This window comes from Festucalex cinctus, chromosome 1 (assembly GCF_051991245.1).
Source record: "Festucalex cinctus isolate MCC-2025b chromosome 1, RoL_Fcin_1.0, whole genome shotgun sequence".
Taxonomy (NCBI): Eukaryota; Metazoa; Chordata; class Actinopteri; order Syngnathiformes; family Syngnathidae; genus Festucalex; species Festucalex cinctus.
The window spans coordinates 28,826,666-28,970,844 of NC_135411.1; the positions used below are offsets into that span (position 1 = coordinate 28,826,666).

General features: G+C 40.8%; 7 protein-coding genes and 2 long non-coding RNA genes across 14 annotated transcripts in view; 5 read left to right on the forward strand and 4 right to left on the reverse strand.

Moving 5' to 3' along the window:
* The first annotated feature begins 1,076 nt into the window (after positions 1-1,076).
* On the forward strand, positions 1,077-47,393 carry LOC144022845 (uncharacterized). The gene is made up of 5 exons (XR_013284417.1): positions 1,077-1,216; positions 3,436-3,570; positions 21,321-21,443; positions 23,498-23,715; positions 47,239-47,393. It is a non-coding gene; the product is annotated as an uncharacterized LOC144022845 (long non-coding RNA).
* An 81-nt stretch (positions 47,394-47,474) lies between these two features.
* On the forward strand, positions 47,475-49,306 carry LOC144022829 (metalloproteinase inhibitor 2-like). Its single transcript, XM_077527972.1, has 5 exons — positions 47,475-47,663; positions 48,157-48,245; positions 48,319-48,421; positions 48,693-48,814; positions 49,096-49,306. Exons 1-5 carry the CDS (start codon positions 47,510-47,512, stop codon positions 49,279-49,281), a joined length of 654 nt encoding a protein of 217 aa, XP_077384098.1. The 5' UTR covers positions 47,475-47,509; the 3' UTR covers positions 49,282-49,306.
* A 1,436-nt stretch (positions 49,307-50,742) lies between these two features.
* LOC144022837 (metalloproteinase inhibitor 2-like) lies at positions 50,743-52,950 on the forward strand. Its single transcript, XM_077527985.1, has 5 exons — positions 50,743-51,021; positions 51,693-51,766; positions 51,821-51,923; positions 52,374-52,498; positions 52,771-52,950. Exons 1-5 carry the CDS (start codon positions 50,892-50,894, stop codon positions 52,912-52,914), a joined length of 576 nt encoding a protein of 191 aa, XP_077384111.1. The 5' UTR covers positions 50,743-50,891; the 3' UTR covers positions 52,915-52,950.
* Positions 52,951-53,990: 1,040 nt separating this feature from the next.
* Positions 53,991-70,252, reverse strand: LOC144022774 (galectin-3-binding protein A-like). 5 transcript variants are annotated; one of them, XM_077527888.1, is made up of 7 exons: positions 70,138-70,252; positions 68,033-68,139; positions 65,929-66,132; positions 65,395-65,529; positions 65,167-65,295; positions 63,155-63,342; positions 61,272-62,564 (listed from the first exon to the last, which is right to left on the reverse strand). In XM_077527888.1, the coding sequence occupies exons 2-7, from the start codon at positions 68,115-68,117 to the stop codon at positions 61,476-61,478; spliced, it is 1,830 nt and encodes a 609-aa protein (XP_077384014.1). In that variant the 5' UTR covers positions 68,118-68,139; positions 70,138-70,252; the 3' UTR covers positions 61,272-61,475. The 5 variants fall into 5 exon arrangements, with proteins under 5 accessions (XP_077384029.1, XP_077384022.1, XP_077384014.1 ...); XM_077527880.1 differs by having other exon boundaries at positions 61,274-62,564; positions 65,395-65,532; positions 69,322-70,214; XM_077527869.1 differs by having other exon boundaries at positions 61,275-62,564; positions 65,395-65,532.
* LOC144006040 (uncharacterized) lies at positions 59,096-61,341 on the forward strand. Its single transcript, XM_077504670.1, has 4 exons — positions 59,096-59,319; positions 60,116-60,193; positions 60,273-60,353; positions 61,073-61,341. The coding sequence occupies exons 1-4, from the start codon at positions 59,157-59,159 to the stop codon at positions 61,339-61,341; spliced, it is 591 nt and encodes a 196-aa protein (XP_077360796.1). The 5' UTR covers positions 59,096-59,156.
* A 1,001-nt stretch (positions 70,253-71,253) lies between the features above and the next one.
* On the reverse strand, positions 71,254-83,717 carry cant1a (calcium activated nucleotidase 1a). The gene is made up of 4 exons (XM_077527924.1): positions 83,587-83,717; positions 73,673-74,341; positions 72,140-72,343; positions 71,254-72,037 (listed from the first exon to the last, which is right to left on the reverse strand). The coding sequence occupies exons 2-4, from the start codon at positions 74,316-74,318 to the stop codon at positions 71,667-71,669; spliced, it is 1,221 nt and encodes a 406-aa protein (XP_077384050.1). The 5' UTR covers positions 74,319-74,341; positions 83,587-83,717; the 3' UTR covers positions 71,254-71,666.
* A 526-nt stretch (positions 83,718-84,243) lies between these two features.
* On the reverse strand, positions 84,244-91,907 carry syngr2a (synaptogyrin 2a). Its single transcript, XM_077527855.1, has 4 exons — positions 91,676-91,907; positions 89,265-89,502; positions 86,522-86,655; positions 84,244-86,272 (listed from the first exon to the last, which is right to left on the reverse strand). Exons 1-4 carry the CDS (start codon positions 91,772-91,774, stop codon positions 86,072-86,074), a joined length of 672 nt encoding a protein of 223 aa, XP_077383981.1. The 5' UTR covers positions 91,775-91,907; the 3' UTR covers positions 84,244-86,071.
* A 1,211-nt stretch (positions 91,908-93,118) lies between these two features.
* On the forward strand, positions 93,119-97,829 carry cenpx (centromere protein X). Its single transcript, XM_077525649.1, has 5 exons — positions 93,119-93,236; positions 93,803-93,854; positions 94,583-94,636; positions 94,725-94,813; positions 97,716-97,829. The coding sequence occupies exons 1-5, from the start codon at positions 93,138-93,140 to the stop codon at positions 97,728-97,730; spliced, it is 309 nt and encodes a 102-aa protein (XP_077381775.1). The 5' UTR covers positions 93,119-93,137; the 3' UTR covers positions 97,731-97,829.
* A 34,288-nt stretch (positions 97,830-132,117) lies between these two features.
* The window catches only part of LOC144022852 (uncharacterized), a 183,496-nt gene continuing 171,434 nt past the window's right edge, over positions 132,118-144,179 (reverse strand). The window contains exons 4-5 of one of the 2 annotated variants that reach the window (XR_013284419.1): positions 132,403-132,515; positions 132,118-132,281 (exon numbers count right to left, since the gene is read on the reverse strand). This is a non-coding gene — a long non-coding RNA (uncharacterized LOC144022852). Of the gene's footprint in view, positions 132,516-144,179 lie in introns of both variants that reach the window. The other variant, XR_013284418.1, reaches the window with a different exon arrangement.

A 144,179-nucleotide genomic window follows, 5' to 3' on the forward strand; every position in this document is an offset into this window, starting at 1 on the left:
CACTGCACACTCTCATCCTCTTCTTTCTCTCATCAATTAATTACTTGCATAATTTCAAATAAAATCAAATCATCCCAATAGTTTGACATGAACAAATATTCAGAATGTCATACTCAAACATTTACCAAATACTTGGTGATTTCCTTTTCCAACAATACCGGTTTTGTGGTGATTGACCAAGTAGTCCCTGAGATATGGGGGGTTTAAAAAAAAAAAAGTCCACCACGACACTTTTTTGCTACAAATGTCCACAATCAGCAGGCCATAGCTCCCAAAACCTCTCCTATGTGATGGCCTGGGCCGCATGCGCCAGAGTTCATGACCAGTTCATGAAACCTGTTATGTGCCTGTTATGCGTCTGTTTAGGTACTGATGGAACTAGTGTCTGTTTACAAGACGTGATGTTCGTGATGTCAACCTTTAATCCTTTAGGTGATGTCGGGGACCTATGTGAGGTCGTTCTTTGGTCCTTTCCAATTCACTGTCTGTGGGTGGAGTCTGAGCATTGTGTGTGGTTTGCCGGATTATTGTCCAACTGTCCTGTGTGCTGCCATCTTCATGAATAAATATAGAAAATCGTATTTTTGTCTGCATTTGGGATCCAAACCTTTCAGTATACAACATCCTTCAATTTACCTGAAATTTGAGATTTCGTATTGTGCACTATCACTATCAACAAACAAGTAAGCCAAGTTTCATCCATCCATCCATCCATTTTCTTGACCGCTTATTCCTCACAAGGGTCGCAGGGGGTGCTGGCTCCTATCTCAGCTGGCTCTGGGCAGTAGGCGGGGACACCCTGGACTGGTTGCCAGCCAATCGCAGGGCACACAGAGACGAACAACCACCCACACTCACAAGCACACCTAGGGACAATTCGGAGCGCCCAATTAACCTGCCATGCATGTCTTTGGAATGTGGGAGGAGACCGGAGTACCCGGAGAAGACCCGGAGAAGACCCATGCAGGCACGGGCAGATCATGCAAACTCCACCCAGGAAGGTCCGAGCCTGGACTCGAACCGGAGACCTCAGAACTGGGAAGCGGACGTGCTAACCACTTGCCTACCGTGCCGCCCCAAGTTTCATTAAAACCAAAATATACTTGATTAAAATTTTCAGATTTTTTTTTGGTGGGTGATTTGGTATTGAATGACCCCAATATCGCACACCACCCCTAACAGGCCCCACCTCTTGAAGGCACATCCCTCTACACAGGTACAGTATTAAGATTTTCTATACTTTTTTTTTTTTTGCTTCCGATTTGTGTGCGGTGGTTCAAAAACATTGTCAATGGGTTTAAAAATTATGTTCGAGAACGGAAAGTTGTGCAAAAAGGTCTGAAACACTAAACAGATGCAGGTGAATTTGTCAGGTTAAAGGTCAAATTAAGTTCACTTGTTAAATGATAGTGAATTTTAACTTCACCTTAAAATGTCCACCCTGAAGTCGAATATAAGTGCTAACATGAAAGATTTGTCATTTACGCAGCGTCATTTTTGAACAGGTAATACTGCTGATAAATAGTGCAGCTTATCCACACACAATTGCTTTGATTGTTCACAAAATCATGCAAGTCAGAAACCTCGAAGCGGCATTATTGCGTCTGTCTTGCCTAATATTCGTCACCCTGCGTTTTACTGCATGACGCCCATGTTGTTTTCTTTCACCTGTATTAATATCATAGCCTTGGAGAAAAAGTATCCGGTCATAGTAGGGCCAGTGTGCGCTTATGATGATAAAAGCTTGTGCCACATTGCGGCATGATGTAAAGTCGTTGCAATCAGATTTGGCCGACAGCATCGCGACAATTACGAGCCGCCGTCCGTTTGCTGATGAAGACATACGTCGCCGTGGCGAGCGGTCAGCGTTGTTTATGAGCGGTGTCATCACGCCTGACAGCCTTCTCCATGTATGATTTACACACTTGAGAGCTGGACGGAGGAGTACTTGGACTGTTCGGCGCCGCCGCGGACGTCCTTGATGCACAACGCTGGGCGAACATCTGCACGGGACGTGCTCCAGACACGTCCATCACGCGCTCAAATCGGCGCGTTAATGCGGCGCGTCCAGATGGCCGACGGTCTCCGGTCGGTCACATTTTATTGCGGCCGTAAATTTAATCAGAAAACACACTGCAGCCTTTTTATATGATGGCATTGGACAAGCTGGATGACATGGAAGTATTAGAGAAGTGTAAATTGACATCAAGTTACCATGTGTAATTACATCAGTTAGGCCATTGGACCTGGGCGATGATTAAAAATATGTTTGAAATTGTTGTAAGGCCAAAACTAAGATGAGAGCGATCTAAAAGAGTTGAGATTACCACCTAAAACTAAACGTTCGAAATGACGAGAGCGCACTCTGGCTCCAAAATTTCCTTTCAGTTTTTTGTCTGAAACTGTGAACATCGTTTGGTGTAAACTAGAGCTATCAGATAAATTTTTTTAATCACATTATTCACATCTTAGAATTTTGATTAATCATGATTAATCACTGATTTAAAAAGGCTTTTTTCCCCAACATATTTTGTCCGCTAAATTTGAAGCGCACCTGTGATGTGTTAATTTTTTCGACATTTAATGTTATGAGGACGTATTCAAAAATTCATATCCACTGCACACGCTCATCCTGCTTTTTCTAATCAATTATTTGCATAACTTAAAATGGGAAAAAATGACCTATGGCATATGTAAACATTTATTAAATGCTTTACTTTAATACATGTAGTTATGTTTATTGCTCAAACTCGAACAGCGACCTTTAACATAACCATCCGCTGTTGGCTAAAAAGGATCATCTGCGGTCAAAATTAATAGTGTGATTAATCTGTGGTAATACAATGATTAATGCGATATTTTTTTGTGATTAATTAATTAGTTAAAGCTTTAACTTTGACAGCACTAGTGTAAACCTACCATAAAGCAGTGGTTGTCAAACTTTAACACCGATACCACCTCAAAAAACACAGTACTTGTTCATAGTACCACCATGAAGACATATTTCAAAACAAACTGTTCTTGAGGATAAATGCAAATGTGTTGAAAATACAACTCAACTGTAAAATAACTGCACTGTACTACAAACACAGTTAAGAGAATCTCGGCCACGGCATGTGCAGCAAATGCTGAACCGTGACAGGCAGTCTGAATATGAGCCCACAAAAACTCCCCCACTCAGTAGGTCCTCCTGGACAGTTGGAAAGCACCAATTTCACTGAAGGACATGAAACCCAATGCCCCAAATTGAACAGCAAGTCAGTGGGGTGTGCATCTCGCCACAAAAGACGTTTTTTTATACGTGGGCTGCAAAACGATTCAAGGATGATTCGGTTTGAAAGTGGAACAATTCGATTTGGTTCGACTCAAATCATTATGGTTATGGCTCAGTTCGAGAGGGTATGATGCAATGACTTTTTTTGTTTTCATTTTCAGAGCTGGGCACTTTCATTAGTCTGCAATTTCGTCTTTGACGATGCCCACCTTGCGGCAAGCGCAGACTGACACGAAGCCTCGGATAAATACACAGACTGAACACCGACTGAAGCACGTTTACGTCTGTCGTTCAGGGTGAGTACATACGGTCCCTCTCATTCCATGTATTTTTGCGAGCCTTCGCGTCATAAAGCAGTTGCCAAATATGTGGAAAGGTGGGCGTCGTCATCGACGGGAATTCACGATTAATGGCCCAGCTCTGGTCATTTCTCATACACTTGAATGAATTTGTCAGTATCGTAAATGTTCCATCTTCTTCTAAGATATCTCGCTATGTGTCCTAAGACAAACAGAAAAATTTCCCCCTCTCTCTCTCTCTCTCTCTCGTTCGCTTGAAAAAAAATTACGCTCTCAATATTTTTCGAAATGGAACAATCCAATTTGATAAACTCACAGTTTTTAAATCAAAGTACGATTTTTCCAGCTAAAAGCAATTTTTGTTACACACCTAGATGTCAGCCATTTTGTTTTGAAGCAGCCATTTTGTGGGCAATTTCCAAATGGGCCCAAATTGCATCCAGCTATTGAAAGAGACAAAAGTTCAATGATCATTTTGAGGATTCAACACGAAAAGGTTGCATGCAGCTGGCTTTGATTTCATTTCATTCTGACACCAGTAGTTCCGAACCACTTTTGAAAGGTGATGTAACACAGCGCCGATGTGATGGAACACATCAAACTCAAAGATTGCTGCCAACATCAAATATCTCCTCTCCCGCCGTGATAAATGGAGGAGTTGAAACGATTGTCTTGTTTTTTTTTTTTTGTTAAAAATAAAACTGATAATGCTTGTTAATTATTGCGTCCCATTAGGGGGTTGATTCTGCTCCCAAATGCACACCTGCTGCCACACAAGACAAAGCTCCTAGCAGCTGAAATGCCATCTTTAATCAAAATCTTTGGTTTTACCTTTTTTGCTGGCAACAATCAGGCATAAAACTGGACTTGACATAAGCAGAGCGCTGGAATTATTACGCAATTAGCTCTTAAATAGATGATATATTCCACTGTGGGTTCTTAGGACGACTACATTCAGACGCTTTCATCCCATTTTTCTGTCAAATGACACATTTTCTGTGCTCTTGCGGCGGCAAGATAAGGCCAAGCAGGATGGCTGAGTGTCTTGTGAATTGATGGAGCGGGGGCTCGGGTCGCTTTTCATTCAAAACGTGGCAGGAATTGATAAAAATAAAAATAAAAAGTCTGCTGGTGACCTTCAGGCGCCTGCAGAATAGCGTTCTTCTTTTGCTCGTTCTCATTTGGGGCTCACCTCATTTAAATAGATGTACGTATTAGTGTTAGAAGTTAGCTGGGGGTAGATGTTTTCTTTCATTTATGCAAAACACTCAAAAATTACATTTGTTTCCAATATTGTTTATTTAATAGTGCAATAGCATTTCTGCAAAGAACGACTAACCCTGCCGTACTGAGATATGGGAGGAGCCGAGGCTCCAGTACAGTAGCTAGCTACTTCGCGGTTAACGGATTCACTATATCGCGGATTTGTATATGGGTCCAAAATTCTTATATTATGGGGTTCATCTTGCGTTGTACCTCGCTATATCACAGATTTTTCAGAGATTACCCGCATTGCTCCCCAGCCCTCCCGGAGTGACTGTATTCTTTATTTATGCTGCTATTTTTCTTAATATATTTACAAAGTTAACAAGTGTTTATAAGGGTGGGTACTATGAGGTGGCTTCATTGTGGCTTAGAACATTTATTTTATTTTTTATTTTTTTAACGTGGAACGTAACACCTATGAAAACTGTTTATTAATATGTAGAGATAGACCGATAAGGTTTTTTCGGGCCCGATACAGATACCAATTATTAGTAGTGAAGGATGCCGATAACCGATATTTGGAGCCGATATTCATTTTCACTAAAAAGGGACATCAAAATTTTGAAAAAATACAAACGCCAGCTCTTATCTTTTTTTTTTTTTTTTTTTTTTTTTTTTTTTAAAGCATATGTTTATTGAGCAACTTTTAGGGTTAGTAAAATATTTTTACGGGTTTTTTTTTTCTACACGAAATAAAAGTCTTCCAAAATTTAAAAAGATCCAAATTATTAAATTTTTACTTATCTCAGTTTTAATTTCAACCAAAAACAGAAGGTGCAGAGAGTTCCCAGGGTCGACAAAAATGAAAATAAAAACTTTTTTAAAACATTTACATTTAAATTAGTTTCCTGAAGTTAACACTTAAAAAAAAAAAAATGGATCTATTATCGGCCATATGATTCGTCAAAATGGCCGATGCCGATATTTCTCAAAATGCTAAATATCGGCGCCGATAATCGGCCCAGCCGATAATCGGTCTATCCCTATTAATATGTCTCTCTACACTGCACCCAGGTGGCTAACGCCCAATTCACACTGACTGCGGAACGGACGCAGTGCGTTTTCCGTACGGACGCCACAAGAATAGAACACATTCAAGTCTACGTGTCAATTCGCACCAGCTGCGGTGGGGTGCGTCTGCGGAATGGATGCCATGACTCTCATTCCGTGAATTGATGACTGACAGAATTTGCCACCTTATAAAACTTATTACCTCTGAAAACACCTCTGAAAACATAGTTAATTGGATAGTAATTAGGTCGTGCACGCACGAGTGGGCGCAGCGTGTACGAGCGTGCAATTTGTTTTCGGCCACAGGTGGCAGTCACAATTTCAAATTTTAAATCTTCCATATAGCTGCTTTAAGTATGTCATAAAAAAAAAAAAAAAAAAGTCCACTTGCCGTTATGCAAAACTTCAGCCACAGCTCAGTTCAGCGAGCTTCAAAGGATTTTTATTTATTTATTTATTTTCCTTTCTTGTTTACTGCAAATTAAGGAACTTCACCAAGTACTGTAGTAGTACAACACAAAAAATTAAATGAGTCTCAAATCTCTCACTCATCAAGTAACACTTTGTCACCTGTCAATGTTAAGGTAGTGTTTTTGTTTTCCCTACTTTATGACAGTTGGAACGTTACCAAACAGACTGCCTGTATAGCCTGATATTTCTTTGGCATTATTTCTGATGGCAAAAGAAAGTTTCCAGTGATAAAATGGACTCCAGCATAGCGACTCATCATTAAGACATATACAGTATACACTATGACAAAGCTGCAAGAAGAGTTGTAATCCCAACTCCATTCTGCACACACACTGTGTCACACCGCAGAGATAAGAACATAATATAGAAAAACCAGCAGCAGAATCTTTATCTGTAGACAGAATGGATAAACTTGACTTGCATTGGGCGCTTATCATACTGTAGCAACCGCGAACATATTTATTGTCCATGTGGACATGTAGCTTCTTTTCTCTTGTCCGGACGAATGTTTTCATGTGCTGCCTACCACACATTTGGAAAACCACCAACAATGTCATCGTTCTCATTGGCTTGTCAGGTAAGTTGAACACCTCTTTAACATTTTTATTTGATTGGATACTCCAAAAAATAGTCACATTTAATCCATAATGAACAAATCAGGCTAACAATGTAACGACAGTACACCTGCGTTAGTGAGCTGGGGGTATTTTTTGGGCAGAGACGCAAGAGGGTGGAGGCAGGGATTGAACTGAGGCAACGTTGCATTTTTCTTTTTTCTTTTTTTATATTTTTTTTGGAGTGGGACTTCTAAGCAGGGCCACAATATGATTGGCTGCTCCACGATGTCATGACTCAAGTCATGCAGGCGGTATGTTTGGGTTTTGTCTCTTTTCTGGGGTCACGCCTGGGTTAGATTTGAGTTCATGACCGAGGTCAAGTGTCTATTTTGTACTGATGTAACCATCATCTAGTTTCAACTAGTTTAGGACTATATGATGCCAAGGTTCTTTAATGATATGTAATGTTTGGTGATGTCAGGAAATATCTGTAATGACTGGGTTAACAGCCAATCAGATAATGCCATGTCGGTACTGGTACTCACATATCTAGTCACAACCAATGGGATCGATTTGCTGTCTATTTAAGCTGTCTGCGAAATGTGTGTGTTCGCCGGATTATTACTCACTGTTCTCTGTGCATCTCCGCAGCCCAAGGGGGCTTGGCGTATTGTGATTCTCGATGCATTCTCGTTGTTTTTCGTTTAGTCACGTTATGTGAATAAATAGTTAAAACCTTATTTGTGTCTGCGCTTTGGGATCCAAACCTCTCAGCACATAACACACGAGCCGCATCTTTGAAGTTATGACAGGAGTTTTTTCCACTCCTTCTTGGTGAGCAGAGAGGGGAGAGGTGAGCAGTTACAAACAGAAGGAAGGCAAAAGGCACAGTGCAAAATAACACGGATGCCTTTTGATATCTTCATCAATGTGCATTTCCCGACAAAAAGAATATACATAGCCCATGGGTATGTTCTAAATATATTGTACCAAGGATGGGACACTGGGATTTACTAAGAAGAATTAAAAGAGAAGAAGAATGTCAACATTTATTTATTTAAACTTAACACGGCGCACATGGGGGGAAAATGCAGTTTTTATTTGCTAAATATTAAAAAAAAAAAAAAAAAAAAAAAGGGGACATCTTAGAGCTGTACTTTTAATACGTTATTTTTTTGCTCACGGTTATCATATGTCTACTATCTTTCAGCTGGTTTGGCAATAGACGTCACAGATGAAGAACAATGAAGGACGATGCATAAAGTATATACAGTCAGGTTTTGTGCTCACATTTTCTGTTTGCAGGTTATACGAACAGCAAATATTATTGTGTGTAAAATGTTTTTTTTCTGTTTTTTCAAACTTATTTGGGATGTTTTTTGTAGGGTGGGTTGTCACAGATTAATTCCTTTTCCATTTACCATTTGAATGTTATAAGTTGATTTGATTTGAGATTTGAGCATGATCACGGGACAAACTTAAATGAAAAAACTTGTATCTTGAGGCACCACTGTGTTTGTAATTTATGACAATTTTCAGACAAATGACGTGCAATTGGATAATTTGTCGTGGCACTAATAATCTCCCACGGCACACCTGCTTTGGGAATGCCACACGCTGTGGTCCCTCAATGCAAGCGAACTGCAATGACAAGAAAATTGGCACTAAAATTGAATTGGTTTGTCTTTTGGCCAGTACAGCTCTCTTTCCCTCACAGTTTGTCACTCAACAGTCAGCATTATTTTCTTTTTAAAGGCGCTTGTCTTGAATCCCATTGCATTGTGCAGTTGTATTTGTGGTGTGTTTCCATAGGAACAAGGTGTAAGATTGCATTCTAAATGGAAAGCAATCCTTGTTTGTTGCCGCGCTGTTGCTTGATATCACCGACAAGACAAATCTGAATAAACCAATGTGTTCAAAAATGGGGGGGGGGGGGGGCACCCACTTGTGTAAGGAATTGTGCGTGTTCACACTGAGCGGCGAGTGGGTTGGAGGAGGTGGGGAGATGGTGGTGGGTGGGTGGGGGGGGGGGGGGGTCTCAGCGTGGCTTTTCCGCCTGTGAGCCTCCCTGTATATGAGGCTTGTTTTTCATCGACTGTGTCAGGAATCAAGAGGGCTAATCCCTCAGAGACTTCAGATGAAAGTTTCAAAAGAAATAATGAAAGGCACGCTCGCCCGAGGCTGCATATCTGGGTGAACGTTGCGGCGGGAGGGAGGGAGGGAGAGCGAGCGAGAAGAAGAGCAGGAACACAACGGCCTCCTCTGCTTCCGCCCCCACCAGACCGACGATAAATCACACACACGCCGTCTGCGAGACATAAACAAATTGGCGGCTGAGCACATCAGACGCTTGGCGCAGCGTGAGCGACTATAAAATGTAACATTTCTGCAGCTTTTACCAACCAAAAGACCACGAATGGGCCATAAAAGTGACTCGAGAATCTGAATGGCTTTGACTCTAAATGTTAGAATAATACAGGTTTTGAAATGGCTCCATTATGAAGCTTTTTTTTCTTCTTCTTTTTTTTAAAGGAGCATTTTTCACCCTTTCCGATCAAACTCAACAAAGACCCAATTATCTGACGTCTCCCATTCTATCAAAGCTGTCAAGCAGCCGATTGTCGGACGCCTCTAAAAGGTTATCCTGAGTGATTATCGTGTGGTGGAGGGTGTGTTGAGCCATTATTAAGTTGAGTCCAATAATGGTGAATTAGTTTCTTCCTTTTCTGAATGTGTACAGTGCCTATTCATACTAAGGACAAAAGCCTGTTCATGCTATCAATGTAACAGGGTCCCATTTTTCAACTACATAGTCCACTACATAAACATCTCCTTCTCAATTATTTTCTGTCATCCCCCCTAGGAAGAAGAAAACATCTCACGCCCCCCCCATACGCTTCATCATATTTCCTCGTCTTAGCTTACGGGTGACTTTTGTTTGTCTCTTTATCTCCGTCTCTCTCCGCCTGTCTTCTCATCTCTGTTAAATATTTTTTCATGGCGTCACTTGAGGGACTGCTACACTTTGTGCCGACACTTCATACTCATACTCTGTGCCGTGTGCAAAGCGCACATGCTCAGTGCAAACAAAACCCCAACACCACCAACCGAACGCTCCCTGCGCACATTCTACCAATGAGAGCGCCACTGCCCCCTAAGGTAGTGGAGGTGCAATTGCACTTTATTCTAAGACAGTAAAAAATACAAAATAAATAAAAATAAAAAAGCATGTTCCCCGAGGTCAAACGCGCCCCCCTTGAGGAAGCCTCAAGGCCCCAGGGCGCGCCCCACTATTTGAGAAGCACTGGATTAAGGAGTAGGGAATGAGACAGTGATTCCCAACACAAGCTCATTTACGTTTATTTTGCAACCCTTATCAACATTTACAAATGCTTTGCTGAGAATGGAATATTGAGGGTGTTTTCCCCCAACATCTCTTGTGTGATCAACAGAGTCCATTTCTGCATGGTATATTATTAATAGCTGTCATTTTGGATTCCAAAAGAATGTCATTCATGGTTGGGGTGTGCCTCCATGTTGGACCATAAAGAGTTGAATTTTCCACACCTTGCTAACCAAGACTTGTTGCACGAACTGATGCAACCCGCTGAGGGCCAAGAGAGGTTTCCAAGCTGGATTTTCATACTTTTCTACATGCAGATGATCCCATCATTACGCATACAACAGACAGAAAGAGCCAGGCGGTCAAAGAGAGAAAGAAAAAGGTCTCAAAGAGCACAGAGTTGCCTCCTCTTGTGGGAATGCGGACAGCTGACACACCTGTTGCCAATGGTCAAATCATCGGTCATGCAATTAAGCGCTATTATTTTCATTTCATTTTCATTTCAATCATTTATTTCATTCTTTTGCAAAAGAAAAATAAAGCAACATTCCTCATTGTTGAATGAAAAGGAGCAGAAAGAAGACAAGTCTTAATGTATCTGCCCCCTCTCTGCCCAGGGTTCATTTACAATGTAAAAACAACATAAACATCCATCCATCCATCCATTTTCTTGACCGCTTATTCCTCACAAGGGTTGCGGGGGCTGCTGGCGCCTATCTCAGCTGGCTCTGGGCAGTAGGCGGGGGACACCCTGGACTGGTTGCCAACCAATTGCAGGGCACACAGAGACGAACAACCATCCACACTCACACGCACACCTAGGGACAATTCGGAGCGCCCAATTAACCTGCCATGCATGTCTTTGGAATGTGGGAGGAGACCGGAGTACCCGGAGAAGACCCACGCAGGCACGGGGAGAACATGCAAACTCCACCCAGGAAGGTCCGAGCCTGAACTCGAACCGGAGACCTCAGAACTGGGAAGCGGACGTGCTAACCACTTGACTACCGTGCCGCCCAACATAAACAACAACAGCAAATAAATAAATAAATAAATAAATAAATACAATTGTGACAGCTAGTCTTAGAGTCACATCTGTACTCGGTTTACACTCTGATTTCCGACATAACAACAAAAATGACAATGGGATAGATAATGTTCAAACTTAATCCCGTTCATATTTCTTTAATAAGATTGATTTAGTCAATTTTTAAATGTAATTTTTGATTTGGATTCTTTGACTACTTTATTAAGATTGTTCCATAAACTGATTCCTTTTTACTGAAATACAACGCTCCATCAGTATTGCCCTAAATCTTATTTTTTGTTTTGTTTTTTTAAATATCTACATTCATTTCAACTTTCGCTTTTTCAAACCTCTTTTGAATATTAAATGGCAACATGTCATGTGCCTTTAACATAATTTTCAGCATGCTGTAATCTACCAATTCACAAGATTTAAATTTAATTTATTTAAATTTAATTTATTAACATTTCTTAAATGAAGAAATAATGGATTTGTTGGATCGGTAAATGGTTTTCTAGTGATTATTCTTATGGCTTTTTTGCAGTATAAATGCTAAGTATATGTTATAGGCGTTTCCCCAAATCTCAGGTCAGATATGAAACAATCATGGTGTTGTATAAAATGAACAGTGCTTTATTATCCAGTGAATCCTTTACTTTGTGTAACAGAGCTATTGTTTTTGCTGGTTTTATCTTGATGTACTGTATATGTGAATTTCAACTCAAATTTTCATCCAAAATAACACCCAAAAATGTGGTTTCTCTTACTCTATTTATTTCAATACCATCTATATTGATTGAAGCGTCAGTGTCTTTCCAGCTGAATAACATAAAGTTTGGATTTTTTTTTCCAGATTTAAAGATAATTTACTTATATCAAACCGCATTCAACACTTGTGTTATATCTTTTCCACAATAATATAAAGTCGTATCATCCATGACAAATCGAATATATTTGAGCATTTGGGATACATCCAATAAATCATTAATATAAAAAATAAACAATTTTGGCCCTAGAATAGATCCTTGAGGTACTCCACCACATATATCATTTGATTCCGATTTTACATTTTCATTTTGTATTTGCATAAATTGCTTCCTATTTTTCTAAGTAACTTCCAACCCATGCAAGTGCTTTTTTTTTGTTTCGTTTTATTTTAAATTATGGTATGATCGATGGTATCAAAAGCCTTTTTGAGATCTGCAAAAATACTTAGAATTTTTTGTTATTATCTATTGCTGTAGAAATTTCTTCAGTTAATTCCATAAGTGCCATTGATGTAGAATGATTTATGTTTTAAAACCATACTGGCTAGTGGCTATTGCTTAAGATATTGTGTTTGTTAATAAATTTGTGTAGTCTGGCTATAAACAATTCTCAAGATCGAGTCCAGGCTTCGACCTTACTGGGTGGAGTTTGCATGTTCTCCCCGTGCCTGCGTGGGTCTTCTCCGGGTACTCCAGTCTCCTCCCACATTCCAAAGACAAGCATGGCAGGTTAATTGGGTGCTCCAAATTGTCCCTAGGCAGTGTTGCCGGTAACGCGTTACTTAAAAAAATTGCTTTCTAAAGTAACTAGTAGTCTAACGCGTTACTTTATTCTACAAAGTAGTCTGATTAAAGTTACTGTCCAGAGAATCAATGCGTTACTCCACATTGTCATCAAGAAGGCAAACTATCTCACTGTTGTAACAGTCACAAACAACTACTGCTAACTACGAAGATGAGGCAGAAGTCATTGATCACCACACTGAATTCAGCCATGGTCTGGTCATGAATGGTTTGCACATTCAAAACAAAAGTGATGATACTTTTACTACTAGTTTTATTAACCAACAGGCACACAACACAACAAAAAAAGTGTGCATTATGGACCATAAAAGTGGTAAAAAAAATAATTTATTTCCATCCTCAACTGGTCCGTGAAGCATTATGGGATGAGGTCGTCTCCGCCCTCTCGCCAGGGGGAGTGACGTCAGACAAGTTACGTTTTCAGTAGGGGTGGAACAAAAAAAACGATTCGACCGAACCATCGTTCGTCAAGGGGAGCTAAACGACCGTATCGGTTGCGAGTGAGGCTTTATGGTTTTCATAACAATAGCAAGAGTTCTGCGCCGTGCTCTACTTGTTTTGTTTACATTTCAGTAGCATCACCATTCAAGCTACTTCCGTGTTTCCGTGCTCGCGACACGGCGCGCGCACGCGCGCGCGCAACGAGTGACAACATACAAATGGAGACAGTTAGCAGAAGCCGGTGCCGTACATCTCGGTATTTCCCATGGCTATCGAGTCCTCTCGGTGCACTTGTATGTCTCGGGCCGGCGTTGGTACTGCGCGCGAGCCAAAAAGAATAACTCCCGTGACGATCCAATGCATGGATTCAAACGACACAGGTATGTCCCACAGCCAACACACCAGCTAAGCTAAAAGCACACTGCAAGTATCTCATTTCTCAGTTTGTGGCTCCCTGTCAATGTCTACAACTAGCATGAGCAGCAGATAGGAGAACTGAGACGTGCCCGCGATTACGACAGCCCAAAAAACAAAATATAAACAGTAGTGATTCTGTGGTCATCATCGTGTCTCAGATTAAAAAAACAAAAAAAGATGTCATACATTAACCAAAAATGAAAGTGATGACAAAAGAAAAAAAAAAATTCTTAAATACAAAAATTGTTGATTAAAAAGGGAAATGAACTTTTGGAAATATTTTTGCATATATTAAGTGGTTAAAATGTGTTTGATAGATTTATTGTTCCATAAGGTGGCTTCATATTTCTTTTGGCTGGACGGTAGGTTTATTTCATGTCTTAAATTTATGTTTCTGAAATACTTCACAATGTGCAAATATTCTGTTTAATTGTGTTGGTGTCTGTCTAAAGGTTAAATATTTATATTTAACATTAAATTATCAACCTTTTGTTTTCCTGATCCTTATTTTGAAGAGAAAAAACAAACAAACCAAAAAACAATTATAACTGTCAATAACTACTAATAAATATTTAAACTGATACATGTGTACACACTGGAATAGCGGAACAAACAAACAATAGAGGAATTTAGTGGATTTTCATTTTCAACCTGGATAGATTTTTATTTTTTGTTTTATAAAAAGTATTTACGTTACAAGAAGTCAAGAGAGACTGCCTATTTTGTTTTTCATAAAAAAAACCTTTATTTTCATGTTAAAAATGCACTTTCAATAAAGTATTTGGAACTCCGTTTCTACTGCATTATTTTTATGTTGAGATGGTGTTATCGGCAGCTGCTGAAAGTAACTAAAAAAGTAACTTTTAATCTAACTTAGTTACTTTTAAAATCAAGTAATCAGTAACGCAATTTAGTTACTTTTAAAACCAAGTAATCAGTAAAGTAACTAAGTTACTTTTTCAAGGTAACTGTGGCAACACTGTCCCTAGGTGTGCTTGTGAGTGTGGATGGTTGTTCGTCTCTGTGTGCCCTGCGATTGGCTGGCAACCAGTTCAGGGTGTACCCTGCCTACTGCCCGAATAGGGATAGGCTCCAGCACCCACACGACTCTTGTGAGAAGCAAGCGGTTTGGAAAATGGATGGATGGATGGATGGATGGATGGATGGATGGATGGATACTGGTCTGTAGTTGGAGAAATCATCATCATTACTTTGGCTATTTTCATAATGTCGGGAAACACCCCTGAGGAAAACCAAAGGTTACAAATTTATGTAAATGGATCAATGGAATATTCGAAGAAGATCTTAATAGATCATATCAATGGTACTAAAATTCACCTCCCTCAAAATCTCACAAGTGATTTAAGGGCTTTTTTGTAACGGTTTTCAACACGTTGGGACACATTGAGTGGAGAATTACGTGATTGACACACAACCTGACGACGTCAGTGAAGGGACAGCAGCACTGTTGTTTCTGGCTGGCTTTAATTTGATTATTATTATTCCTAAAGAAAAACAGATTCACCATTAGAGAACCTGAAGGTAAGTTTCCTCACTTTCTTGGGCCACGGAGAGGTTTTGATATTTTCCGAGGTTGACGTGGCCATTAATACAGACGTCCATATACATTTAGGTGCTGATTGATCACCGGCTTTGGACATTATAAGCAGTGTACATGCAATGATTTTGAATGGACAAATTGTGTCGACTTCCTTCACTGGCAACCACCAAAATGTGGGGGGAGAGGTGGGGCATGTGCCCATATTGCAGAGCAGATATATAGAGGTGTTACAAGAGTAGTTTTTCACTTTGTATTTACTGAGTTCTTCACAACAATTTCACAGAATTGAAAATGCAAGCTAATTTCATTTTCCTGATTAACACTGTGAGACAGGTATTCTTTGATGCACAAAGAAACGATGTATTTAAAAAATAATAATAATAAATAATTAATATCATCATTTTGTTAAACCTCGTTTTTTTGTTTTTTTTTTCATGTCTCTGTGCTGGATTGTCGAATATTCTGTATATATGCCACTCATCAATCAGTCAGTGGTATAATGAAAGACTTTGCAATTGTTTGCAGCAGTACCGGATAAAGTAAGAGCTGGAAAGTTCTCCTGGCCCTGATTGGCGGGGTGCATGTCTTCTCAGCCTCCTCGCTGGGTCCTGATTGACAGGACAGCTGTCATTGCAGTGACGTGATGTTCTGCAAGGGTGAGGGCAATCTTTCGTCAGCCCCACTTTCCAATTCTTGATTTGGAGCGGCCTTTTGGAAAAACATTCAGTACGTACGCAAGGTGTAACTATGAATTCCGTAGTTTTGGCTACGGTACATACAAAGTAATATGTCAGGGACAGGAAGTGTAAATTCCAAACGTTCTAGCCATACATCCACACTGTGAACAAGCACAGTGCAGCTCAGCCTCTGGATGGATGCTTATGGCCGTAAATGTCAAACTCATTTGAAGATAGAAAACCAGAAGAAGTCATCAAGCCAAGTGACAACTTTACTTTATGTTGAACATTCCTGTCAGGTGCTTCCGGTTGACTTTCAAGTGTTTAGCAAATAGATCACTTCCGCTCCTTCTGCAGCAGATGATTCGCAGAGTCTCCAATCTCGTGCATGTGTGTGCGCACTGTAACCCTTCAAATGACCAGATTAGAATGCCATACAGTTCGCCAGGCGTGTGCAGCCAACAGAGAACTCCCTTAATAGTGCTGCCGGAGAAAGGCCTCCGCATTCGAAAACTCATACATATGGAAATCTTTTTCTTCTTTTTTTTTCCCTGCTCCAGCACATGGAAATGATTTGTTAGATAGGCCAGGCAGGGTGGCCTAAACTATTACTGTTATTAATGTCTGTAAGATTTTTTATTTTATTTTTTTTTGTGAACGTGACTGCTCGCAGGCATTACTCATTGGATGATTTAGCAAAAAAAAATAAAAATAAATAAAAAAAAAATAATACAGAGGAGTGACTCATTCAAGCAATTAAACTTGCATTCTGTTTTCATGGCAACACATATGCACATTTCCTCCTCGCGTCAGGTACAGTGGCGGTCCTCTACAAATGATCAAATGCAATGCTTATTCGAACAGCTGAGGAACGGTTAGAAGCTTGAGGGTATTTGGCGAGAAATATTGGATGCACCAACCTGATTAGTTTTGCAATGGGATTTTTTTATTTGTTTGTTTGTCTGTTTTTAGATTTTCGCAAAGCGATCAATGTCCAGAACTGTTCATACCATTTCAATACATTTTTTGTAAATTCAGTTGTCTGAGTAGATTCATAGTTTATTGAATGCTTTACGGTTTCAATCAAATGAATCCATTCCCTATTGTCTAGAAACACATTTATTTATTTATTTATTTATTTATAATCTTCTGTAAAGTAATTTTGAAAACAATTTTGTGCTAACCTCAAAAGTTGAAAATCTAAACCCAGGACTGAATACGTGTAGTAGCTTGCCAAACAGTAATTAATTTCCGATTTCCTGTTCTATTTAGTGAGTAGCTTTTATTTACTAATTTGCCTGCAATTTTCTCTGTAAAAGTTGGACATTCTGCTTTCACGTGGTTCATGCAAGACACCTGTGAAAATCTTAGGTTATCTTATCTATTAGCATGGCACGTACACAGTAAGGGGCCTATTCACTAAAGGTTTGCGTCGCCTTTGCACCGCGCCTAATTCACTAAACACGCGCAGATGGGGAAATCCGTCACTAAGTGCACTGTCAACCAGAATGTGCCACTGTGCGCCGGTGTTATTTGCGCGTATGTAAATGAGGTAGTTTGCATACATTTGACGGAAAATATGCCCACCCCAATGCAAATGAGACTCATTGATATGCAGCATCTAATTCACTAACGCCAGCGCAAATAGCCACACCGCGTTTGCGTGACTCAAATAACGCTTTTGGAAAGCATGTATTAACCTGACGCAACCTCGATCCCGGGATCATGACAGCAGTGCATGCCATTTGCAGCACAACATCCACGGCAAATCACGCAGAGAGAGAGAGAGAGGGGGGGGGGGGGGGGGATTTTTTTCTCTGTTGGTTTAGGACACATAACGCAGTGTTTTTCAACCCTTGTCCTCAGGGCACACTATCCAGTTTGTTTTCCATGCCTCTCTATTTGCAACGCAGGTGATTCCAATGACAGCTCATTAGCAAGCTCTGGAGAAGCCTGATAACGATCCTCACCTGCGTTGGAATCGGGAGACATGGAAAACAGGCTGGATAGTGTGCCCCGAGGACCAGGGTTGGGAAACACTGACATAACCCGGGCTGATTGGCAATGGCAGGGAGGCATTTTACGATCATTCTTATGTGCCAGATGCATACTGTACGCCCACGGCAACCTCTGAAAATATATTTTTTTTAAATGACTGCACCAATAATTTGTACTTTATGAATGAATGACGTCGTTTTTTCCCTATGAATTTCTATATTTACACATTAATCCAGTTGGTCAACCTTAACAGTTATATCATGTCAACTTGGGTCCGAGGTGACAGCTGCTGATTAAACCGTTAATTTATGGCTTCATTTTGTTGCCTGTCGGACATATTTCATGTTTTCCTGCAGAATGTCAGATATGTTGTATATTTTCAGCCTGCTGCAATGTTGTGACTCTTGTTGGGCAGCATAATTAACGACTGCACATCTTATGATAAACAAGAGGCTCACGTCAGTGATAAGGTGGGATTAGTCTGAATCAAAGGCAGGTGATTAGTCATCCAGAATGAAACACAAGATTTGGCGCAGGCGGTGGAAAGAGAGGCGGAGCAAGTGCCACGGAAAAGACAAACAATGGCGCAACGAAATGTAAAATATCATCAGCATTGCGACGGCGGCGGAGGCAGCTGTCTGCGATTCCGCACCTGATTTAGCCAACAGAGAGCCTTCCTCTCTCCCATCCTCGCTTTTTGCTCTGCGGCGCTGGGATTTACTTTCACACATTGCTGTGTCACATGTCAGAAAGAAACAAGAGGGTCAGTGTTTATTGCCGCCTTCAGACGAGGCAGGGGGGGGAAAAAACGACAAAAACATATTGGGCTCCTCCCTCAGGTGCATTTATCCCCAACATGACTCCCATTTTTCCGTTTCACTTCTCAGTGGAAAACTGGAGATGCATCCAATGTCCTTGTGGACTCTTTGACATTAAATTACATCTCAAGTCCAAAAGAAACTTCATACAGGTTGTGGGAAAAAAAAAACATTTTCATGATTTTCATTCATTCATTCATTGACTGTGTGTGATGCTCTTTTTCTTCTTCTTCCCCCTTGTGTGCACTGTTAAGCTCCCCGCCCTCAGACGTCGAACTCTTTTTTTTAATCTTTTTTTTTATCTTTTAAGAACACGGCCAGCATTTAAAACGCATCATCTGATCCGTGAAGAGTGGAAATACTTTAGAGAAGCCTTGAAAGGAATGCCGTTCATTGAAAAGTCAGCTATATAAAGTGAGGAATCATATTTGGTAACTTAAGTGACTGGCTAACCCTCATGCGGATTTCACTTTTATAGACTGGATGTGCTGGTGTCTGTGGATCTCACTCTGCTTCATCTATCCTTCCCTCCTTCCTCTCTTTAGTTTTTCCTCTGGTCTCTTGAGATCTCCTTAATTTGTTGGAATTTAGAGTTTTCTGGGGTTGGCGTAAGACTAGTTTTGTAACCATGTGGATGGCAGGAGGTGTTTAGTTGGTGCTGGATTTTACTTTGATTTATCTTTTTTTTCTTTGACCTTTCCTCTGGTCTCCTGACCTTCTGAACTTCACGACTCTGGCGAGACTCTGAAGTATCCAGATTTTACAATTATTTTTCAAATTATTTTAAAAACTATGTATATATATATATATATATATATATATATATATACATATATATATATATATATATATATATATATATATATATATATATACATACATACATATTATATAAGATTTTCAGGGATTTTTATCAGATTTTAGGTGAATTGAGTATAAATTTACACATATTTACACGTACGCACACACGCACGCACAAACGCACAAAATAAAATACAAAAAATTAAAAGAATACGAGAGAGCAATGATGATCAGATGTTGAATCAGTAAGACTGCCGAACGAACAATTCTGAGCTTGCTCTTTAAAAAAAAAAAAAAAAAAAAAAAAAAAAAAAAAAAAAAAATGCCGTTCTTTGAAAAGTCAGCTATATAAAGTGAGGAACCATATTTGGTAACTTAAGTGACTGGTACTCTTAACCCTCATGCGGCACCATTTTCAAACAATCAATAGCGCTGAACGTCTACTCTCAGTTTTGAGGTTTGTCCTTTGTAGAGTACCATTTACTTTTCTAAATGGGATCCTTCCTTCTCTGGACTGGATGAAAAACAATTGTGAAAGTTAAAGGAGTGTTATGGATTTGGTCACTTTTTTTTTTTTTTTTTTTTTACTCGTGACTGCCACCTCTGGCCTAAAGCGTAACTGCAGCCTCTTTGTAAAGCTCGTGCATGGCACCAATGATCTCGGCAAGCGTCGACGATCCATTGGAGCGCTGCATCAAATGCACACATTAATCTTGCTGCTGATCCAGTTGATGAATGACCTCGGAGTGAGATCTCGCTCGAGGCACACCTGGGAACATCTGGATGGTCAAGAGAAGAGTCGATGACGTCAACCACACCAACCAACACCCCTTTCCCTTTGGTGGTGTCCACCATCCAGCCTGGGGAGAAATGATTTCACGGTGGACCTTGTTTGTCAAAACGTGTTCATGACTGTATACTATAGCTTATGAGTGGAATTAATTTAGGCCAAAACAACTCAAGAAAAAGCATCGTCTCCCGTTACAATGCTTCCAGAAGAACATCTCTACCGCTGTGCTAATTGCAGCCCATTAGGAAGGAAGCGGCACACAGTTGGTCATGTGTTGCATCAGTCAAACATCAACACCCTAAAGATAGCACACACACTGGTTCAACTCAACAGACGGCGAATGGGAGTAAATATGTGCAAAACACCACATGCTTTTCAAACTAACTTCACAAGTCAAAGAAGATGACTTTTGATAAAATGTCATGAGAGATAGGGAAGTATATTACATTAGCAGTTGCTTTGGGTCGGTTATTATTTTGGTTTGAGGATGCGAAAATAAAATAAAAACAATAAAAACAACTTTTGCATCTCGTTTTACATCGTCATAAAGTTATTCATAAAAATGTTCTCAATAACTTGTAATTTGATACCGCTAACATTAGTACAAGCAAAGTTATGCTGTGTAGTTGAATCTCATTGAAGTTAATGTTTGACTGTTCAACAGAAACTGGAGAATAAAAAGTTCTTTTAACCCAACCAAAAGTTAAAATCATCCTGTACTGTTGAAAGTTTGGTACAAGACCACCTGTTAGACTGCAAATGTTGCACGCAGTAGTCCTAAAGGTTTTTATCCCGTTGACATAAGGATGAAATCTTTGACGACAAACCTTCCCAACTAACCTCGGAGCTAACACGGCTTGATCCTGGCGGCAGATGGAGAGAAATCCAAGCACAGACTCTGCTTATTGTCGGCGTCACCTCGTCTCCTCCAGTTAACGTCTCCAAACACAGATTGAACTTGACTCTTTTGTCTGTTTCTTTTCTTTTTCCTCCCGCAGATAGACGCAAAGCAGAGATGAGTTTTATAAGCTGGATTCCCATGCAAACTTCAGATGAGTCACGACTGGCACCTTCACACTCAATTTGGAGAAAAGTGTGGGATGTGACAAATCGTGTAACAGGTAAAGTTAAAAATAAATAAATAAATAAATGAATATATAAAAATAGTTTGTGTTTTAAGTAGCTTTATTTTTTAAAAATGGCTGCAGGGACTAAAAATGTGTACAAAGTAACTTGGTGTGCAACAGTTTGGCAAAAATCAGAGTTTGGTACGTACTTTATTTACAGTAAAATCCAACATGGAGGGGAAAACTGTTGCAGTATATTATCAAATACTATAAACCAATAATATATATTAATAATACATACAAAATAAACTAGTGTTGAAAAAAAACTTTGAAAAATTCATGCAGGTAAGAACAATTGTAGACAAAGTAGTATTCATTATTCCAAAAAAAGAACAAAAAAAACTTGTATACGCACTTCAAAATGTTTGCTTTGTTCTTGTTTTGTTACCTTATTCTTTACTGCAAAACTGATATTTATGTTTATGCACAGCACTTTGTATACAGCAATGCCTGTTCTTAAAGCACTTTATAAATAAACTTGAGTTGAGTTGAGTGAGAATGCGTGTACCCCGAAAATCAAAAGTTTGCAAGAGGACCCAGGCTCAAGCATAGGTGCCCTCGCGCATGCCTATTCAAAAATTGTCTGTCGGTAAAACTGAATATATTTCCCCCCGATTTATTATTATTGGAGGTCCGGATGAAAGGGTCTCGGGGTCTGGATCTGGACCACGGTCCGCCATTTGGTGACGTATGTTAACGTTAGCCGTTGCTCATATATTCGCTTTCATTATGAGACATGTTCATGCTGCTGGTTTGGCTTATTTTTCACCTGATTTCCAATTCATAAAACCAGAAAAATCCACACGTCTGTAAAATACTCTCCTTCATAGGCCCTTTAGGTTAGCTTTAAATCCCCAGTTTGTGACGCAAAGGCCATTCCGCTTATTATGCTCATGTTGTGCGATGTGACAAGTGTCCGCAGTCATCTGCAGGCTATCAGCAACAAAACACCGACCATTTATAATTCATGTGATGCGTTTCATTGCCAAAGAAATGTTTTTATTAATTTTTTTATTGCCATCAGTCTGTAGCGTCTCTGGGATGACACGTTTGTTGGGGGCGTTTTGAGGGTCATTACGGCATAGCACTCAAGTAGCCCGATGAGATTCAGCCTGGCGGCATGGTTAACACCAGGACCCCGAGACAAAAGCTCAGTGAGGGGACACGAAGATGAAATGTGAAATGATAAGCAAAGATTCATTAGCAGGTCATATTACGAGTATTCCTTTTTGAAAAATGGTTCCATTCCTGTCCCTTTTTCTCATGTTAAATGGCGTGTCTCGTTGATAACATCACACACACACACACGATTGAAATGCGGCCGGTGTAATGTAATGTGTGTGCGTCTGGGGCTTAATGGAAAGACATTACGCAAAAAGGCATTGATAGAAGATTAAAAGCAATAGGTGCATGAATAAAAGAGTTTAATGGGCACTGCATGGAGACCGTAACGCAATTATGTCAAGCTCTGGAACTATTAAGAATACATTATTTACATTTTTAAATATTAAACATGGAAAAAATGTATGTGCGCACACAAATGAATGTCTGGGAAGATGTTTATATGTTTGTATACGTGATAATGTGTCTGAGCAGGCTAATCAGCTGTTAATTTCCCATTTTGGAAATTTACCATCAACACTTCTATTACAGTACATTACTGTGCAGATGTCCCCCCCCCCCCCGCCCCCGCAAAACTGCTGCACTTACTTCTAGGAATGTGTCAGCATCTTCTGAAAGAATTTGCTATGCACTCCTGAAACTGCCAGGTCAAAAGTAACCCAAATTGGGTGAATGGAAAAAGGGACCAAGCCAAGATGGGTTATTTATACCCAGCACATTGTGTTGAGGATTGGTCTTAGCATGTTGGGTCAAGATTTTGATTCAATGGGGGTAAAAGCTACTACTGATGAGTTAAAGCTATCCAACATTTTCTAAGAAGCAACCTTCCATTGAATTGATCTGCTGGGTCAAAATAATTACCCCAACTTTGAGTAAAAGAAACCCGATCTGCTCAAAATCAACAGTATTAACCCTTTTGTGTTCAGAAGCTAGCGGGTGCCCAGAAATGCTGCGAAAAGTGGCATCAAGCCCCGCCCGTATCTGCTCCGTCATCCCCGACCTCCTGGACTCCACCGGCAGACCTGACAACTTGTGGATCTACCCCTTTTTTCTTCACCTGCGCCGTGCAGTTGTGCTGTGTGTGGAAGCTAACACTCTGTTCAACCCTCTCGCTCCTGTATGCCTGGTCCAACTTCAACAAATCGTGAGTCGCACTTTTATTGCAAATTCGACACGCATAATGCTGGTGCAACTATTTTGCACAAGCACACAGGGGTTTGACAAACCAAATCTTCCACCTTGAATCTTGATTCCCTATCGCTACCAATCCACCCCCCCCCCCCCTTTTTATTTTATTACCTTCATTTTATTTCCTTTTTGTCTCTTGATAGAATAGTTAGGTTAAGCAGTGCATTTGACTCTGTATGTGTTGAAATTAGTGAGTACATTTATGTTCTGTTAATCCAATTCCGTCTGAATCATCTGTGTGTTTGAGTGGATAATTAATTCCTTAATAACTAATTCAAAGAACCACAAAATTCTAAGTGTAGTGATTTGAGATAGGTGCCGAACGGTTAGTGCGCAAAATACACCTTCCTTTAGTTTACGTTTCATTTATTAGTTCGTCATAACGATGATGCCAATTACCGCTACATATGAATAGAATGTCTTTTATTGACTGTAGATAGTTAAAAGTTGAACTGACTGTGTAATGACGTTGTCCATGCATTGCACTTTGGAGTTTCGGGTTTTCCAATTGAACACAATGACCATGGATTCGGGAATAACTGTTGGCTACACATGTAAACGGGTTTTCCCGAATGTTACCGAAACGGGAATTTTGACCTTAACCTGAATATTGACTGCATGCAAACGTAGTCAGTGAGCGAGTTAGGGAAACAACCCAGCATCTTTTTGTGTGCATATTTATAGAAATAATACATACTGCTCTCACCTCACTGTTAACATGTACTGCATTGAAGTCCTTCTCCAAATGGCTGATCCTTTGAAAATGAGTCAGTAGCCACCTACGCATTGGTCTTAAAGTGAACATAAGCTTGTGTCACTAATGGGGGGAAACTTTTGCAGATGTCCTCATCCAGGTTGAGAGCAAATGACTCCTAAATGGTGGGGAATGAAGTTATCTGTGGGATTTTCAAAGGCGCAATGTCTGTTTGCGGCGGGATTAATGACCCCGGGCAGGAGAACTGACTGGGGATTTGCTATCCTCGCAGTCAGCCATAAACAGTCTAATCTCCCTGAACGAAATCAGAGGTTGAAGATGTGTATGAATGCAAAATGCATGAGACCCACCTGGCATCTGCATCCCCCGGTATTGGTATTAGCAAGGTGTCAGCCGACGGCGGAGCCGAAACTGCTGTATTAAGTACTGTATATTTTTCAAGTATTTACTGTATATTTCAGATGACTTTTTCCCAATATCCGTATTTTTTACTCCTTTGTTGACATAGACTTGTTAATGTTTTCGAACATGGCGAGGATGATATGACGTGCAGATGTGAAATCAAGCACAGCTGAGTCTTGTTGAGTGTTTTATATCTTGCGGACTTACAAGTTGTGAACGTAAAGCAAGGGGCGTAAACAATGATGATGCAACATATTCAGAAAACCAAGATACCTTATTTAATTAAGAGATTATATTTTATCTGTGGCACTTTGTCATATTAGTGTAGGCAATATGAGCAACCACCCATGTCGGCTTTCTCCAGGAGCGACATCTGAGTCAGTTTAAAGGTGCACGATGCAAGATTAGACTCAAATTTGAGTGTTAAAATAACCATATTTTTCACCCGAACATGTTTTAAGAATTGTATAATGGACAGAAGGCACGACTGTGGCACAATGACTGTTGCCTCTATTTTTCTGTAAAAGGAAAAATGTTGGAGCGTTCGGGCCGGAAACTTCAGCTTTTGCTCTGAGCATGACGTCACGCGTGTGCACGCTATTGTCCCTGTTAGCTCTCGCGATGGTTCACGCAACTTCACGGACAGGACAGCTAATTCAAACTGGATTTAAAGAGACCTGCGCCTGATACGTCTCAATCCCTTATGGAGACTCCACGGAAGACAATGGGAAGTAAAGAACTTTCAGACCAGCGTCACGGGAGGATGCGGATAAATATAGGAGCAGCGTTCGTCAGGTGGAGAGAGCTAAGAGCTATCCTGGGGATGAAACAGGACCCACAGCTTGCTGACTTTTTGCTAAAAAGGTAAGACTTCGTAACGAAAATACGAAAGGGTCTATTTATGATTAGCAGTGCAGAATAAAACTACCACACGGTCGCTAACTAATGTCTCCGCACTTGGGCATATTAGCAACACACTGCTATCCTCAATGTCATCGGATTCACGGGATGCACTATTTACGTTTGGAAGGTTGTAATTACATAAGCTTTTGGCACTCAAAATGACTTTCACATACAAAGCAACTTGAAGATTAATACGTTTCTTACCTCTATAGACATTATTAAGCCTATGAAAAAGGCGTTGTGCTCCGTGTTGACGTTTGTTCAAGTAACTTGGAGGTTTCCTCGTGCCCGAAAAAGTCTCGCACGCTACTGGCCGTGTGTACGTCGCTGGGGTCCAATCCACGTTTCGCCAGAGGGGTCGCAAATGTGCAAAAACTCTGAATCCTGCTTCGTGCCCCTTTAAAGTGTACCTGTGGTGGTCATAAGAAGAACCATATATGGTTTATCAAGTAAAACTGCATCCAAATGTGTTTTTTGGTGACACAAATAAATAAATAAATAAATAAATAAATAATCCATAGGCAAGTGTCACTCGAGTGACAGCCTGTCAATGAGGTCACGTCACATCCGCTCCAAACATGGCGATGAATATAAAAATTACCAAGCCAAATTATTTTGGCAAATGGAACACTAGGTATTAGGGGTGTTAAAAAAAAATCGATTCGGCGATATATCGCGATACTACATCGCGCGATTCTCGAATCGATTCAAAAAAAAATTATTTTTTATTTTTTTTTTATTTATTTTATTTATTTTTTTTAAGAGCTCAGAATTGTTCATTCGGTAGTCTTACCGATTCAACGTCTTATCATCATTGACTTTTTTCTTTTTTCTTTTTTGTGTGTGTGTGTGTGTGAATCGATTTTTAAACTTCCATTTTTAATGGAAAAATATTCAACAAAACGTCTGACTTCGGGTTAGGATTCACACCTTGAGCATGGAAGAATGTTATATGAACGGAACAGTAAGCCTTAATATTTTATTTTAATGCTGTTCAAACATGAAACAGATTACAACCTCTATAAGACTGAAATTTCAGATAAAAAAATAATACATTTTCATATAAATCTTACACTCTCCAAGCTTACTGATTAGTATTTTCTAAATTTGAATGAAAAAAAATCGCAACAATCGACTTATAAATTCGTATCGGGATTAATCGGTATCGAATCGAATCGTGACCTGTGAATCGTGATACGAATCGAATCGTCAGGTACTAGGCAATTCACACCCCTACTAGGTATTTATCAAACTTTACAATATATGTCTCCGTTTCCCCATCAATACCTCGAAATCTTACTCCAGAGGTTCAAATTATGACAAATAAATGTACCCTCTAATAGACAAGATTCAAACCCTTTGTTTTGTTTTGTTTTGTTTATCAAACTGGTGCCCTTGACGACCATGTCTAGTGTATTTCTTTGCGTTTCAACCTGTTTTTAACACCCCCAAAAAAACAAATAAATAGGCATCACATCAATGATCCTTGTATTACTGTCATTAATCATTTATGTATACTAAGATTTGCCAAGATTACAAACTTTAAATTGCACTACTTATCGTCTGATACAGCAAATGATAATAAAAGCATAATAACAACTCTAATGTTGCATTTGTTCAGTCAGCCCGTCGGCCACCCAAGGAGTCGTTCATGTCAGAGTCGCCACTGATTTTGGTGTTCTCAGCTACAAGAATGACTTGTGGAGAATATGTCATCTTGTACCAGCCTAAAAACCACCATTCTTATATCTGAATCAACACATCCAGGTGATATGTATTTTTTCAATTGTTATCGTAAGCTATTGTTGTTTTGTTTTGTGTAGGACCTGTTGTTGGTTCTGCCCTAATTATCCTGTCAGAATATAGCCTGCAGCCAAGCAGTGTCCGGTATTTTCTTTTTTTTTTCCGTACAAGCACTGTGCATGTTAATAAAAGAGGGGAAACAACTTCATGTGGGGTTTTTTCTCTTCTGTCTAAAGTTAGCAAAATGGATATTTAATATGATTGACAAGTATAAAAAACAAAACAAAAGTGTAACTTTTGTACAAAAACCCGATTTTTATAACTGGGCACAGTGAAGATTATGCCAAATAATTCATTTCATAATAAATTAATTTCAATCGGAATCTCTAAATATGAAATATTTTTAAGTACATATTAAGCGCGCAGGAGATTTTTGCACATAATGTGCTGTTTATTAACAATGTACAAAAATATCAGTCTGTGAAACAATTAACATCAGTGTTTAACATGAATGAATTGTTTTATTTTTTTATTTTTTTTTAAATTAAGAGCTCAGAATTGTTCATTCGGTAGTCTTACCAATTCAACGTCTTATCATCATTGCTCTTTTTTTTTTTTGTGTGTGTGTGTGTGTGTGTGTGTGTATGTGTGCATGTGTTTGCGTGTGCGTTTGCGTGCGCGTGCGTGTGCGTGCAAATACGTATAAATTTATACTCATTAATTCACCTAAAGCCTTATAAATATCCCATTACCCTTCGCCTTAACCAGGTACTTCAGAATCTTGCCAGAGTCGTGAGGTTCAAATGGTCAGGAGACCAGAGAAAAGGTCAGAAAAAATAAAGAGAAAATAAAGATAAATCAAAGTGAAATCCAGCACCGACCAAACACTTCCTGCCTTCCCCATGGTTACAAAATCAAAGTCTTACGCCAACCCCGGAAGCCTCTAAATTCCAGCAAATTAGCGAGATCTCAAGAGACCAGAGGAAAAACTAAAGAGAGGAAGGAGGGAAGGATCGATAAGGCAGAGTGAGATCCATAGAAGCCAGTACATCCAATCCATCAAAGTGAAATCCAGCACCAACCAAATCCCTCCTGCGTGGTTACAAAACCAGAGTCTTATGCCAACCCCAGAAACCTCAAACTTCCAATAAATTGAGATCTCAAGTGACCAGAGGAGACATGAATGAAATTTTAACACACATATATTTGTTTAATTTAATTTGTTTAAGGAACAAGTCACATTTTGTCCCCTTATTTCGTTTTACGCATACCCTATGAAAAAAAAAAAATGTTCCTCGGACTACTACTTTATTTACAGCCACATAATGTTATGAATGTTAATAAATCCCCCACTTCTAGACTAAAAAGGTTAGGGCATATGAAAGGGAACCCAGACTGTAATGACAAGTTTGCTCTAAATTATTTATTTGGTTGTTACTAACATAACTATGAGATTTATTTTTCAAAAATTATTTCCAGTTTAATACATTTTGTAGAAACTTTATTTGGACATACACCACCATTGTTATTTACGTCGCAACACATTCAGTGTGTGGTGACGTAGAATGGCGGCTGGCTCTCTCCCGAGCAATGTATGTGAAACACCTGTAATGAAAGCAAGGTAAGTCTCCATTACATTCCATTCACAAACACAACTCTTGAATGCGTCTGGTGAATGACGAGAGCACGGCGGGGGGGGGGGGGGGGGTGACTCTCCTGATTGCGTGTTGTTTCTTTAGAAACGCTACGAGGCTTACCTTGCTTTCTTTATATGCATTTCACATAACTCGGCAGAGACCGTAAGAGATTCTACATTCTCCATTGCTACGCACTGAATGCGATGCGAGGTAAATAACAATGGCGGTGCACATCCAAATAAAGTTTCTACAAAATGTATTAAATGGAAATCATTTTTGAAAAATGAATCTCATAGTTATGTTACGAACAACCAAATAAATAATATAGAGCAAACTTATTACAGACCTTCCTTTTAAAGCAACACAACACGCATTAATAATTGTCCAGTATTGGATAAGGCATTATGTACAAAGGATAAAAGTGCAAATATCTTTGGCATCTTATTCCCTGAATTTTATTTTAAACCGGTTAAGTGTCCGAACTCGATCGTACGGTGTGGGACGCCACGTTCCTGGTCACGTGATCACGATGACGTATCCCCGGAAGCCATCTTCGTTCATTTCAATGAGAATTTGCTAACGTAATGAGGGAGAAAAAGACGTTTTGGATCCCAAATACTGTTCAGAGTGAAGTCCTTCAACACGTCGGGTTTCATGTCATTCCGTGTTGGGGTGGGGTGGTGGGGGATGGCTACTCATAATCTAACCTAAAGCGTGCTTAGCACACGACATGTAGCTTAGCCTAGCAGAGTACCCGGATGTTTACCGTCCACTTGGACTCACCGACTGCTGGATGTGCCAGTTTTATCCGGCTTTCGGTTGCAAACAAATCTTTGGCGTGTCCTCCATGGCTGTACTGCTTTTGAAGAAGTGCTTCTTTGTTGTAAGGCGAAATGTCACCTTTGATGTCTGCAGTGGGACGCGATAATTCCTTGTGAGTTCTTTGTTGTCATTCATTCAATGTGTATTTTACACACGCAATATGTCACGATGATCACGTGACTGTCCGAAATGCCCGATACAGTACTTAAGTGCTATAAAATCATAATGGCTCAACATAAATTGGCCTTTTTTTCAGGGAAGAGTTGAAATGAACCATTTAACAGAAAAGTTGGTTAGTTTTTCACAAGTCTTGTGTTCCTTTAAAGCTGTTTTGTGTGTGATGCTTAATATCTTATTTTGAAACCTATGCGTTTAATTTGGAAGGCCACTCTTTACTTCTGTTTAATGTTTCACCTCTCTGTTCGTCATTCAGCTCATGCATTTATTTTTAGCTTGTGCAAAACAACGTTAACTTATTATGTCCGTCCAACATAAAAGTTATTTTAAACAGTCACTGGCATCTCACGGGAAACCAACATGACATTGCCAAAAACACAAATCTTGATTGGACTCAGGAGATTCTTCTTCTCTTACTGAGGTGGATTACAGCATTTTGTGGTAAATAGCGCCAGCTACTGTCGAGGAGGGGCATAACAATTAGTAGGCATCTGAAAAAAATGCTGTCTGGCTGAATTGCAAGACGTGCGGCGCCGGTGCCGTGTTATGCCAATCATTTGGCGCCTACGGGGTCCAATCACATTTTTTTTCAGTACCACTCCAGCGGCAAAAAGTGCATCTAAAAATCTTTACTTTTTTTACATTTCATAAGTAATGACTTGAATGAGTACTTTCCATAGTATTTTTCTTTTTCCACAAGTACCTGTCCTTCTACTTCAGTACAGAGTGTGAGTAGGCTATACTTTTGCCACCTCTGCTTCTAAATGCCGCGGAGGGGCACTCTGACGTGTACCTTCATCACATGGCTAAAGCAGACCGAGGCGGCGGTGATGAATGTGCCGCGGGCCTCGCCTGCCGGCTTCCTCTGACAGCGGTAGTGTAATCGGCTGCCGAGCCGGCGCCTCCATTAACTTGTGACACGGGCGCATCTGCACACTCACCGCCAACGTCGACCTCAGACGCTCACTCCCGTTCACCCTGTCATTCCCACAACGAGCTGTTTATGCGCGTTTCATGTCCCACTTTGCGACAGGAAGTGAGGAAATGCATTGAAACCCTTTATCAAGCGCATCTCCTGTTTGATGGACACTGACAGGCGGCTGTCCATTTAAAACTAAACCTGAAAGTTTATGTATGATATCACTTGACAAAGACAAAAACAAAGGACATTTCCCAAATGTAAAATTTTAATTCTATAAATGCAAAATGTAGTTTGTTAGTCATCTTCTTTTGCCAAGAACAAAAGTGTGTTAATTTTAGTTTTCGTGATTTTATTATTTCTCATTCACTAAAGCAACCTTGCTCAGCACACAACTGTTTTTGAGTACAGTGCAGATAGTATTGATATGAAATATGAATGATAATGTGAGCAGTGATGTATGTTCAGCATCATATGGTGCATTTCTGCAGCATCTGGCTGCCCATGCTAAGAAAATCAAGCGACAAAGTCATTTAGGGCTACAAATCAGACTTTGATTGTCACAGGGCTGCAGGGACAACAAGTCACCGCCGCAGAGTCTCGGCTTCAAATTATGACAGAGTTGAAGTATTCAATAAATTGTGCTGTGGCGTCCCTGCCGTAATTACGCACACGCACATGCACGCCAGACACACAAACAGCTGCTCTGCTCATCCAGGGTGGGTCAAGCTAATCTACAATGGCCGCAGAGGAAGTCAATCAGGAAGTGAGGAAGCCGACTACCTGCATTTATTTACGCACGCACACGTAATTAACCTGCATGTGAACTCGTGTTATTGAACCGCTTCACTTGAACATACAAGGAGTTGGCTCCAGTAATACTACGAGAAACCTTTTTGTCTGGAAAAAAAAAAGCATATTAAACATGGCTTTATTCACAGTTTAAGATAGTTCGTCAAAGTCTCCAACATTCTTCTGTCATAATACACAAAGGACAAAGAATGATGTGCTTGTCACTGGTTGAAATCACACTCAAATTAACGTTGTTGTGTACACCTTTTGTTGCCATGACCGCCTGGAGCAGAGAAAGGCTGTCAGTGTCGCCAAATTTGTGGCCATATTTAGCCACTTTTCTGACCCCTCAAGTGACTATTTTCAAAAAAGCCATGAGCAACAAATATAGTGATTTTGCTGGTGTTATGGGAGAAACTGAGCAGGAGTTGTTCACCCCTTTAAGTCCAGACTTCAAATAATATATCTATAAATATCAGAAATAGCTTGCAGTGAATGAATCAATGAAACACCCAAATACATAACGTTAACTTGCCATTTTTAATAACTTGTGAGATGTTTACAGGGCGGCACGGTGAATGACTGGTTAGCACGTCCGCCTCCCAGTACTGAGGACTCGGGTTCGAGTCCAGGCTCCGCCCTTCCTGGGTGGAGTTTGAATGTTCTCCCCGTGCCTGCGTGGGTCTTCTCCGGGTACTCCGGTCTCCTCCCACATTCCAAAGACATGCATGGCAGGTTAATTGGGCTCTCCGAATTGTCCCTAGGTGTGCTTGTGAGTGTGGATGGTTGCTCGTCTCTGTGTGCCCTGCTGAGATAGGCTCCAGCGACCCCTGTGAGGAACGAGCGGTTCAGAAAATGGATGGATAATATTTACAAACATTCAACATAATCACTATATCTGGAAACAGCGCCATCTTCAGGTCACATCCAGATTCGCCATCGTTCAGTTCCATGCTTCAATAAAGTCTGTAGTCGATACATAAGGATTTGCCATGGTAAATATTAAATTGCGCACCAATAGATAATCATTCTATCGTGATAATCATTACCCCGCTAAAGTATAGTTGCTGCCTTACAATTTTCTTCACTGAAAAACGCCAGCTTCAATAAGACTAATATAACTGACAGAAAGAGTGGCCAGAACAAAGACCAAAAAAAAAAAAAAATCATATCAACAAACCTTTTGCAGCCTCGTGCGTTTCTCTCATGAATGGAAATTGATTTAGAGAAATTGGAGCGCAGTGGGGTCCGCATTGATTCCAGGGCGGCGCGGCGCTGATGAACACGCCGCGATAGCCGCTCTGAATCACGAGCGCAAATGAGAAAATCCACACAGAAATGACACATTTTGGCTCGGGCGCTGAGACCTCTTGTTTCTGGCGGGCTGCTGTAAACGTACACATAAAAGATGATGGCTGCGTCCATCCAGTGGCCATGTGGAAACACCGATAAAGGCCACAAAATCAATAAGGCCGCCCACTGCTTTATGATCTTTGTGCAGCCGGAGTGCTTATGCAGCATCTGGCCTCTGACACACCAGTGGATTTTTCTGAGGTGTGCACAAATGCGCCCCGACAGCAGAGTATCGGGCACACTTATCCCTCCACCTTAACCACTTTGAGCCTAATCCAATGAGTGCAAGTGGAAGTGCAGAGGGCAGACCCCTGAGGAACTCCACAAGCTTAGAATTTCTGAAGCCATGAATTTACGTTGCCCTAAGCGCTTTATAAAAAAGCTGGATTCATTCTTGTCCTCATTAGTGTCGCTGGGGAGCTGAGAGAGACACGTACACCCAAGACGGATCGCCAGTAAATCAAGTACATACAGTAAAGACAAACACCTACTCACTCTCACATTCATTTAAGATACCATTCATTCTGCTGTAGTAGTTTCCGAAGCTATTTAATTTGTGGGGCTGCCCTCGTGTTCCCTCTCCCGGCTGCAGTGTCTTCGCACTGATGCGTACGCCATTAAGGCCGCGCTCCTCGACAGGAACGTTCGGCCATGCGTCACTCTGGCAGATTTATGCGCGCACTGTGCGACGAGATGGCCAAAGTTTAGAGTGGAGACAGGATGTTAAATCTTCAGCCTGCCCCGTCTAAATCTTTTACGTCTCTAAGGTTGGATTGACACCACCGGTCAAATGCCTAATGCCAGCACGAGAATTTATTTATTTTTATTTTTTTTTGAATGTCTTTTGTTCATGTGCATTTCTAGTGACACATTCGAGACGGTTTTTCACATTCATGGAACACAAAACGAGCCGCAGATGCCCAAATTACACTGAAGCGACTACGCAAGTGTTGAAATGGACAGTGAACACACGGAATTTATTCATTCATTTTATTGACCGCTTATTCCTCACAAGGATCACAGGGGTTGCTGGAGCCTATCTCAGCTGGCTTTGGGCAGTAGGCGGGGTACACCCTGGACTGGTTGCCAGCCAATGGCAGGAAAGTATACATTAATACATAAAATAATGAAGGAAAGAAGCTAAATTCAAAATATGCAAAAGTCAGTTGTCGTATATATATTTTTTGAGTTGCCAACTTAAAAATGTGTCCTTATAATAACAGTTATTAACTCATTCACTCCCAGCCATTTTCACTGAAGCAAAGACCTTCACTCCCGGCTGTTTTCCTGGAATTTGACTGATTTTGCAAGTCCCATAGATTATTGTGTTCTAGTGCTATAAAAACACGGAACCTACTAAAAGCAAGATGAGAGGCTCTTCTTCATCAGGAAAAAAAAAAGTACATTTGTATTTGTTTTCATTTTGCAGTAATTAGCATTAGAATATAGCTAAGTTTCATCATTTTTCACATTCCTGGCAAAAAGAGCTTGTTGCAACATGGCCCTGGCTGATCTCTTATACTCTGCTGCCACCTGTTGGCCATTTTTTTTTTTTTTTTTTTTTTTTTTTTTAATAACTACCATTGCTTTATGTAACATGTTCAGGTCGGAAGCTGCATCAAAGCCTTCTGTATGCTCCTCCATTAATAAAAACAAAACAAAAAAACAAAAAAAACGTATAAATATGTTGTGGGGAGTTAGGACAAACTATTTAAAAAATGTATACACGTTTTGGGGTTTGAATGAGTTAAGTAAACTGTACGTGATAATCATAGGAAAATCTATTTCATCCAAAGTAACATTGTGTGATGGTTCAACACCATTCAAGTTGTCACAACTAAGAAAGACTAACGGAAACTTTTGCATTGTTTTGTTTGTTTGTTTGTTTTTTATAAAGAGTGGAGAAGCTGCACTCACATTGGCATGAACAGTACAAGTATTGGAGGCCTGATTCCAACCTATTCAATTTCACTTTTTTTTTTTTTCCACTGGCATGACACGTATCCCAATTGTGCCAGTTGAGAGCCAAAAATCGGGATTGTGTCACTTCAAGCATGCTTTGTAAATCCTGCCTAAGTCTTTTTTTTGTGTGTGTGTGTGTGTGTGTGTGTGTGTGTGTGTGTATTTATTGCTGTTGGCCCACCATGGACACACTTCACTTGTCTAATTGGCCCCTCTGTAAGCTCATTTAGCCAGCCTGTTAAGGCAATAGTGATCTCTCGGGAGAAGGGAGTCTTTTATGGAAATGGGAGTGCATCCATGTTGCGTCTCATCATTTTTGTGTTGTTGTTTCAAGTTGCTATTTCAACTTTGCACAGGTCGTCTCCTCTCGCAATAAACACTTTGTCTTCCAATTCATTCCCGCCATGACGGAGTGCTTGTTATCAGCTCACCTTGCATCTTCCTCCTCAGTCAAAGCCTGCTGGCATGAATCACACGCCAGTATGAGCAAACCTTCTCGCCCCTCTCTCATCCACCGCTGCCTCTCGACGACAGGGCCAAACAGCCTCCTCTTTATTTAACATCTATGCACGCCTTCAATTTGATCGTAGACGAAAAGCAATGGAGACTTTTGCCACTGTTGACATCGTAAATCTGATCCGGATTAAAAGTGCTGCTGCACTGTTGGGGGAGCTCTGTGGGCTCATCTGTCACCTGTGGAGGAGGCGGCGGAGGAAGAAGCCTGTTAAACTACTGCCATCTGCTGGTTGACACTGGAATAGCCGAAAGGAGATTCCTATTAGGGCCACCAATATGTGGCAGCGGTTTTTACCTTCTGGAGAAAGTTTTTTTTTTTTTTTTTTCCTGGCTCAAATTGAGGCAAAGGTGGTACTGCCGATACCAGGTATCTGTATCCGTGCAAATACTAGTCTGATTTTAAGGTATCGGCACTCGCAGCGGTAGGCGATGCCAGTATTGGCCACCCTCCTGTGGCCGTCTTATGATCAAGAACTAGAATTTAGAAATTTTAGGAATAGAAATTTGCCATTAATTTCATGCAATTTTCAGGAACAACAATAATAATAATAATAATAATAATAATAATAATAATAATAATAATAATAATAATAATATTGAATATGTAGGTCTTTCCTCTGCGATTGGTTGGCAACCAGTCCAGGGTGTCCCCCGCCTACTGCCCAGAGCCAGCTGAGATAGGCGCCAGCAGCCCCCGCGACCCTTGTGAGGAATAAGCGGTCAAGAAAATGGATGGATGGATGGTCTTTCCTAAAAATCATCCGTAATTTTTGGGTAGGGAATTTTATGTATTAGTGGTAATGGTATTTGGTGTCAATATTTGTGACTCCTCAAAAGTTGAGCATGAATCAGCCAGAAACAAAATGGTCTCGAACATCACGAATCATGACCATGCACCATGACGTGCAGCATTCAAAATCAGAATTTCCTTCGCATGATGTGGCGAGACGCAACCAGGCCCCCGCCAACCGGCCAGTGTCATGGTAAATGGTACTTCATTTATATAGCACTTTTCCACCTGGCAAGGCCCTCAAAGCACTTTACATTCAACTACTCATTCACCTGCTGATGAGCAGCACCAGGAGCAACTGGTGGTTCAGTATCTTGCTCAAGAATACTTCGGCGTGGTCACAATGGCATGTGATTGATGAAACAATCTACCACTGAACCACTCCACCCATCATGACAAAAATAAACAATATATAGGCTACAGACCACAAATATTTAGCATTTTATAACATTTTCAATTTCATATAGACCATTATGGATGAAATATTGCTGTCATGATTTCGCTACCGGCACGCGAAGCTCACCGCGAGTGCTCATTCATTCTGAAAGGAAAGAAAAGAACACAACCGGCTTGTCCGGGTCAATGTTTTGGAAGATTTAAAGCAGGAGAAGGAAACAAAAAGATTTCAAAAGCTTTGAATATAACAAAGGAGGAATGTTTTGAAAGGAGGAATGGGCAAACAATTTAGTTCGAGAGGGGTTTGATAAAATAGTAATTCAGAGGGGGATGATCGGATGAATACTTTGCACACCCTACATTTAAATTTGTTTACTTGTAAAACAAGTGGGCTGCACGGTAGCCAGGTGGTTAGCACCTCCGCCTCCCAGCATTGAGTGCTCGGGTTCGAGTCCAGGCTCCGGCCTTCCTGGGTGGAGTTTGCATGTTCTCCCTGTGCCTGCGTGGGTCTTCTCCGGGTTCTCCGGTGTCCTCCCACATTCCAAAGACATGACAGGACAGTCCCTAGGTGTGCTTGTGAGTGTGGTTCGTCTGTGTGCCCTGCAATTGGCTGGCAACCAGTTCAGGGTGTACCCCGCCAACTGCCTGAAGCCAGCTGGGGTAGGCTCCAGCACCCCCCTGCGACCCTTGTGAGGACCAAGCAGTTAAAAAAATGGATGGACGTAAAACATGTTTGAATTAAGATATCCACTTTGTTTCACTTCACGATTGTGTGTTACTTTGTGTTCAACTTTAACATAAAGTCTCAATGAAATATATATTTATGTCGGTGGTTGTACCTTGCCAAAAATGTTGAACTGAACTCACACTTTGACTTCTTTCGACTCCTTGTTGGATCTAATACTGCTCACTGAATGTGGAAGAAAGACAACTTACACTGTCAAAAGGGCAACTTTCTTGTTTGTATGCTTTTGGGACAATTCGGCTTGTGGGACAGAAAATGATACCAGCGTATTCTCTGCAAGAGTCAAGAATCACTATCTGAAGGACAAGACAATATAAATGTCCAATTTATTTTCTGTCTATCAATGGGAAAGGGGCACATTGGCAGAGACAGAGAGTTGGAATCTACTTGTACACTACAAAAATATAAATTTGGTTGAAGTTGTCCCAGGTGGAATTGAATTTCACTGTGAAATATTCTTCGCAACCTCGTCTTCTTTATTGTTTTTCTTTCTGCTCGTTGAAGCGACATGAAGGAGCCTCAAAAGAGTAAAACAGCATAAAAATGATACTTAATAAACAAATAACAGAACAAATCATACAGAGGTCAGAGCCATTGACGTGATGGTTTGGTTTTAAACCAGTGGTGTCCAAACTACGGCCCGGGGGCACATTTGCGGCCTGCCATACATTTTTTGGCGGCCCACGGCAAATACTAAAAATAATTTTTCAATGCTGTTTAAAAAAAAACAAAAAAAAAGAGGCTGGATTAAACATTTCTAGCTACGCAAAGACACAAATTTGCAGCTAATAATTCAGTTTCAGAAATAAAAACTGTTTAATCCACTTGTTGCTGAGTGTCAAGGTCCATTTTGTGAAAACATCACATTAAATGAATGGTTCTTAAGTGTGGTCAGTTTACTATCGATTGTTCTTGTTGTGGTTCAGAATGTCAAGTTGGGATTCAGCTGCTGCTTAGTGGAGAGGCGTATCTATTATAGTGGCACACAGGGGTCACTATTTGCCTTATGATTGTTAGCAGTTTTCAATAAGTAACTGTATATTATATCAACAATTTATAATTGCTTCATTGATTTTTACCATGTTTAATAAGTAACTACAAAAAAAAAAAAAAAAAATCAAAGTGGCCCTTGCAGCTTTCTATTTTTCTGTATATGGCCCTCAGAGGAAAACGTTTGGACACCCTTGTTTTAAACGATTATGTTGATTATGTCATCAACCTGTAGTTGTGCTTGTTGCAGTGTAAACAGATAGTCCACTAACCTGCTTTCCGATGTTGCCCAATAGCGGCCAAGCTCAGGTTGATTACTTATTCTTTTTAACTCTTATTCTACAAATGAATTATTAATGAATACCGTGCTTTGAGAAGTGCTGGCACCTACGATGTATTCTTGCAACAACAAAAAAAAAAAAATGGATTCAGTTCCCCTTTGAAGCTCATTAGAGTCATTTTTATTGATGCGCTTTCATCTGTAGTATGCAAACACGTCTGCTGTGAAGTCCCATCTCAGTCGGATAAATCCCCACCCCACACTCTGCAGCCTGAACCTGAACAACTCCATCCCACCACGCACACGCCGCTCGTCTGACGCCACCTTTGACCCGGCCTGTGGTTCCCTACTCGCGCTCCGTGCCGATTTCACACACGTGCGCGCACGCATGCCTGAAGATAAGCAGTGTACGACGTGCCTGCAGATTGTAGACATGAAGACGACCTACAAGCGCCCAGTCAACCCGAACACAAAGCTAGAATATAAATGCAGGCTTGCACATGAGTTTGTTTAGTTAGTAAAATACAGTGAAACCCCGCGGGGGATAGACAGTGGTCACTTTCTGACCACACGTCTGGCCATCTCACATCTAAGGGAAAACTTTGATACCTGTGACTTGGCTGCCAAATTGATCTACTATGCTTTGATCTGTGCTACAATTTATTTATATTAATGTAAAGAGCAATAGAGGGTGGGGGAGGGGTTTAAAATGGTGATGGCGGAATTCTTACATTCTTTTAATTGACGCTATGGTCTTACGTCACCAAAGAATATAACGACTGGCTGTGCATGCCCTCATGGGTTTCATCTTCATTCTTGGCCAGCGTCTTTGGGCGTGTGCACACGCATGCAACAAACACACACACATATATATAATCACATTGCTTTCGCGGCCACCCAGATTGAATGAGCAAGCACCTGCTGTGCTCCGAGCAAGCTGGCAACTCGCAGATTAAATAAAGCTGTCCGGTCCAGACTGAACGTCTCACAGCAGACGGAAATGTAATGTTTGCATCTCAGACAGTGCTGCAATGTGTGGGGGAGCATCCAAGGGGCCTCAGCTGGGCCCAATTTGGGGTCCAGAGGGGTTGATCTCGCAGCAGCGTCACTCCCAAAAGGGAATGAATATCAAGAAATGAGCTTTCGCTCTCAAGTGAAATTGACTGCAAGCTTTATATAGCTTTATTATACACTATTGATTTCTGCTTGTATGCACTCCCACACTTTGGCGAGATTCATTGCTTCTAACATCTAATATCCATCAAGAGGAAGCTGCTTTATATCCCAAAAAGATTTTTACATTTGGAAACTACTGTAAGTCTTAATCTTTGTTTGATTGGAAGCGGAGTATTGAGCACATGTTTTGTGACATCATCACCATCCCGAAGACGTCATAGTTTTACCATTTAAAACTGTTTGTAATCAAAACAAAACAAATACATGAAATGCTTTCGTCAAAACATCACAAACATTAAGATTAAAGATGATGTTACTCCCTTTGAGTTCAATCAAGGCTCAAATTCGTTCTTGGGTTTCAACAGGCATTTATGTCGTCTACATGTCTTGTACATGTTAAAACAACACACCAACAATGCCGTCAGAACTAAGAAAAGAGCGAAAATAAGCTCAATTAGCACACAAAATAAAGAGGCTTCACAATAAACAATTAAGAAATGAAATGACAAGTATTTACCTCATTGGCCACATTCACTCCAAAGGAATAATAACAAAAAGCACGTCTTCTGGACAAGCTCCTTCCTTGTCGTCCACCCGTGTGTCAATTAACAGTGTCCCTTAGCAACGTATGATGGAACAAAAAGTCTGTTCCTCTTTTCAATAAAGTTTTTCATTTAAATGAAATTATCTTAATATGATGACTTATTTAACATTATTACATAAAAAATAATGACTAGTTTTCTTTTACTAACAATTCAAAACTATGAAATTAATCAATTAAATAAATGAGCGTTGCCTCTAATGGCAGCAACAGATGAGGTCTGGAGTTTTGACCGTTTCCGTTTTTAAACAAACCGTTTCTGTTTATAAACAAACAATTCTAAATGGACCCTCCCATGGCAACCCACACGAGCTCAACGTTCACGCCCCCTGCCTGTGACCGCACTCGATCGCTGACAGGGTTAATAGCTCAAAACAACATTAGCCTTAGCTTAGCTTCAGCTTCAATGCCAGGTGTAAATATAAGGACATAAGAAAAGTTCGACCCTTGTTCTATATTGCCGAGTTACCCTTGTCAAAGTGACTTACCTAGCATGTCGCTAAATCAGCAAGCTAACATTTTATTTGCTGTTTGTCACTTACCTGTCCAAGCAGGCCAACTCTGCGTCGCTCTTCAGACCAAGCCGCTCCTAAGAGCTCGGAAGTGAGTAAATGTAGTCCTAAGATTTACTCTTGTTTTCGACCGTGCATGGATTGTCAATGCTGCTTATCGCATTGACCGACCATTCATGTGTAAGTCCGTGCGTGCTGGCTCCAGCTGGAGGAGTGGAACCGTCACTTGCCTTCGGTGCCGTGCTGTCAAGTTGCGGCGGGAGTGACGTCATGCAACCGACAAATTCGCCCGGCCCCGTCTGCCTACAGTGAGTGACACGCCCCCCGCCACCCCCCGCTCTGTGATTGGCTGGAGGGGTAAACAACTGTTTGTCCACAAAAACGTCCCGCTGTTGACAAAACAAACACAAAATAGCAAAATACAGGATGGGGGGGTGGGGGTAGAGGAAAAAATCACCACCACACATTAACAGAAGCCCAGAGGTGTAGATTGAGAAATTCATTGGTATACATTCTGTATTTATATAGTGCATTTTCCTGAATGAAAACGGAAGACCCTGCCTCTATATGGCGCAGACTGTTCCTACACTAATATAAGGCTCGAAATAAGCTGGCTGGCATCGCAGTTTAAATGTCAAACTTGGTCATTTGGTCCTCATTATTAAGCATTGACTAGCAAAACTCCTATGCCGAGACAAAAGTACTGTTGCGTCTGTCAGTCGAGAATAAAACAGAAATGAACAAAGAGCGTTTGCGTCATTCACTTCAAAGAGCCTACACCTGATTGTCAATTAATTACTAATTGTCACAGACTAATTAGTCTCTGCCTGCACGTACGTGGGTGCAAGTTGTGCCGATGAACACAAGGAGGAAGAGCGAGAGCATGCTTTTCTGCAACGAAAATAAACGAGGAAACCATTCTATGATAGATGAAGACAGTGCATAATAATATCTGTCTCTTAATAGAATCTTCTCCAAAACAGAATAAACTGGATCAGCTCCACAAAGCTGAAGTACTTAAAGGTATGGTCCGGAGAATTTGTTTTTGCCTGTCTGTGACATTTCTGGGTGGAGACTCAATGTTTTCCTTTGTCGTAGGCAAGCTACTATCAGTGACGTGCAAATTTCGTTGTACAAACGCCCGCTCCTAATTGGTGGGCTGTTTCCGTGGACGTGTTAGGCGTTTGAGTCCTGAGTCTTGTCTGCATATGCCAATCCAGGTTGGCTGCTGTCCTCAGCTTCCACGAGCATTTGTTTACAATTAGCAACGGAAAAACTTCTGACCATATCTTTATACAAAAGCTATTTAGATGCTGAAAACACGTACACTTCAACATTATGTTTAATGGCATGAATTGTCTGATGTTGTTATATTTTGGCTCGCATATCAGTGAGCCAATATGTTGTTTTGTGCCCACACGGTTGTGACAAATGGTCTCCATTCAAGGCGGGGAAAATGCCGACCATTTGTTCCCTCGGCTGGGCAGCACACATTTGCGGGCCTCCTCCCCGATCGAGAGCTCATTTAGACCATGACATCCCCCGCGTGCCTTCTCTGCCGTGTTTGGCCCCCGTTTGCTTGAAAACATTGGCATCCTTTTCTTGGCACACTGCATGGTAGTGAGCAGAGGGCTTTAAAGGATGGCTTTAATTACCTTGGCTTTATATGCTTTGCTGGCATCCCTGCTCTAAAGGCCAGTGCTTGTGGGTGCCTCCCCAAGAGGGCGTGCACGGTGTCTGCTAATGGTGACCTATACTGTACTGTATAGGTGCTGTGATAAACGGACATGAACTATGCCTTTTGCATAGTAATAAGTTCAATTCAGTGTCAGGGCACGTTTGGTATTTAGCATTTGCAATTGGATGCGAAAAACACTTTGTTTGTTAAATGTTTTTGTACATTATTTTTAAAAGTTTTATTCTAAAACTACTTTTTCATATATATATATATATATATATATATATATATATGTTTTTTTATTTTTTTATTTTTTTATTTAAATGTTTTATACTATATTTAATAATTATGTTTAAATTGTATTGTATGTAGTTTTTAAATGTTTTTTCATACTGTACACATTTTTAAGAATTTTGACATCATAGATTTACATTTTTACATGTATATTATTTTTTATTTTTTTATTTTATTTTATTTTTTGTCTATATAGCAAGGTAGACAACCCTGCTCCTCGAGTGCCACAATCCTGCGTGTTTTAGATGTCGCTTTCCTCTAACATAGGTGAGGGTCGTTGTAAGGATTTCCAGAGCATGCTGATGAGCTGCTCATTTGAATCACCTGTGTTGGAGGAGGGAGACATCTAAAACACACCGTAACGCGACTCGAGTACCAGGGTTGCCTACCTCCTGATCTATTGTATATATGTGATATAAATGATTCTGTGTGTGCGCGCATGTGTTTGTGTGCATACATTAGGGTTGTTTGTTGATTAAAATGTTTAATCATAATCGATCACATGATTTAAATATCATGTTATTAATCGCACATTTTGCATATATTTATTAATGTACAATAAAAAAAAATACGTTTTTCATACTCTTAACTAACATAAAAGTGGAACATATCTTACCTAATACAAATATGGTTGTATCTTTTAGTTCATTGATACAGTAATTTCATAGTTATTAATAACATTATTTGAAGTTTTAAAAAAAAATCTGTAAAAAGGAGTGTTAAACATTGATTTGTGTTGAGGTCATATTATTGCCATTAGATGACATTAGCGTTTCATGTTGGACATTGGTGCCATCAATGGTGTCTCCGGCCTATTTTAGGGAGGCTGAAGACTCCCTAAAATGTTCTTAAGATTAAAAAAAAAAAAAAAAAAAAAAAAAAGAGACAAAAGTTGAGACTTCTAGCTTTTATTTCACAGTATTTACATCGAGATGCCTTAAACAACTGAGGACAGAGCACCTTTTGTTTGAAGCCACCCACTGTTCAAGTGGGCAAATGTATTGGAACGGACACTGTGAAAATAATGTTAAGTGAATAACATTTAATATTCAGGGGCATAATCCTCACTTGCAATAACTGCGTGAAACCTGTGACACATTGAATTCACCAGACTGTTACAGTCTTCATTTGAAATGCTTTACCAGGCCTTTACTGCAGCCTCTTCCAGTTCGTGTTTGTTTCTGGGGTTTCGCCTTCGATCTCTTCTTCAGGAGTTAAAATGCATGCTCCACTGAGTTAAGACCAAAACAAAAAACAAAAAACAAAAAAACTTTCCACTTCCCAGACAAAATAGTTTTACAGACTTCAGAATTCATTCTCCTGTGCCCATCATGAGTTTCTATCATTTTTTAAACTATATTGTAACATGCACAAGTATTTAATTTTACAGATTATTTCTTACAGAAATTTACTGTACTATGATAAGTATTTGTATTTGTTTTTTTATTCTAATTTATGAATTAGTTTCGTTTTAAATATGTGCAATGCTTACACTATACAATTTTGTTTGTTTTACTCATTTGTATTTTTGAAATCTTATTCGAGAGCATACTTTTTCATTTCATTTTAATTTTAGGATTTTTTTAACATTGTTATTTGTCATTGCTTTAAAAATATTTTTTTAGCTTTCGAATTGTTTTTGAAAGTATTTTCTTGAGGACACGCCGTGAGAACATGCCAAGTGTCTGCTCACAGTGACCTATGGTTTACTCCACTGTGTAGGTGCAACACTAATAAAAGGACGTTAGCTCTGTGCATATAAACGAGTGCAAGTGCAGTTCAAGGGCAGGGGCCCGTTCATAATCAATAACTGCTAAAGGTCCTAAATGAGCACATTAGTCATGTTGACTACTTTTCTGCGTGCTTATTGATCAAGGGACAATGTCAAGTGCGATGACGGACAAAGACAAATAAGCCAAAGGAGGAAAGTGCCGCTTGCCCAGGGTCCATTTGGAACAACATCAGCCTCTCCCGCTTGTCCCCATCTTGTCTTTTACTCTTTTTGTTAATATTATCGACCTGAGACCGCGTCGTTCCTGCCCGTCGATACGCGTCCGTTCTCCATCAGAGAACTTGAGGGGGAGGGAATTCAATTTGTCTGCGTTCATTCAAAACTATTTTGTTCCCTGGCTGCTGGCTGACATCCGACATCCAACAAAACCAATGTGCTGAAAACCCAGACGTCATCTTCCTCAACTACTTTAAGCATCGAAACATCTATCCACAGACACGGCACATTTTAAAATCAAAATAATCCTCACAAATCAAATTACAACGATCCAAAGTCCAATGCTATTCAATTAGCAGAGAAAACTGACCGCCATTTTGACTTGTGACGTCATTGTCAAAAGACTGTACTCATGAACACAAACACCGATAATCCCTCAAAGTTGACACAGACCTGATGGTATGATGTCTCTAAAGAATTTCCTGATTATCCTGTGGAGTAATTTTTCCTCTACAATTAAAATTACCAGACACAATCATCAGTGTCTTTAAAATATTAGCCTGAGTGATTATCCTATGGTGTGTTGAGAGTGTTTTGGGCTGGGTGTGGAGGGCTATGGTTGGGGTGGGGGTTTTGAATGTCTCTTAAGATTTTCTGGAATGATTACACTTTGGGTCTGGACTGTGTTAGGCGTGATTATTAGTGATTATCTATGAAAGATAATCCAGAGCGATTATGCTTTAATGTGTGGTGTATGTGCTGAATACACGTTCTGCTAGGAAAAATGCCTGTTCAGTATTACGATCACAAATAATTGTGTATAGGTGTGGTCACCCCTGAATTGGGCTGAGCCACGGACTCTAATAATAATAATAATAATAATAATAATAATAATAATAATAATAATAATAATAATAATAAAAGGTATATGTATTATGCTACTTATTAATTGTACAAGTCTTAAAAAAAAAACTACAAGAGAGATATTTCTCATCGTTTGACAATCTTATTAGGGATAATAAAAATAAAAAATAAATTAATTAATTCATCCATCCATTTCATAACTTTCGAATATAGTAAAATCGGTTTGTTGGTTTAATTTTTATTCTCAGCACAGGTGACAGGTCGAACATACATGATTCTTAAGTAAAGATGTAACACAAGGATGGATCAGCAGGTGGCGCCAGCTCTTGACTCGGCGAAACTGACATTTTAAAATAAGTCCACTGTACTTTTCTTCCATTGAAATGAAAGCTAATGGTTCAAATTTAGGACGCTTGAGGTCGAACAGCAGCGTGTCGTGAAAAGAGCAAAATGACGTCATCCAACTAGGAACTAGGAAAGGGACGTGTATGTAGCATTTATCTCTATTGTCCTTCATAGCTTATATGCAACCGCTGAATTGATTCATGGCGAACAAAACCTCCCACACCCCGCCGTTAGTCGTCATAAACTACACTGTACATTGAATTTAATAGTTTACTTGATTAATTGTATCGTCTAGAATAGATTCGGGCTAAACTATAGACGGGCTAATTTCGGTCTAAACTATGATGAGTCACGAGGCGTCTAATAGGCGTCTATGTCTTCGTGGGATGGTAACAGCGCCAGCATACTGGACTAGTGCTACTTTGACGCAGTCTGGTGGCAAGCAACTCCAGCAGTTCAAAGTTGAGGCCATCAGTAGTGCTTTGCTGCTATCTTGTGGCTCGCATAGGCAATTACAAGTCAGCTGCCTCTGTCACCTCGCAGATGAGTTGCTGCGTAGCTGAGAGGATTCGCTCTGCCAGCCTGCTTTGATCACAAGTGTAAAAAAAAAATAATAATAATAAAAAAAGGAACGGGCCGCATTCAAGACAAGACAGTCAGCACTCACATATTCGTGGCTCTAGTTTAAAACCCTACTTTGAAACACTAACACTACTGTATTTTAAAACCTTAATGCTAACCCTAATTTAAAACCTCAATCGTTGTTTAAAATCCTACTCTCAAACCCGAACTCTGTCCCTTTTCTGCACTGCTTACCTGTTTAAGGTTGTGGGGACTGAATCTTTTCAAGCATACAGTTTGTCATGTTGTACTTTTGAAACTTATTTTTTGTTTGTATTTTTTATTTCTTCCCAACAAGCTCAGCTTGGTGACCCTGGGGGTTCCATGACTCCAGTTTGAGAACCGCTGGACTCAGATGCCAGTCATAACTAGCCAGTTCAAATGTTCAAAACACAGACACATTGAGCCTGACAAGAAAAGGGGGAGGAGAGGAAACCTCATTATATCAAGTGGCAACAGGTGTGTGTGTGGGGGTGTGTGTGTGTGCAAGTGATGTCACGTGGACACATTTGCAGCTATAAAGCCGCCTTCCAGTACCCAATGACATGCAATAGACTTCCTCTTCTGGGATGGTAACCTACTCCTGTTGTCCACAGCAAACAATGATGAAGGTCTTCATAGTGCCCCTGGTCCTGTTGTGCTTGTGGCTGCTCCAGGAAGGGGCAGATGCATGCAGATGTGCACCAAGGCATCCACAACAGGTGTTTTGCCAAGCAGATGTTGGTAAGTTCAGCAGGACTCCATGTTAAGTGGTCATGACCTTTGCTGTATCATAGATTCGCAGTAGTTAATTGTTTGCATTATTTGATTATTATTTTTTTAAATTTACTAAAAGGCGTGTGCAACACATTGACATTACCTCTCATATGCAAATGTACTTATGTTTTATTTGTGAGAATCTAATTCTTCTAAATTGTCTGTGTGAAGTGACCATTTTAAGGAGAGGCAAAAGCACAGGTTTTGCTGCATATAATCAAGACTTTTACTACGCTAAGGTGGTGCCTCTTCAGCTCATGTTACTTTTATTTGCAATGAATGACTAAGATGGCTTTATTTTATTTTATTCATTCGTCAATTTCCCATCTACTTTCTGGGAAACATGACTTGATAGAGGCTTTTTATGTGAAATATTAGTCTTCAAGTAAGGGGAGAGATCTATTGCAATACAATGTCTTTCATTCATTCTGGCCTCAAAACTGTATAAATATTTTTCTAGTCATCAGCGCAAAGGTTGTCAGAATGGTAGCTAGCGCACAAAGTGAAGTTGGCCTCAAAACCATTAAGTATGTCATCAAACAGACTAAGGTAAGATTTACTGCATCTATGCAAATTGGACATGAAACGATCTTTTTATTTATTGAATCTCCCCCTCCCCCAGATGTTCAAGGGCCCAAAAAAGAACTTTGATGCCATCTACACTGCATCCAGTTCTGCTGCGTGTGGTGTTACGCTGACAACTGGCATTAAATATCTACTTATGGGTATTTTAACATATATATCACAAATAAAAATCTGTTCCATAGGCAACAAACTGCCTTTCATAGCAAAATCAATGTTTGTATTTAAAAAAAAAAAGAACACCTGTTTCACATATGTAAACAAGGCTAATTGGTTGGACTTTGTTTTGACAAATGGACTGAAATCACGAGTTTTGTAAATCAAATTTACTTTCCTGCAATCCTATGGAACATTTCAACATACCAATACTGTCACATTTTCCTTGCCCCCTCATGTTGTTTTCTACTGTTCCAGCTGGACTGCACTCCGACGGCTCATTGCACATCACATCATGCGACTTCCTTAAGCCGTGGGACGACTTGAGTGCCTCGCAAAAGAAACTGTTGAAGTGCTATGAAATGGGCTGCAATTGCAAGGTAGCAACATAATTAGTCTTTATGGGCTTATCGTTCAGCTCACCTGTTTTCTGAGTTTGTTCACAATGTGAGCCCGAAGGCGCTCATTTCGTTGACAGGATAAGATGGCAGTACCCTGAAATGGCTGGAGCAATCTACCCAATTTGTATTCAATAAATGCAGTGTTAATCAGAATACCATATTTAGACGGGCAGGGCTTTGAGTTCCCCTTGAACAGACGCATGGATGAGCGCAATGTATGGTTAACATGCTCACTAAATCCCTCTAACTCTAACCTGCAGATCACACGATGCACCGACCCCACATGTACCATGAGCAGCCCGACGGGGTGCTATTGGACCGACATTCAGATGGAGAAGTTGTACCAGCACTATGCTTGCTTCAAGAAGGGAAACGGCTCTTGTGCCTGGTACAGGGGTGACGCCTCACCCAAGAAGCATGATTCCATCAAAGTCAAAGGCCATTAATTCCAAATAAAATAAAAATAATGCACTGGCTGTGTGTTGTGGATTTGGTGGGGGGGACTGACTTGACTGTTTATGACTGGAAGTTGGATAGTTGAAACCCAGTTCAAGTTGCCCATCACAAATGTTAACGCTGTAGAATGCGGCAGCAAATATTAGTAGCTAGCTGCTAATCGAGTGCCCCATGTAGGTTGACAGGCTCCATCTGACTTCTTTTCAAAAAGTTTAATAAGCAAAAATGACTACAAATTTTGATGCACAGTTGCTGTTAATCACCATTCAACCAGGCTTTCTCAGATTTACTGTTCTAGCCAGCAAAATTGCTGCTTTGGTTCTGACGTGACTTGTCTCATAGCCCAAAATCTTGCTGTTTCTCAAACTAGTTTGCTGCTTTTGCACGGTTAAAATTTAGGAAGCAAAAACTGCTTCATAATTTTCAGTATGCAGGGGCTAATAAGCAAACCTAACAGACGAATGGACTCTACAATTCTGTTAAAGAATTACTGTTTCCTTGTTGAATGTTGAACAGTGAGAGGCGCTTCATGCATTTGTAGCTGGAAAAACGTTCATGCTTTTTTCCCCTTCAACATGAACGAAGATGAAATTTTCAGTCATGGCCATGATTTGTTAAAACAAACGTGTACAATGTCGCATTGTCCAATTAGCTCGAATTATTGTACAGAATGTCCCGCCTTTCCCAAGCAAATTACCATGGAGAGGTACCAGATTGATATTGCGGAGACCTCACTTGAGTGAAGCGCAATTTATATCTGGCTATTGCCAGGTTATGAGAGATGGGCCCATATCAATGACCAATAAATGGCACTGCTTTCAACATTTACGGATCACCTGTTTTCTGGGCTTGGTCACATGACATTTGCAATGCAAGCCTGAGGGTAGCTTTGTGACAATTTCAGTCAAAAGCAGAGTGTGGTACTTGCCAAAATGGCAGCCACCTGAGATGGATGAAAATGGAATGGAATGAATTTTTATACCACAAATGCAATATTAATGAAATAGCATACTTAACGTTTACCATATACCACATTCTTACGAATAAGCTTTAGGCTAGCCCTGGGAAACCACATTGCACTTTTAAGACGACTGATGCACTCTTTAATACGGTAGCCTGACAGCAACTACCAGAATGCTTTTGATATAGTGACGTGCTGATAAATGTAATATTGCAATCAAGAGACTTGTGACAACCTACCCATAATATTGGGAACCCCGCACTAACTGTTCAATAACACAACTGGAAATCCTCTCCATATATGTCGGAAGTCACAAATCTTCATAATCTAATTTACCACCCGGGTGTCAGCAATTAAGTTCTTTCTTTCAATTGCTTTTTAATATTCATTCATTCATATTTAACTTGGCAGTGCGGAAAGTCATCAGCGTGTGCAGGTGGTGACGTCACTTAAATTGTGGGCGGATTCTGCAGCCATAAAAAGGCCCTGGCGAAGGAGGAGTCAGCATAGCTAACCAGTCCTTTGTACAGAGCACAGCTCCCCTTCCAAACAACGCAAACCTTCACTTTTTGCTCTGTTTTTTCCCCCACATTGTTTGCTTAATTCATTATTTTTCCTTTGTTGGCGTGAAGTGCAACAATGAGCTGGCTGGGAAAGAGCTTCGTGCTGCCCCTGATGCTGCTGTGCTTGTGGCGGCTACAGCAAGATGCACATGCTTGCAGCTGTTTTGCGAAGCATCCGCAGCAGGCCTTTTGCCAATCAGACGTTGGTAAGTTGAATGGGACTCCACATTCATTCCTACATTCCTTGGGGCTTCATGTGGCAAGTTTAATGCTTCTGAAATTTTCATTTTATTAGCAAGTGTAGTCTTTTGTTTCTTTCCCTAATGACATTAATTCAGACCATATCGTCTTGTTTTTTATTTTATTTTTTTTGTCCATTTTTTATCTTAATTCCCAGTTTTCTTTCAGATAATTACGTTTAAAAAGGCTTTTCATGTTAATTTTTAATAAGAACTGTTTAAAAAAAAAAAAAAATCAAATCCAGTGATGATGCTTCTCTAAGAAAATGACTGCAGGTGTTGCTAATGACATTAATTAAGGCCCTTGACATTTATGACTCCATTTCTGTTCTAGTTTGTGACAAAATGGCTTATGAAGTAACTTGAAATCCTTTGAGGATTAAGACCTTTTTTTTTTTCTTTTTTTTTTTCTTTTTTTCTTTTTTTTTAATTAATAAATAAACGCTAGCTAAGGGTTTTTTTCAAGGATAATTTTAGGTGATACCATTTTTGGTCAATTCCCAATCTAATTTGTACTGCAATGCTTGGCTACAGAATCACTTAAGTCATGTAGTATTCTTTATTTTTTATTTAAATAAAATGTATGATTTATCTATTTTTTTTAATAAAATGTTAATGTATTTTTTTTGTCTTTCTAGCTATCAAGGTGAAGGTGGTTAGGAAGTCCCGCTGTACCTCACATCATATTACGTATGAGATCAAACAGCTTGAGGTAAGACTCATAAGTTCTGCATGCAAATTCAAGTCTAACTTATTTCTTTTTCAGATGTTCAAGGGCCCTAACAAGGATTTTGAATCAATCTACACTGCACCTAACTTTGCAGCATGTGGCGTTAATCTGGTCAATGGCACGGAATATCTCGTCATAGGTGTGTATTTGTTGCTTCTGTTTATTTGCGCTACAGTGACGACGTTAACCCATGTGTGGTGGCAGCGCAAAGGGAAGCCCGCAAGCTTGCTATGTGCACTGTACTTTGTGCTCTTCATGGTTCCACACTACACTTAAGGGACCGTGAACTGTATATCAAAGATGGCAGCAGATGTTCACATTGAGGTGGTAGCTGGATTTTAGTGTTGCCTGTTTTTCAGTGCACTGAGCTGACACCGCGTTGGAAACCTGAAATGTATTTCATGAGCTCTGAGCCTCATTTTGTATATGTAGCACCAAATATGGGCAAGCTGGTTTTGGACACTGGGTGCAATGTGTAAACCTTTTTTATGCACATCTTTTGTAACCTCCTTTCCTGCCTATGACAGTTTTACATTTGACCAACTAAGTGTCCCCTAATTACCTCGTCCTGTCATCTTCCGCACTCCAGGCAAACAGGATTCCAACAATTCGCTGTATGTCACTTTGTGTGACTTCTTTCAGCCGTGGGCGGACTTGACCTCCATGCAAAAGAAAGGTCTACTTAAGCATTATCAAATGGGCTGCGATTGCAAGGTAGGAGAGCCAAGCATGAATTTATTCATGCTGTTCTGTAGTGGCCACTAGGCAGCATGTTTTTAGAAACGTGTTCTGCTGGGGCCGTTTGAACTTTTGCTAACCAAAATAGCAGCACTTGACGCAAGCAAACTCTCAATTAAGTGTGATGTATTGCATGTTGTGACGCGAGTTCCTTGTCTAGTATTGATTTTTGGAGAGAGGCTAATAATGATTAGCTTTGGATTAGTCACGTTAAAATGTTTGTTAAATTGCTGTCCTGTCACCTGCAGATCACACGTTGCAACTCCGTCCCGTGCGGCAGCAGCCCGGCCGAGTGCTTGTGGGCAGACTATTTGATGGAGAAGGTGTACAAACACTTTGCTTGCCTTGAGAGAAGCGACGGTGCTTGTGCCTGGTACAGAGGGGGCTCCTAACCTGATGAAAAATAAAAATCAATGCCGTGTGTATTATATGGTGTCAATTCTGCACTTTGTTACACTTTGTGCTAAAGGAATATTGGCCATAACATGTTAGCTGGCATCCTAGCTTGTCAGGAAAATGAAGTTTTCAGTTTCCACTAACTTAAACAAATGCAGTGTTGTAATTTAGTTGACTCTTTTTGAATAACCTGTTGGTGTTAATCCACTCTTGGACTACAAAACATGTTTTAAGTTCAATACTGCATCCGAACCGTTAACACAAGGCTTTCAATGTCGGCAATTAAGGTGTATTATTTTTTGTGAGTGGTAGGGCCTACAGAAACTGCAAAGATGTTTGGTTGGGAGTTTAATATTCATGGATTAAATTAAGGTCCACTGTATTTAACATTGAGCAGGGCTCATTTTAGTTAGGAGCTGTAACTAATATTTGATTTCTGTAATTTCCGGACTATAGAGCACAACTGATTATAAGCCGCACCCAGTAGATTTCTAAAGGCAAAAGCGTTTTGTACATAAGCCGCACCTGACTATAAGCCTGGACCCGGCAGCATGGGTGGGCATTAGGGGGCCGGGCCCGCCCTGGGTTTGAAGCTGTTTTGTGAGGACTCGCCAATCTGTCCTCCCTATCAGTCATGTCAATGGGGTATATTCCACGGAAGAGGCGGGACTTATGACTTACGGGATTTTGCACATGAGTTTGGTTCCGGTCCGGGTTGCGAACGCACAACCGAGGGGCACAAAGTCGCCTGCAGAAATGGCGTTGGGCTTCGTTGCTAATGAACTTGAGTTGAATAAATGCACACAGAACTACACCATTGATTTCTGATTGTCTTTTAGATTTCATGATGAACTGTCGCTTTTACGTGACAAATATTTCTGAGCGCTTTTCGCATTGCCACAATGCCACTGTTCAGCCTGAAGAACATTAGATTGAGGGTGAAGAAGTGTGCCCCCCCCCAAAAAAAAAAATCAAAAGCCTCTCTGTACTTTCTTTCTGCAGCCGTGTCTGTATAAGCCGCATGTGCCCACATTGAAACATGAGATATTTACAAAGAAAGACGGTACACAAAGAGTTTTCAAAGTTTTAATAATATACCTTAACTTTTCTTTCCAAACAGTGCCTGTGACGCGGCAGTAACACAGCAGCAATACGGTAGTAACTAACAGGGCTGGTTAAAAATAACATACCGGTAAAATTTACTGAGACTGAGACTTGTGTTTTCCATGATGCGGGTCTGTTCATGGTAATTTTATTCATGCACAAAACGCAAAGTTACATTAAACTTGCTTCCTTGACATATATATTCCACCTGTCTCACTCTTACCTTGTCTGCTTGAGCACCCCTGGCGGCTGTTCGAAAAAAATGCATACATTAGCCGCATCATTGTATAAGCCGCAGGGTTGAAAGCGTGTGACAAAAGTCGCGGTTTATGGTCTTGAAATTATGGTAATCTGTTATATTGATTGGCTATGAGTTAGAGAAAATTGATTTCATTCATGTATTCAAAAACATGACATTTAAAATTGAAAGTAAATAAAATGCACAAATTGATTCAGTTTCTGGTTTGGTCTGTTACATGTCAGAAATTTGGCAATTATTTTTTTTTCAAAAGTAAAAGCAAAGATAAGTGTCCACTTCGATGGAGTACTACAGAAATTTGATCTCTATTGAAAAGCTGAAATTCTGACCATTATGCCAGCTTTAAATTTAAAAAAGTGAAGTACTTCATTGATGATCAAAAATAAATTAATTTGCTAACAGATGAGTTGTCAGTTGTTGCACCTCGACTTTTTCATTTTGTACAAGTTTAATAGTGTTGCTTAATTGATTTTAGTTCTTCAGTAATTTTAGTTCAATTTCAGTTTAATCCATTAAAGGCCCAGTCTGCCGTTTTCCCTCAGGAAAAGGCACTTTTTAAATACAGGATTTAAACAAACTACTTATCAATTTACAGCTCTGGGCTTCTCTTAATGTCTGGTGGTGATTTTGTCCTAAAATGCCTTTTGGTGGCTGTGTGGTTGTTTTTTGTTTTGTGAAGAACATTTATGAATTTCATGTTCATATCTGGTTTGCAATCGCAAGTCAAAGCAAAAAATTGACAGCTCAATTAAAAGTCCAAGCTCATGGCACCATGTGTCATTTAAAAAAATATGTTTCAGCCAGTAGTTGCATTGCGTACATACAGTATACGGGCTCAACATCAGAATAGCCCCGCCTTTGATCCCAGAAAATCCTTGAATTTGATTATCGAAAAATGAAAACACAACACATGAATGCCATTTGTTTATTGGTGGTTCAGATGTACTCTGGCCTCACGACAAACTGGTACACGTACTTTTCACCGGGGCACGGGTATGCCGGAACTTTGGTACCATTGACGGCAACGTATGCCATGTCATTTTTGAACTTCTGAACCTGACACACGTACTTATCCTGACACATCACGATGAGCTGGTTATGGTAGACGATGTCGTCCTGATGGATGAAGTTTTGGCGTAGCAGCGCAGCAGCGGGGACCGACTCACAAATCTGACCTCGGGCAGAACACTCACTTTGGGTCTCGAAGACAATCGCCTCCCAATGCAAGAGGCTGTCCTTATTAAACAGCATGCTTCCGTGACGACGTGTGCTGAAGGTTTTGGATAACGTTTGTTGGATATGACCGACATAGACATTGTAGTACGGATTTCCGCCTCTGTGTGAATTTCCATAACCCTCTGCAGTTGCCTTTCTTGTAGCGTTAATCACCACGCTCCACAGCTCGGCGGTGTACATCCTGGGCTGGTATTGGTCATCTCGGCTGAATTTTGGGTGAGAGGCAAATTCGTTGAAGAGCTGCATGTTAAACTGCAACGCTTTCAACATCTTCTCCTGATACACATTCTTATGAATGCCATAAAGGGAGGAGTTGGCCTCCAGCTCGTACAGCTTCTCTGCAGGGATCATGGGGAAGCGGACACGGTTAAGTAGCTCAGCCTGGGCTTCCGACGTGGACCTGTTGCCCGTCTCCTCTATCAGGCTCTCCACGGTCTGAAGCACAAAATATTCATCTGGCACCACCAGATCCGAACGGGACAGGAGCACTCCAAGGACTTCCCAGGAGAGGCTGAGCCAAGCCGGGGACTGAGTAAACTTGTGGAAATTCCAGGCCAGATATTGCATGCAGTTCTCCCGCAGGATGTGATCTCCATTTTGTGTGGCATACTGAAGAAGCAACAACGGGGTTTGAAAGGAAGAATCATCTGGGAGGATTTGGGTGAACAGGCGACCAATGTCCTCCCTCAGTTGCTTCAGCTCAAATTGGGACGCCATGTGGTGGAGGCACTGCGCCGAGAAAGCGCTCACGTCCATTTTGCGGGTGTAGAGGTATCTTCAAGAAATTAAAAAAAAAAAAAACAACATTCAGTTTTTGGGAACAAACCCATTACCACTTTTGCTTCAAGATAGGTTACAGTGGTGCCTTGAGATACAAGTTGAATTTATTCTGTTCATTGAATGAGGACACACACACTTACCAAAAAGAAGTATATTTAAGTATACTTGAGTTGAAGAAGGTGTCTCTGTGTGGCGGGATTGATCCTAATTACGTCCTGACCAAGGGTGATTTTTTTTTTGACGGAGAAAGCTTGCTGGCCAAATTTGACATCTCTGGACATCTTTCACTACCTCGTGTTGACAACATGCTCCATAACACGCCAACAAATCCCTGGAGGCTTACAATTATTTTGTAAGCGGGTGGATACAGAGTGTAAACTTTAACATCGCATCAGAAGAAACTGTTGCTGTTGCACGTAAGTAAACCACATGGTGTTGGTAATTCTGCACACAAAAATGTTGATTTGTTCTCAGGCTTCCTGTTATCATTGTGTTTACCTGATGTGGTTTTTCTAACAATTTTATAACAGGCAAATATGGCAGTATTTAATATAAGAATAAAAAGTAACTATGTACAGCCTCCCCGTGGCTTAATTAAATGTAATGCTACCCTTTCACTAGTTACATGTTACTTAATCAACTTATTATAAATGGTTAAGGTTAACCACTCTCAGAGGACGTATTTTTAGTTTCAGTTTCCAGTACAATAAAACGTGTTCATGGTAACTACTGAGCATACTGACAGCTTTTCTTATGATCTCACGGTTAAGGAGGCTGTCACAACACCCAATTTCTGTCTGGTGCCAGATGGCAACAATTCCCATCACTTGTCACGACAACACCAATATTATTACCAGGTATGTATGGCTTTACTTTTTGTAGTTTCTTATTTAATTCTATGTTTCATATTTTCATTACAATGTTTGTAATATTTTCAGATTCAGGCACAGATGAGTTTAACTGGACGGGACTTCTGCGACTTTGTGGTGCGGACAAAGTGTGATATTTACATTGAGCGAGTCCACCCAGATCGCTCGTTTTGGCCAGCTGGAAAAGCCAGAGTTTTTTTTCCCCCCGAAGTCCCCCCAAATTTTCCCCCTTGGCTTTGTTCGAACAGCCAACGATGCAGCAACAATGTGCCATTTTAAACGCAGACAACAAACGTGATAGATACGTGTTAGACCGAATCACTACGTAAATGGAGGTCACCCAGCGATTCGTTCAAACACGTATCACGTTTGTTGTCTGTTTTATGCTATGTACAGCGGAAAAAGTTGCTCTCTTTTAAATTTGTTTAATGTAAGACAAGTACCAGTACTGTGTTACAGTTTTCCCAATAATCCTTGTTTCACACTTGTCACAAAACCACTGTCCTTTTGGCAGTCTTGATTGGCACACTTCAAGTGATATCATTTGATTTTACAATCTGCTGCAGCACAAAAAAACTACTTTACTCCGCGTCTTTGAAGTACATGAGCAAGTGGTAGGTGACAGCGGCTGAGCAGGAACACTGGAAGTCCACTGCTGATCTAGTAAATGCTCTCCCGAGCAGTTCAGGTAAGGAGGGCTTTTTGGATAATAAAAAAAAAACTCTGGCTTTTCCAGCTGGCCAAAACGAGCGATCTGGGTGGACTCGCTCAATGTAAATATCACACTTTGTCCGCACCACAAAGTCGCAGAAGTCCCGTCCAGTTAAACTCATCTGTGCCTGAATCTGAAAATATTACAAACATTGTAATGAAAATATGAAACATAGAATTAAATAAGAAACTACAAAAAGTAAAGCCATACATACCTGGTAATAATATTGGTGTTGTCGTGACAAGTGATGGGAATTGTTGCCATCCGGCACCAGACAGAAATTGGGTGTTGTGACAGCCTCCTTTACCGTGAGATCATAAGAAAAGCTGTCAGTATGCTCAGTAGTTACCATGAACACGTTTTATTGTACTGGAAACTGAAACTAAAAATACGTCCTCTGAGAGTGGTTAACCTTAACCATTTATAATAAGTTGATTAAGTAACATGTAACTAGTGAAAGGGTAGCATTAAATTTAATTAAGCCACGGGGAGGCTGTGCATACAGTTACTTTTTATTCTTATATGCTCTGCCATATTTGCCAGTTATAAAATTGTTAGAAAAACCACATCAGGTAAACACAATGATAACAGGAAGCCTGAGAACAAATCAACAATATTTGTGTGTGCAGAATTACCAACACCATGTGGTTTACTTACGTGCAACAACCGTTTCTTCTGATGCGATGTTAAAGTTTACACTCTGTATCCACCCGCTTACAAAATAATTGTAAGCCTCCAGGGATTTGTTGGCGTGTTATGGAGCATGTTGTCAACACGAGGTAGTGAAAGATGTCCAGAGATGTCACATTTGGCCAGCAAGCTTTCTCCGTCAAAAAAAAATCACCCTTGGTCAGGACGTAATTAGGATCAATCCCGCCACACAGAGACACCTTCTGCCTGTATCGTTGTTTTTGATCTTCCGGTAAATCGTGAAAATACTGCGAAAATGACATCAGGTTGATTAGCTCTACCGTGTAACTCGCGCTTTCACACCACAGGAACTTATGAAGGAACTTCCCTATGTTCCGGGGGAGTTTGTCCAAAGTTTGCGTTCACACGAAACGGTACTACCTAAGTTCCTAGGCCTGAGGAGGGTATTTGGGTGTACCCTGAACAACAAAAGGTTGGGGCGTGTTGTGAAGTGTGTCATGATTGGTTGACTGGACGAGGAGGTGTGTTGTTTTGGATAAGTGAGTTTTTCGCGGTAAAGCCGCCATTTCTTTTTTACTATACACTGCCATAGAGCGCGACGATTTTTCCCCCCCAAACGTTTTGGCAATGGAAGGATTTAAAAAAACCGATAGGTGGACGGACGAAGAAGTGCAGGCTCTCCTGAGCATTTACAAAACTAAGGACTCTGCAATTGCAATGCTGGAAACCATGTGCGAGGACACGGCAGTGGGCGAGGATTCGTCACCAACAGACTCGCTAACACACCAAGGTAAGACAGAATTGCCTCATGAACACTTTGTATTTATATATTCGTTTAGGTCGCTGCGCGGTCGCAACGTTGCTTTTACACCGCGCTAGCACTAAGCTGTTAGCGTAGCATGGCTTAAGCTTGGCAAAGTCACGTATCCACCTCCGAACCTATGTAATGTTGTGAAATCATTCCTAAATCAATTAACCTAGTAAATGAATTGTATTGTAGGCAGCTAATGCCGAAATAGCCCTGCTTTCAGTGATGACGAAATTGGAAAGCTCCGTGCAAAGGACGTGTGGAAACCAGGCATGATATGCACGGTTAAAAGCAAAACAACCACTTCGGTTTTTTTTCCCCCCTTAAGCGAAGGCTCTGTATACAACGCGACTAAAGAGTTTTAACTTGTCTCATCACCTAACAGCTCGTATATAGTTCTAGGGAAACGGAAACGTAAGAAGAATGACTCGAAATGGATATTTTGCCGTGACCTTCACCTCGATACCAGCGCTACTTTGCCATGAATCGCGCGAGAATTTCCTGGTATATTTCATTTAATTTCATGTAACTTCAAAAGCTCCATATAAAATTAATAAAACAACACACCACTCACGATTAATTTTACTTCGTTAGATACGCCAGTGTGTATTGCTGCCTAAAAAAGCTTGTACATGCCGCCATATTTGGCAATGTAGTGTGGCATATTCTGTTCTGTGGCAATGAAAAATGGAAGGATATAATGTGAGTGGCGTGTTTTCCCCTCACCTAAATCATTGCACTGTGCAAGCTTGCTCATTGCATGACTCTGTTGAGACAGTTTCAGTCAAGGCGTTGGAAGGGATAAGCGAGGATGGTCCATCCACAAGCAGAAACTGCGCCCCTCTGTCAACTTCCAGTAAGTTCGAAGTCATGTAACTTGAAGCTCATCGAAATTATTTACTGTTACTCATTGGATGTACATGATGTTGATACAGCTTCAAATGATGAAGTGAACATTCCTACGAGCAGAATCAGCAGAGCTGTTCCTGAGTCTTCTGCCTTGCTCCCCCGTCCAGGTAAATGTCCAGTAAAATCACACACTTTAAAATATAGCACTTCTGTTAAGTCTGGGTTTTACACAAAAAAATAAAAAATCGTTTTCCTTTTCAGAGACTGATAGATTCATAAAGATATTATTTTAACATATATTTTCCCCAGAAAGTCATTACATAATTTAAATGCCTAAATGTTCTTTGTGTGCACAGTATAAATTTTTTGGATATTGGTGTTTTTGTGAAAGTCACTTTTCACATAAGTTTCAAATTTCTTACCTTCACAAAATGGACGGCCCGCCTCCTCCGTGGCATTTTTCCCAGTTACAATTATTGAATAACAAATTGTTATGTTTGCTCATGATTATAGTCACACTACAGCCATGAACAAAAGTCAACTCAAATCATGTCAGCAGATACTGCCTCTGCATAATTTCATTTGGAATTTAATGATTGTGGCCTTTTTGATCAGGTCCTTCATATTTGAGAAATGATGGTTGATGTATATTAATCTTTTGAATTGAATCAAAAATATTGGAATCAATTTGGAATTTAGCTCTTGTGAATCAAAGTCACATTGATTTAGGACATTAGTATTATACCCAGCCCTTCTATTATTGCAATGGTTCAAATCCAATTATACGTTAAACCTATATTCACATAATTTATAATAAATAATAATTTAAGGGCACCTGCACCTTGTTTTTTTGTCACTCACTCATTGTACATTTACATCCCTACAGGTAAGCGCAAACGGGACCGAGACCACCTGTTTTTGGATTACCTGCGCGAATTTGACGAAAAGAACAGGGAGGCCACGAGAGCGATGTTCCTCGAAGAAGTGAGGTTGCACAAGGAGGACCTTGAGCTCAGACGCCAGGAACGCAAGGAAGATCAACAGCTGGCACGTGAGCTGATTGAACAAAACCAGAGGCATGACAGAGACTTCCAAATGGGCTTCCTGGCAGTCTTAAACAGATTTGTTGACACAATGAGCCAAATGCCAAAGTAATAAATACTTTCGATTTCATATCAGAGTTTTTGTTCTGTTTTTTTCACACAAATAAAAACTTACGCTCAATGAATTCTTTTTAATATTTTTTTATTTCAAAAACAACAAAACAGTAATGCAAACACACAATTCCTTTACAATGATGTATTTAAAAACTTCAGAATTGCTGCACGGGCATGCACCCCCTCAGTTTCCACTATTGCAGACTCAGTACCATCAGGCTGCTGCGGGACAATAGCACTGTCCTCCCATTCTCCCAAAAAATCATCCCCGTTCTGTTCACACAAATTGTGTAAAACACAACAAGTTATGACCATAGACTTTACTTTGTCCAGTTGACAGTCATTGCGATTTAACAAACATCGCCACCTGCCCTTTAATCTACCAAATGCGTGTTCCACGGTGATTCGGGCTCTGCTTGTCTTGTTGTTGTAAATTAACTGCTGCATGGTCAGTCTGCCGTTGTCATTGAACGGCTTCAGCAGCCAGCTCTTAAGTGGATAGGCAGCATCACCGAGCAGGTAATACCCAACGTTGTGTCCATGTATGTTTTTTGTTTCTTGAGAGTGTAGCAAACCTCTGTCCACCAGATCCCATAGCCCAGACAAGCGGAGCACTCTAGCATCATGCAGGCTCCCAGCACCAACAAAAACATTCCAAAAGAGCCCCTTTGCATCCACCACAGCCTGCAGGATGATGGAGTGCCAGCCTTTGCGGTTAAAGTATTCAGTGTGGTACTCTTCTGGTCGAATAATGGGAATGTGGGATCCATCTATCGCACCCACACACTGTGGCAGCCCCCATTTTGTCTGAAAATGTGCTGCCATGTCTTCTAATTTGTTTTTGCAGGGCAACCGTATGACCTCTGCCAAAAGCACCTTCTCGACCGCAGTGCAGAAGTTATGCACACAATGGCACACTGTAGAAATGCCGATGCCAAACAAATGTGAGATGCTCCTATACTCATTATTGGTGGCAAGTTTCCACAGAGCTACAGCAACTCTCTTTCGCAGTGGAACACAAAGACGATAGTTGGTGTCACTCTTCTCCAGTTCGGGTCCAAGACGGTAACAGAGGTACTCGAATGTGTCCTTGGAAACACGAAAGTCTTTCATCCATTTGCCATCATCGTAGGTTGAAACTACAGCGTCCCACCAGTCAGAGGTTCTGATGTTCTTCCACACCCTGCGCGGAACACACCCAGACTGGTAGAAGTGGCAAATCTGAAACAGAAACACAACAAATTAATGAATGCTAAATTAATCTCTACATTAATTACTTTTGTGCAACAACCTCGTGATTGACATGATACCAGAATATCTTAAAATAGCGGAATATGCACCTATATGTGTGGCCCTATAATAAACCACTAGCTTGAGGTGGCAATCTAAAACTTCCCAAATTAATAACTTTTCCCTAAATCCCGGCACGTCTGTCCTATCATTTGTGCATTGTCAAAGAAAGCAAGCCATTTCAACACTTTGGATCGGTCTTTTTTTTTTTTTTCTTTTTAAAGAAAAAAACACGTGGACAGACTAACAATACATCCAGCTCCAACGATATTATGAATTACGAAGCGTACATTTAACGTGAACAGCAAATCGCCATCAAGCCCTATTTTGCCGTGAATTGCACGATAACTAGGCTGGAAACACCAGTTTCCAGCGATTGCAGAGTTCATGAAAGCGCGCGTCACGGCAAGATATCCACAAACAAGACCGACGCGCGCGGAAACACGCTTCACTTTAATCACATTATGTTACAAGTTACCAATGTGAAATAAATTCCGTATAATTGTGTGTTTAAGCCTTACCAGTGCACGTCTTCGTACTTGCAGGAGTTTTCGCGCTTGCAGGAGTAAGCGTCTTCGTGTTTGCAGGTTTGAACGTCTTTCCACGAGGCGTGAGCGAATTCTACCCATTTCTCGTCTTGCTGAGGTACGGCAGGTCCTCATGGCTGTCATCAACCTTTCCCTTGACGTTCTAATAGTTGCAACCGCAACTTTGTACAACATGACAAGGAAGAGAAAAAGATGATAATGCTCCATCATGCCGCCTTGTATCACAACAAATGGCGATGGAGGGTCAAAGGTCGCGTTTTTCAACGTCACCCTGCTTGTTTGTCATTCAGTTTTACCGGTACCGCCACTTGCTGGACAGGCGGGGTAGTGCTTTTTTTTTTCCCTCCCCTGACTTACGTCATCAGTCTCATTTGAATAAGCTACCTTGCTCCATTTGAATAAGCTACCTTGCCCGCTTTCATGCTGTGTGAACGCAAACTCGTGGGCCGCTCACAAGTTCTTCGGACCCGGAACTGACTCTACCATGAACTCAAAGTTCATGGGCTTTTTGGTGTGAAAGCGCCTTTAGGTTCACACCTTCTTGTGAACAGGCGAGCCAACCAGCATGGCGCCCGTAGTAAAAACTCCCATGATGCATTACGATGTGCAAGCGACCTATATGGTTGTTTTATGCATATGCTTATATTTATTTACTTTTTTCATTTTTACCTTTTTTTTCTCTCTGATTGACTTTTTCCACCGGAAGTCTATTACCATATACCCCATTGCGCGTTCAGGTGTCTAAGGTCGTGTCGTTAGTTTTGGGACGCGGCCAATTACGTCACAACAGGAACCGGAAACAAACTCTTGTGCAAAATCAGTCCCGCCTCTTCCGTGGCATATACCCCATAGCTTGCTATGACGGATCGCCACTGGTATATACGTAGAAGGCATTCACTGTCAGTAACAGACCGAAAATATAGGTTAAATTTATTTAGTGGTTAAGATTGTTCCCTTTGGCACAAGAGTTCGCCGGTTCGATCCCTGTCAATTCATCACTGGGTTTTTTGCTTTACATTTTACCTGTGGACATAAGTATACTACAAAGTATAGTTTCAAGTATATTTAAGTATACTGAATAGTGTACTTAAATATACTATAATGTATACTTGAAAGTATGCTTAAGTATACTTATTAATATACTTTCTAATAAACTTAAAGTATATTTTCAAGTGTACTAAAATGGGCCAATTTAGTCCCAAGGAGTTTACTTAAAGTTTACTTTTAGTACAAGAATAAGTAAACTTGAAAAATAAATGTAGGTATACTTAAGTATACTCTATTTTGTACTTAAAGTATACTATTTTTTTTGGAAGGGCAACACTATAAAACCATACAGTAATGACGTAAATTATAAACTTTTTGTGCTACTATTACTGGTGTACCCGTAATTGCCACTTGGGGGCAGTATAAATCAGACTGACGGATACTGTTGACGCTTCTCACTAACTGAATTCCTTGACATGATATTGTGTTAACATTCAGTTAGCAGACTGAAAGGCTAAGCACGTGGTTGCTTTAAAGAGACAATGTTGTAATTTTCCTTGATTTCTATTTGTAGTTTAATACTCCTCCTAGTTGAAGAGCAGTTTCAAACAGCTTGAGGCCACATTTGTGAAAGAACTGTTCACTATTTGCCAAAGTGGTGCTTATAAACAAAGTGAATTGTGTTGAGTTCACTGTCACCGTAAAGCGCCCTATATCCCAAGTCAAAGCAAAACATAGACCAAGCGATAGCTTGTATCTTAAAAAACTAAGTCGGGTCACTCATATCACAAGGCACAACTGCAGGGGAATATGCGTGAAGCAGAACTGGGAATTTGCGGGGTGTTTACTGTACCTAACAAAGGAGTTGACATAAGGCTGACAAGCCAGGCTAACGTTGACCGTCACCCCCTCTGACATGTTAAAGTGGGGGAATTGAGAAAGGATGGCTTCGTGCACACAAATGGTGCTCACCAGGGCCTTGTCGTCATCTTCGTTACCCGTGGAGCTTTGGACCACGATAAGGAAGTTGCAACCTGTTCTACTGTCGAACAGGCTGCCCAGATCATCTGACAGACTGATACTGTGGTCCAGCGAATGTGGGAAATTCCAGATGGTTCCATTTGTGTCTGGAATCAAGAGAGTAATTAGTGACCTTTTTTTGCCTATTTCCAATGAGTTACTTGTCTCCCCCCCCTTCTTTTAATCATGGTTGGTTGAGTTCTTACTTGGTGGTTGACAAATAACGCCCACGTCCTCTTTGTGGGTGCAGTCGGTCACTCCCCAGTTCTCCATATTGCAAGCAAACAAACTCATTTCTGTGCCGTCACATTTGACTTCATCCAGCCAAATAGGACCTGATGCTGCTGTAAGTATGCAGATAATGTGTGACAAGAAAGGAAGGTGGCAGTGCAGTGATTTCTCAAATACTGTCATTGGAGAAATAGTAACACCATCATTGCATGAGACTTGCATTTGAGTTTCTTTTTCTTTTCAGATCTTCTGAAGCAGTTTTTAAATTTATGAAGTGTGCTAAGACCTCAGGGGAGAACAACAGGTTAAGATGAGTTTAAAAAAAAAAATTAAATAAAGAAAGAAAGAAGAAAAATCTCTTGTGCTCATTGTTGCTGTAGAAACGGGCAGTGATTTTTTATTTTATTTTTATTTTTAAGACTGGCGGGAATGGGCTTCCATACATTGTACAATACCAAAGGGTTTACTTCCCCCTCTGGTGGACAAATAAATGAATTACACTACACTACCTTGTTCGTAGTTCTTCCCAATGACGACTGATCTGGCTCCTGGGAAGTTGAGTTGTCGACACACAACTTGAGCCTCTGCCATGTCCCAGCCGTCATCGCACACGGTTCCCCACTGACCATCGTGGTAGATCTCCACGCGACCCTCCCAGGAGCTCCCAGAGCCAGAGAGTCTCACGACACCTTCACGAGCCACTGGAGTTTGCTCTGTTAATCACAGTGTAGACATATTCAGACAGTTGCATTTGGGGGTGCGCCGCAAGGACGGATATCGAAGTAAACACTCCACTACTATCACCAACATCGATAACTTTTTTTTTTTTTTTTAATTACAATTAATCATGAAATAAAATATATTTTTATGTCAGTGTTTCGTAACCTTGCTCTCGCAAGATGAATTCTCGCGGTATTTGTGAGTTCACAAACTCCGGAGAAGACATCTTGTACCGAGCTCGTTGATTTCCACCGATTCGAACCACCTGTGGCTCAAGTCAATCTGTGGCAGGGTTTTTACTTTCTGGACCTGGATTCCGCAACCCTTTTAGTCACAACTTTATGTGTTAGTTTGTGATAAAACAAAAAGCTGGCGAAACGTACCACTGCAGTGTCAATCATCATCGTCTATCTTTGACAACAGTGACAAGTGAACGTTTTTAGCATGTTGACGTCTCAAGTGTAAGGACACAGATCAAGGAAGGAACGTTTGTGTTTTCACACTGGGAAATACAGTCCCTATGTTGAGTTTGTGACGGGTAAAGATAAAATGTTAAGGTTGGTTGAACACCATACTGGCGAGTGGCAACAAAGTTACAGTGCACAGCATAAACCAACAGGTTTGTAAAAACACAATTAGGTTCCTTTCAGAATTTATATTTTCTATGGGATACTCTACTACAAAATGCCCCCACAAATTTGGGCCATTCATTGCAAACAAGATTTGTTAATTAAAGGGGAAAAAAAGTAGTTTTAAATGTATTAAAGTACATTTTGCACAAATAAGTAGACCGGCAAGAAAAAGACTGACACCTTGTTAATTCCAGGCCTAGAAGACATGTTGCTATCCATAATAGTCATGGAGGTCATAGAAAATAGATGTCGTAGTTTTTGTTGTGGGATGCATTCATTTTTTGCATTAGTTAATTTGATTAAGCTGAATATTTTTTAATATATGCATTCTATTATCAACCATACTTTCATGTTGTGAGTTAAGTGAATATTTTACATAAAACATCATTTTGGAAATTTTTCTTATGTTCATTGAAATATTGAATAAAACCTTTAATTTTTTTTGAAGGGGATGTACTCATATATGCTGAGTACTGTATCTAGCAAAAAACACATACACACAGCGAAGTCTACAAAGACTAAGTACCAGTTGACCATTTATGTTCATTGAAATCAAGAAAGAGTTTTATTTATTGTTTTAATATAAAAACTATTAAGTTAAGTCAAAAAGGCTGTCTTTATTTTATTTTATTTTTAAATAAAACTTTATCGTAAATGATTGCTGTTAAAAAAATGCACAGCACGCAAAACCAGTTGCCATTTTATGTTAAAAGGCACGGTCTTCCGTTTTCACTCAGGAAAATGCACTATATAAATACAGGATGTATACCCATGAACTCCTTCTCAATCTACACATCTGGGCTTCTGTTAATATGTGGCGGTGATTTTTCCCTAAACCCCCACCCCCAGCCTGTGTTCTGCCATTTTGTGTTTGTTTTGTCAACAGCGGGACGTTTCTGTGGACAGACAGTTGTTTACCCCTCCAGCCAATCGCAGAGCGCGGAGTGGCGGGGGACGTGACGCAAATGGGGCCTGGCGAATTTGTCGGCTGCATGACGTCACTCACGCAGCAACTTGACAGCACGCACAGATTTATTTTTTTTCACTCACTCACTCACTCACTCACTCACTCACTCACTCACTCACTCACTCACTCACTCACTCACTCACTCACTCACTCAAAGCTTGGCAAAATGCAGGCTGGGGGGGTGGGGGTTTAGTAAAAAATCATTAGTATCAATATTATCAATATTTGGATCAATCCGCCCAGCACTGATGCTGTTGCAACATGCAAGCATTGCATTTGTTTGGATCAACTTACTGAAGAACTCAAAGTTGAAAGCACTTGCAGAGATGCTGAAAAGCAGCAGAATCCGCAGAGTGAGGAAGTTTCGACGTGGCAGCATTTTCAAACCTCCTTGTAGAAATCTAACACAAAAAAAACAGACAAATCTTAAGAGTGATAGCAACACTTGTAATTAGAGCCCACTAGAAAAAACAAAACAAAACACACACACACACAAAAAAAACATCACTAGCGTAGCCCTAACAGGAAGTTAGCAAATGCTAACAGGATGTTAGCATCGACTTTGGGAGTTTTTTTCCCCTTCAAATAACGAATCTCCACACACAAATCTTGTGGAAACACATACCCACGGTTGAGATAACACCACGCAAGAGCACAAATTCCTCCCAATGTGTGAAAAAGTAGTTATTTGAATAGAATTCAATCGCATCTTTCTTCTGTCCTCACTTAAAGCATGTAGCCCAATGGATGCACGCAACCACACTGCCCCTAAGAGGCTAAAACGCACCGGAACAGTCAGTATTTGTTCTTAATGTTTTTTCAGTTGCTATTATTTTAGTTTATTCTATTCTTATTTTGCTCTCTTATTGTTTTTATTTTGTCAATGTCCTTTCAAGTTATATGATATAATAAAGTTGATATGTCAAGGATTTAAAGACTTTCTTTTCTCGAAATTCAAGGATGCAAACATCCAAAGATTTTTTGTTGTTGTTTGTTAACCCATATTTCCACGACATAGTCCGAAATACAATCCCCGGGGTCCCAGGTTAGCCCAGTAAGCCCCAAGACTTCTGAAAATAAAACAAGATAAAAATATATAAAAGAAAATGTCAATGCAGCAGTTGTAAACAAGTAAGAATGGTTTATTATTGACAGATAAATCTATACAATAACCTTGTCTACTTCATGATTTTTAATTTTTGTTTTTTATATGGACTTGTCATTCAAAGCAGAGAATCTTAATAGTGAAGGTTTGTGTGTAAGTGGCACCCATTGAAAAAGGAATTGGAATTATATATATTTTGAAATAATCAGCAGATTAATCAGTAATTGGTATTTTTCTCTGCCAATAATCAGTATCGGCCTAAAAAAAAAAGCATATCGGTCGGGCCCTACTTAGCTTATAATTAAAATATTTAATAATAAAAAGTAATAAGCAACTTCCAAGATACTGTGGCAAAAATCAAGCAAGTCACATGAAGTCATCATTGCTTGGGTGAAGCAGTCACACTGTAGTCACTTCCCTCAGTCTCGACTTACACGAGTTTTACTAACAAATTTTAAATGTGTTTTTGTTTTCTTACCATAGCACTGAATGAATTGCAACTGCTCAGGTTTTGTTGTCAAACAGGCTTCATCAGTTCGGTCTCAACTAGCTCGGACAATTCTGGTCAGACTACAATTGTCTAGGCAAGTACTGTAGGCTTGACAGGTTTGTGCACAATACACACAAAGGGGTGGGGTGGGGGTTCAAGAACAAATGACACCAAAAATGTAGACTTTCAAGTTTAGACAGGCATGACTAGTCGTGTAGTTCTAGTCAAAGTCAATTTGAGTTTCCAGAATACCAAGTCAAAGCAGTCTTTTACAATAGCCCAATAGTGTAATTGCCCATGTCGTCGTTTACTGCCAAACATAACACACACACAAATACTTGTACATACATCATTGTGAGGACATCCATTGGCATGCATTTCCTAGGCCCTTCCCCTAACCATCTCAACTGATTGCCTAACCCTAACCCCAACCATAACCCAATTCAAACCTAAACTCTAAAACCAGTCTTGACTCTCAAAAAGAGGTCTTGAGTTTTGAGGGCCGGCAAAAATGTCCTCATTATGTTGGATAAAGAAGTAATTTGGTCCTCTTACTGAAAAAAAAAAAAAAAGTCACTTTTCTTTGTGTTGATTCCGAAGTAATCCATGTCATATCCGCAAAGTTTGAATCGAGGCAATTAGACTCCAAAAAATGGCCAAATACACGTGGGCAATAATGCTGCTAGACTGACGATACATTTGAGCCAAGCACGTCCAAGGTCGAGGACTCGAGTCAAGTCGTGTGACTGGATTTCCCCACGGCTGACAAACAGACAAACGGTACATTATTTAAAATCATGTTACCTGCTCCTGTGTGTATTTTAAAAGCAAACTTCTGTGCTTCTCCTTCCAAACTTCTACTAAAACATCCCACTACAGCTTTCCTTAAGTTTATTTTGGCAGAGAAAAGAAAAAAAAAAAAAAAAAAAAAAAAAAGGATGTTGCGCAACTGTTGTCAGCGCAAACAAGGACATTGGAATGGGTACATCAGAATGTGACCCCAGAAACACATAAGAGTTCAATACATTGCAATGGTGTATCCAAAATGATGACATTTAATGGCGGAGTAAAGACTGTATAGTATGTGCTGGAGAACTAAACAGTCGTATAATAATCAGTTTCTTGTACATTCATTCTCAATGGAAGACAGTGCAGTCCTGGAGCGGCGGTCTCTTCCACTACTGATAAGATTTGCTAAGCTGCTGCATTGTTCTCCATGCATCACAAGGCGGCAAAATTGACAAGATTGTAAACAATACGGAAGCACAGTGCAGCGACCCCTCATCCTCAAGATGAATTTATGTATTAGTCCCCTTTCCATTTTCAAATGGTGATCAAAAAAATGAATGTGACCGATTAGTCACAACATTTTATTTTTTTTTTTAAATAATATACAAAGCCATTTTTGCTTTATTTCAAATTTTAAACTCAGATCAAGACTACAAAATGAAAAAAATAGGCCACAGGACTGCTATGCTAACACTATTGATGTTAATCATGTAAAAGGTGGTTTGCTTGTGTTAAATTTCAGATTATGATTGTGTATAAGCTTGAACAACGATTCTCAAAACATGGTTAGAGTAACACTATTAGTGTAAATCATTTTAGCTTTTACTGTGGCAGCAAAATAGCTACCGTAATGTGTCTTTACATATGCTAATGACTGAATTTCTGCATCACATAAAGCAGACCAATTAAATATTAAAATCAAATTCAGACCTTTGGCCTGTTTTTCTATGTTATAAGTTTTGATCTGAGCATGACATTTAAAAAGGGGCATTGTGCGTGTACGTGTTCAACCAAATTTATCATTGCCTTCCTAAAATAACAGCAAAAGTGGCCACCTCTGAAAATAGACTACATTCTGAGCAATTGCACACCAGCAAACAAATTATTAATAAATATACATTTAGTAGTTGGTTTGTTGTTTTTTTTTTTATACCTATTCTGAGGAGAAAAAAACAAAACAAAAAAACAAAACATGACCCATTATTTTAGGAAGGTGATGACAAACAGCTCTGGAAGAAAAACTCAAGACTGCCCTCACACAGTTAAAAAAACAAAAAACAAAAAAACAACAACAAAAAAACAAAACAAAACAAAACAAAACTTTTTTTTAGGTATTACTGTACATATTTTCAGTTTCAAGTTCAACATGCTAGGGAGTTGTCGGTTGTTTATTAAAATAAAACAAAAAATATACCTTTTAGTCAGATGTGCAATGAACCTACGAAAAAGTGATAATTTTGCAGTGGCCTCATAATTTCTTACAGAGCTTTGTACAGGACAACTTGTCAGCAATTGATAATCCAAAGAAGGAATAATAAATAGTTTTAGATGAACTCCAAGCCTTCGTATTTGACATCGCCTATCTTTGTCTCTGGCAGGAGAATGCGTCCGTCCAGCGTGAAGGCCGTGATGTAGGTGGCGATCTTCCCTGCGTCTTCCTCCGACTTGAGCGCCAGGATGATCTGATCGTCCGTGTTGGGCACGAACTTGAACGAGGAGAAGCCGTGGGTGAGATCGAGCGGGCCCACCCGGCTCGCCGTGATGTCGGCGAAGTCCGGCGAGCAGCTCAGGACCAGGTTGGTGCCCCGCCGCTCGTCCGCCGTTTCCTCGTAGCGCTCCGAGCTTGCGCGGCGCGGCAGGAAGAACCAGCGCTGCAAGGTGTCGCTCCACGCCGCCGACTCATGAATGAGGTAACCTACGGGGGAGGAAAACGCCGGTGAGGGCGGGGCTGAGTCAGGCGTCATTTGTCAAAGGAGAAAGATGACCTACAGCAAGTGTACTTTTGCAACTTACTGACCTGGGGGTTGAATTCCTGCCGCCTCCTTGAGCGACTTGTACATGGGGACCCAGTTCTGGTGCTCCACGTCCCCACGGAAGCCCACCACTTTCACCCACTCAGGGTTGTCGTTGACGAACTCGCCCGACGTGGTGGTCCACTCCTTCCCCAGACCGCCCACGTACAGGTGCTCGTCCTTCACCGCCAACCACTCGGCTTTGAAACCTACCAGGAGAAGAGACATTACGCTCTGGAAAAAGCCGAACTGGAATCACTAAAACGATGAGCTGCTTAAACAGTTTAATAGGTGGAAATGAATCCACGTGCACTTACAGTACCTTTTTGGATGAACAGTTCCTTTTGCCAGCAAAAAAACATTACAATGATCCATTTTTAACACAACAGGCAAAACCTAACTATTTTCACTTGTCCAAAAAAAACATCCAGAATTTCGAACTTGAGGTGACATAACGTGGCAGGGCTCACGCAAAGTGAGGTAAGACGCAGTTCAAAATGCTGTACAACTGTGCAACAATGAATTGAAAATTAATGGATTATCAAATTGATCAATTATTAGATTTGATAATCAATGAATATCAATTCAGAAATCTTTTTTAATTTCATACTCTGAATTTCTTAATTGTAAATATCCGTTTTTTGTAGTCCTCCATCTTTGTGTTGGGGGGAAAAAAATTGTGCCTGTTTTCTAACATGTTATGGACCGAATCAGTGACTGAATCATACTTAAAGTTTGAGCACTGAAAATCTGGAAAGAATATCCTTTTTTTTTAACAAAGGGATGGAAATTTAAAAAAATAAAGAAAATCAGATTTATCGACAAAATAATCAACAGATTGATTATTAAAATTATAACTGCTGCCTTACTTCTCAGACTGTTCAGGTGTTTAAGAGAGTAAATACATTTGTTCAAGCAATTTTTTCACTTTGAATTGGTTATTACAATTTGACAGATTAATCAGACAGCCAAATTTAACAGCCAATATTAGCTCTTTTAAAAATCAGAAAAACGGGGCAGATTGCTGGCATTTTTTTTTTAAACAAGATCAACATATTTACAATGTAAGACAAAGATGATGACAAAGAAAAACCCACCCCCCAAAACAACAAAAAATTGGCAAATCAGCAGATTCGTCACAATTTTTCTCTGTTGTAAAGTTAAACAATACTAAATAAAGTATTCTAAAACAGGCAAATGTTCTGCCTATAATTCTCATTTTATTTTTCGAAGGGTTAAGGTCTTTTTGTGGTCCCTTATTTTATTACGTAATTATATATAGATTTTTATAATAGACCAATTAATCAGCTATCAGAATTTTTATTCTGACAAATATTGGAATCTACACGTCTCAAAATATCCACACCGGTCAGGCCCTATAATATAACAATAATAATGCGTTAAAGTAGGAATAAACCAATAGTATCAATTTGTGTAAAAATATGAAATTGACTATTTGGACAGTGTTTCCGGCCAATCGCGCGACAGAACCACTCACATTGACGTTGCTGATAAAAAAGCAAATACAAAGAGCCAACCTTTGGCCACGTTGCCATCACCATCAGGTAAGATGACCCAAGGCACGACCTTGCCGCCGTCGACGTGATAGACGACGCCCGTCCTGTCGTCGACGCTGTACAGCTTCCCGTTGAACACCACCAGCTCCGACAGCTCCATGCCTCGCCCCTTCTCGGCCAGGTGGCTCTGCAGCACCGTTTTCTCCGCGTCCCACTCCACCGACACCCTGTCGCCGCTCTGCGACACCAGGAGGTACCCGCGCCGCATGTAGCTGAACCACGACAGCGTCTTCTCGCTACGAGAGTTCGTGTCCAGGTCGGCGATGACGGCGATGCGGTAGCGCGTGCCCTGCGGCGTGCGCTCGGCCGGGCTGAGCGGGTAGGTGTCGTTGTAGCCGGTGGCGGCCCGCGGCGGGTCATGGCGGCCCGCCCTCAGGCTCTCCGACGCGTAGACGCGGGGGTGCAGGCCCGCGCTCAAGTGCATGAAGAGCAGCAGCACCACGGCCAGCGAGACGGCCGCCGCCACGATGGGCCGCCACTTGAGGCGGAAGCGAGGGTCCGTGGCGTTGGCCATGGTCGCCAGCATGGGGAGACCCCCGACGGAGATCCGCAGACCGTTCATGGGCTCATTGTGCTCCAGTCGGGCGTAGGCTGCAGATGCAGTCATAGAGGACGGAGGCCGGGAGTGACCTGAAGAAAAACGAGTCCAAGTAAGGAGCCGGGTTTACAGTACAACCACTTCCTATGCGTACGTTGTTATCAAATTCATACATTCGCGTTTTCCCACACCTATTCACACTTTTTTCTCTCTCTCTTTTCCGAAATGCCACGAATGCCAAAATCGCTGTCTTATGGGAAATTAGCAATTGTTGTAAAGGAAGTATCCAAACTGCGAAGTGGCACATGATAAAGCATTTCCATTTATTCTTCAGTGTAATGTTGGAAGATGAATCACAAAGGATCAAAATTTGGGAGTTCAGAGTTGAATTATTACCGTATAATTTATAGACAATTATAAATATTTTGGGGAGGGTGTCTGTCAATTACGTAGGTTTTTTGCTATTCACAAAAGGGCTCAATTCCAACCCACCACAGATGAGATCGATTAGATAGATGGATAAATACATAAAGATAAAAACAAGGTAAACATACCCAACTAATTTGTTCTCTAACATTTTGGACTACCAACAGTCACAGGAAAAACTGAATTCTTGAATCAAGGTTGCACCATAGTTTGTAGGGCTGGGTATTGCAGGCAACCTCACAATACGATACGTATCACGATACAGGGGTCACAATACGTATTGCGATACATATGTATACATGATCTTCAAGGCGATACGTTTCCCGATATTTTATATTAATTTACTTGCATTTTATAATAACAGTCACAAGTATACCTAAAGGATATGTTTATTATGCTGGATGACAAAAATGTTTTTGTTAGTAGCTCTTCTGGTTTACCACCAAGCAGCATGCCTGGTCTAAATGTGTGCGCACTACAGAGCAGCGAGCAGTTTTCACAGACACACCTGGAAAATTTAGGATTTAGGCATGAGCCAATATGAGCAAAAATATCAAAGTATTAAAATTACAGTTCTAAAATGTGCGTATTTGAAATATTTGGGGAAATAACTATTTTTTTCATGTAACACATTTTGGTTTTTTTTAACAAAATATAGGAAAATTGGTACATTGAGGCACGTGCCATGTTAAGTTTAAATAAGTATAAATGTTGATATTCTTCCTCTGTTTTCATTTTATTTAGCAAGACACAGTGTCCAATCACTGGTGAGCTATTTTTGCATTAATTGAAGGCAATTAACTTAAAAGATGCTGCTGTTTTTTTGTTTTTTGTTTTGTTTTTTTAAGTACAATGCAAGCTGCAAAGGCAAACATGAACTGCCTATTTAAAGTTAACGAGCAATATCGATTCTGATGCCTGCGTATCGATACGTGTATTGTAATGAGGCCCGCAACGATATATTGCCGTATCGATTTTTTGAGCACACCCCTAATAGTTTGAGAGTTCATTTTATTGTGTTAAAGTGTTGAATACTTAAGTTCAAATGTTATCATGGACTCTGTTGACATAGGCTACATGTTTTGTTTTTTAGTACATATTTTGAAAACAGGATATTCTTTCCAAGAGGAATCTCTGAGAGGGATTCTCGCATCTTCTATGAAAACAAAACAAGTATGTATTTATTTATTTATTTTATTTCTGCGGAAGTTAAAACAATTCTGGCGAAAAAGACTTTCTGGGAAAAAAAACCCGAATCACTATGTTGAAAGAAAAAAAAACCTTCAAGAGAGAGAGAAAAAAAAAAAAAGCAAATCCCAGAAGTGAAATAAAACAAAAAAACAAGAAACAAAAACTAAGCATGTCGTCATTTTAAGGCAATAATGTCAGAAAAGTGTGAAGATTCCAAATATTTGTGGTCATGTTTAGAAAATTGCAGCAGTTGGTGTGTATTGTGTACTATTTTCCTAATATTGGCACAGAGCCAACATTCTTGGCAGAACTTATTCAACTAGAACCTGTTTGTTCACTAGGTAAGTCCAAATTAAACAAACAAAAGCAATTGTTTGGAACTAAATTTCAATGAAATTCTAGTTGCTTTGACTTTGTAAGTTCACTCAGGGTCAACACTGACAGCGTTTACCTCCGGATGTACCTTCGAAGCGGCTGATAATACAAACAACATTTTTCAAGTGCAACAGTCATCTCACAACCTTCCCCATAAGATAATAGCTAACTTAGCAATTCATTTATTGCAATAGGTAATTATACCAGACATACTTTTCCCCCACTTGGAAGAAAGATGACACCCTTCAGTTTAAATGTGATGTTTACGTCAGCATTAAAGAACAAGTTCATCAGGAAGTACAAGGTCGACCGGGAAGTGATTTCAATTGACACCTTCAAACATTGACAAGCCAAATACAAGCCACACCTTAACTTTAGTCAGTAACGGGAAATACTTCCCTTCTGCCGACTACTTCTCTCAACACCCCCAAAAAGGCCAAAGAAGTCTAGCGCACAATCTAACATCATGTGGCTTAATATATTTCCCTTTTCTTATGCACAGCTGTCAGCGACTGTTGTCTTTGGGTGTTTTTACTTCACAGCTCTCAGTTGTTATCATCAACTGCTGTTGATTCCCTTGGTGGACCCGTTTGATGCCTTGCTCAGTAGTTTCTTTTTTAGGTCTCCAAATTATTGTATTGGATGTGTCCAATGTTTGTGCAATAAACATGATTGGTTTCCCTCTTCTCTCAGCATCAAAATGGTTTTCTTTTCTCCCAAAGATGGCTCTCTGATATCCATGTTTGCTTAATTAACAGAAAATGCAGATCTCACAGGTGAAACCCAAAGCCAAAAACAAGCACTATCTAATGTTTAGCAAAAGGTACCACCTGAGCAGCTAGAAAGACCCATCAGCCACAGGATCCAATAATTTTGCTCATTTGAAAAGTGGGAGAGTTCAAACAAAAGGTCATCTGTCCTTAGACATTTAACACAACTAGATACAAAATATCAGGAAATAAAAGCTGCAATCCTGCAATTGTGGTTCACATTCATTATTGACCTGAAACCCAAATACCTTGATTATACAATTGACCTTTTGAAGGTGCTGACTGTATACTGCGGCTGGCAAAAGTATGCATCCCCCTTGAGTTTTTCAACATTTTGGTACAGTATGACCGCAAACAAAGCTATTTCATTGAAATGTTATGTGAAAGTTAAACCCAGCGTAGCACACAATGTGAAAAACGTGGATTTCTTATTTGAAACTTACAAAAAAAAACAAAAAAAAAACCTGTATCGTAGGGTGTGCAAAAGTACATATCCTAGAGGTATGTAAACTTATGAGTGCATGTATGGTAAGAAGGCAAGGCAAGTTTATTTGTAGAGCACATTTCATACACAAGGCAACTCAATGTGCTTTACACAAGGAAAGACAACACCAATAAGCATCAACAAGCACAGTAGTTAACAACATTCAGAAGAGGATATAATGCCCAAAAAATCCAAAAAACTGTGACAATTATTTTGGTATTTTCAGAGGTTGCAGATAACATGTGTATGTGAATTTTGGTGATGATTCATAGCATTTGTGACATTTGACATTTTGTACGTTTACATTTGTGCTCATAAGTTTACAAGAACATCTGTACTGGTGAATTTGCAAATGCTGAACCACAAATACAATTATGACTAGAGGTGTGCAAAATTTCCGATTCTTAGATTATTCACGATTCGGCCGTGGAACAATCGAGAACGATTCACAAACGTCCAAATTCCGATTATATAAATATGCCAAGGGAAGCGAAACTAAAGTGAACCGGAGCGAAAAGTACGCGGAACTGAAACGCAGTAGCGCGCGCGGTCTTCGGGACGCTTTTTGGGACGGACCGAGAGTACACATCCACAACTCACGCCTCGAGATTCAAAACAACAACAAGCATGGCTGAGCTGACCAACCCACCTCTTCGTGACATCAGACCTGCTCCGAAAAGGCAAACAACTTCAGGCGGAAGTATCAGCTAGCTGGCTGCAGTGCGTCGGTTAGCGTTCTACAGGGCGCCGCGCAGTGATACGAACGAACGAACAGAAAAGTAGTGGCTGGCGGTAATGGCGTCTGACTTTATTCAGAAAAGAGTATTGTGGTGGAAATGTATCACGCTTTTGAAAACAAATAGTTTTTAGAAGAAAAACGCTTTATTTCCGAGACCCCAGCCAGCTTGCTGGACTATTTTCCTCTCGTCCAACGCCGAAGTCAGTGCTGATCGCACACACGGGAGGTGAGGATCAAATTGAGATTCATGTTAAAAAACCCGAACGATCCCATTAATGTTTACACGTTCATGTTTACACAAGTTAAAAAGCAGAAAAGCACTTGAGGGTTGTTTTTTTTGTACCTCTGAGAAACTTTAATGTTTACATGTTCATCTTTACACAACTTAAAAAGCAGGAAAGCACTTTTTTTTTTTTTTTTTAGGCATTTGTATTGAAGTAGTAGTTCACATTGTCTTTCATTTATACCTCAGTGCACTTTTGAGTGGATAAAAATAATATATTTTTGCTCAATGCTATGTTTTATTCTGTTGAAGACTGAATATACTTAAAAGCTGTTGTTACAGAATGAGGACTTGAGTATTTTATTTACTGTTTTGAACTGTTAACTTGATACTGAAATAGTAGTTTATGTAGGCCTGAGAGGACTTTTGTACTATTTTTGTAACTAATGTACGAAACATTAAAAGCACAAAAATACATTGTTTTTTTTCTGCTGCCTGGGGGGGAAATCAATAATCGTTTTATAATCGAATCGTAGCCTCTGAATCGTAATCGCAATCGAATCGTGAGGTGCCCCAAGATTCCCACCTCTAATTATGACAAAAAAAAATAAAATCAAAATATTGCAAAAAAGTTGTTACATTGCATTGAGGTGGTTTTTGAGATGTGTCGAAATAGAAGTATTTTGCAAAAGTGTAATGGAAACACTTTTTTTCACTTTTCCAGTAGTAATGTGTCCCTGACCGGTCACACAGTAAAGGAACTAGGAAGCAATACAATGACTACAGTACTCGCCTTCGTGTCGGATTTGCCTCCCGAGCGGATGATAAGTGCTTTTAACCACAAAGCGATTTAGCTATAGAGCCAAGGCCGCCGCTACATACACGCAATTTAATATCATTGCACGTGAAATGGCAGTTCACCCCAAGCAAGGAGCAATCGAGCGACATGTGGCGCACGTCGTCGTCGTTCAAATCCGTTCTATCCGTCTGCAGCATACACGAGTTGTAAGCATGCACATACACACGAGATCACCAAATCTTTCCCCGCCCCTTGAGGGGAGAAAGATGTTTTTAAAGTCATCGTAACTCTGGTGGCATCTGTCTTCCGTAAAGAAATCTCTCGTGAAAACATACTGGAAACGCAGAAATAGTTTAGATGCCACCTACAAAAAAAGTTCAACGATGTAAACCAAAAGTCTAAAACAAAATCTTTAATCTGTCGAACAAATCTTACAGTTGACTTCTATTTCTTCTTTTAACACACCAAGTGTTACAAAAACAAACCAAAAAAAAAAGCCAAAGAGAAGCAAAAGCACTGTGAAAGTTGTCATGTGTGAGGGCAACGGCGTCAACAATCTCGAGTTCTCAACGAGGACCAGTAGGCTCCTCAGAGGTGCAAGTTGCGAGGGGTCTAGGCAGCTTCAACGTGCAGCAATGAAAGAGCCTTTCACACAGGGGGGCCCTCTGGGCAGAAGAGGGGCCCATTACGGCACCCGTAAAAAGCGCCTCTGTGCTGGGACAAAGGGGCTTACCTGTCCTTCTCCTCCGAGCGGACCGCCGCTCAGTCTGCATCGGGTTCTCCTGCGAGTGTGACGCCGTTGAACTTTAACTACACTTAAAGGATCATGGCCCGGTCCAAAGGTGCGAGGGGTGATGCGGGCAAACTTTGCACTACTTGCACATCATGAAACCTTTATTATTAACCTGCTTGTGAATGGACCAACCCTCATAGTAGTTTCATGGCCATGCAATCAACCAGGGCAGAGGGGACCGAACGTCAACACTGATATGTTTAAGGACACAAACAGGGATGGGAAATATGTCCTTAAATCATAATCTCATTTCCAATTCTATTTGCTATTCCTCCTTTGCTAACAGCAAGGATTCTCATAATATATATGTTGTACGTGTACCACTAACTAGTACAGTACATTTCTGCTATATTTCATTTACAGAATATTTTTTTTAATCTTTAAAAACTGTTTACAAATATTTAATCCAACTACGTATTTTTTTTAAACTAAAGTGCAATACATTATAGTTTCATTGTAAATTCTTTACTTAAAGCCCCAGTGTGTAATAAGTAGAGGTGTGCAAAATTTCCGATTCTTAGATTATTCACGATTCGGCCGTGGAACAATCGAGAACGATTCACAAAAGTCCAAATTCCGATTATATAAATATGCCAAGGGAACCGAAACTAAAAGTGGACCGGAGCGAAAAGTACGCGGAACTGAAACGCAGTAGCGCGCGCGGTCTTCGGGACGCTTTTTGGGACGGACCGAGAGTACACATCCACAACTCACGCCTCGAGATTCAAAACAACAACAAGCATGGCTGAGCTGACCAACCCACCTCTTCGTGAGATCAGACCTGCTCCGAAAGGCAAACAACTTGAGGCGGAAGTATCAGCTAGCTGGCTGCAGTGCGTCGGTTAGCGTTCTACAGGGCGCCGCGCAGTGATACGAACGAACGAACAGAAAAGTAGTGGCTGGCGGTAATGGCGTCTGACTTTATTCAGAAAAGAGTATTGTGGTGGAAATGTATCACGCTTTTGAAAACAAATAATTTTTTTTAGAAGAAAAACGCTTTATTTCCGAGACCCCAGCCAGCTTGCTGGACTATTTTCCTCTAGTCCAACGTCGAACATGAACGCGTGTCACCGAACGCTGTCAGAAAGAAGTCAGTGCTGATCGCACACACGGGAGGTGAGGATCAAATTGAGATTCATGTTAAAAAAGCCGAACGATCCCTTTAATGTTTACACGTTCATGTTTACACAAGTTAAAAAGCAGAAAAGCACTTGAGGTTTTTTTTTTTGTACCTCTGAGAAACTTTAATGTTTACATGTTCATCTTTACACAACTTAAAAAGCAGGAAAGCACTTTTTTTTTTTTTTAGGCATTTGTATTGAAGTAGTAGTTCACATTGTCTTTCATTTATATCTCAGTGCACTTTTGAGTGGATAAAAATAATATATTTTTGCTCAATGCTATGTTTTATTCTGTTGAAGACTGAATATACTTAAAAGCTACAGAATGAGGACTTGAGTATTTTATTTACTGTTTTGAACTGTTAACTTGATACTGAAATAGTAGTTTATTTAGGCCTGAGAGGACTTTTGTACTATTTTTGTAACTAATGTACGAAACATTAAAAGCACCAAAATACATTGTTTTTTTTCTGCTGCCTGGGGGGAAATCAATAATCGTTTTATAATCGAATCGTAGCCTCTGAATCGTAATCGCAATCGAATCGTGAGGTGCCCCAAGATTCCCACCTCTAGTAATAAGTAACCACTAGATGTCGCTATAGCATAGAATGCAGCTAAAGTGCATGCACACTACAGTGGCTCAGAGAGACCACACTATGCAAGTCTATCCCTAATATAGGGGTGGGCGATATGGCCCAAAATTCATATAACTGTATATACTGCATCCCTTCACGGTAAGGGTATATATAATGGTATAGAATTAAGTGTTTGTTTATTTATTTATTTATTTTAATAAATAAATCATTTGCTTACTGATTTACATAGTCCTTTATACAAGATATATGGATTTTAAAAAACAATGAAAGAATAAATTTACTTTGGATAACATTTATTGTGCAAACCTCAAATCAAAATTAAAAGTCAGCACTCTGGTGCAAAATAGTGCAAATAGTGCAAAAATATTCAGGTCTCTACACTAACTTTGGCACTGGTAGCACTGATGCTACCAACTTTTTCATTTGGTTGCACCACAAGTTTTGTTTGCACCTTTTTTGGAGGGTATCATGGATCCGTGGTAGAGTGGTCATCTTGCAACCCAGTGGTTGTGATCCCAGGCCATTGTTACCACGTCGAAATGTCTTTGAGCAAAAAAAATAAACCCAGTTGCTGATGTTGCGTCATCAGAAGGTGAAGCATGGAAACGGCGTTAAAGGGCTTTGAGAACCCAAAAGCGCTACATTGTAGGGATAGACCGATTATCGGCCGAGCCGATTATCGGTGCCGATATTTGGCATGTTGACCAATATCGGCATCGGCCTTTTTACGAAACTGAAGGCCGATAAAAGCTGGAATCGCACCTAACAGTGAATGCTTGCGAACGTTGCAAATGTTGTTTTATCAGGATTTGCAAGATGTGCACAGACACTTTTTACTTGTTGCAAATACATTTCAAACATATTCAGACAAATTTTCACTGTCTGCGAAGATCTTTTGAACCCTGACGAAAACCCAAAATTAAATGCATTTAATTTTTGCATACATTTGTCACTGCTGACACTGGGAAGTCCCAACACTTTTTAATTTATAAAAAAAAAATAATAATAATAATGATTACAAAAACATTACATTTAAAAATTGTTGAAATTTTGGAAAACTTTATTTACAGTAGAAAACTGTAGAATTTATTTATTTATTTATTTATTCACTGCAAACAAAAAAAAAATACTAAAAATGCTAAAAAAAAAAATACATTTAGAAATTATGGAAAACTTTATTTACAGTAAGAAACTTGTTTATTTATTTATTTTAATTATTTTTTTTATTTATTTACTTGCTTAGTTTTGAATTTAGCTTAACACAAGCTGATGACCCTGGAAGTTCCCTACAATTTCTGTTAGAATTTTTAATTAAACAAAGCTGTCTATTGTTTATATGTTTAGAATTAAAAGAAAAGGCAATTTATATTTTTTATGCTATTATTTTCTCTTTTACTGCAAATGAAAATCGGCTTGAAATATCGGTTATCGGCCTCCTTGACAACTAATAATCGGCATAGGCATCGGCTCTGAAAAAGGCATATCTGTCTATCACTACATTGTACAAGAAAACCCCATTCATTTATCCACTGCCTATATAAAAACAAACAGCTCAACAATAAAGCTATAAAGACTATTTGCACGGGCATGCATATGTTCAACGTTGCATACAAGTTGTGTGCGTGTATGCACATGTACTTCTGAATAACGGTTAATTTCAATAAAAAAAAAACAACAACAACAAAACAAAAAGCATTCCAGCTGTTAGCTACGATGCTAGTAATGTAATCGCCCCCCCGGTTCCACCAGTGACAATCACAAACGCTCGTTCGGGAGTAACGAGGATAATAAATGTGTCATTTTAAGCCACACAAACTCACCGCACACTCACACCGTCACCTCGCCTACGCTCGGAAATCAGGAGTCATCATTGTCGACGTTTGTTCGTCTTTGTTTGCACCTTCCAACTGAACCCAGCGACGCCAGCGTCTCAGCTTTACTTCCTGATACACGCTGATGACCTCATCCATTTGGGACGCGAGCTGAAAATGCTGCCTTCACGTTCACTCGGAAATACGGGGATTTTGGAGGTTCAACAGTGTTGACGAGTTTCATAAGACACAATTCGTGCATCAGTTCTTTACATTTTCAATAGGCAACGGAAAAATTGACCGTTACATTTAAAAAACGAGAGGAGTCATTTTTTCGTTTTTCGGATACACTAATGCTGCAGACATGGCCGGTTCCAAGATCGTATTCACTGTATTTGAACCAAAAAATTACGTTTTAAAATTTTTGGTGTTTTCTTTCGCTGTTAGGTGAAAAAAATAAAACTCCTGTCAATGCTCTGTTACCAACAGAATATGATAATCCTGATACAGTAATTAACAACCAGTGATCCTTCCGCATTAGTCAAATACCTTGCAGATCTGTAGTCCTCCACCAGTTTGAGACAATCGCTAAATAAATATTTGCCCAAGGAGCAGATGCCTGCACATAATCCTGTTGGATGAGGATATGAATTAGAATCCAAAACATTAGGAAGAAACTTTTTTTTATTATTGTTTGGCAAATTGAACACTGTGTAAAGCACTTCCATCCATTATCTGAACCGCTTACCTCATGAGGGAGGCCGGCATGCTGTAGCCTATCCCAGCTGTTAGGCAGTAGATGGGGTACATTGGTACACACTGAACTGGTGGCCAGCCAATCACAAGTAAATCACTTGAGTTTGGGTTGTCAAACAAAAAAACAAATACAAGTAACACAAATCAATGTGTGGCCTTTCTACCTTACAGCAGTGTTTGCAAACCACTTATCTACCATGCAAAACAATCCATTTTCACTTAATTGGTTTGAAAAATTATCTATTTATAATAAATAATGTTTATCTATCTATTCTAGCAACAGGCAAAAACAATGTGCTCTTCCACAAGAATGCAGAAGGTACAATTAATCTGTATCCACATGTTGACATTCAAATAACAGAATATAGAGGTTAGGGATCAATTCTGGCCTAAGCAGTGGGGGAGTGGGGGGGGGGTTGTATTTCCAGATATATGCCAAACAATGGCAGTAAAAAAAAATATATTTTGTCTCCATAAAGATCTTCACTTCAAGATAGTTCCATGGCAGGGAAAAAAAATACACAGGTGGTGCCAAAGTAAGTGACAGCTTTGCCTTGAGCACAAAAGCAGCAAATATGAGGATAAATATGCAAATAAGGGAGAGAATGCTGCAGTAGCTTTATGTTCAAATAAACAGGCCCATATTTCACGTTATTTGAGACAAAATTATTTCTGTTAGGCAGAAGCTTCTTATGTCCAAATATGGTCAATTTAATATTCTTCTCACGTATCAATTCTCTTGCTCTGTTCCCACATCTTATTTTCCCACATTAATGAATTTAAAGTGTTGAAAATAGACAGAAGAAAAATCTATCAATGCTCTTGAAACTGTCTGAGAAGCGGGAGTTGTGTGGCATTATGTCTCCTCAAGATTGAAAGTATGGATGTGTTTTTGAGACCAAAAAAGTGAAAAGGTGAAAACATTTGTTTTGTATATATAAATAGTGCAGAAGGAGGTGGTCTGCCATAAAGGAACACGGCGCATTAATTTCCACCCACTCCTCCCCACAGCACCAAGACCTTAAAAACAAACAAACAAACTAAAGGTTATGAAAGATGTAACAGTAGCTTGCTTTTGTGAAGTACTTATTTAATACGGTAAGTAGTGTATTGTTATAAGTGTGCAAGATGTAATGCCAAGTTAAATATGTGATACAGGATTTGATAACTCAAGCAGGTTGGTGTTTTCTTTAAATTCACACTGTAAAGTATTGATTTTGGAGATACAAAGATTCTGCCCAACAGTGACGATTCTTTTGCCATGAGATTTTTCTAATGTGTAATATGTGCCAAGTCTGCGTTTAAAGCACCCCAAAAAAACTCTCAACCAAAGCAATAGCATTAAAATAATAGTAAAATATTGTTAGATTGAATCATATACAGTGCACAAAACCCATTCTTTAGTGATTAAAACAAAAAAACAAACAAACAAAAAAACAGTACAGTAGTATTTTTTTATGGGGACATCCTTGTGATCGTTTTCTAACTTTTGTTATGATACTGCGCAGAGAGGGTGACGCATTGAACTTCAAATGGTTTTGGTACAAAGACAAGAAAGCAGTGGGGCCTCCTTCTCCTTTTCCCTCCCAGAGAAGCAACTGATTTCAAATACATATAGGTAATTCACCACAATAACGTGTGAGAGAAAAGAGGAGGGCAGGGATGTGTCTATCATGGGAATTTGGCAAATATTAAACGCCCTCCACCACTTCTGTTGGACTTTGGCAATGTCAGTCTCTCAGTAAGATGGTGGTTGGTACTCTCCAGGATTCTCCTGGCTTTGGGAGAACGGGGACTGCTGGTAGCCGGTGGGGCCGCCGCTGCTGGTGGCGTAGGGGGCCGGGGGGTACGACGGGTCCACGGCAGGGTCCGTGTACTGCTGGTTCAAGTCGCTCAGGCCTTGGTGATACCGCTCATAGGCGAAATAGGACAGCAGAGCCTAGAGAGAAAATGTACGGCGGCTCTTGAGGTTAAAAATCAAGTGGTAGAAAATACTACCAAAATAAATGTTTAAAACCAATCATTCTTCGAGATGAAATGCAATGTACTGAACTTAAAAGCGAAATGCAGATACTATTTTGCAAGAGGATAATTTGAATTTTGAGGCTTAGATGTCTTTTAGTTGCGCTCGTATCAAAATGGCGGCTCGAGCGCTCATATTTTGGAGGCCGGCCAATGCGAGGCTCACCCAGCTGAGGATGGAGAAGAAGGAAAACGCCACGACAGCGCGAGCAGCATCAGCAGGCACAGCGAGGCTGGTGGTCCAGGACCACTGGTTGGCCAGGACACAGAAGCAGATGAACCACAGGAACGTCCAAGCCGCTGCAACATCACAATACTTATAGCAGATGTGGCTTTTTTCCCCCCTATAATATTGTGCTTCATAAAACATATACTGTAAGAATGAAAAAAAAAAGAAAAAAAAAAATAATAATTTTGAAAACTGAACATCATGATTGAATCACTGTGGTCGTGGTGCTCCTTCAAATGTGTGTACGCTTTGGCCACCTGGGTGCAGTGTAACACAGAGATAGACATTTTCAAAATTTAGAAGATCATCGAAACATTGCATAATTTCCATAGTTCCATTATTTATTTGTTTATTTTTACATAATTTGGGCTTTCAGCTCATAAAACCCACGAAAACAGAATTTGAAAAAAATTGAATATTGTGAAGAAATCACCACGCGTACTTGTCAGTTTTGCATGGAAAGAAAGGATGGGTCGACAGATGGTATTTTCAAAATGATATGTTAATCTTCAGTGTTTGGTTGGGAATCCCTTTGCTTTAATCGCTGGCTCGGTGTGACGTGGCATTGCCTGGGGGTCCTGGAAGCCCAGATTTTCTTGATGTTTGCTCAACTCAACTTTGTTTTTGGGTCTGGTGACCCTCATTTTCCTCTTGTAATAGAGTTACAACTATTTTCTCATGCACTGGTTCACAAAGAGGTGAACCTCGCCCCGTCTCTGCTTGTGAATGACTGAGCAATTCAGGGAAGCTCCATTATTGCACCCACCTGTTCCCAGTTAGCCTGTTCATCTGTGGGCTGTTCCAAACAGGTGTTTGATTAGCATTCATAAACTTTGTCTTTTTTTTGCCACCTGTCCCTACTTTTTTGGAACATGTTGCAGCCATAAAATTCTAAGTGTTTATTTGATAAAAATAATAAAGTTGATCAGTTTGAAAATTAAATATCTCGTCTTTGTTGTGTATTCAATTAAGTATACGTTGAACATGATTTGAAAATCAATCTATTGTGTTTTTATTTATGTTTCACACAACGTCCCTACTTGATAGGAATTGGGTTTGTGTGTGGAGACTAGGGATGTAACGATAAGGGCAATATCATGATATCGTGATATAAAAACTTCCACAATGTCGTCATCGTCATGTTCACAATATTTAAAAAGGACACCTGTTAAAAAAAAAAGTCAGGTTGATTTACATTTGTGCAGTTATAGCACCCTCTAGTGGCTACTTTATTAGTGCAATTTAATTTTCATTAGGGATGTTTTGGCCTTCTATGTTTAAAATCAATCTAATTGTCAGATGAAGGGGAACCTAATTTGCTTGTGAAGCGATCAATGTGTGATTGGATTAACAAGTAAGTGCCTCAAAATTGTTATTAGAGATTGTAGGTGGTTTATATGCATTGCTGTTATGTACAAAAGCACAATATTGTGATTTTTTTTTTTTTTTTTTTTTTTACAATATTGTGATCTTATTTAAATATCGCCAACCCCCCCACAATAGAGTGATAATTATCATATCGTGACCTTCATATCGTGATAATATCGTATTGTGATGTTTGGATATCGTTATATCCCTAGTGGTGACGGTAACTCTGGTAAGGTGCAGAAATATTCATGCGTCTTTGGCAGAGGATAAAGAATATAAGCCTATGGGTATTATATTATCCTGTGTGTTTCGTTTGTGTTCAAACAGCTGTTATTAGGCTTATTACATGGTACTATTCGTCAATCCGTCTATGGTGTCTTACATTTTTTTGTTAGGATTAACCTAGGTTGACCTTCCTAAAACAAAGATGTACGTTTGTTTTATGTAGACAAAAAGTAATTCTGCACTGTATTTTGAAGTTCTACATCTTGACTGAGAGACTAACGTGTATGTAGGGGAGGAGCTAAGTTTGGCCTGGGTTGTAGTGGAAGCTAAGGAGTCTTTTCTGCAAGTGCCTGTACAAATTAACATCTGGTGTTTTTTTTTGTTTTTTTGTTTTTTTATTATTATTATTATTTTTTTTTTTTTAAATTCAAATAACCTATAAGCCATTTATTTTTAAGTGTAATATTAGAAGATGAGCTGGAAATGATATGCAACTTTTTTGAGATCATATTTTGGGATATATTTACACTTTGAACTAATGCTAATCTGTGTTAACACTTTATTTCTGCTTACCGGTATCTTTTGGTTTTGACATGACAGTGCTTCAGCTGCCGCATTCTTTCACTCTGGAACTTTGGCCATTTTAGCTGCCAAGTCATTGGCTGAGGAACTCAGTTTGTGGGGGTGGCTATTATGGTAATTAGCACTACTGTTTCACAACAGTGCAGAACAGCAGTAAACTAAAGATTTTATTGCTTGTTTGACTTCACTTTTGATCTGTTGGCATGCACTGCAGAGTCCAGACTACTTTTATATGAAGTCCATTCTACATTAAACTGTCCCATAAAACGATAACGATAAAAATTCATGACTATTCTAAATAATGTATATGATTGATGCGTTATAGTAATGGGTCGATGGGGACGGGTCTCGAATAAGCTTCGGCTTCTACCCGTCAGCCCTTCTTTCGGATGTCAATGTTGCAAATGATGTGATGTGATTGATGTAAACTGTAATGTGTCCGAAAGGAAAAAATGAATAAACTAAACTAAACTAAAAGGAAGACACCTTTAAAAGATCCTCTCACCTGAGAAGACCAGGTCTCCGATGATGATGTACTTCCTCTCCTTGGCGTTACTGATCTGTGGGAAGTAGGCGTCCAGCACCAGGAAGGCCACGCACGCCAAAAAGGCCAGCACGCCGATCCCCACGCCGTAGCTGCATGCACTGTCCCTCTGGTTGAACATGCACGTGGACTGTGGCTCCACTGAGGTGTTGACGTAGCCCTCCGCCGTGATGGTGGCAAACACCACGATGGCAAACAGCTAATGGAGAAAACGAATCGTAATGATACAGATGAAGTATTACTTTGTATGAGGAGAGTAGCCGTATTTTTATAAGAACATTACAAAGAAAAGATGTAATGCTATGACAAAAGAGTTGCAATATTGCAACAATGTAAGTCGTAATGATACAAGAAAAAAGTGGCAATATTACAATAAACAAGTTATCATCTTACAAGCGGATACAAGTTAAATATATATATATATATATATTTTTTTTTTTACAAGAAAAAAAACATCCAAAATTTGTGATAATGAAGTCAGATTATAGAAAAATGTGGAATAAGGCAATTAATTCTATAATAATAAATTCAGAATATTACAGTACAACAAAAGGTGTCAATAGTATTTAAAAAAAAAAAAGTTACAAGAATCAAGAATAAAGTCGGAATATGAGAAAAACTGTGTAATGTTATGAGAATTAAGGTGCAATATTACAAAATTGAAATAAAAATGCTATAAGAATAATGTCAGGCTTACTAGAAAAAAAAAAGTCAGAAGCTTATAAACAAGACAGTTGTTACCTTATCACCAGAAAAGAAGACTCATTTGATGAAAAATAGGTCTGATATAGCAGGGAAAAGTAATTAAGTTGCAAGAATCAAGTCAGAATATTTGAAGGTTAGAATGTTTTACAGTCATCTTACAAGAATACAGTCAAATTATTACGAGAGGAAGTAAAAAAAATATATACAAGACAAAATGTTACGAGAATAGTTGTTATAGTTAATATTACAATTACAAAAAAGACTCAGAAGTCAGAAAATTATGATAGATGTTAAAAATTAGGTAAAGAAAATGTAAAGAAAAATTTGTGTGGGAAAAAAAAAACACATAAGAAAAAAAAGCTTATCATTACAAGAAATAGTTTAAATCGGGTATGTCAAAGCTTTTCATTTGGGCCACAGGCATAAAAATGCAAGAATGAAAGGGCCGCTTAAAAATATTTCAACCGAGACGTGTTGATTGGAACTCGTTCACTTTTTACTTTTCGCTTCAACTCATTGTACAGCTCCCTCCAATAGTCACCTCCCAGCTGGGTGACTATGCATAATCTAACTCCTGTGGCATGCTGGGTAATGTAGTTATGTTATTTTGCTCATAAAATCACAGGTCATGTAAAATGTAAATTTTAGTATATGCCGTGGGCCACTGAAATAAAAGATAGTGGGCCACAAATTGCCCCTGGGCCATAGTATAGAGAAGATTAAAATAGTACAAGAAATATGCAAAGAAAAAAGTTGTAACTTTACAAGAAATTCAAATGTTGTACTTTTATGAACGAAATCGTAATGTTACAAGTACAAAGCCATAATATATGAAAAAACCTGATATAATTATGCTTTTAGGATTCTTTTAAATAAGCCCAGAAGGAGTAGTGCTAGTGAGTTGTTCTGTACAGACAGAATTAACTCATTTGAGGGTTTAATGAGACATTTGATGTATAAATTCATGTGTAGGCTAAATGGGTCACAGAATGGTGTCATACAGTTGCTGACAAATTCTAAGTTCAGTGCTGTACAATATAGATCCCTTTTTGGCACCAATGTCTTGTTTGTTGAGGAATAAATTATCTTACTTTATCTTATTCTTTGTATTTTTATTCTTATAATATGTTATGTGTGTTTGTTATATGGACCAGAGTCTGATCAATAAACTTGAATTGAATTGAATATTATGGCGAAAATATTAACTGTACATTACAAAGAAAATGTCAGGATGTTATGCATGTGCAGTGTGTATGTTTGAAAGCACGTAGTTAACACTAAGTTCTTACTACCAAAAATTTATGAACGTATATAAAAAAAAATAATAATAAAAAAAATGTTGCTCAAATATCAAGATTGCAATGCAAAGACTTCATTTGCATAATGAGTCTCACTTCCGGGTTTGTGCTTGCTAGCAACATTGACAAGCATAACAGATGCGACATGCTATCAAAAATAAACACAACCTATTGACGCAATGACGTGACGCAACACATGGACGTGCTAACCAACGGCAGTTTTGGAAAACCGTTCCCACTCTCCTTGACTAAGTGTTCTTTTAGCCCAGCCGCCAGCGTGTCTAATTTATTACAATTAATTATAAAGTTTGTGCGGCTCAAGCAGCTGTTGACAGCTAACCATGCAAACGCTTCCGTTGCCTCACTCACCCAGCTCAGGCATCGCAGAATCGTCTGAGGCTTTTTCATAAAATCCCTCAAGTCAAACGCGCCACCGGCCAACGGGGCTCCATAAGCGTTGCTTTGCATTTCTTTTCTTTTCTTTTTTTAATTACTCGCAACAACGACAAGAAAAGTTGGAAAACTAAGCTAGAAAAACTTTCTTGGTTGGACGTTAAACTGCTTCCTGAAAACTTTACTAAGCCCGCCCCTTGTTTTGATACATTCACGGACCCTCGGAACAGACAGTCAAAAAGGAGTTAAAAAAAAAAAAAAAGAAAAAAAGAAAAAAAAAAGAAATATAAAAACACATGGAGGGTAAAAAGACAAAACCTATTATTCCAAATTATTTTACCAAGGATAATTTGAAAATTCATAGAAAAGAGGAAAATGCTAATTCAGTGATTAATTTGTGAACATTTGGCCCAAGTTCATGACAAAGAAAATGTTAAATATGAACAACACCAAATAATGTAAATAGTGTTTTTCTCGTGGCTGTACAAGCCAGTGAAATTGTGAACGTTGTTAAAAAATGGTCAAAATATTGCAAATATAAACTCCAATGACTATACTGAAATGAACATGTCACAAATTAATATTTATCCTTTTACATACATCTGTAATTTGTCATTCATCATAGGGATTTTCCCAGAGTGTATGAAAATAGCCATGGTCGTTCCACTCTACAAAAAAAGAAAATAAAAATGTTTTTTTTGTTTGTTTTTTTAATTACAGACCCATAGCTCAGCTTCCACAACTTTACAAAAATCCTGTAAAAATTATATGCGATTAGATTAAATAAATCTAGAGATAAATATGAAATTATAAGTGTCAACCGATATGGGTTCAAATCTAATCCCTCCACTACCACAGCATTAATGGAACTGGCTGAAGAAATCATTACGGCTATGGATAAGAAACATGTTTTAGTCTGTGTTTTTGTGGTCTTTTACAAAGTGTTTGAGCTAAACATCATGGCTTTAAAAAAAAAACAAAAAAAAAAAAAAAACACCCTTACTACACATCCGTTTTATTTATTTATTTATTTATTTTATTAAAAAACAAAACAAAAAAAGCTTAGTATACATTATGGCTTTTTTAATTAAAAAAAAAAGCTTTACTATGCACCTTGGCTTATTATTTAATAATAATAATAATAATAATAATAATAATAATAATAATAATAATAATAATAATAATAATAATAATAATAATACACTTGCAGTCAACTCACCATTCAAATAAACTTTCAAGTCTATCGGGGGTTACATGAAAAGTTTCACTCAAATACAACGTACGTTCAGTTTTCTTATTATTAACAATGGACAGCATATTAACAAATGATTTAAGATCGATTAAAGAAACAATGAGGCGTGGAAAAGAATGAATAAATTTAGCTTTGTGTATTGAATTTACCTAGACGCCAATGGTTGTTTTACGTAAGCGTTTACTGATGACGTCTGTCCACTGTCCAATCACATCACAGAGCGCCAAGTTCTTCTCAAACGTGAACAACATGGCGGAAAGAGACACAGAAGTTACGTTTCAGAAGGTAACTGTTGTCTCTCCCCCTCCTCTGTCTGTCTTTGCATGTTCGGCATGGTTTGTTTTTAATTTATTAATACTTGTTAAGAATAAGTGTAAACTCCTGCCAACGCAGGATCTCAGTAAGGGGAAAAAAATAAACGTGTGTTTCTTCCGACACGACTGTCAGTAGAGAACATTTTAAAAGTGACATCTAAAAGTGCCGTAAGTGCATTTTTGCCAACGCCGAATAAACAAGGTGTAGAAAATATTAATATATGAATTAGGTTTTTCATGTTATATGATAGTTGGAGGTGCAGTACACCAACAGAGTGTTAAATTAGCATATTTTCATATAGAGTCTGGTAGGTAACGACGGGTTAGTCCACAAGAGGGGGCTATAGATACTGTCGCTAGATCACGCTGTAGATTGGTTTGTCATTTGTATATTATTGCACAATGCCCTGGAAGTATTTCTCGTATACAGTGAAGAATTGTGATATAAATAAAATACTGAATAGTGTAAAAGATAATGCAGAACTTGATTTATATATAGGCAAAAAAAAAAAAAGTTAACCAATGATATGTCCACAGGAGACAGTGGGCAAACTACTCTCCAGCTTCTTCAAGGAGGACAAAACCAGATGTAAGAAAGTTACTAGAGCTGGGCGATTAAACCTTTGTGATTCAGTAATGTTTATTTATCATGACTATTTATTATTATTTTTTATTTTATTTTAACACTAATGTGTACCGCTTGTACTAACGACATGGCGATAAACATTGATATTTTTGTCATTTTTGTGTAAGTTGATGCAAGTTGAGTCTGGAAAAAAATAATGCTTCAGAAAGAAAAAAAAAGTTTCAAAGCTTCTTTGGTATGGGGTAGATGCCACAGACTTCCGACTTCCTTAAGTCACACACCCACACCGTTTCGGGCCACTGCTGTGACACACAGGCCGCATCCCGACACACCGATGACCATGCAGGGTTTCTCAGATCTCTGAAATACTTCGGAGAACTGAGACAGACACACTACACACTCGCACCCATCGATGGGAACACGCAGCAGAGGGGCACAAGGGCAGAAGTGCAAGCACCGGGACGCGGTCCACACCCCGCAAACAGCAACCCGGAAACAGAGCAAATGTGTGACACACGAAAGTCGGAAGTCCTGCCTCCTCTGTAGCATTAGGAGAAATAAAGCAAATCCCAGAAGAAGAAAAGACAAACATCATTTAGACTAATCAATTGGCATTTGCTTTTTATATGATCAAAGGAAGACAAAAATGATTAATTAATAAACTGGATTTATTTATTTATTTATTTTTCAAATTTGTTCACACTTTTGTTCTTTAATCTCTTGTGTGGCAGTAAGCGGAGATGCCAAACTACTCATGGTGGAGATGCTGAAAATATTTGTCCAAGGTAAACATTGCCATTCCACATACACTACTTCTTGAAAGTTGAAGATGATGATGATGATTCACTGTATTCATGTTATTGTGGTTGTCAGAGGCGGCCGTGCGCTCTCAGAAACAAGCTGAATGCGAGGACTGCGACAGAGTGGACATCGAGCACTTTGAAAAGATCCTGCCTCAGCTGGTGTGTAGCTATAAGCATTGCTCACTCACTGGTCACAGCATTAGGTACACTTGCACAATCTAATCAAGCTGTATTAAAAAATAATAACACTATGAGGATAATGTTGTATGTTACAAAAATAAAGCTGTAATATTTAATGAATGAAGTGGCAGTAGGGATGTCCCGATCACCTTTTTTGCACTCGAGTCCGAGTCACCTGATTTTGCGGATCTGCCAATACTGAGTCCCAAGTCCAGTTTATTAAGGAGGGGGAAAAGTGTATGCAAATTGTCTTAATTTTTTATTTTATTTTTTCATACTTGACCAAAACTATCCCAACATGACTCATTTTATATGGCTAGTGGAACAGTGGTTTAAACCAAGTAAAACATTTACATATATATATATATATATATATTTTTTATTTTTTTTGCAGGGGATATCAGTTTTTCAGGTGGCATATTATACGCATCTATAACTTTTCCGCCACACGAAATGCTCAATATGCACACATTGCAAGTCACCATTGCACTGTCTCCACTGTCCACATTAAAATATTTCCTTACTGTAAACAATGATGTTTGTTGCATGATGCTAGCTTCCAGGCGGTGGCCACGATAAGGCTCAACAATGCGACCAGTTTACAACTTTACAGTGTGGGCTGGTAAAAAAAATGTCATCCAGTTGCACAGTGCTAGTCATATGTCCGATATATGTCATATGTTCAATGGCTCATCTTTGAGCCGTGATCCATATGGATCAAGCGCCACGGTTCGAGTCGAAGATAGTCCGGAACGTACTATGGAGGCCAACTTAATACATTCACGTCAATGCAATTGCCTTGTTAACTTGTAGCTATTTTGAAATTCATAGCTCAAGGGTGACTTGTCCTCACTCGACTTCAACATAACGCCATCCCAAAATCATATTCAATTGATAGTTAGGGGAAAAAAAACGCTAGTTAATTATTCTGTCATTGTATGATACAGCACAAGTCTCCAGCATTAGCAACTAGCTACTAACAGTAGCGTAAACATTGACAGCGTTTGGCGAGACGTAAAGTGCATTCAAATGCAGTCAGACATTTCAAACTCAGACAGAAGTCAAGTCAAGTTTATTTATATAGCCCTTAATCACAAAAGAGTCTCATAGGGCTTCTCATGCCCACATTTGACAAATATTAACGACATCCCCTGATCAAAACACAAGAGGGCAATGAAAACTCAAAAAACCCCATCAGGGGGAAAATAAGAAACCTTGAGAAAGGACCGCAAATGTGGCAATCCCATTTCCAGGATGACCAGCCTGCAATGGATGCCGAATGGGCAACAATTTACACAGTTTGTGATGCTAAACAATATTAACTAGAATAGCGCGAAAGTCCATTTAGGAAATTGAAGCACTGCATAAAGACACTGTCAGGAAAGTTAAAAAAAAAAAAAAGAAAAGAAAAAAAAGTCCATCAATGCATTAACTGTTAATAATTGAAAATATGTAAACAATGTGGGCTTTCTATTAATCTATAAAAGTTGACATACTTTAAGAAAAATGATGGGTGTGAAATCATTTTGCTTTGTTTTACCTAATTACAATCAATGGTCCATCTAGTCACGTCTGTTAACATTACCTAATCAAATACTAGGCTTCCATCCTCGATTGAAGTTGATGGTACGTCATTAAATTGAAATGAAGAACAAATCTGCCTTTCTTAAATATTATTCTTATAACATTTACCACCAAAAACTAGAGCGCCTTTACATTAGCCCCCTTTAAACAGACATTAAACAAAACACTGAACAAGAATAATACTACTATATAATCATGTTTTATTTTCATCGGTCACCTGAGTTCCCACATACCCCACCACCTCTACTTTTTTCTTCAAAGCTTGTAACAGATAAAAGATATTTACTTTAGTAAATTCTTGGAATTAATGTAAAATCATCAAATAGAAATATATTTAAAATATACTGTGTGTATATATACACAGTATATATACACAGTATATATATATATATATATATATATATATATATATATATATATATATATATATATATATATAAAGAGCTGTGCAACTGATTGAAATTCAATTACGATTTCGATTATTACACCCCACAATTACAAAATTGGCAGAATCATAAAAAAATTACTAATACAAGGGTTACAACCAGTCTACGTCATTTCTGTCTCCGATACCCACTGAGGAAGTCGTAATCAAGCACACAACGGCGGTTTCCATGACAGTACATGGCACTAACGCGGTGAAAAAGCCAATTTCAAAATAATCCTTACCTTACCAAGTACTACAGGTATACGGAGATCAATGCCCTGAAATGCTTTTATTTTGAAGTTGTCCTGGTTGATTATTATTTTTCCATAATTGAGCAACACGCTAAGTCGCAGCGTTACAAAAACTAAGTTGTGATGTTCTGAGAATGTTAGATGATGATAATAATAATAATAATAATAATAATAATAATAATAATAATAATAATGTTAGAGTATGACAAGGAAGTGTTAATGTTAGGAGAATAAAGTTACAGTAATTTGATTATGTAATTGATATTGCAATCAAAGTGCAGATGGGCTAATTTGAACTAACAATAATTGACTTCACTCCCATTCTCTGACGCACACGTCACTCACCAGACCTAAACTCCACCCCCCTTCGCCTCCCTTATAAAGCTACACACATTCAGAGTCACAGATACTACCGTGTAGAACGTGAGGATGGCAACTCAAACTGCACAAAACTAACATTGGTACTTCACATGCATTTTTTTCACCTGATATTATTTTTAAATAATGCTGAAACAAGCTTTATGTGATTACTCAATTAATCAGTAGGATTAATGATGGATTACTCGATTCTAAAAATAATACAGTCCTTTTTTACTTAATCTTTTCCTTCCTTTTTCAGCTGCTGGACTTCTAGCTGCCACAAGATGGTGCCAGTGTGTTTCACAACGGTACCGCCCCAAAATTGTCATTTTCGACCCCATTCCAAAAGTGTCATTAAACGCCTCCTCCCTGCCTTGTTTTTGTTTTGATCCATGTGCGTGTTGCGGGAAAAAAACAAGGCGCAGCGCCCCACCACCTGTGCTCCCCAGCGCAACAACAGGTGCTCCCAGCATGCTCGGCGGGCGCCCCGCATCAAAGCGTCCCGCAGCAGTTGGAAGCAATTAGAGTAATAAGGGGAGCAGCCAGTCTTAGATGATAAGTGCCAGGAACGAGAAAAAAAGGCAAAGTACCCCCTCCGGCCACTTTGAAGTTCCCTTTTGCTGTCCTGCGATGTTTAGTTAGAGGTGGAGGGAAGGCCAAAGGGGAGCTCTGGATCTGGGGGAATGTTGAACGTGTGTGCGTGTGTGTTGGCCAAACACGGTCAGAAAGACCACACGCATAGACAGTCTGTTTGAAGGGAAACATAACAAAACACAGTCGAACACGCTCCAAAGAGGTGCAGGGTGTCATTGTGAAGGTAAATAAACACTAAACAAAAAAGAGAGAGGCGCTGCTCTTCCTTTCATCCCAGTGGAAGTTCTCTTAATGGTTTTTCCTCCAATGTGAGTCAGCGTAACACCTCACGCTATATATTCGTATGACTCACGAGCTGGGAGTCCATCTGGAAGTGAGTCGGGGGGGCGAAAGGTGGAATTCCACATGCCGCCTTATTTGAGATTCACATTCTCGCCGCAACACCCGGCCAATTTTTCTGTCACTAATTTGTCGGGTTAATAACTGTTGACGCTCCAAGAGGAGCTCCCTGCCAGATTTGCGATGCGCCAAAGTGCCACTTATCGCGTGGGCCGGGTCGACCCGCTCGTTCTGGTGACGAGCTGCCACTTTTACACATGCGCTGCTGCTTCATTACTGCAGCCAGCCAGTGATTCCCAACCACTGTGCCACTGCACATTAGTAAAAGATGGTGTTCATCGATCGTTGATAGCGATGTATAATGACAGGCTGAACATTTAAATTTTCTTCCATGAATGGCAGAAGGTGTAATTAAATGATGAAGTTACCTGTTGCCATTCAAACAACAGAATAACAGCTTTGGTATTCAGCTAAGAGGAAGTACATTTTTTACTTAATTGAGACCATTTTATCTGTGTACACAACCTCCCGAAAATTGTTAATAATGCCTATATTAATTTAAATTGTACATATACCCCAAGCTATGATCCAAAACCATCCATCTCATTTACCTAATAAATGCCTCACTCCTTCGGATGGATCTCAACTCATTCTCACTGTTTATATGCACTGTTGTTGTACATGCCATAAGATGGTGCCAAAGCCTTGTCTAGTAGAAAAGTAGTGCTTTTGCACCATCTAGTGTTATCCAGGTGCCAAGGATATATGTTGAAGTGAGGGAAGAGCATCTTTTGGACTCAACCCTGTCTGATAGATTGTGTTGAAAATGCCCTTTTAGTAGTTTTGAGGCTGAATTTGTATCACTTGACAACATTTATTAGCTTGCCAGTTGGTGACTTGCAAACTAGCAGCTAACATTCGCAATCAGAACTAAGGTGAATTACTGTCACGATGATAGTCTGACCTTCCATTTTGCGTGAGACCTTTGGGGCAGATTTTTAAAGAGAAAATGTTGCCATATTGTGGTGAACAAATAGAAACGTACACTTTGAAGTACATGCACTATGATGCCTCAGAAAGACAACACTTTGCAACCTACCACCAATTACTACATTTGTGAAGTTTTTCTCCTTTATCCGTAGCAGAAAGATGGCATTGAAACATGTCAGCCTCTTTTAAGATGAGGCGAGATCCATGTAATCCAGAGATTACTAAATCGGATATATATGTTTAAAAAAAAAAAAAAAAAAAAAAATGATGTGATAGAACTTTATTTTTTTTTTTTTTTGCATAATAGCCTACAGACAGTATATATGTATAGGGAAAAAAAAGTACAGTAGGTTAAGTAGGCACTTTAAACAGGTGAGTTTTGAGTTGTGATTTGAGTTGTGTTTCTGAGTTGAGGCGCTAGTGAGTTCCAGAGGTGGAGAGCACAGTGGCTGAATGCTCTGCTCTTCGTGGTGGTTAGATGGGCAGAGGGGACAGACAGGTGAATGGAGAAAGAGGATCTGAGGGTGCGGGAAAAATGGGTACATGGACATCAGATAGGTACACTGGGTTGTAGATGGAGTTAAAAACAAACAGGAGGATGTGAAATTGACTGCATAATTGCCTATGGAGCTGTTGGAGGACAGGGATGAGGAGTGAGTTCCGATTTTGATGCGGGCAGCTGAATTTTGGACCAAGTGAAGCTTTGTAAAGGTGACCGAAAGGGAGATATATATATTGGTGTCATTAGCTTAACAAAGAGAATTGAATGTTAAATTTATGGAAAATATCGCTGTGAGGGATGAGGTAGATGGTGAAGCGTAGGGGCTCCAGGACAGATCCCTGGGGCACACCTGACGTGACAGAAGAGGGACGGATTATTTTGAAGGACTTGAGAATGATGAACAGAATACGGCTCGAGAGGTTAAGATGGAAACCAGTTCAGTGATGTGTGGGTTATGCCGATGGACGAAAGTCTGTTGAGGAGAATGGTGTGACAGATGGTATCGAAAGCCACACTCAGGTTGAGGAGAATGAGGATGGTGAGGCCAGAATCAAATGCTATGAGGAGGTCATCTTGATTTTTGATGAGCACTGTTTCAAATTCTATGGAGTGGGGCACCCCCCCAAATGGAGGGTAGATTGGAGATAGGATGGTGGTAGTAAACTAGAGGGGTCGGCACCAGTACTTTTTTCCCCCCCCATAATTAGAGTGATACACTTTACAATTTTAGACTTGCATTGAAGGCTGTAAATTTTCCATTGGTGTGAATGGTTGTCATATGTGCTCTAAAATTGTCTGGACCAATCCAGGATGTACCCCAACTCACGCCAAAGTCAGTTGAGATATACACATGATCCAAATGAGGACAAGCTGGATGGACGGACGGATGGATGGAAGTGATGCCAGCCATCGCATATTCCAAACAACTCTGTGTGGCTGCTTCACACGTTGGCACGAACAAATGGCATGTTAAGGCGTGAATCTCCTATTAAACATGCGAAAGCAGTTAGGGGGAGAGAGGGAGAGAGAGCGGGGCGGGGCGCCCAGTCATGACTTAAAGCTTCTCTTGATGGTGACATTAAAGGCAAGGGAGTGTCCACAGCGTGGGCCAGACAGACGCATTCTTGGAGAGAGGAAGAGCTGACGCGAGCTGACGTGTCTCCAGGCTTCTGGCGGCTCGCTTTGAACCACACTGCTTCAGCACTGATACTGTACTCGTTAAATCAAATCAAACTTTATTTATATAGCACTTTTCATACATTAAAATGCAACTCAATGCTGAGTAATTAAAACATCCAGAGCACAACAAAAAGAAAACTCCCTCCCCACAACATCCCCATGAGCATGCTCTCTCTCGCTCAAACTATTTAAGAACTATGTTTAAAAAAAAAAAAAAAACATGGCGGGGCAGAGAGATCCATGAGAGCAAAGGCACCCAAGGGGAGCTCATCCACACTGAGAGGGATGACCACAGGGCGTGGTGCTATCCCACAGACACCTGGTCCAGATTGACTGTGGTGGGCCCCACACAAGGTGAAGAGCTCCCCGGGCCTGAGGAGCCTCCAGGATGATTCATATTTAAGGGGACCGCTGTCTTCAGAGGTCACACCCAAAAGAACAATCGGACTGTTTTTGTCACAATTTTGCCCCTTCCGGACCAAGGACATCAAACACCCAACAATTTTGCATCTTATAAGATCGTCTTATACTATATATGTGAAGTGTGTTAAGAGTGAATTTGTCCCGATAATAAAACCAGTCAGGTCCAACAATCTTAAATAATGACAGTGTTCAATATTTACGATGAAAAATCTTCATGTATGTGGGAGAAGCCGAGGTCTCCTGTCCGAGTTGACTCCGTAGACTGTGATGTGACGGAATGTAGCCAATCAAAGAAGCTCTCTGACAGACAAACAAGGAAGCGCCAGTAAATAAAAACAAACATCCTACTCGATGTTCATCCATTTTCTGAATCGCTTCCTCCATCACTCGGGTGGCGCTTGGCTCTGGTAGTGCTTGAAGCTATCCCAGCCGTCTTCGGGCAGCACCTACCTTCGCCTACCTTAAATGTGTGTTCCCCAGGCGGCAGGAATTATATTCCAAAGCAATTATTCCCTTGCAGACATTACAACCTTACAACGCTCCCGTCTCCAGTCCTCTTCTGGATACATTCGGCAACCATCGGCGCATACCCGAAAGTGCCTGGTTATCTTCGTGTAGGTGAAGTCATGTTTGATCATGAGAGAGATTTACCTCAGAGGACTGGATTTTTGACAGGTGGTGGAATAAAATCTTTATGTGTGTGGGGAGCTGTGTTGAGGTCATCTGAGCACACCACACACAATATGACCAAAATTGTGTGTATTGTACACCGAGTATGCAGGTGTCCACTGTACAGTATTGTCTGTTCATCCATCCATCCATCCATTTTCATGACCGCTTATTCCTCACAAGGGTTGCGAGGGGTGCTGGAGCCTATCTCAGCTGGCTTTGGGCAGTAGGCGGCGGACACCCTGGACTGGTTGCCAGCCAATTGCGGGGGCACACAGAGACGAACAACAATCCACACTCACAAGCATATATTCCACCTGTCTCACTCTTACCTTTTCTGCTCGAGCGCCCCTGGTGGCCATCAGAAAAAAATGTATATATTAGCCGCAGGGTTGAAAGCGTGTGAAAAAGTCACGGCTTATAGTCTGGCAATTACAGTATATGTGAATCAGTGAGTTTTTCAATGAAGAACAAGCGTACTGCAAACAGGCGGGGTTTCGCTGTTCGAGAAAATAATCATCAGAAAGAATTAGCAACAGGTGTCTCATGCATCAATCACCTCAACCCCTGATTGGATAAATAGGCAATGGCGTGTGCCTGCTTGTATGTGCGTGTGTGTGCTTGATGCAGCGGGCTGCGATGCATTAGCGCTGGGGAGACGAGAGGCCCCCCTCAGCCCTCCTCGCGGGCACGCCGCCGTCTAACCGCAGCAAGGCACATTCCACAACGATCGGCTGACAGCTCGCGTGCGTGGAGAGAATGCGCATCCAGTGGCTGTGACACATGGGGGACATCACCCGGAGGCCCCCGGCGCCCCCCTCCAAATTAGGTCCTGAGCTGATCAGAACATACCTGGCAGCTTCTCTGGCTCACCGCTAACTGCTTGTGGCGCTTGGCTCATAGTCTGAGGCTGGAGATGGTGCGCCGCTGTGCCGGCTTTGCTCGCCGCGGGGGACGGAAAAGGATTCTTCCGGAATCGGCGAGGTGGATGATTGGGTCAGGGACCTTGACATGCCGCTGAAATAGGGGACAAGGGAGCGAGATTGATGCACAATTAGGCCCCGGAGCTGGGTTATTTCTGGAGCCATACCCGCTTCCCACCCAGCCCTCCTTGGCGTTGGTGGCACAATAACACAGTAATCTCCTTACATAACCGCACAAACTCAAAAAATAATGACAGCTAAAAATATCAAGTGAGTCGAGGTGACGTCAAAAGACTTCAAACATTGAGCCAGATGCACCAGAGGGGTCAGCGGTGTGCTCTATTTTTAGGCCCCCTGTCAAAAGTGGCATTATAAATAAAACTACGAGTCTCGCAAAATGGAGGAGGAGCCATGAACCCGAGAGTCACGATAAAAGAGAGCATGTTTGATGAGGTTTGGAAAGGAGCCAATAATGACCATTAGCCGGGTGCAGTTGGCACGGCGTGAAGTCGACCTGGGTTAATTAAGACTTCAGCTGTGAAGCCCTCACGGGCAACAATTTAAGTGGGGTACACAGGTACCAATAATAGGGCCTAATCTACGGTAAATAATAATCAAAATAAACAAAGGTCAGATGGTCAGATGTCTAAAAGATTATCCCCAGCCTTGTCTGAAATGATTGGGAGCTAAATTCACTCTTGTGCAGAGCTTGCTGATGAGCTTCAGGTGTGTTGGAGAAGAGAAACATCCAAAACTTGCAGGACTGTGGCCTTCGAGGACCGGGTTTGGACACCACTGATCTAAACATTCAACTGATTAACTAACCAGATACTCAATCATCAAAACAACTGACTCACAAAGTGACCGACAGACCAACGGACAATGACTAACCAACTATGCCAAATGTTCATTGAGATCATTCAAAACAAGTCCTTCTAAAATAGATGATTACTTTTAAGTACCAAAACCAACCAATTGAATTTATGTGATGTCAGAGTCCGGTCAGGGTGTTAAGTGTTGCTTCATCTTGGAGTTGTAAGGGCCAACAAACTTGTCTGAAGTTCCTCCTTCACAACATGTTGACTGTCTGTCCTCACAGTGGTCACGAAGGGGTGGTAGCGGTGGCAGGGGGTCGTCGGCGGAACTCTAAATTAGCCGTACTGAGTCAACAGGACAGCTTTCATGCAGGAGAGGTCAGGATGTAAGGGTTCATAGGTCAGGATGCTGTGTTGGTGCTTGTCTTTTAACAGCTTCCTGTCCGCTGTGTTGTGCTAATCACTCACTCAAGACTTTTTCCCTCAACATTTTGGTCGAACTCCAAATTTGACCAATTTTGTGGAGTCATGTTGAAATATAATGGATGTTTAGCGCCTGCGTTGCCCAGGCCAGCTCGACACACTTCCTTCATTTGTTGAATTGACAATGACGCCTGTATTTGTGCTCTCATCCACACTTTGAAGGTGCACCTGTTTCTCCACATGTGTCACCCAGGCCAAGACAAAGTGTCGCTGGTAAGGTGACACCCCCGGGGTCAGTGCATGGTGTTCCAAAGCAATCTCTTGCTCTTTGAGGGATGAGCAAAGTACACAATATCTGTAAAAACACATTTTAAAATACTATTGTTAACATTATATTACAGCTTAGATTTGACTATTATTATTATGTAGAAATATCACAGATCAAGACAGACTTGGTGGAACTAATGCAACATTGTGGAGCAAATTCTTGTCAGTCTACTACAAAATAGAATGCAAAGTTAACGAAAAACCAAACTATGAACTAGTTTGTTTTGGACCATTGAACTTAGTTAAAAAAATGTTCACTTATGAACTATGAAAGGAACTAGTTCATTTTAAATTTGTGAGCTGAACTTTGAACGAGTTTGCGTAAGAAATTAACTTTCCCAACACTGTCAACAGTCAAATTAAACAAGTAACCAACCAATAAACTGAACAACCCAGTGACTAAACAACCAACTGATCGACCAACCAGCCAACTACTTCAAAACCACATCACAGACTGACCAACTGTCTTAACTAACAAACCAAATATCGGACTAACCAACTGACAGGCCAACCATCCATTTGACCGACCAATTAATCAACCAACTGTCTTATGTTTCAACCCTAACTAAACAAAGAACGAACCAACTGATTAACCAACCAACCAGTAAAACAAGGAAGCAAATGACTAAATAACCATGACCCAACCAACTAATAAACAGGCTTGACTAAAAAACAAAAAAACAAACAAGGAACCAAACAAGTAACAATTAACCGCTAAAATCAACAATTAGGTAACCAACTAGCCAGGTACCTTATTAACCAAACATATACTTTAGTAACCACCTGACTGACAGAAGTCAAGTCACGTCAAATTTATTTCTATAGCCCTTAATCACACAAGAGTCTCAAAGGGCTTCACATGCCCACAGTTGACAAATACCAACCAATAATCTATGGACTAAATAGCCAACTGATGATTGACTGAACAATCAATCCACTACATAATAACCATCTTACAAGCCATAAGCTGACCAACCCACTGACTAAATAATCAACTAAAATGAACTTAACAACCAACTGATTGACAAACCAACCAACTGACAGAGTAGATGAAGGTGCAATCAACTAACTACTTTTTGGCTAGGTTTAAGATTCAAATAACCATAATATTGACTTAACTGAACAGTCACCAAACTATCAACCCTCCAAGATATGCAACATATTCTATCAACAACCAACAAACAAATCGACTTTGTAATTAACCAAATACACAAATAACTAATTCACCAACTAATGAAAAAAATAAATAATAATAATAATAATAATAATTCCCTTAACCCTTTGATAGTATGCCTGTTTGTCAAACAATAAATCAGCTTGCAATGATTTTACTGGCACAATAAAATGGACTGACTGGATATTAACCCTAAGCCTGAGAACATCTCATTCATAGACTTTCTTCTGTAACTTTCAGTGACACAACCAGACTCAACGAAAGCATCAATCTCTCCACCTGTGATGCAACTCCATGAATGATCACCCACACACGGGCTTGGAGATACGCTGTACTTGCATGCTTTATGACCCCTCTCCCTCTTTTTCCTTTGTCCTTCCCATCTAAACTTTTCCTTCAAGCCTGATGTGATGTCTGGGATTTTTTTTTTTTGTGTCCATAAAAAAAAAAAAGCCACAGATGTCAAGGGTGTGGCTCCATCTCATCCCAAAGGTGTTTTGATGAGATCAATGACAAGGCGAGGACAAGTAGGACTCAGACGCAGGCGTAAGGTAGGCCACCAAGGCAGCAGGTTTATTTCCGGCCAACAGTGGTCTCCTCTCAAACTGAGAGGAGAACAGGGAGGGGAAAAAGTGGAGAACAAAAGGCGCTCCACTAGGGAGGAAAAAACAGGCAAAAGGTACTGGGGACAACAGAAAGCGCTCCGCTAGGGAGGAAAAAGGGCACAAGGCAAAAGGGGTAACTAAAGGCGCTCCAAAAGGGAGGAAAAGGCACAAAAACAAGGCAACAACGCTAGGCAACATGAACGAGGACATAAGGACTGTGGACGCTTCCATGCACTGACGGTGACACTTCGGCACTGAGGGGAGAATGCAGGTGGCTTTTATTGCAGTAGGTGATTGGTGGCAGGTGGTGATAATCAAGGGCGGGGACCGGTAATTATGGAGTGGCAGGAAGGGCAAGTGACCTGGGGTGAGAGGAGAGTTAGGATTTCAAAGTAAAACGGGAAACAGAGACACAAAAATAAAAGCATGAACCGCCACGCCTGGTGGCGGCGTGACAGTACCCCCCCCTCAACGGCCGGCTCTTGACGGCCCAGGAATGTCAGGGTGCTCAGCATAAAAATCATCAATGAGGGAGGGATCAACGATGAACCGGGAGGGGACCCATTGTCTTTCCTCCGGGCCGTACCCCTCCCAGTCGACTAGGTATTGTCTTCCGCGGCCCCGATTACGCACATCTAAGAGTTTCCTGACCTTGTAAACGGGGCCGCCTTCAACCATCTCTGGGGGGGGTGGGTCGGGTTCGGAGGGCACAAGTGGGCTTTCGTGGACCGGCTTGACTTGACTGACATGGAATGTTGGATGAACTCTGAGGGATCTTGGCAGGCGGAGTCGAACGGCGGCGGGACCTATGGACTTGGTTACTGGGAAAGGCCCCACAAATCGCGGGGCCAGCTTTGGACATGGTACCTTGAGTCTGAGGTGTTTGGCAGATAGCCAAACTCGCTGGCCTGGGCGGTATTCTGGAGCCGGTCTCCTCTTCCGGTCGGCGGCCCTCTTTACCCGGTCACCCTGGCGTTGAAGCGCCGTCCGGGCCGCCGACCAGACCTTGTGGCACCGACGGATCATGGCTTTGACCGAGGGGACCGTTACCTCCTCTTCCAGTTCGGCGAAGAATGGGGGATCGTAGCCATGGACACACTTGAACGGGGTGAGACCTGTGGCAGAAGTGGGTAAAGAGTTATGTGCGAGCTCAACCCAAACCAGGTAAGTGCTCCAGGTAGTCGGGTTCTGGGAGACGAGGCATCGGAGGCCCGTTTCGAGTTGCTGGTTTAATCTTTCCGCCTGTCCAGTGGTACCCTGACGTCAGGTTGGCCTTGGCTCCTAGGGCTTTGCAGAATTGCGTCCAGAAACGGGAGATGAACTGTGGTCCACGGTCGGAGACTATGTGTAGCGGGAATCCATAAAACCGGAATATGTGGTGGATCATGATGTCTGCGGTAGTTTTGGCGGATGGGAGCTTGGATAGTGGAATGAAGCGAACCATTTTGGAGAATCTGTCAACAACGGTGAGAATTGTGGTTTTACCATGGGATAGGGGCAGTCCGGTCACAAAGTCCAATGAGATTTCAGCCCATGGTCTGGATGGGATTGGTAGTGGCTGAAGAAGGCCCATCCGGGACTGAGTCGAGGACTTGTTGCGGGCACAAGTGGGACAGGCAGCGACGTACTCTTTTACGGTGGTTTCCATTGCCGGCCACCAGAATCTCCTGGCAACAGCATACATGGTCCTGCGGACTCCAGGATGACAAAACAGCTGTGAAGTGTGAGCCCAGTGTATCACCTGAGATCGTAGTTCCTCAGGCACGAAGAGTCGACGTGGTGGACAAGACGTGGGGGGAGTGACGTTGCGCAATGCCTCCTTGACATCGTCCTCAATTTGCCATCTCATGGCTCCAACAATGCAATCCCGGGGCAGGATGGTCTCAGGCTCGGCCTCCAATAGCTCGGATTCGTGGATTCTTGACAAGGCGTCAGCTTTGGCATTTTTACTGCCTGGCCTGTAGGTCAGAGAGAACGAAAAGCGATTAAAAAACAAAGACCATCTGGCCTGTCGAGGGTTGAGTCTCTTGGCCTGGCGTAAATACTCCAGGTTTCGGTGGTCAGTCCAGATCACGAAGGGGTGTTCAGCTCCTTCTAACCAGTGCCTCCATTCTTCGAGAGCTACTTTCACTGCTAGCAGCTCCCGATCTCCAACACAGTAGTTGCGTTCTGCTTTCGATAGTTTCCGTGAGAGGAACGCGCAGGGATGCGTTTTGCCGTCCTCTTGGCAGCGCTGGGACAGCACTGCCCCAATCCCAATATTCGAGGCGTCAACTTCAACCACGAACTGGCGTTTGGGGTCAGGAACTTTGAGGATTGGGGCGTTGGTAAATCGGATCTTCAAGTCATTGAATGCTCTTTCGGCTTCCGGGGTCCACATGAATCGGACCTGTGGGGATGTCAAGGCGTGTAGGGGAGCGGCAATGGTGCTGAAGTTCCTTATGAATCGTCGGTAAAAGTTGGCAAATCCTAGGAACTGCTGAACCCTCTTTCGCGAGTCCGGCGTGGGCCAATCTCGCACGGCGCTGACCTTGTCTGAGTCCATCTCCACCCTTCCGGGTGAAACGACAAATCCCAGGAAGGAGATAGTGTTGACGTGAAACAGGCTTTTTTCCGCTTTCACGTACAGTTGATGATCCAGGAGGCGTTGCAGAACTCGGCTTACATGGTCTCGATGGCTCGTTAGGTCAGGAGAGTATATTAGTATGTCGTCCAAGTAAACGTACACGAAGTGATCAATAAAGTCCTTTAGTACCTCATTAATCATTGCCTGAAAAACTGCTGGTGCATTGGTGAGTCCGAAAGGCATGACGAGGTACTCGTAATGTCCCCGGGGCGTGTTAAAACCAGTTTTCCACTCATCTCCCTCGCGGATCCGGATGAGGTGATAGGCGTTGCGGAGATCGAGCTTTGTGAAGATTCTAGCTTGTTGCAACTGGTCAAACACAGAGGACATCAATGGCAATGGGTACCGGTTCTTGACCGTGATGTCATTCAAGGGGCTGTAGTCAATGCATGGGCGTAGGGATCCATCCTTCTTGCTCACAAAGAAGAAGCCTGCTCCTGCAGGCGAGGAAGACGGTCGGATGAGGCCGGCTTTCAAGGATTCGTCAATGTAACTGTTCATGGCTTGGCGTTCGGGTCCAGAGACCGAGTACAGTCTCCCCTTGGGAATGGTTGAGCCGGGAATCAGATCGATCGGGCAATCATATGGGCGGTGTGGAGGGAGAGTCATGGCTTTGGTCTTGCTGAAGACCTCCCGCAGATGGTGGTAGCAGGAGGGAACAGTGTGCAAGTTCGGGTACTCTTCTTGAGCCGGTGGGACGAGAGTCACCTGGTGAACCTGGGCTGTGGAGTTTCGGGGTGCGGGTTGTTCCAACCTGTGAGAGCTGCAGTCTTTTCCCCACTCCAGCACAACTCCAGTGTTCCAGTCGATTCTGGGACCATGTAGACACAGCCAAGGGTGTCCCAGAACCAAAGTGGGGGAAGCGGCGTGGAAAACATGGAAACGGAGAGTCTCGAAGTGAGGTCCGATTCGGACTTCCAGAGGTTCAGTAATGTGGGTGATTTGGAAGAGCTCCTTGCCATTCAGCGCTCGAGCCTGGATGGTCAAAGAAAGGGGTTCGGTGGAGGCTCGTATTTGCTTTACGAGCTCCCAGTCCATGAGACTTTCGTCGGATCCGGAGTCGATGAGGGCTGACAGCTCTATGGTGACATTGTGGTGGATTATCTGAATTGGCGTAAGTCTGTGATTCTTGGCGGGTCGGGGTGACGGAGGACTCACCGGAGAGTGAGTCTTTGTGGTGCAGGATTCCACCAAGTGCCCAAGACCACCACAATAGTAGCAGCGGCCCTCTCGGCGTCGGCGCTGCCTCTCCTCCGGCGAAAGCCGAGCCCTTCCCAGTTGCATGGGTTCGTCGCTAGCGAGGTCCACCTCTCCTGGTTCCGGTCGGGAAGGAGCGATGAATCGCGGCCTTCTGGCCTCCGGTGTCCGCGTCCAGGGGATAGGTTCCTCCCTCCTTCGCGGTCCGCCGATCTTGGCCAGCTCCTGGCGACGATGATCGGTCCGGATGGCGAGGGAAATCAAGGCGTCCAAGTCCGCGGGGAGATCTACGGGAACCAGAAGCTCTTGAATGGCAGGTGAGAGTCCTTTCAAAAAATGGTCGTGAAGTGCGATGGCGTTCCAGCCACTGTTCGTTGCCAACGTTCGAAAGCGAACTGCATAGTCGCTGACAGATTCGTTGCCTTGCTGAAGTCGGCTCAGTGCTCGTGCCTTCTCTCGGTCATTGTTTTCTGGATCAAAGACTTGGCGCAAAGCGATTTGAAAGTCCTGTACGCTTTGGCAGACCGAGGAACCCCTGGCCTATTCCGCGGTCGCCCAGGTTTTGGCCCGTCCCGTCAGGTGAGACAACATGAAGGCCACTCGGGATCGGGCTGTGGGAAATGCCTGTGGTAACTGTTCGAAATGAATGTCGCATTCCGTGAGGAAAGTCTGACAGCGTCCGGGTTCACCGGAGTATCGTTCTGGGGAGGCCAGTCTCAATCCTACCCCGGTGAATGGCGTGGTCGGTACAGAGAACTCAGGGTGAGGAATCTGTCCAGTGGGAGCTGGCGCTTGACGCCGTGAAAGGCTTACCAGCTCGTGGACCTGGCTGGTCAATTCCTCCATCCGGGACAGCATGGTCTGTTGGATCCAGTCCTGGTTGTTGAGCCGGGCCTCCTGGCTCTGCAGTGCGGCCTCGACCGTGCCTGCTGGGTCCATGCTGGCCGAAGTGTACTGACAAGGCGAGGACAAGTAGGACTCAGACGCAGGCGTAAGGTAGGCCACCAAGGCAGCAGGTTTATTTCCGGCCAACAGTGGTCTCCTCTCAAACTGAGAGGAGAACAGGGAGGGGAAAAAGTGGAGAACAAAAGGCGCTCCACTCGGGAGGAAAAAACAGGCAAAAGGTACTGGGGACAACAGAAAGCGCTCCGCTAGGGAGGAAAAAGGGCACAAGGCAAAAGGGGTAACTAAAGGCGCTCCAAAAGGGAGGAAAAGGCACAAAAACAAGGCAACAACGCTAGGCAACATGAACGAGGACATAAGGACTGTGGACGCTTCCATGCACTGACGGTGACACTTCGGCACTGAGGGGAGAATGCAGGTGGCTTTTATTGCAGTAGGTGATTGGTGGCAGGTGGTGATAATCAAGGGCGGGGACCGGTAATTATGGAGTGGCAGGAAGGGCAAGTGACCTGGGGTGAGAGGAGAGTTAGGATTTCAAAGTAAAACGGGAAACAGAGACACAAAAATAAAAGCATGAACCGCCACGCCTGGTGGCGGCGTGACAGTACCCCCCCCTCAACGGCCGGCTCTTGACGGCCCAGGAATGTCAGGGTGCTCAGCATAAAAATCATCAATGAGGGAGGGATCAACGATGAACCGGGAGGGGACCCATTGTCTTTCCTCCGGGCCGTACCCCTCCCAGTCGACTAGGTATTGTCTTCCGCGGCCCCGATTACGCACATCTAAGAGTTTCCTGACCTTGTAAACGGGGCCGCCTTCAACCATCTCTGGGGGGGGTGGGTCGGGTTCGGAGGGCACAAGTGGGCTTTCGTGGACCGGCTTGACTTGACTGACATGGAATGTTGGATGAACTCTGAGGGATCTTGGCAGGCGGAGTCGAACGGCGGCGGGACCTATGGACTTGGTTACTGGGAAAGGCCCCACAAATCGCGGGGCCAGCTTTGGACATGGTACCTTGAGTCTGAGGTGTTTGGCAGATAGCCAAACTCGCTGGCCTGGGCGGTATTCTGGAGCCGGTCTCCTCTTCCGGTCGGCGGCCCTCTTTACCCGGTCACCCTGGCGTTGAAGCGCCGTCCGGGCCGCCGACCAGACCTTGTGGCACCGACGGATCATGGCTTTGACCGAGGGGACCGTTACCTCCTCTTCCAGTTCGGCGAAGAATGGGGGATCGTAGCCATGGACACACTTGAACGGGGTGAGACCTGTGGCAGAAGTGGGTAAAGAGTTATGTGCGAGCTCAACCCAAACCAGGTAAGTGCTCCAGGTAGTCGGGTTCTGGGAGACGAGGCATCGGAGGCCCGTTTCGAGTTGCTGGTTTAATCTTTCCGCCTGTCCAGTGGTACCCTGACGTCAGGTTGGCCTTGGCTCCTAGGGCTTTGCAGAATTGCGTCCAGAAACGGGAGATGAACTGTGGTCCACGGTCGGAGACTATGTGTAGCGGGAATCCATAAAACCGGAATATGTGGTGGATCATGATGTCTGCGGTAGTTTTGGCGGATGGGAGCTTGGATAGTGGAATGAAGCGAACCATTTTGGAGAATCTGTCAACAACGGTGAGAATTGTGGTTTTACCATGGGATAGGGGCAGTCCGGTCACAAAGTCCAATGAGATTTCAGCCCATGGTCTGGATGGGATTGGTAGTGGCTGAAGAAGGCCCATCCGGGACTGAGTCGAGGACTTGTTGCGGGCACAAGTGGGACAGGCAGCGACGTACTCTTTTACGGTGGTTTCCATTGCCGGCCACCAGAATCTCCTGGCAACAGCATACATGGTCCTGCGGACTCCAGGATGACAAAACAGCTGTGAAGTGTGAGCCCAGTGTATCACCTGAGATCGTAGTTCCTCAGGCACGAAGAGTCGACGTGGTGGACAAGACGTGGGGGGAGTGACGTTGCGCAATGCCTCCTTGACATCGTCCTCAATTTGCCATCTCATGGCTCCAACAATGCAATCCCGGGGCAGGATGGTCTCAGGCTCGGCCTCCAATAGCTCGGATTCGTGGATTCTTGACAAGGCGTCAGCTTTGGCATTTTTACTGCCTGGCCTGTAGGTCAGAGAGAACGAAAAGCGATTAAAAAACAAAGACCATCTGGCCTGTCGAGGGTTGAGTCTCTTGGCCTGGCGTAAATACTCCAGGTTTCGGTGGTCAGTCCAGATCACGAAGGGGTGTTCAGCTCCTTCTAACCAGTGCCTCCATTCTTCGAGAGCTACTTTCACTGCTAGCAGCTCCCGATCTCCAACACAGTAGTTGCGTTCTGCTTTCGATAGTTTCCGTGAGAGGAACGCGCAGGGATGCGTTTTGCCGTCCTCTTGGCAGCGCTGGGACAGCACTGCCCCAATCCCAATATTCGAGGCGTCAACTTCAACCACGAACTGGCGTTTGGGGTCAGGAACTTTGAGGATTGGGGCGTTGGTAAATCGGATCTTCAAGTCATTGAATGCTCTTTCGGCTTCCGGGGTCCACATGAATCGGACCTGTGGGGATGTCAAGGCGTGTAGGGGAGCGGCAATGGTGCTGAAGTTCCTTATGAATCGTCGGTAAAAGTTGGCAAATCCTAGGAACTGCTGAACCCTCTTTCGCGAGTCCGGCGTGGGCCAATCTCGCACGGCGCTGACCTTGTCTGAGTCCATCTCCACCCTTCCGGGTGAAACGACAAATCCCAGGAAGGAGATAGTGTTGACGTGAAACAGGCTTTTTTCCGCTTTCACGTACAGTTGATGATCCAGGAGGCGTTGCAGAACTCGGCTTACATGGTCTCGATGGCTCGTTAGGTCAGGAGAGTATATTAGTATGTCGTCCAAGTAAACGTACACGAAGTGATCAATAAAGTCCTTTAGTACCTCATTAATCATTGCCTGAAAAACTGCTGGTGCATTGGTGAGTCCGAAAGGCATGACGAGGTACTCGTAATGTCCCCGGGGCGTGTTAAAACCAGTTTTCCACTCATCTCCCTCGCGGATCCGGATGAGGTGATAGGCGTTGCGGAGATCGAGCTTTGTGAAGATTCTAGCTTGTTGCAACTGGTCAAACACAGAGGACATCAATGGCAATGGGTAGCGGTTCTTGACCGTGATGTCATTCAAGGGGCTGTAGTCAATGCATGGGCGTAGGGATCCATCCTTCTTGCTCACAAAGAAGAAGCCTGCTCCTGCAGGCGAGGAAGACGGTCGGATGAGGCCGGCTTTCAAGGATTCGTCAATGTAACTGTTCATGGCTTGGCGTTCGGGTCCAGAGACCGAGTACAGTCTCCCCTTGGGAATGGTTGAGCCGGGAATCAGATCGATCGGGCAATCATATGGGCGGTGTGGAGGGAGAGTCATGGCTTTGGTCTTGCTGAAGACCTCCCGCAGATGGTGGCAATCAAGTTCCTCCACACTAAGATCAACCTTTGTTGTTAGAATTGTTGCAATCCAATTCTATTATTTGTTACATGAAATTGTATGAATTTATTCCCAACAGTTCATTCTCTTTATTTTGGAGCATTTCTCAAGGCTGCACTGCCTCTAGTATGCATATGTCAAAGTTCAATTTGTTTGTCTAATCATATTTCAGCCTCTATTGCCATGTCAATCTGCCCAGTGGCTTCACAATCAGGAGTCTCGGTCCATACAGGGATAAGCAATGGGACTTCTTTCTTTAATCAGTTAGATTTCAGAGCAAAACTTGTTACGGTTAACTTTGACGAGCAAGACAGTAATCTGTAGGGGTGTTAAAAAAAAAAATCGATTCGGCAATATATCGCGATACTACAGCACGCGATTCTTGAATCGATTCAATAGGCAGTTGAATCGATTTTTTTAACATCCATTTTTGATGGAAAAATATTCAACAAAACTTTCACACCTTAAGCATGGAAGAATGTTATATTAATGGAACATTAAGCCTTAATATTTTATTTCAATGCTGTTCTAACATGAAAAAGGTTACAACCTGTTTGTTAAAATACAGTGGCTCACAGTTATAAAACTGAAGTTTCAGATTAATAAATGATAAATTTTCATACAAATCTTACATTGTACATGTACAAGTTTACTGAATGGTATTTTCTAAATTTGAGTAAAAAAATCGCAACAATCGATTTGTAAATTCATTTTGGGATTAATCGGTATCGAATCGAATTGCGACCTATGAATCGTGATACGGATCGAATCGTCAGGTACTAGGCAATTCACACCCCTAGTAATCTGCATACAATAATACATTTAACATTCAGTATTTATGGTGAGTACAATGTATTTTTTTTTTATGTTTCTGACATGTTACTTTTTATATTGCGTTTTTGTTTCGTATTGATGGTTTTGGGAAGTGATAGTGGTGATATTAAGAGTTGTATTAGCTGCACTAAAACATCACAGTACACATGAATGGGAGAGCAGTAACCTGCATTCTGACGATGGAAGGCCACAGCCGCGACATGTCTGAGCACCCAAAGAGAAAAGAGCACATTCCACCCGCCGTTCCTCTTCCTTTACCACACCGCCGGAACAGGAACCTGCTCACTGAGCCGTGGAGACGGGCGGAAGTCAGGAGTGTGCAGAGACAAGATGTCAAGTGTTCCAGGTGAACCGCATTTTACAAATCTGGCTGAACCTTCCCATATAAAATGCAAAGCAAGCTTTTGTTTGAAGGTTCCGATGAAGAAACGTGCTGAACAAGGATACCACAAACAATCACAAGAAGATTTTTTTGACTGATGCAAGTTGAACACCGCCAACCTCATTATTATCATAGCGTGCTGCCATCCCACCCACTCACCACTTTTAAGTGGAAACACATCTTCTCCAATTAGTTCTCTTTTTCAACTCATTGTTTGGTCACCACAAAAAGCCACAATCTATGATTTGCTCCTGTCACATTAAAAAAAAATAAAAATAAAGCAGCATGAGATGCTATTTTTACAATCGTCGTGATTGATTAGGTATGAAAGGGGAAAAACACAAGACATACAAAGAGACGACAAAAGTAAACAGATCGTTAAAGTGGAAGGCTGTGAGCAGAGGGTGCCGAGTAACTCAAGTCAAGGCCAAACAGATCTCATGTTTCACCCTCCTCTATATGCCTCAATTTTGTCTTAAGCATGATTTAAGTCTTGATTGTAAAATAAAACAAGACATGAACTCATGAAGACGCAAAAGAAGAGGACTTTCACTCAACTCCTGTTAAGCGATTCAAGAAACAATAATATAGCATTTTTTTTTAATGTATTTATTTTATACAGTGTCCAAATACAGTAAGTTCAGTGCAATCCACATTTACATATTGTTTCATGAAACATAAAAAGTTGAAGTGATAAAACCACATTGCATCATTGTATTGTACTGAAGTCCGACTCACGACTTTGATTTACGCCACATTCATTAGGTAGAATTTTGAGTTATCATAGTGAACGTTGAAAAGACTAAAGTCAAAGTAATTAAAAGTAATTACAGTGTTCCCTCGTTTTCCGCTGGGGTTAGGTTCCAAAAAATACCCGCAATAAATGAAATCCGCGAAGTAGTTAGCTTTATGTTTTACAATTCTTATAAATGTTTTAAGGCTCTAAAATCCCCTACCACACAATTTAGACACTTTTCTCATTGAGGCATTTACATGTTCTCACATTTCTCTCTTGTTCAAACAGGGATAATGTTCAAAACTTCATAAATTTTATAAAATGGGTATATTACTGCAAAAAAATATGCAAAATTGCACTTAAAAAAAAATCCGCGATACAGCGAGACCGCGAAAAGTGAACCGCGTTATAGCGAGGGAAGACTGTAGTAAATTATTTGAACTAGATACAATAAGATGCCTTTGATATAATCTGTCATTTGTTTTTATTTGCCTTTATTTTAGCACATTTAACCTAGAAGACAAAAACATTTATGTATAGTAAATCAGATAATTTATTTGAATACAGATTCATATATTGCTTATTTAATAAAATACACAAGAGGATCTGTAATAAAAAAATAATAATGATAGTTGCATATTAATAAATTACAATCACAGTATTTGACTGGAACACAACCCTAGTGAGGATAAGTGGTTGGAGAATATGAATTATTATGAAAGTAATTTTGTTTCAGTATCCAAAAATTGTAAGAAATGTTTCTATATATCGGGATCTCACAAAAGTGAGCCTCACAGATATCTGCAGATACGTAAACATTTTCATCAGATAACACTAAAGAAATAACACTTTGACACAATGAAAAGTAAGTAGCGTACAGCTTATATAAGTTCCTCAAAATACAGCCATTAATAGCTAAACCCTAGCAACAAAAGTGAGAACACCCCTAATGAAAATGTCCAAATTGAGCAGTTAGTCGCTGACTCCACAGTGTCTTGTGACTCGTAAGTCTTACAATTTCTCAGGTGTGAACAGGGAGCAGATGTGTTAAATTTCGTATTACAGCTCTCACAAGCTCTCATTCCGGTCAAAGTTCAACATAGCACCTCATGGCAATGAACTCTGAAAGAAATCTGAAGAAGAAGACAAAAAAAGAACCGTTGCTCTTTATGGAGATGGCCGAGGCTGCAAGTATAAGAATATCGCCAACTGAGCAGCAGCCCAGTGACCAAGACCATCCGGCGATTCAAACATCAAAACACTTCTGCAAATTGACAAAAATGGAGTTAGTCCACTTTGGTTCCCAGTGGCACAATTGCAGCCACCAGAGAAGTTATGTCAAACACACGGGCCTCTTTTTGAACGGACGCTGCACTTTGCTTGTAAAGGTTATGAAAGCTCACATTTGCTGACAGCAGCCACCTCTTCCGCCAGCTTCCTCGCTTGAACAAATGCAGCCACAATATGAAAAGGAAGATCAGATGATCCACACCCATGTCAAAACAAAACCATCAGTAGCCTTCGCGTTCTTCTGCTTGCTCATCTCCAGCTGAACAAACCGCTGGAGTATCTTATATCGCCGCCGTCGGGATTTTGGAGCGATCTGTACCACTGCGGCGGTGATTGAAAGAGACAAAACAGCCCCGTTTGACTGTCAGACTTCCTTTTGTTATTCCACCGCGTTTGAAGTCTTGGGAAAGGGATGGAGACTTCGGCCAAGCGGCCAATCGTTGACACCATGTCGCGGCGTATAGGGCAACCGCAGCCTTGTCATTCTTTGAAATCCCTCCAGGGTTCTTGAAAAGCTGTAGGCTAAAGTTGTATGCAAGAAGATAACAGGTACATTTATCTAGTGACAGTCATTGTAACATCATATATTGCTTTTGTATTTATTTGTATATTCAAAGTGTATAATATTTTTTAAATTAAATTTACTTCATTTATTAATTATTCATTATTTTGTAAGATCCACCGAAGCATCAGTCATAAGGTCACATGCTCGCAAGTCTTTTGTTTCGTGCAAAAGCCTTCCCAGAGCCCCCTTTGGGTCCCTCCTTGGTGGGTACATTCTATTACGATTTTGAGGTGGAGTAAGCGATGTGAACCCAAATGCGAAGAGACCCAGCAATCAGACAGAGGTAAATGAGTAAATGTGGGGTGATTTATTGACAAGTGAGCAGGACAACCTAGACTTCAAGTGACTGGATGTGACTGGACGAAACAGAGCGTGCATGACATGACAGGACAGAAGGTGCCTTAAAGGGGAATGACTTGGCTTGGCTGAGGCTTGGCTGAGGTTTGGCTGAGGTTTGGCTGAGGTTTGGCTGAGGTTTGGCTGAGGTTTGGCTGAGGTTTCAAAGACCATGACCCACATACCACCAACAATGGACCCCACACTGACTCGACAAACACAACAGACTAAATACACCAACACTAATGACCGAATGAGATACACTTGGGGGAAATACAAGTGGCTGAGGCCACTGATTGGTCACACACACTGAGAAGGGAAGACACACAGGTGGACGGAGTTAGACATAACGAGACAAGGGAAGAAACCAAGAACACATGACAAAAACAAGAACACCCATAACATAACAAAAACCAACCCCCACAGAACCGAAACATGATACCCGAGGGATTTCAAAGGTCCATGCAGAACCTTAACCTTGCTCTGCAAGATAAATTCTCACGGAATTTGTGAGCTCACGAACTCCCAAGAATACATCTTGTACCAAGCCCGTTGAGTTCCACCGATCCTAAGCACTGGTGGTTCGGACTATCACAGCGCAACAATGTGTTTGGGGCGGGACATGCAGCTGTGACGAAACCAGGAGGCCAGTGTCGATGCCGGGCAAACAAGCAAACCTAACATGGATGAATGGACGCTGAAATTAATTCTGTTCTTGCATACACGTAGGTCCGCGACGCGATACTAGAATGTTGAAAGATGTTCAACTTTTGTTGTGTTGCTGCAGCTGTCGCCGAGGCTTCAACCAATCAGCGAAGGTTTCATTGACGAGACAATGAACGCAAGGCATGCTAAACAGTGCGATACACTGCAAAATGAAGGATCTAATTTTAGCAGTGTCCAACTATCCAGTTTTATATGACACTTCACGCAACAAATGATTCCCTCCAATTTAATAGCCAATCAAATCTGTTGTCAACAAGCTGCGCTAGAGGGTGACGTCAATCGCTGCCGCCGTCGCAACTGCTTGTCGCTTCAGGGACATGGGAAGTGACGCTTATTACATAATAAGCGAAGTGCGCATTAAGTTTGCGCATGCGCGAGGGAAAAAAACGAGGCTACCAACTACCCTATCAATTTGAATGGCGGAGATTAGAGTGGTGACAATCTTTGCCTAACTGTACACTTTAAAGCTTGCAAGTCAACTTCCCCGATGTCAGTAAACCACATGCTATGCATGTTCATAAAAAACAGCAACTTTCCAGTGGTTGAAACGTTTCTATCAGAGCCGATTCCATTGGATCCAATACATTTTCAATGACCGTTGGGTAGTTTCGCCTACCCACAATGCACCACTCCGCGACCCAGAATGCACCTTGAATTCGAGATGCGCACTTCGCTTATTCAGTATCGCTTGTCGCCTCCCGTGTGTCGAGCCCCTAACTCACCGTTTCCTTGTTGAATGTTGAACAGCGAGAGGTGCTTCATGCATTTCCAGCTGGTAAGATGCTCATGCTTCCCACTCCAACCAGCTCGAAGTATTGTACAGAATGTCCCACCTTTCTCGAGCAAATTACCGTGGAGCAGTCCCAGATTCATATTGTGGAGAACTCCCTTGAGTGAATCACAATATCAGTCTGGCTATTACCAGGTGAGCAGAACCAAAATAAGTTTAACTAACCTATTTTTTTTCCCCCAATTTTATGTTTTGATGAGTTTTCCCATGCATAACTTTATTTATTTTGCAACTAAATTTCAGGGTAAACTAATACGTACAATGTATATATTTCTTTATGTATAATATAATATAATTGTGTTGAACTAATGCAACTACAGCAGCCAACATGGTTCTGCATGGCCCTTTGAAATCCCTCGGGTGTCCCCACAAAGCAGCTGTGTTAAGACGAGCTGTGTCTGCGTAAACACATCTTCCAATCAGCGTTCCGTCGCATCCCTCCACATGGCATCCCCGTTTGCACACTGTTTACGCCACTTTTCATCCATGTGTGCAATGAGCGCTCACAATCCAACGTGTTTTCTTGCTTACACAGCCCGAGCCCCTCCGGCATGTGTAGAGCGTGCTGCTTCCAGTCGTGACTGCACACGAGCAAATAAATACGTGTACATGCTCGTGATTAACGTATACACAATATAAACACATGGCATGGAGCTCAAGAACGGATGCTCTACTCCAAAACAGGATCAGAAACATGAGAAAAGAAGATGTTAGTCTGCATGTGAGCGGCTGTGAGTGAGTTGTGGCCTACAGCAGCTCCTTGTGAGTTTCCTCATTTTGTATTTGCATGTTTGATGGTTTGTTCCGTTCAATCAATTGCTGAATGTGCATCGGCAACTGTGGCTCTCATTGCCCACATGCGAGGGGATTACAGTACCCTAATTATTAATTACCACGTTTTCCGCACTATAAGGCGCACCTCATTATAAGGCGCACCTTCAATGAATGACATATTTTAAAACTTTTTCCATATAAAGTCTTTTTTAAACTTTTTTTTCATATATAAGGCACTAAAGTAGAGGCTGGGGTTATGTTATGCATCCATTAGATGGTGCTGCGCTAAAGGGAATGTCAACAAAACAGTCAGATAGGTCAGTCAAACTTTATTAATAGATTACAAACCAGCTTTCTGACAACTCCATTCACTCCCAAAATGAATAAACAGCTGTTTTATTATTTTCTCTGAGGTAAAGTGTTAGTATTAGCTAGCGATCCAAGATGGCGGGATCTTCTGCGCATGCGCGTCACCGATCGTGCAGGGTCACCGATAGTGTCTTGACAGCGAGACCTGTTGCGGCTCAATATTGATCCATATATAAGGCATTATAAGGCGCATGGTCAGCTTTTCAAAAAATTGAAGGCTTTTAGGTGTGCCTTATAGTGCGGAAAATACGGTACTATTTTTTTGTGACAAGAGTCCACTAACTTAATGTGACATAGCATAGTCATGCTAACGAAATTAGCCAAAAATATGTTTTAAAAAAAGACACTGGTTAATTCTTCATTACTGTAGGTTTTTATCCAGCGTAATGCTAAAATGCTATTTTAAATTTTTTTTTTTTTTTTATTAAAAACAGTATTTCCATAGAGTCACAGAATGAATTACACTTGCAAGTCAAGTATATAGTATAGTGGTCCTGAATTTATGATGAAACACGTGGTGATGAAAAACAGAAAGACAGTCACCTCTAAGCTGCTAATCTTAGCCGTTTTACCACAGAGGATAAAGAATACATGCCTGTCAGTATTGCTGTAGTCAGTCTACATGTGTTGCTACACCGTTTCTGGCCATATATCTGTTAAAGGGCTATAACAGCTACATCAAAGCTAGTTTTGTTGGCCTGTCGATGGGGTTTCCCATTTTGTGTTAGCATTAAGCTAGAGGACAATCAGAAGGCAATGTTATGCGGTTTGGTTAAATACACAACAACAACTGGGAGTGTCAATAAACAGCTTGAAGGCAATTTTTTTGAAGAATAAAAGTGAAAAATGTCAGCATGGACCTCGCAACCTTCCATTTTTTTTTAAGCGGCCCTTAGAAGACAAAGTCGCCACCCCCAGTGTACACAACCCTTTTTCCCCTCGTACACCAAAGAAATGATGTCCCATAAAAATCCCGTGTCATTATTACCTGCACCTTGACAACGCCTTGAATTGCCATTTAGCATTAAGCTGGCTCGACAATGGCGGCCGGGCTGAGGGGATGTTGTCAGCTTTAATGAGGCCCCGTCTGAAAAGAGGGCTGCTGGGTCGGCACCACCAAAAGGCTCAGGAGGCCTCGCCGCCGGCATTCTCTTTTTCCCAATAGAAATAACGAGCAGTGACTGCAGTCAATGAATCCGTTCCAGCGTCAAACTGTCATGATCGTAAAACCTTTATGAAGCGTACGCGTGATGTTTTAATTACAAATGGTAATAATGGTAAATGTCAAGTACTACTCAAATGAAAGACATAAAGTGAATCCTTGTAATACAAGTAGGGCCAGCTGATTTAACTCCCAAGAACACCCATACATACTTGGGGATGTTGCTGTGTTTGGAATTAATCAAACGTATTCAATCTCAACGGTCAGGTTTTCCAGTAGGCTTTCTGTGCCAACTACGTCAGAGATTACGGTAACATGAGACAATGTGGAAATAATGAATGGGATGGGCGGTAAATATGCTATAGATTTTCTCACCTCTGCTTGAGATGCTTACCGAGCTTTTAAGTCCTACAAAAAAATGCTGACATCACACACAATGGATTGAACTCACGGGATGTTTTCCTGGAAATTTTTGTTTGAACTCCAAATCATAGCAGCGTTTTTTGTTTTTTTGTTTTTTGGTGGCCTCCCCACAATAATGACAACAGGGAGTGACCACAAATAGACATCAGCGGCACAGTGACGCGCAGTTACAAAGAAGAAAAACAAGTTACGACAACAGCGAGCCTCCGAGTGGGCTTGATGCTTCACACGGACTCCTCCACCTCCAAAGCCCGTCGCACTTTGATTCTTTATTCACCCCCACCTTGCCTTAACCCCCTGCCACCACAATCCCTTACATCCAGCTGATGGAAGCTCTTTTGTACGGCGGCACCCAGGCAACCACATCAAAGAGAAAAACAGAGAGAAAAAAAAAAAACAGCAAAATAAAGACGAGAGAAGAGGACGAGACGCTCACAATGGCAACCCTGCTGCTGCTGCTGTGTACAGGAGAAACTAGTCGGGCATTCATCATCATTTAATCAGAGGTGACACAAGTATCTGCACATTGATTGACGTACAGAAACATACTCGTGTATGGCTAGTTGCCAGTGCATCCGTACATACCTGAGTATAGGTGAATGTGATCATCTTTCATGACATTTTAGCTTGTTTTAAATGGAGCGTGAACATTTGCAATCTGATTCGTCTGGTTAGAAACTCAAACCAAATGAAAATGCTTGATATAAACATGTCCACCGGAATAAACAGGCTGAAACTGAAAGGAATCTCTTTTGGTGTGACTGGGGTGGAATAATTCCTTGTGCCAAACCGATCAGAATAAATTGTCATGTGGACGATGAATGGGAACGTTTGATGCTCCCTGTGTGCGCATGCTGTCTTGGCATGTAAAAACGTGTTCATGTTATCTTGTTTTTATGGAGACACCCTGTACTTAGGTTGAAACGGTTACAAAATAAATTTGCGTTGGCATTTAAGCACATGGTAGTTATGTGTAATTGGTGTCAGTATTATGAGGGTCTCCCCTGCAAGGGTCCCTGAGAACCTCTGATTTAGTGAATACACAAAAGATAGCGACGGGAGAGGGGGTGTTTAATGACAAACAATAAAGCCACATTAGACTTTGTATGAGGCCCATTATGATGCTCTCTTTGTGGCTCATCATCAAAGCCCATTAGGGGGACAGTGAAAGCCTCTCTCACTTCCTCATCGGGGAGCTTGATGGATTGCGGTCATGCTTTTTTGGACGCTTTGATCTCACTGGACGCCCTTGAAGCTCCGATATGTTAACAAGCGAGATCCATCCTCCACCTACCGGAGTCTTTCATCTCGACACCCCCCCACCCCCAACCCCAACCCCACTCCCTTCCGAGCCCTCGTCGAGAGTCTGGCCTCGCCACCGCAAAGTACCAGCTCTCTGGCACCGGCCGTCTTGGAGGAAGCGCAGCGGCGCTTGTAATTAAAAAGTCACAAAAAAAGTGTATGGCATCTCCATCATAATGGTTAGGTTAGCCGTGCGAGGACATGTAATACTCCCTGTTATGTCATCGCTTTGCTTGAAAGAGACGTCAGAGGCGACAACGATTCAGGAATAGAGCTTGCTCACATTCGGCCCATTTCACAGCAAACAACATAATACAGTCAATGGCAGAAAAGAGAATCCGGCCTTCTTGCAGGGTTGACAGCAGACAAAGCCGAGTGGTAAACTATTGTTGGAAAGTTGAAGCTACCCTCAGAAGCTTAGGTTGGTCTCTCGTAGGTCTAATTTTACAGTTAACATAGGAGAGGGTGACCAGACACCGCATTTTAGCCGTGACATTCCTGTTTTTGAGCCGTGGGTGGCGCGTCCCAGCGGCTTTTGCCAATCTCATTGTTTTGTCCCACTATTACGCAGGTCCCGTCCCAGCATCTCATTTTTTTTTTTGCCATGTTGTGTATGTCAATCACACCATTAAAATGAAATTTAACTGTTAAATTCATTCTTATTTACTTCCAAATTCACGTTTGCGTTGTCATTCGCATGCGCATCTCATCGACAGCAGGCAATTGATATTGACCGGTGTCAGTACCAGATGTGATCGGGCTGCCAGATTGTATTGCGGTCGCCTACCGATGACGTCACGCTACAGGATTGGCTGGAAATGATCTGCACTAACAAAATGAGCGAGTCAGATGTGTTCACGTGGGTTTGGTTTCTTTTTTAGATGTTCACAAATGACAATATACAAAAACAGTCTTAATGATAATAGAAACACATTAGCAATCTAAACTGACAATATTTGTCACATCTCAGGCAATTAATTTGTGTATTTATCATTTATTCAATCTCTTATTATTTATTCAATATCGCTTATTTTTATATTATTGGGTTTAATTCTGTTTTTACAGTTTTAGTCCACACATTTTGTTATTTAAATTACGTCTTTAATATTTTCTTTCCAATGGTTGACAACTAGCCAATCCTGTAGCGTAACGTGTCCGTTAGGCCACCCCGATACGACCTGGCAGCCCGATCACAGGTACTGACATCGGAACGAGAAGTACTTCCTGCTTTAGCATCTAAGAATCAAAGGAAAAACAGCCCTACTATCTACTGTTGCCACTCACCGGTCAGACAACGCAAGCTGAGCTTTCAAGTGGTGAGTTTCCAGTGTTAAAATGCGTGACCGGTGAGCGAGGTTAATGCATTTGAGCGGAGTGTTTCCTTTCACCAGTTTGACGTATGTTTTTTTTTTTTTTTTTTTTTTTTTTTTTTAAATTGACACAATTTAAAACAAAACTTCAAATCGCAAAATCACAATGTCAACAACAATAATGAACAACAATCAATAACAAACAAACAAACAAAATCATACGATCAACTCAACATTCAAACAAACTTTCAAGTCTATCTGGGCTCACATGAAAAGCTTCACTCAAAAACAATATTGTACGTTCAGATTTCCTATTTTTAACGAGATGACGTAAGTTCGGAATTGTCACAAGACAAAATGGCAGTCACCTTGCCGTTTGTGTACACAGTGTAAAGGAAGCATTTGCATTGCGGAAGTATCAGAAATGTTCGGATGTTCAGAATTGTCAATTGGATATTGGTGAGTGCATGGACTTGCTTGTTTAGCACTGTTGAACTGTCAATAGGGTGGCCAGTTGTCCTGCTTTAGGCAGGAGAGTCCTAATTTTCAGTGATGTCCTGCATCCTGCGCAACCCTAAGCAGGATGCTGGTTTGTCTTCCTTTTTAAAGAAAATGAGCCGCAGTTGAATTTATGTGACCCAAAACCAGTCCCACCCCACGTTTGCCACAACTGGTCTTTTATTGGCTAAGAGTAGCTTCAGTTAAACATCTCGTATATCATTGGTTTAATAAATATAAACAAAGCTCCACGTGTGGTTGTCTGACTGTCATATCCTCGCCGTCATCTTTGACAGAGGCGAAAAGGCAGCAAAAAGGCAGCGTTAGCAAAAATGCCAAAACACCGGACATCTTTTAATATTGAATGGACGAAAGAGCACAATTTCCTGGCCACAAGCAGTCAAGATTCGTTTCCCGGTTTCTGCACGATTTGCCGGTGTGATGTGGACGTGAGCAGTCAGGGCAAAGCAGTCATAGAACGTCACGTAGGGACGGAGAAGCATAAAATAAGAGGCGAGCAGCAGGGGCGTTATCATTGCAGACATTTTTACCTTATTTGCTTTTCAAAATAGGTTTTGTGGCACGCTGCACTTTTACACAAGCATGCCACTGCTTAGCGGTTTAAAAACATGGTACTGTAAACTAAATCAATTGTCAAAAAGAAGTTTGAATTTTTATTGATATTTTTTACCATTTACCGGTAGTTACATAAGCATGGTCTATAGCCTAAACCATGCAAAAATCTATTCTTGATGAAAATACACCGCAAGTCTGATGTACAGTGTTTTCCACTGGGGTTAGGTTCCAAAAAATACCTGCAATAAATGAAATCTGCGAAGTAGCTAGCTTTATGTTTTACATTTGTTAGAAATGTTTTAAAGGCTCTAAAACCCCTCACCAGAGCTTATACACTTTTATCATCGAGGTATTTACATTTTCTCACATTTCTCTCTTGTTTAAACATTCTCAATGTTCAAACTTCCATAAATTTTATAAAATAGGTACATTACTGTAGAAAAAAATGCATACAAAATTGCACACACAAAAAAAAATCCACAAAACAGTGAGGCCGAGAAACATGAATCGCGTTTATAGCGAGGGAAGACTTTTTTTCTTTTTTCTTTTTTTTTTTTTTAAATATGTCCTCCTTTTTGTATTGTGCACAATATTTAATAACACCACGGTAAAATGAAAAGAGTAACTAATTTCTTACCGCTGCATTTCGGCTGAGAAAAAGCAGCCGACCCGAGCCATTGGAGCCAAAAGTCAAGCACGAAAAATTGTCGCCTAGGAGCATCTGAAGGTGCTTTTCTATTGGCTGCTGCAAGATTACGTCACTTCAGCGACACACTTTCAAACGTCCTTATTCTGTTTAAATAAATATACTTAAAATCAACATTCAACACCAAAGGCTTATGCATTAAATTGAGTTTCAGTTTCAGAATTTTCATTTTTGTTTTATTTCGTTAACAAAATTGTTTTTTGAATTTTAGTTTTATTTTTTTAATTAGTTTTTGTTACCTATAATAACCTTGGAGGCTAGCATTGGAACTCACGTCAAACTAATGTTGCCTTCCTTAACTAGAACGTTTACATTGAATGCTCACATCAAAGCCATCATTGGCGTTTGTTGTGATTTTACCATCTGTCCAAATTTCTTAAAAGAAAAAGAAAAAAGAAAAAAAGAAAAAAAAATTCCAACCCTAAAAACGTAATTTCATTCATCTATTTGTGATGTCACCATTCACAAAGTTCTATAGACTCCATGAGAAAATTGCTCAATGAATGGGGTCAGTTTCCCAACTGCCATTTTTAATTCTTCAGCATTGACATTCAATTTCTACAGAAATTGCATTTTCTAGTTCCTTTGTAGTGAAGAATTCATCGCCCAAAACATCCCTGGACAAAGCAATATTGCAGCCACATGTGCGAGCTTGTTTACTTACACGCCAGGCTTTTAAGTGCAGGCATCTCATGACCGAGACCACAACATAACAGACTAAATGCTCTCAATATAGAGAACGTGTGCACTCACACGGGGGGCCTCCACATGCATCTCCAGCTGTTTACTACATAAACAAACACTAACTGTATAGCCTCTTAGGTGAAAAGCATGGGAAGTCTATTTCCTAAAAATCTCCCCTTTAAGTAATAAACTTGACTCCATTTTCACTCCTAGCCAGGATCACATCAAACAAATGGATTTGGATTGGGATGATGAGACAAAGCAAAGGTGGATAAATCTAGCATTACATCTGATGCGACAATATTGTGTGTGTGAGAGATCTTATTATCTCTTAATTGAGTTACTACACAACCAAACATCAGGTCCTCCTGGATTCCAGCTGTGTTGCAGGAGAGGAAGCTTTCCATTTCGGAGGGGCCGAGGTCAGAGCCGGCCGGGCGAGTGCCGGGACGCTGCGTTTCCTCACCGCCCCATCATCGTGTCAGTGTATGAACGAGTGGGAGGTGGGGGAGTGCCACGGCAGTGCCTCGTTAGAGGAGATCCATGATTATGTGCCATTTCCTGCACTGAACAGTAACGCGGAAAAGCGTGTCAATTAATAACTGTCAATCCCGAGACTTCAAGGCTTCAGTGTGTACTTGTTGAATGGTGATGAGGGCTCAGGTTAAAATGGGATTACACGCTACAATTTTAATCCCTCCACTTTAATCACGTAGATGTCAGAAAGGCATGTTTTAAACTGTTGTCGACTGTCAAAACAAATCAAGCGCTTTGTAGTCGACTAGAAACATTAATACAAAAAACATGCTAGCAACAAAGCGAGATCATGTGGAAACTCAAAAGTCCAAACATTTTCAGTGAAATATTGCTATTCCACTTCAGGCCTAACACGTTTCAAATTGTTGTGGACTGTCATTTCCACCTTTTGTAGACTTGGAATGCTTAAATCTTAAATCTAAAGCCTGGTACACACATAAAGACAATTTTGCCCCTTCCCGACCAAGGACATCAAACGCCCAATAATCTTATGTCTTATAAGATTGTGTTATACAATGTTTATGATTGAGCTGTGTTAAGAGTGGATTTGTGCCGATAATTGGGTCCAAAAACAGTCGGGGCCGACAATCTTAAATAATGAACATGTTCAATATTTACGACGAAAATCGGAGGTTCTCTGGAGCCAGCTGACTCCGTAAACTGTGACATGAACGGAATGTACCCAAACAAAGAAGCTCTCTGACATGACAAACAAGCACCCGTACATTAAACACATTAATATCACCTACCTGATGTTCATTCATCCATTTTATGAATACCAAGTGGTTACATCAAGGACCAGGCACTGGTGCCGTGAATTGCACGATGACGACCAGTTGCAGTTTTGCTTAGTAAAATGTATTTTCCCATTTAGGCTGGGGGTTAGTGTTTTTACCCGGCAAAGGCGTGGTCACGGGTTTAAGCTCCGCTTTCTCCGTTTTTTTGTTTTTGTTTTGTTTTTTTTAAACAACAGCCTATAAAGGCATATAGCCAGATGTCATTTTTGTATAAATGTGGGTTACCCAGGGGACAGAAATCATTTCCAAAGCAATTCTTTCCTTGCAAACATCAACACTTTATGCAGTACTGCTTCCGTCACCTGCCACCTTCGGAAACATTTGACAAATATTTGGTCTTCCTGTTTGTGAAGTCACTATCAACACGAAAGTGAAGAGAACTGTAGCTTTATGCTCTCTTTCTTTTCTTTTTTTTTTTTTTTTTATGTTTTTATTTAATATCTCCGGTGGCTTCTTTGTTTGTTTGTTTGCCTGTTGTTTTTTTTTATTATTAATAATATGTCTGTGGAGTGTTCCCAATTTGTTTGTGTATTCTGTTTAGAATTGTTCAATAAAGTTATATGAAAAAAAGTGTGAAGTCACGTGTGAAAACGCGAGAGCTTTCCCGCGAAGGATTGGATTCTGGACCAGTGAACGACAATCTTCATGTGTGTGCAGAGCTGTGATGAGATTATTTGAGCACCCCACACACAATACGACCAAAACTGGTCAATGCCCGATTTTTTATCTTTATGTGTGGGGTCTGACAAAGACAAAAAATCTTTTAAGATTTTAAAAATCCTTATGTGTGTACCAGGCTTAACTAATGTTAATGACAGTGACATGCTGTGGAACCACAATTCTTACAACACGTGAATTTGGCGAAAACCTTTGGGAAAATAAGTCTTAAATTGTCTGCAAACTGACGTCTAGGAACGACTTGACTGTCAATGCTGCGTTCGCGACAATGGCGTTCCACTTAAGTCATGTGGTTGTCAGGAAGAAGGTGATTCCGTTAACCTTGCTCTCGCAAGATGAATTCACAAGGTACATGTGAGTTCACAAACTCCGGAGAATACATCTTGTACTGCTCCCACAGATAACCGCCATTCCGAACCACTGGTTGGTTCGGACCAATCACAGAGCGACATAGTTTTTGGGGGCGGGATATGCAACTGTGACGAAACCAGGAAGCCAGCACCGACGCAGGGGCTAACAAACAAACCCAACATGGACGAATGGACGCTACAATTAATTCTGTTATCTCAGAATTACTCACCATTTCCTTATTGAATGTTGAACAGCGAGAGGCGCTTCGTGCATTTCGAGCTGGTAAGATGTTTGTGTTTTCCCCCCCTTCGCCAAGAACGAACACGAAATTTTCACCCGTGGCTGTAATTGATTAAAACAAACGTGTAAAATGTCACATCGTCCAATCAGCTCGAATTATTGTACAGAAAGTCCCGCCTTTTCCCGATGAAATTACTGTGGAGAGGTACCAGATGGATATTACTTATCCATTGCCAGGTTATGATTCCGTCATCTTAAAGCTAAAAAACAAGGCAAGAAGCAGTAAAGTAATGTGCACTTTAATACACAGAGTAACTCTGCTCCTTCGATCCCTTACATACAAAACCCGACTAGACTGCAAATTGGCCATTGATTCTTCAGTTATAATCAGGCTTGAAGGGGCTCAGTTCCTTGTCCCGCTTAAAGAGGCTGAGAAAGATCTGGAGCCACATCTGCAATCGTCTTTCCTTCACCTCTGACTATTACGGCGTCTTCGCAGTGTCCTGCAGCTATCAAGGCCCACATCAAGGCATGCCAAATGTGTGCCCCCTCCCCATTAAGGGGCTCTCATCAGATAAACAAGATAAACAAGGCCAATTCCTGGCAGGCCTGATCAAAGCACGCGAATGTTAACCCCAAGTAGGCAAAAATCAAACACAGATGAGGTCACATGGAAGTGGAGAAACGCTATGTCCCTTCATGGAGAGCAAAAGGGGACAGTGCAGATGCAAGTTTCCCTCTGGAAAACCCAAAAACAAAATTCCACAACAACATTGTGTGGACAAGTGCACATAGCATGAAAAACACAAGACTTGGTTTAGCGTTTGATGTTAAATCTCTATATATGTTGGCACTAACAATGTGCCACAATATTGGCAACAGATCTTAGCAAGCAATGACTGAAATTGAAACATTATATACACACTCACACCCTTAACTTGTGTTTGGTGGATTTTCCTGGCAGGTAAATGTGTCATCTAGGCAGAACCCGAGCATATATGGCGGTGGCTTATTCCTAATTTTCCAAAGCCTTCCTCTGTGAATCACCTCTTTCTTCTCATGCCATTTTCCCAGACAGACACAAGAAACAATTCCAAATCAAGCAGACGGATTTGCCAAGTGTGCATGCAAGGAGTTACACTCTTATTTCCCACATTTTCATAGTGTTAAGTGTCTGTGTTGACTATCCATGTCCTGACTGTGGCCATCATATGTCAGGTGCAAACCACCAAGGCATTTTCAGCACAGTTTGTTTATTAGCAAAATTACGCACACAAAAAAAAAAAAAAATACAAAGGAACAGAGGAAGTTCAGTCCCCCTAAGGTCATACAATCCACAATGTGATCAAAACGAACATGATATGAATATACAGTACATCGTCTGTTAAGTGTTGGAGAGTGAAACTGCTGGCCGAACGGAACGCCATCTCCCGTGACCATTATGAATTTGAAATGTCACCGCTGGTCCCAAAAAGATAGGGCAACCTCAACAGGAAGAGAGGAGAAAAAGATTGGACATACCATAATTAGGGTTACATCCAAAGGCTTTGGACTGGAGGGCTGTTCCTGGGTGCCGCCTTGCAGAAGTGATAAGAATTATTTATCACTTAGGTCCAAAAAGGGAGCAGCTTCAACAAGAGAAGAAAAATGTGAGAAGAGGCCGAAGATACATTATTAGCAATGGCGGCTGGTGAAGGTTTCTCCAGATGGCCACTATACATACTGTACATACAATACATATACACCTACACACACAAAAGGACTTGGAGATTGAACAATCCAGTCAGATAGCAGTGGTTTTCTTTTTCTTTGACTTTACATGGCTTTTTCCAACCCAACAGAAACAGCAGTGTCAACAAGGGCTGTGAAAAGAACATGAGATGAGAAGATGAATATACGTCGTCAGTCATATTTAAACACTTATGGACATTTTGCATGTGACGTCCAGCCTTCAGGACGCTGGATGGCAAAAGAACCACTTGCATCTATTGAAACCGTTGAAACTCATACAGTACATAGTCCTGTATCTCATCAATTATGTTCTAAAATGGTCATATCTTGCTGTGCGGTCAGCTGTACAAATAGACAAAGGTGTAAACCAAACGTAGTTTTTTATACCTACTGATGAAGATAAGATGTCGATGGGCAGCAGCAATCAACCAAAAGGACTGGCAACCCTCAAAGTATTCGCGGCTTTCCAGCCATAAAATTTTTGAGATTAGTAGATCAATGTTGATATATTTTACTAGCAAACATACACTCTGACAAAGATTGTCACAGAGATGTCGAATTACGTGTTTCAAATCACATTAACGAGCCAGATAATGTCTACTCTAAACTGCACACATGCAGCTTAGTTTTAATGTTTGGAGTTTTTAAAGGTGTATTCAAGGATCTTTAGTCGCTGCGTCTTCCGGGTGGATCATCTTAACGATTGGTTCTCGATCCCGTCAATCAATTTGCCGTAACAACGTTGTACGTGCTCGTCCCTAACTGCGCATGCGCACATCGAGTGTTTGTAGCATGTAGCCGCTAAGCTTCGGATTCAGCCATTCATCGTTGTAGCTCCCGCCGCGACTAGCAGGACAGCTGGTAGGATGGTCTGCCGCATGCGCATTGTTAAAAAAAGTGACAAACGAACGTTTGGCTTCTACTTTTTGAGAAGATCATTGAATGCATTGAATACTTTATCTCATACTTATGTAAATATTGCGCTCTATGACTAAATGTGCCACTTCGACCGACAGGCGAACATCAGTTGAAGTGGTTGATTTCATGGCTTGATGGGCAATAATAACTTTTAATTAGTCCATTAACAGTCGCTAAGTCACTCCGCGTGTAACAATCCGCAATGTGGCACCGCGCCACAGGGTGGCGCCTCCTTGTTTTTGTTATGCCAATGCAGCACTTTTTCATTTTGGCCATCAATATATTTGATGCCGAGGACGTGTACGTGTATTGTGACATGCGGTATTACCGAGAAGCCTACAGTTTTTGTTTTCCTATTTTAATAAATTAACCCTGTGGACTTCAAGTTCTTTTATTGCTCTCCAATTTTTTGCTTTCCAGCTGCGCCGTCCATGGCTGATCAGCCACCGCTCATTACACGCGTCCCGACAACTTTAATTCAACAATCATTCCCTTCTACCGTCCGTCATGGGGCAGTCACATGATTGATCACATGACTTCAGTGCAAAAGATCTACTTTATATTCAATGGATTCAGCTGCCTGAGTGCCGCCTCGCTTATATCAGACGGTGCACGATTTGATGCCGTGAATTCTTAAGTCGGAGATTCTAGTTTGTAGTGATGTTTTTTTTTTTTTTGTTTCTCTCCAGTACATTTTCTGTGAAGGATTTATGTCTCGTACTCATGTCGTTCAAAGCAAACCAGAGCAGTTTAATTCTATACTCAAATCAAATCATGCTGACAAGTCTGTATGTCAGTTTGGGGTTGCTGGCTTATTATTACATGCAGGGTTGAAGAAGAAGAAGAGAAAAAATACTGCTTCGCTCTGCAATGATGTTATATTTAGCATTTGCCTCACTGACAGACCTCCGACTGTTGTAGCTGGGTGCAACATCTTTAAACAAAGCCAGCAAGATGCCGACCATAAGGAGACAGGCACTGGCTGAGGTTCTTTGATGGGCTATGACGGACTACGAATGAATTTACAATGCGGTTATAAGTGGCCAATTTGGATTTAGTAACTAGTCTGATGTTTTTGTTTACTTCCATCTACAGTTCAACTGATTTACTTATGATATCAATATGTATGAATCCGTCTTGAGGCTTGCAAGTGCATGCCTAATTGTTGATTGCAATTTATCCAACCCAACAGTTGGTGTCCGACTGAAACTCAGTTAAATGCTGAAGTCGTACAATTTGGAAGAAGAATGTGAGAAGAGTATACATTGTCAGTTATGCAAAGTACAGTAAGCTGAGACACATTTGACAGAAAAGTGCTGCCTTGTGTCACCACTTTAGTCCAAAAGAAGGAGCAGTTAAGGCTTTTTGGGCCAACTTGTGGCCCTGCCAGAACCAGCAACTGGCTCTTGTATATGTCGCTGGCGTTGGGACGATAGCTCACATGTCAGAATTTGGTCAATGTAATAATTTTTAAAAAACTATACTATTAATCGGTCCCCACATATGTGTTTTATTTTTGACAAATTATTCACAATCTTAAGAGTTCAAAATGGCTTGCTTTCTTTGATCATGCATGTTAATTAAACAAACATGACGTTTTTTTTAAGTCGCCGGAAAATGGATGATGGCAACATACTGTACCACATTAACAGAACTTGTCACTTCATCACCGCAAGCACGGTGCCACTTGACAAAATAAAAAAATAAAATAACTATAATAAGTAATAACAGATAACAATAAACAATATCATGATACATAAAACAAAGTAAGTTATAATAAAAGATAACTCTAAAATATTAAATATTCAAAGTGTTTTTTTCATCAAGTTTGTGAAATTTTTAAGGCGATTTGTATTTTTACCTCTGTGTCCAGAATGTATGGCCACCCTGAGCATACACAATCGAATGAATTTTAAAAACTCAATACGTAACTAAACTAAAATGAAAGAAAAATATCTAGTGACATTTAAAAGTCCCCTTCAAAATATGTGGTTGTACAAGTTCCAAAAAATTTCATTCAATATAACTGTGTCAAGTACATTTAGGAGTATCTCAGGGTTTTAATCAGAGTTTGAACGCAATCTGTGGCGTCTCAGACTGAACACTGGGTGGCGCACTGGATTGCACCTACATAATGATGTGCAACTCTCAGAGACAGCAGAAGAAGAAAGCCATGAAGAAGAATGTGGAATGGACTTCAAGTGGTCTGACAGTCACGCGAGCCCAGTTTCAACCAACAAACCTACCCGGTTCTTCTCTACTCTACTAGCCTTTTTGTTACTTACTCCTTTGTGGTTCTAAAAAAGGTAGCCCGGTTCTAAAACATGACATAAATATTTTTGAGGCCATTGGCTGGTCTGAGACAATCGTTATGAAAAGTTATGAAGAGAAATTGTCTTTAGTCCTAAAAATTGTGCTTTTGCATATTTAGAAAAAATGCTACATTATATATACACCATTTTATTTGTAATATGGCAGTACGGTTATTATAGTTTTGGAATTTTTAATTTTGGTTCTTTAATAAATACTTAGTTTTAGTTTAGTTTTAGTTAGTTTCAGTATTAGTATTAGTTTTTTTGTTTTTTTTTTGTTAAATGTGTATTACTTGTGCGCAATATTTAAAAAACACCGTGGGAGCGACGTCATCTGAAGGTGCTTTTCTATTGGCTGTTGCTAGATGACGTCACTTCTGTGTGACATACTTTCAAATGTCATTATTCCGGTTGATATCAAAATAAATCTACTAAAAATCACACCAAAGACAAAAACGAAGTACGTTTTTGCTATAATTATAGTTTTAGTTCGTTTTGTAAACATAAAATGTAATTTCAGTTAGTTTTCATTTTTTAAAGCATTTTTGTTTTTATTTTTTTTTGTTAACGAAATTGTTTTTTAAATTTTAGTTGTGGTTATTTCATTAGTTTTAGTTAACTAAAATAACCTTTAATAGCACTTGTGTTTTTCGACACCCTCCCTTCTTACTTTGACCATCTCCAAACATTTTTGTGTTTTATTTTATTTGAACTGAGTCAAATGCCATTTTTAGCATATGTCGCGGGCCACTAAAAAAATGGACGGCGGGCCGCAAATGGCCCCCGGGCCAGAGTTTGGACACCTCTGTTCTAAGGCTTTGGGACCGGAGAGCTGCTGCAATTTTAAAATGTTACTTCATCCAAAAAAGAAGGAGCAACGTCGACAACAAAAGGAAAAGGTGCAGGACATATCTAGTCAGTTCCATGAAGTAACTGCTGCTATGTAATAGCTGTCGTGCATAAATGTTAAAAACATTTCAAATGATGCTTGAAAATGTTTTTATGGTTTTCAAATGACAACCGTTTAACCCGACAATTCAAATTCAGACAAAACCTTCATAACATGAGTTCAGCCGGTTGCTCATTGACTTGGCGAAGGCGTAGACAGAAAAAATCAAATAAAATGCTGCATTGTTTGCATTTCATCACAGGCCACCCAATAGTCAGTTGTCTGAAATCACTTGACTGATGATTCAAGACGATATTTTGGGGTCAGAAAATGTTTTCCGTCTGGGGTGTCGACAGAGGTGCTTGTGGTAGGTATCGGGGCCGAGCCACCCCGCCCCATCTCCTTAATCCCGTCTAATTAAAAGACCACAAATTCATCCTTCAACACATCCAAAGAGACCTGGGTGTCCTCTTTTGTCATTCCCCAAATTGCCAAATTCTGTTATTAATTATACATCTTAACTGCCTTTGAAGAACGCCGTATGCCATCTTTCATGTCTGGCTCACATAAAAAAGCCTTCAGAACTTCAATTAATTGGCCCGAGCATCCAGTTCAATCAGCAGGTTATGCCTTTTTGTGTCATTATTATCGTTTCGCCTTGGGATTTTTTTTCCCCCTTAACAAAACAGCCGTGTCTGACGCCAGTGTATCATTGTCATGTCAAAAGACGTCTTGGAAGCAGAGCGGGGCTTGTTATTGAACTCTGGAGAGCCGCCTCGGCGCTGTACTTTGAGGAAGAAAAACCACGGAACCACAGATAATTCTTTACAGTCCACTCGTCTCAACTGCCTGTCATCAGATTTTCACTTTGTAAAGACACTTGAAAAGGAAATCAAGTCAGGTCTCCTCCGGAGCAAAGGCCAATGCGCTCGCGACGAGCTTTTTTGCAGCTCCCGAATACAGTTTAGGATGGGACGGCTGTCACGATCAAATGTCCATGAAGGGAGAATCAAATAAAAGCCTCTGCTGCCATTGTTTAGACCTCAAAGCCTTCGGGATCATCTGGTCGGACGGGCACAAAGCAGAATAATTCACAAAGGCTGGCACGCGATAGAAAACCAAACCACCTCTGGTGTCTGCTTGACGAGCACGAGACCAGTCGAAGCTCTCCGGCGGCGTGAAGACGTTTCGGGGAGACGGCGGAAGGCGTTCGCTTTCATGCTCTCACCACAGACAAACAAAGACATATAAAAAGCTCCTTGTTGAAAAGTGGCAATCGTCCTTTTAATTCCAGACCGAGCCAAAGTGAAGAACTTAATTACAGAATGGGGCCGACCCAGCCCATCTGGAAATTGCACTTACAGTAAAGACCTTTGAAGCAAATATATCCTTTATCCGATTTCTTCTTCTCTCCGCTGTTTTTTGGGCCTTGTAAAGGATTGACTGCTGGGCTCTATTGTGGCTTCTATAAGCTGCTTTTTTAACTTGGTGAGAAAAGAAAATTGATCATCTTTCTTACAGAACCGAGTGAAGGCAGAATATTGTTTTTAAACTGCAACACATCATCCTGCATTTGCATCTTACATTGTCCTTATAAATGGCAACGGCGGGATAAAGACGCTTGTGTGTATGTTGCTGTTTCATTGCCCCCCCAAAATACAAATTGCTACTTTGCTATGGTTCTTTTTATTACAGTTGTAACTCCGTGACACAGTGCTACTTTCATTTTATAAATACTAGGGGTGAGATGCGCTTCTAAAAATAACCTAATTAACTGCAGGCTTTGTAATTAATTAGTCTTGATTAATCACATTTTAATCATATAACATTATTTGTCGTAAAAAAGAACATTTTGAATTTGAGTGGGGTCGTCGGCACGGTGATTGACTGGTTAGCAGTCGCACATCCACCTCCCAGTGCAGAGGACTTGAGATCAAGTCTGGCCTTCGGCCTTCCTGGGTGGAGTTTGCATGTTCTCCCTGTGCTTTTGTGGGTTTTCTCCGGTTTCCTCCCACAATCCAAAAAACATGTGTGATCGGTTAATTATTAATAATGAATGAATTGATAAAAGTCTAAATTGTCCCTATGTGTGATTGGTTGTTCATCTATGTGTGCCCTGCGATTGGCTGGCAACCAGTTGAGGGTGTACCCCGCCTACTGCCCGAAGACAGCTGGGACAGGTTACAGCACAGTAGCACACCCGCAACCCACGTGAGGAATAAGCAGTTCGGAAAATGGATGGATAGATTTTGGTGGATGATAATATATAATAGACACAAACACAAATATTTAAAAATCTAGCAAAATGCTTTTACTTGCATTTCAATACAAAAATGTATAATAAAAACAAATAGGAAATGTTCCTGGCAATAATTGAACAGACCAAAAGTGCCATTTTAGGACTATATTATTATTATTATTTTTTAACAGTATTACAGTATTACTTTTAAAACTCTTTGACTGCCACACGTTATCAAAAAAAAAAAAAAAAAAAAAAAAAAAAAAGACAGTTCCAGCCGATTTCGAGCATTTTAACTCATCTTGTTTGCCTTTACTACATATACAATGTGGGTACTGAATGAAAGATCGCATTCCATTCATCGTAATTTTACTAATCATTATTAATTGTCTTCGGCAGTCAGAGAGTTAAAGGGATTACACCACGATATTTTAAGCCCTTTCAAAAGTTAACTATAGGCATATAATGATTACATTTTACCTTTGACACCATGGCGATGCAATTTATTATGAAATATTAGGTGTTTTGCTGGTTAGATTTGTAATGTGGAAGTAAAACGCCCGGTTCAGTAAAACCCCGCCCCTCCCCATGTGATTGATGTGCCCCCTGACTTTCACTGCAGCTCAGCATTATCAGCGTATCGTTTGTAAATTTCCATCACTGCTAAGAGACATCCAGAACTTTCTGTGCATTAACCTGAGATGTTTACCACAATCAGTTCAATGCGATCGATGAATTCTTCAGGGTGGAGAGTAAGAGAGTTAATCTGTCTCACATTCCTGTTCTGGGTTCAAATCTGGATTCAGATTTGCATGTTCTCCCAATTGTCCATAGGCGTGAATGTCAATGTCGTTTGTCTACATGTGACCAGCAGTTGAGTGGCAACCGTTCCAGGGTGTACCCCGCTGCTTGCCCAAAGTCAGATAGGATAGGCTCCAGCATACCCATGATGACCTAAATGAGGACAATTGCTATAGAAAATGGATGTTTGTACAACAACACTGAGTGGTTCAGCATTTGGGGTATTTTACAAGTATTTTTATCAGCACAAGCTGGTAGGAAATAAGTGAATGGGATTCAGGTGAAACAACTTGAAAGGTAATGATGACGTAATGTCCTTCAATGAAAAACAGCCGGTTCTATATAAAGACCGTTTATATAAGAACACCGCTCATTCCTTTGTGTTGTACGTGGATGTCTGACGCAGCTTAATGATTTCCTCAACATTAGCTCACGAGTAAAGATGAAGCAGTTGCGGTTTGACACGCCCGGGACTCGGAGCCAACGGTTGTAAACGGACCGTCATAGTCCTCTGGCATGCGCAGGTGACGGTCCGCCAGGTCTAAGAAAAGGTGTTGGGTTGAGCTGTAAATCAGCTCGCTTTCACACGATCAAACGCTCGCCGCCTTTATTTCCCCCTTTCATGTTCCTCGTTAAAAAACAAAAAAGCCGAACCCTGTTCAGATTGACTGCCAAAGACGGTCGGGCCTCCCAGGCGGAACGCAGAGCTGGCCTGACAAAACAAGCTCAGGGTCGCACGTTCCTCCATTCATTGTCTATGGAGATTTACAAGGGTCTTTAATTAAAATAGTCTGGGGTACCATGAATAAATCCTCCTCCCCAATCAAGGGTGGACCAAAAACATACTGTACCGAAAATATACACATTCATGCTAATCCCTCCATTCATTTTCTATACAGTAGCCTTTGTCATCAGTTGGATTGCGGCATTTCTGCTGATCAAAACTGACTTTTGGGCAAGAGGTGGGATACACCCTTGATTGGTCGCCAGCCAAGTGTGCAAGTGACACAAACGACCAATCCCGCTCACTTTCCCCACACAACAAAGTATGAAATTTGAACCCACAACTTCAGAACTACAGTGTGACTCAAACATGAAGGTTTTAGATTTAACAAGTCAATATTAAGACTTAAACTCTACAGAGCATGCATTTTCTGTGCTAAAGAGAAAACTTGATGATATTAATCACACAAAATCTCTCCATCCATTTTCTTTGGCATTTGTCTGCCTTCGGGTCAAAGGTGAGCTGAAGCCTATCATAGTTAGGAATCACTCACTTACAAAAGAAATATATATGCAAGTGGGGACATTTTTGTACTCAAGGGCCACGTTTGATTTTTAAAATAGACAGATGTGACAGGCCATTTCAATTTGTATACAGAATATGTAAAATAGTTTACTTTCCAGTAGGAATGGGCGAGTACCGATACCAGGTATCGGTATCGGGCCGATACCAGGTATCGGTATCGGGCCGATACCAGGTATCGGTATCGGGCCGATACCAGCCTTTTTTCAAGTACTCGAGTACTCGTGACGCAGACGAGTACAAGCGACCGATGGCAGAGGGGGAAGACGTTAAGTGAGTCCTCCTTGCCTGTAACTGGCGCTAGCTTGCAGCAGTTTTTTACCAAAACTTCACAGTTTTGGAAATACTTCAAAATTGTGAATCTTAAACTAAAAGAGCATTTTTGTGTTTTATTTTGAGCGTTAAGACTATTGAAGAGTGACTGTGCTGTTTTTTTTTTTTTTTTTTCAAAATTAAAGGAAATATATTTGTTTAAAAATATCTTTTAGTGATTTTTTTGATTTGTCAAAATGTACTACTGGTATCGGCAGTTGGTATCGGTATCAGTGAGTACTGAGGGTCTGAGTATCGGTATCGGTCTGAAAAAAAGTGGTATTGAACATCCCTACTTTCCAGTAACAATAACATGCTCAGCTATTTTCATTTGTAATTGTATTTTATTTTATAATTATTTATCAAGTTATTAATTCACCAATTATTTAATTGAACAATTCACCAATTATTTTATTTAACAACAAAAAATGTTAAACATATTCAAAGATGTTTTTTAACTGATGTTTTAATGTTTTATTATATTATTAACACCATAACCAACCATAAACCAAAGAACCAATTATTTAATGAGACAAATGAATTAAAAAAACAAACAAACAAAAAACAAAACAAAACAATACATTTTAATGAACCTGGTTTTGAAAAAAATAAAATAAAATCAGCTACATGAATGTTTCAAAAACAACAGGACTCCTGGTAATACAAATGCTTGGTGCACCTGTCCTCAACACACCATCAATTTGCATCCTATTTACCACTTGGAGTTGACCCAAATAAGCTAAAAAGGCTAACCAGCGATTGTGGTGCATTCTAGGACTCATACTAAGTAGCAAAGTGTCTTCCAAAAAATCCAGAAAAAAACAAAATCTGGTTGGAAACGCAACTTCAACCTGAGTACAAGTCAGAGAACTTTGAAAATCGGATGAAGTGTGCCGGAGAAATTACAGTAAAGGGACGATCCGGCAGGGATGACCCATTTTTCACTCATAAACGCTCTTTATGTATTTTTCATTCTTTCATGAGATCAGTAAATAACTAACTCATTATAAAACTGCCACTTTATAATAGCCAATATAGCCACGCCCCCTCCCTCTTCCCATGTCTTAGTGGGAGTCAGCAGGAACCGGACAAAATTTCTGTGTACAAAATTATTGTACATATAAAGTGATCAATCAGCAACAATATTCATGTGGACACCTCTACTTATGCCCACCTCTGAAAATATCACAAGGATTAGCCTCGCCGTGTCTGATTTATAAAAGAATGAGGAAATGAGTAGCTTACTTGCTGTTTCTCTCATGCCAGATCTGCTTTCTAAGATATGAAGACAATTCATTCTGAGAGGCTTTTTGTAAGACATAAAACCCCTATTAAAAAAACAAAACAAAAAAAAAACAAACAAACAATATTTTCAATTTTGTGGAGGTGGGGAAAAGAAAACAAAAAATCTGGGGGAAAAAAAAAAAACTTCAAATTTGAGCAAAACTGTATAACATTCTCCTAGATTCTTTGATTTCGGCTTCTCCTCAGGGAATCCCCTTCCGGAGTGACTGACTTTTTTTTTTTTTTAGCTTTTAGTTAAAAATAACCAATTTTTCAGGCAGGCCAAAATTTTGAGATATCAACAGGTTATAATCACGTTTCAAACACCGACACTTGCCCTCAGTGATAGTTTTGACAAGAATGTTTTATTTAGTTTTAGTTATAGTCTTTTGACTGAAGTTTTAGTCATAATTTAGTCATCTGATTATATTTTAGTTTTAGTCCAATTTTTGACAGTTTATTCTATTTTCATTCAGCATGTCAACTATTTATAACTGTAGTTTAACACCCAGGACATTTAATATAATGGTGTCTTTATTGTTTAAATGAAACATGGTGAAATTGTCAGTCAATTTTCGTTATCGTCTCAATGAATGGCTTCTATTTTAGTTTTCGTTTCATTTTAATTTTCGTCTGAAGAAAAAAATAATTTGTGACGAATATTATGATGAAAATTTTTCGTTGATGAAAAACCCTTAAAAACTTGAGTTAACAAGTGTAGATGGAAGATTATTGGTGATGTGTGGGCAGTAGAATAGGTCATGTACATAAGCAGTCAATTGCTCTTTTGTGAATGTCTTTATAACGAGTTTTAGAGGCATTTGAAGTGCTCATTTCATGTTTTTTTTTTTTTTTTAATTCTGCAAAGATGGCGGCCACTTTGCTACAGTAATGTGTGGCATTTTTAGGCCACTAAGCTGAAATGAAATGTAAATTAAATGAAGGGTTACTTGAACAGAAAAGAGAGCAAGTGTGAGAAATTTAAACACGGATACACATGCTTGTTTGCACACGTGCAAATAAAATAATTCGTTAACCATAAAAGGCAGCTATCACACTGCTGAGAGCTAGACAAATTTGATTTTGGCTCATGTGCAAAGCTTTCGGTGCACGTCATAAACACGAGGACGGTGTGGCCAGGATGTATCGAACATGTGCTGTAGCACTAATAAAGACAAAAAAAGAATCCTGGCAAACTGCGCGACGACTCATTCACAGCTTCGCAACGCCCTTAGCGAGGAAGGGCCTCTCTTAGTACCTCTGCCAAGGAGGTTATGCTTTCACTGGCGTTTTATGCAAACGGGACTCAGCCAACCTTTTGTGAAAGGGCGGGGCAAGATCTAAAGGAGAAAGCACCACATTTGGGTGGGGATACATGAAAGATAATTATCTATGAAGATGGATAAAATAAGGAGAGGTGGCCATTCCGTCAGGACTGATGGAAGGTCCGTCAGTCCATCAGTGACTGAGATGCGTTTTGGTGATGAGTGATGGGCAACTTCAAAAAACGGACGGACTAAAGGCAGACGGAAGCGGGTTTCTGTCCGTCATCGGAATTGTCACCAATCGTGTCAGTACGACAGATCTTTTCAGTCCGCCACTGACGGACTCACATTTCACTGAGGACTGACGGAAACACATGCCTCGTGTTTGTTTGGTCGTGGGCGTGAATACATCGGGATTGCTTTAAGCAGAGTGGAGGAAGGGCTCCTCATCCTTCCACAGAAAAAAAAA

Excerpts from the sequence above, each read along its gene's own strand:
- LOC144022774 (XM_077527880.1), bottom strand. The coding sequence starts at position 68,117 with ATGCTGCCACGTCGAAACTTCCTCACTCTGCGGATTCTGCTGCTTTTC. Across the intron at positions 66,133-68,032 it reads TTTCAACTTTGAGTTCTTCA|AGCAAACTCCAGTGGCTCGT; the intron begins GTAAGTTGATCC and ends TGTGATTAACAG. Across the intron at positions 65,296-65,394 it reads CGTTATTTGTCAACCACCAA|ACACAAATGGAACCATCTGG; the intron begins GTAAGAACTCAA and ends TCTTGATTCCAG.
- LOC144022837 (XM_077527985.1), top strand. The coding sequence starts at position 50,892 with ATGAGCTGGCTGGGAAAGAGCTTCGTGCTGCCCCTGATGCTGCTGTGC. Across the intron at positions 51,022-51,692 it reads CTTTTGCCAATCAGACGTTG|CTATCAAGGTGAAGGTGGTT; the intron begins GTAAGTTGAATG and ends TTGTCTTTCTAG. Across the intron at positions 51,924-52,373 it reads CACGGAATATCTCGTCATAG|GCAAACAGGATTCCAACAAT; the intron begins GTGTGTATTTGT and ends TCCGCACTCCAG.
- cenpx (XM_077525649.1), top strand. The coding sequence starts at position 93,138 with ATGACGTCTGTCCACTGTCCAATCACATCACAGAGCGCCAAGTTCTTC. Across the intron at positions 93,237-93,802 it reads CAGAAGTTACGTTTCAGAAG|GAGACAGTGGGCAAACTACT; the intron begins GTAACTGTTGTC and ends ATATGTCCACAG. Across the intron at positions 93,855-94,582 it reads CAAGGAGGACAAAACCAGAT|TAAGCGGAGATGCCAAACTA; the intron begins GTAAGAAAGTTA and ends CTTGTGTGGCAG.
- cant1a (XM_077527924.1), bottom strand. The coding sequence starts at position 74,318 with ATGACTGCATCTGCAGCCTACGCCCGACTGGAGCACAATGAGCCCATG. Across the intron at positions 72,344-73,672 it reads TGATGGCAACGTGGCCAAAG|GTTTCAAAGCCGAGTGGTTG; the intron begins GTTGGCTCTTTG and ends TTCTCCTGGTAG. Across the intron at positions 72,038-72,139 it reads GGCAGGAATTCAACCCCCAG|GTTACCTCATTCATGAGTCG; the intron begins GTCAGTAAGTTG and ends CCTCCCCCGTAG.
- LOC144022829 (XM_077527972.1), top strand. The coding sequence starts at position 47,510 with ATGGTAACCTACTCCTGTTGTCCACAGCAAACAATGATGAAGGTCTTC. Across the intron at positions 47,664-48,156 it reads GTTTTGCCAAGCAGATGTTG|TCATCAGCGCAAAGGTTGTC; the intron begins GTAAGTTCAGCA and ends ATATTTTTCTAG. Across the intron at positions 48,815-49,095 it reads AAATGGGCTGCAATTGCAAG|ATCACACGATGCACCGACCC; the intron begins GTAGCAACATAA and ends TCTAACCTGCAG.
- LOC144006040 (XM_077504670.1), top strand. The coding sequence starts at position 59,157 with ATGGAAGGATTTAAAAAAACCGATAGGTGGACGGACGAAGAAGTGCAG. Across the intron at positions 59,320-60,115 it reads AGACTCGCTAACACACCAAG|TTTCAGTCAAGGCGTTGGAA; the intron begins GTAAGACAGAAT and ends CTGTTGAGACAG. Across the intron at positions 60,194-60,272 it reads CGCCCCTCTGTCAACTTCCA|CTTCAAATGATGAAGTGAAC; the intron begins GTAAGTTCGAAG and ends ATGTTGATACAG.
- syngr2a (XM_077527855.1), bottom strand. The coding sequence starts at position 91,774 with ATGCAAAGCAACGCTTATGGAGCCCCGTTGGCCGGTGGCGCGTTTGAC. Across the intron at positions 89,503-91,675 it reads TTCTGCGATGCCTGAGCTGG|CTGTTTGCCATCGTGGTGTT; the intron begins GTGAGTGAGGCA and ends TTTCTCCATTAG. Across the intron at positions 86,656-89,264 it reads CGGAGACCTGGTCTTCTCAG|CGGCTTGGACGTTCCTGTGG; the intron begins GTGAGAGGATCT and ends GTGATGTTGCAG.